Raw genomic sequence first — 144,179 nt, 5'->3', positions numbered from 1 at the left:
AGAAACCAAACGTGGAGTAGGAGGAACCAGCCGTAGAGGTGGAGGAACCAGCCGTAGAGGTGGAGGAACCAGCCGTAGAGGTGGAGGAACCAGCCGTAGAGGTGGAGGAACCAGCTGTTGAGGTGGAAGAGCCAGCCGTAGAGGTGGAGGAACCAGCAGTGGAGGTGGAGGAACCAGCTGTGGAGATGGAGGAACCAGCTGTAGAGGTGGAGGAACCAGACATAGAGGTGGAGGAACCAGCTGTAGAGGTGGAGGAGCAAGCCAAAGAGGTGGAGGAACCAGCCGTAGAGGTGGAGAAACCAACAGTGGAGTAGGAGGAACCAGTCGTAGAGGTGGAGGAACCATCCGTAGAGGTGGAGGAACCAGCTATAGAGGTGGAGAAACCAACAGTGGAGTAGGAGGAACCAGCCGTAGAGGTGGAGGAACCAGCCCTAGAAGTGGAGGAACCAGCTCCAGAGGTGGAGGAACCAGCAGTGGAGGTGGAGGAACGAGCCGTAGAGGTGGAGGAACCAGCAGTGGAGATAGAGGAACCAGCCGTAGAGGTGGAGGAACTAGAGGTCGAGGTGGAGGAACCAGCCGTAGAGGTGGAGGAACCAGCAGTGGAGGTGGAGTAACGAGCCGTAGAGGTGGAGGAACCAGCAGTGGAGATAGAGGAACCAGCCATAGAGGTGGAGGAACTAGAGGTCGAGGTGGAGGAACCAGCCGTAGAGGTGGAGGAACCAGCCATAGAGGTGGAGGAACCAGCCATAGAGGTGGAGGAACCAGCCGTAGAGGTGGAGAAACCAACAGTGGAGTAGGAGGAACCAGTCGTAGAGGTGGAGGAACCAGCCGTAGAGGTAAAGGAACCAGCTCCAGAGGTGGAGGAGCAAGCCGTAGAGGTGGAGGAACCAGCCGTAGAGGTGGAGGAACCAACAGTGGAGTAGGAGGAACCAGCCGTAGAGGTGGAGGAACCAGCCGTAGAGGTGGAGGAACCAGCCGTAGAGGTGGAGGAACCAGCTGTAGAGGTCGAGGAACCAGCTGTAGAGGTGGAGGAGCAAGCCACAGAGTTGGAGGAATCAGCCATAGAGGTGGAGGAACAAGCCGTAGAGGTGCAGGAACCAGCAGTAGAGGCGGAGGAACCAGCCATAGAGGTGGAGGAACCAGCCGTAGAGGTTGAAGAAACAGCCGTGGAGGTGGAGGAACCAGCTGTAGAGGTGGAGGGACCAGCAGTAGAGGTGGAGGAACCAGCAGTCGAGGTGGGGGAACCAGAGGTCGAGGTGGAGGAACCAGCCGTAGAGGTGGAGGAACCAGCTCCAGAGGTGGAGGAACCAGCAGTGGAGGTGGAGGAACGAGCCGTAGAGGTGGAGGAACCAGCAGTCGAGGTGGAGGAACCAGAGGTCGAGGTGGAGGAACCAGCCGTAGAGGTGGAGGAACGAACCGTAGAGATGGAGGAACCAGCTGTAGAGGTGGAGGAACCAGCTGTAGAGGTGGAGGAACCAGCCGTAGAGGTGGAGGAACCAGCCGTAGCGGTGGAGGAACGAGCCGTAGAGGTGGAGGAACCAGCCGTAGAGGTGGAGGAACCAGCAGTGGAGGTGGAGGAACCAGCTGTGGAGATGGAGGAACCAGCTGTAGAGGTGGAGAAACCAACAGTGGAGTAGGAGGAACCAGTCGTAGAGGTGGAGGAACCAGCCGTAGAGGTGGAGGAACCAGCCGTAGAGGTGGAGGAACCAGCTGTTGAGGTGGAAGAGCCAGCCGTAGAGGTGGAGGAACCAGCAGTGGAGGTGGAGGAACCAGCTGTGGAGATGGAGGAACCAGCTGTAGAGGTGGAGGAACCAGACATAGAGGTGGAGGAACCAGCTGTAGAGGTGGAGGAGCAAGCCAAAGAGGTGGAGGAACCAGCCGTAGAGGTGGAGAAACCAACAGTGGAGTAGGAGGAACCAGTCGTAGAGGTGGAGGAACCAGCCGTAGAGGTGGAGAAACCAACAGTGGAGTAGGAGGAACCAGTCGTAGAGGTGGAGGAACCAACAGTGGAGTAGGAGGAACCAGTCGTAGAGGTGGAGGAACCAGCCGTAGAGGTAAAGGAACCAGCTCCAGAGGTGGAGGAGCAAGCCGTAGAGGTGGAGGAACCAGCCGTAGAGGTGGAGGAACCAACAGTGGAGTAGGAGGAACCAGCCGTAGAGGTGGAGGAACCAGCCGTAGAGGTGGAGGAACCAGCTGTAGAGGTCGAGGAACCAGCTGTAGAGGTGGAGGAGCAAGCCACAGAGTTGGAGGAATCAGCCATAGAGGTGGAGGAACAAGCCGTAGAGGTGCAGGAACCAGCAGTAGAGGCGGAGGAACCAGCCATAGAGGTGGAGGAACCAGCCGTAGAGGTTGAAGAAACAGCCGTGGAGGTGGAGGAACCAGCTGTAGAGGTGGAGGGACCAGCAGTAGAGGTGGAGGAACCAGCAGTCGAGGTGGGGGAACCAGAGGTCGAGGTGGAGGAACCAGCCGTAGAGGTGGAGGAACCAGCTCCAGAGGTGGAGGAACCAGCAGTGGAGGTGGAGGAACGAGCCGTAGAGGTGGAGGAACCAGCAGTCGAGGTGGGGGAACCAGAGGTCGAGGTGGAGGAACCAGCCGTAGAGGTGGAGGAACGAACCGTAGAGATGGAGGAACCAGCTGTAGAGGTGGAGGAACCAGCTGTAGAGGTGGAGGAACCAGCCGTAGAGGTGGAGGAACCAGCCGTAGCGGTGGAGGAACGAGCCGTAGAGGTGGAGGAACCAGCCGTAGAGGTGGAGGAACCAGCAGTGGAGGTGGAGGAACCAGCTGTGGAGATGGAGGAACCAGCTGTAGAGGTGGAGAAACCAACAGTGGAGTAGGAGGAACCAGTCGTAGAGGTGGAGGAACCAGCCGTAGAGGTGGAGGAACCAGCCGTAGAGGTGGAGGAACCAGCTGTTGAGGTGGAAGAGCCAGCCGTAGAGGTGGAGGAACCAGCAGTGGAGGTGGAGGAACCAGCTGTGGAGATGGAGGAACCAGCTGTAGAGGTGGAGGAACCAGACATAGAGGTGGAGGAACCAGCTGTAGAGGTGGAGGAGCAAGCCAAAGAGGTGGAGGAACCAGCCGTAGAGGTGGAGAAACCAACAGTGGAGTAGGAGGAACCAGTCGTAGAGGTGGAGGAACCATCCGTAGAGGTGGAGGAACCAGCTATAGAGGTGGAGAAACCAACAGTGGAGTAGGAGGAACCAGCCGTAGAGGTGGAGGAACCAGCCGTAGAAGTGGAGGAACCAGCCGTAGAAGTGGAGGAACCAGCTCCAGAGGTGGAGGAACCAGCAGTGGAGGTGGAGGAACGAGCCGTAGAGGTGGAGGAACCAGCAGTGGAGATAGAGGAACCAACAGTGGAGTAGGAGGAACCAGTCGTAGAGGTGGAGGAACCAGCCGTAGAGGTGGAGAAACCAACAGTGGAGTAGGAGGAACCAGTCGTAGAGGTGGAGGAACCAGCCGTAGAGGTGGAGGAACCAGCCGTAGAGGTGGAGGAACCAGCTGTTGAGGTGGAAGAGCCAGCCGTAGAGGTGGAGGAACCAGCAGTGGAGGTGGAGGAACCAGCTGTGGAGATGGAGGAACCAGCTGTAGAGGTGGAGGAACCAGACATAGAGGTGGAGGAACCAGCTGTAGAGGTGGAGGAGCAAGCCAAAGAGGTGGAGGAACCAGCCGTAGAGGTGGAGAAACCAACAGTGGAGTAGGAGGAACCAGTCGTAGAGGTGGAGGAACCAGCCGTAGAGGTGGAGAAACCAACAGTGGAGTAGGAGGAACCAGTCGTAGAGGTGGAGGAACCAACAGTGGAGTAGGAGGAACCAGTCGTAGAGGTGGAGGAACCAGCCGTAGAGGTAAAGGAACCAGCTCCAGAGGTGGAGGAGCAAGCCGTAGAGGTGGAGGAACCAGCCGTAGAGGTGGAGGAACCAACAGTGGAGTAGGAGGAACCAGCCGTAGAGGTGGAGGAACCAGCCGTAGAGGTGGAGGAACCAGCTGTAGAGGTCGAGGAACCAGCTGTAGAGGTGGAGGAGCAAGCCACAGAGTTGGAGGAATCAGCCATAGAGGTGGAGGAACAAGCCGTAGAGGTGCAGGAACCAGCAGTAGAGGCGGAGGAACCAGCCATAGAGGTGGAGGAACCAGCCGTAGAGGTTGAAGAAACAGCCGTGGAGGTGGAGGAACCAGCTGTAGAGGTGGAGGGACCAGCAGTAGAGGTGGAGGAACCAGCAGTCGAGGTGGGGGAACCAGAGGTCGAGGTGGAGGAACCAGCCGTAGAGGTGGAGGAACCAGCTCCAGAGGTGGAGGAACCAGCAGTGGAGGTGGAGGAACGAGCCGTAGAGGTGGAGGAACCAGCAGTCGAGGTGGGGGAACCAGAGGTCGAGGTGGAGGAACCAGCCGTAGAGGTGGAGGAACGAACCGTAGAGATGGAGGAACCAGCTGTAGAGGTGGAGGAACCAGCTGTAGAGGTGGAGGAACCAGCCGTAGAGGTGGAGGAACCAGCCGTAGAGGTGGAGGAACCAGCCGTAGCGGTGGAGGAACGAGCCGTAGAGGTGGAGGAACCAGCCGTAGAGGTGGAGGAACCAGCAGTGGAGGTGGAGGAACCAGCTGTGGAGATGGAGGAACCAGCTGTAGAGGTGGAGAAACCAACAGTGGAGTAGGAGGAACCAGTCGTAGAGGTGGAGGAACCAGCCGTAGAGGTGGAGGAACCAGCCGTAGAGGTGGAGGAACCAGCTGTTGAGGTGGAAGAGCCAGCCGTAGAGGTGGAGGAACCAGCAGTGGAGGTGGAGGAACCAGCTGTGGAGATGGAGGAACCAGCTGTAGAGGTGGAGGAACCAGACATAGAGGTGGAGGAACCAGCTGTAGAGGTGGAGGAGCAAGCCAAAGAGGTGGAGGAACCAGCCGTAGAGGTGGAGAAACCAACAGTGGAGTAGGAGGAACCAGTCGTAGAGGTGGAGGAACCATCCGTAGAGGTGGAGGAACCAGCTATAGAGGTGGAGAAACCAACAGTGGAGTAGGAGGAACCAGCCGTAGAGGTGGAGGAACCAGCCGTAGAAGTGGAGGAACCAGCCGTAGAAGTGGAGGAACCAGCTCCAGAGGTGGAGGAACCAGCAGTGGAGGTGGAGGAACGAGCCGTAGAGGTGGAGGAACCAGCAGTGGAGATAGAGGAACCAGCCGTAGAGGTGGAGGAACTAGAGGTCGAGGTGGAGGAACCAGCCGTAGAGGTGGAGGAACCAGCAGTGGAGGTGGAGTAACGAGCCGTAGAGGTGGAGGAACCAGCAGTGGAGATAGAGGAACCAGCCATAGAGGTGGAGGAACTAGAGGTCGAGGTGGAGGAACCAGCCGTAGAGGTGGAGGAACCAGCCGTAGAGGTGGAGGAACCAGCCATAGAGGTGGAGGAACCAGCAGTGGAGATAGAGGAACCAGCCATAGAGGTGGAGGAACTAGAGGTCGAGGTGGAGGAACCAGCCGTAGAGGTGGAGGAACCAGCCGTAGAGGTGGAGGAACCAGCCATAGAGGTGGAGGAACCAGCCATAGAGGTGGAGGAACCAGCCGTAGAGGTGGAGAAACCAACAGTGGAGTAGGAGGAACCAGTCGTAGAGGTGGAGGAACCAGCCGTAGAGGTAAAGGAACCAGCTCCAGAGGTGGAGGAGCAAGCCGTAGAGGTGGAGGAACCAGCCGTAGAGGTGGAGGAACCAGCCGTAGAGGTAAAGGAACCAACCGTAGAGGTGGAGTAACCAGCCGTAGAGGTGGAGGAACCAGCCGTAGAGGTGGAGGAACCAGCCGTAGAGGTGGAGGAACGAGCTGTAGAGGTCGAGGAACCAGCTGTAGAGGTGGAGGAGCAAGCCACAGAGTTGGAGGAATCAGCCGTAGAGGTTGAAGAAACAGCCGTGGAGGTGGAGGAACCAGCTGTAGAGGTGGAGGGACCAGCAGTAGAGGTGGAGGAATCAGCTCCAGAAGTGTAGGAACCAGCCGTAAAAGTGGAGGAACCAGCTCCAGAGGTGGAGGAACCAGCAGTGGAGGTGGAGGAACGAGCCGTAGAGGTGGAGGAACCAGCAGTCGAGGTGGGGGAACCAGAGGTCGAGGTGGAGGAACCAGCCGTAGAGGTGCAGGAACCAGCAGTAGAGGCGGAGGAACCAGCCATAGAGGTGGAGGAACCAGCCGTAGAGGTTGAAGAAACAGCCGTGGAGGTGGAGGAACCAGCTGTAGAGGTGGAGGGACCAGCAGTAGAGGTGGAGGAATCAGCTCCAGAAGTGTAGGAACCAGCCGTAAAAGTGGAGGAACCAGCTCCAGAGGTGGAGGAACCAGCAGTGGAGGTGGAGGAACGAGCCGTAGAGGTGGAGGAACCAGCAGTCGAGGTGGGGGAACCAGAGGTCGAGGTGGAGGAACCAGCCGTAGAGGTGGAGGAACGAACCGTAGAGGTGGAGGAACCAGCTGTTGAGATGGAGGAACCAGCTGTAGAGGTGGAGGAACCAGAGGTCGAGGTGGAGGAACCAGCCGTAGCGGTGGAGGAACGAGCCGTAGAGGTGGAGGAACCAGCCGTAGAGGTGGAGGAACCAGCAGTGGAGGTGGAGGAACCAGCTGTGGAGATGGAGGAACCAGCTGTAGAGGTGGAGAAACCAACAGTGGAGTAGGAGGAACCAGTCGTAGAGGTGGAGGAACCAGCCGTAGAGGTGGAGGAACCAGCCGTAGAGGTGGAGGAACCAGCTGTTGAGGTGGAAGAGCCAGCCGTAGAGGTGGAGGAACCAGCAGTGGAGGTGGAGGAACCAGCTGTGGAGATGGAGGAACCAGCTGTAGAGGTGGAGGAACCAGACATAGAGGTGGAGGAACCAGACAGAGGTGGAGGAACCAGCTGTAGAGGTGGAGGAGCAAGCCAAAGAGGTGGAGGAACCAGCCGTAGAGGTGGAGAAACCAACAGTGGAGTAGGAGGAACCAGTCGTAGAGGTGGAGGAACCAGCCGTAGAGGTGGAGGAACCAGCTATAGAGGTGGAGAAACCAACAGTGGAGGTGGAGGAACGAGCCGTAGAGGTGGAGGAACCAGCAGTGGAGATAGAGGAACCAGCCGTAGAGGTGGAGGAACTAGAGGTCGAGGTGGAGGAACCAGCCGTAGAGGTGGAGGAACCAGCAGTGGAGGTGGAGTAACGAGCCGTAGAGGTGGAGGAACCAGCAGTGGAGATAGAGGAACCAGCCATAGAGGTGGAGGAACTAGAGGTCGAGGTGGAGGAACCAGCCGTAGAGGTGGAGGAACCAGCCGTAGAGGTGGAGGAACCAGCCATAGAGGTGGAGGAACCAGCCATAGAGGTGGAGGAACCAGCCGTAGAGGTGGAGAAACCAACAGTGGAGTAGGAGGAACCAGTCGTAGAGGTGGAGGAACCAGCTGTAGAGGTAAAGGAACCAGCTCCAGAGGTGGAGGAGCAAGCCGTAGAGGTGGAGGAACCAGCCGTAGAGGTGGAGGAACCAACAGTGGAGTAGGAGGAACCAGCCGTAGAGGTGGAGGAACCAGCCGTAGAGGTGGAGGAACCAGCCGTAGAGGTGGAGGAACCAGCCGTAGAGGTGGAGGAACCAGCCGTAGAGGTGGAGGAACCAGCTGTAGAGGTCGAGGAACCAGCTGTAGAGGTGGAGGAGCAAGCCACAGAGTTGGAGGAATCAGCCATAGAGGTGGAGGAACAAGCCGTAGAGGTGCAGGAACCAGCAGTAGAGGCGGAGGAACCAGCCATAGAGGTGGAGGAACCAGCCGTAGAGGTTGAAGAAACAGCCGTGGAGGTGGAGGAACCAGCTGTAGAGGTGGAGGGACCAGCAGTAGAGGTGGAGGAATCAGCTCCAGAAGTGTAGGAACCAGCCGTAAAAGTGGAGGAACCAGCTCCAGAGGTGGAGGAACCAGCAGTGGAGGTGGAGGAACGAGCCGTAGAGGTGGAGGAACCAGCAGTCGAGGTGGGGGAACCAGAGGTCGAGGTGGAGGAACCAGCCGTAGAGGTGGAGGAACGAACCGTAGAGGTGGAGGAACCAGCTGTTGAGATGGAGGAACCAGCTGTAGAGGTGGAGGAACCAGCCGTAGAGGTGGAGGAACCAGAGGTCGAGGTGGAGGAACCAGCCGTAGCGGTGGAGGAACGAGCCGTAGAGGTGGAGGAACCAGCCGTAGAGGTGGAGGAACCAGCAGTGGAGGTGGAGGAACCAGCTGTAGAGGTGGAGAAACCAACAGTGGAGTAGGAGGAACCAACAGTGGAGTAGGAGGAACCAGTCGTAGAGGTGGAGGAACCAGCCGTAGAGGTGGAGGAACCAGCCGTAGAGGTGGAGGAACCAGCTGTTGAGGTGGAAGAGCCAGCCGTAGAGGTGGAGGAACCAGCAGTGGAGGTGCAAGGAACGAGCCGTAGAGGTGGAGGAACCAGCAGTCGAGGTGGGGGAACCAGAGGTCGAGGTGGAGGAACCAGCCGTAGAGGTGGAGGAACGAACCGTAGAGGTGGAGGAACCAGCTGTTGAGATGGAGGAACCAGCTGTAGAGGTGGAGGAACCAGCTGTTGAGGTGGAAGAGCCAGCCGTAGAGGTGGAGGAACCAGCAGTGGAGGTGGAGGAACCAGCTGTGGAGATGGAGGAACCAGCTGTGGAGATGGAGGAACCAGCCGTAGAGGTGGAGGAACCAGCCGTAGAGGTGGAGAAACCAACAGTGGAGTAGGAGGAACCAGTCGTAGAGGTGGAGGAACCAGCCGTAGAGGTGGAGGAGCAAGCTGTAGAGGTGGAGGAACCAGCCGTAGAGGTGGAGGAGCAAGCTGTAGAGGTGGAGGAACCAGCCGTAGAGGTGGAGGAACCAACAGTGGAGTAGGAGGAACCAGCCGTAGAGGTGGAGGAACCAGCCGTAGAGGTGGAGGAGCAAGCTGTAGAGGTGGAGGAACCAGCCGTAGAGGTGGAGGAACCAACAGTGGAGTAGTAGGAACCAGTCGTAGATGTGGAGGAACCAGCCGTAGAGGTGGAGGAACCAGCTGTAGAGGTGGAGGAGCAAGCCCCAGAGGTGAAGGATCCAGCTGTAGAGGTGGAGGAACCAGACATAGAGGTGGAGGAACCAGCCGTAGAAGTGGAGGAACCAGCTCCAGAGGTGGAGGAACCAGCAGTGGAGGTGGAGGAACGAGCCGTAGAGGTGGAGGAACCAGCAGTGGAGATAGAGGAACCAGCAGTAGAGGTGGAGGAACCAGAGGTCGAGGTGGAGGAACCAGCCGTAGAGGTGGAGGAACCAGCAGTGGAGGTGGAGGAACCAGCCGTAGAAGTGGAGAAACCAACAGTGGAGTAGGAGGAACCAGCCGTAGAGGTGGAGGAACCAGCCGTAGAGGTAAAGGAACCAGCTCCAGAGGTGGAGGAGCAATCCGTAGAGGTGGAGGAACCAGCCGTAGAGGTGGAGGAACCAAAAGTGGAGTTGGAGTAACCAGCCGTAGAGGTGGAGTAACCAGCCGTAGAGGTGGAGGAACCAGCCGTAGAGGTGGAGGAACCAGCTGTAGAGGTGGAGGAACCAGCAGTAGAGGCGGAGGAACCAGCCATAGAGGTGGAGGAACCAGCCGTAGAGGTTGAAGAAACAGCCGTGGAGGTGGAGGAACCAGCTGTAGAGGTGGAGGAACCAGCTGTAGAGGTGGAGGAATCAGCTCCAGAAGTGATGGAACCAGCCGTAGAAGTGGAGGAACCAGCTCCAGAGGTGGAGGAACGAGCAGTGGAGGTGGAGGAACGAGCCGTAGAGGTGGAGGAACCAGCAGTCGAGGTGGGGGAACCAGAGGTCGAGGTGGAGGAACCAGCCGTAGAGGTGGAGGAACCAGCCGTAGAGGTGGAGGAACCAGCCGTAGAGGTGGAGGAACCAGCCGTAGAGGTGGAGGAACGAACCGTAGAGGTGGAGGAACCAGCCGTAGAGGTGGAGGAACGAACCGTAGAGGTGGAGGAACGAACCGTAGAGGTGGAGGAACCAGCTGTTGAGATGGAGGAACCAGCTGTAGAGGTGGAGGAACCAGCCGTAGAGGTGGAGGAACGAGCCGTAGAGGTGGAGGAACGAGCCGTAGAGGTGGAGGAACGAGCCGTAGAGGGGGAGGAACGAGCCGTAGAGGGGGAGGAACGAGCCGTAGAGGTGGAGGAACCAGCCGTAGAGGTGGAGGAACCAGCCGTAGAGGTGGAGGAACCAGCCGTAGAGGTGGAGGAGCCAGCCGTAGAGGTGGAGGAACCAGCCGTAGAGGTGGAAGAACCAACAGTGGAGTAGGAGGAACCAACAGTGGAGTTGGAGGAACCAGCCGTAGAGGTGGAGGAACCAGCTGTAGAGGTGGAGGAACCAGCTGTAGAGGTGGAGGAGCAAGCCACAGAGGTGGAGGAACCAGCCGTAGAGGTGGAGGAACCAGCCATAGAGGTGGAGGAACCAGCCATAGAGGTGGAGGAACCAGCAGTGGAGGTGGAGGAACCAGCCGTAGAGGTGGAGAAACCAACAGTGGAGTAGGAGGAACCAGTCATAGAGGTGGAGGAACCAGCCGTAGAGGTAAAGGAACCAGCTCCAGAGGTGGAGGAGCAAGCTGTAGAGGTGGAGGAACCAGCCGTAGAGGTGGAGGAACCAACAGTGGAGTAGGAGGAACCAGTCGTAGAGGTGGAGGAACCAGCCGTAGAGGTGGAGTAACCAGCCGTAGAGGTGGAGGAACCAGCCGTAGAGGTGGAGGAACCAGCTGTAGAGGTGGAGGTGCAAGCCACAGAGTTGGAGGAATCAGCCATAGAGGTGGAGGAACAAGCCGTAGAGGTGCAGGAACCAGCAGTAGAGGCGGAGGAACCAGCCATAGAGGTGGAGGAACCAGCCGTAGAGGTTGAAGAAACAGCCGTGGAGGTGGAGGAACCAGCTGTAGAGGTGGAGGAACCAGCAGTGGAGGTGGAGGAACCAGCAGTGGAGGTAGAGGAACCAGCAGTGGAGGTAGAGGAACGAGCCGTAGAGGTGGAGGAACCAGCAGTCGAGGTGGGGGAACCAGAGGTCGAGGTGGAGGAACCAGCCGTAGAGGTGGAGGAACGAAGCGTAGAGGTGGAGGAGCAAGCCATAGAGGTGGAGGAACCAGCCATAGAGGTGGAGGAACCAGCCGTAGAGGTTGAACAACCAGCCGTGGAGGTGGAAGAACCAGCTGTAGAGGTGGAGGAACCAGCTGTAGAGGTGGAGGGACCAGCAGTAGAGGTGGAGGAATCAGCTCCAGAGGTGTTGGAACCAGCCGTAGAAGTGGAGGAACATGCTCCAGAGGTGGAGGAACCAGCAGTGGAGGTGGAGGAACCAGAGGTCGAGGTGGAGGAACCAGCCGTAGAGGTGGAGGAACGAAGCGTAGAGGTGGAGGAGCAAGCCATAGAGGTGGAAGAACCAGCTGTAGAGGTGGAGGAACCAGCTGTAGAGGTGGAGGGACCAGCAGTAGAGGTGGAGGAATCAGCTCCAGAGGTGTTGGAACCAGCCGTAGAAGTGGAGGAACATGCTCCAGAGGTGGAGGAACCAGCAGTGGAGGTGGAGGAACGACCCGTAGAGGTGGAGGAACCAGCAGTCGAGGTGGGGGAAAATGCCTTAGAGGTTGAGGAACCAGCCGTAGAGGTGGCGGAACCAGAGGTCGAGGTGGAGGAACGAGACGTAGAGGTGGAGGAACCAGCCGTAGAGGTAGAGAAACCAGCCGTAGAGGTGGAGGAACCAGCAGTAGAGGTGGAGGACCCAACAGTGGAGTAGGAGGAACCAGCCCTAGAAGTGGAGGAACCAACAGTGGAGTAGGAGGAACCAGTCGTAGAGGTGGAAGAACCAGCCGTAGAGGTGGACGAGTCAGCCATAGAGGTGGACGAGTCAGCCATAGAGGTGGAGGAGTCAGCCATAGAGGTGGAGGAACAAACCGTAGAGGTGGAGGAACCAGCAGTAGAGGCGGAGGAACCAGCCGTAGAGGTGGAGGAACCAACAGTGGAGTAGGAGGAACCAGCCGTAGAGGTGGAGGAACCAGCCGTAGAGGTGGAGGAACCAGCCGTAGAGGTGGAGAAACCAGCCGTAGAGGTGGAGAAACCAGCCGTAGAGGTGGAGAAACCAGCCGTAGAGGTGGAGGAACCAGCCGTAGAGGTGGGGGAACCAGCCGTAGAGGTGGAGGAACCAGCAGTGGAGGTGGAGGAACCAGCCGTGGAGGTGGAGGAACCAGCCGTAGAGGTGGAGAAACCAACAGTGGAGTAGGAGGAACCAGCCGTAGAGGTAAAGGAACCAGCCGTAGAGGTGGAGGAACCAGCTGTAGAGGTGGAGGAGAAAGATGTAGAGGTGGAGGAACCAGCCGTAGAGGTGGAGGAACCAACAGTGGAGTAGGAGGAACCAGTCGTAGAGGTGGAAGAACCATCCGTAGAGGTGGAGGAACCAGCTGTAGAGGTGGAGGAACCAGCTGAAGAGGTGGAGGAACCAGCCGTAGAAGTGGAGGAGCAAGCCACAGAGGTGGAGGAACCAGCTGTAGAGGTGGAGGAATCAGCCATACAGGTGGAGGAACAAGCCGTAGAGGTGAAGGAACCAGCAGTAGAGGTGGAGGAACCAGCTGTAGAGGTGGAGGAGCAAGCCATAGAGGTGGAGGAACCAGCCGTAGAGGTGGAAGAACCAGCTGTAGAGGTGGAGGGACCAGCAGTAGAGGTGGAGGAATCAGCTCCAGAGGTGTAGGAACCAGCCATAGAAGTGGAGAAACCAGCTCCAGAGGTGGAGGAACCAGCAGTGGAGGTGGAGGAACGAGCCGTAGAGGTGGAGGAACCAGCAGTCGAGGTGGGGGAACCAGAGGTGGAGGTGGGGGAACCAGCCATAGAGGTGGAGGAACCAGCAGTGGAGGTGGAGGAACCAGCCGTGGAGATGGAGGAACCAGCCGTAGAGGTGTAGGAACCAGAGGTCGAGGTGGAGGAACCAGAGGTCGAGGTGGAGGAACGAGCGGTAGAGGTGGAGGAACCAGCCGTAGAGGTGGAGGAACCAGCCGTAGAGGTGGAAGAACCAACAGTGGAGTAGGAGGAATCAGCCGTAGAGGTGGAGGAACCAGCTGTAGAGGTGGAGGAACCAGCCGTAGAGGTGGAGGAGCCAGCCGTAGAGGTGGAGGAGCCAGCCGTAGAGGTGGAGGAACCAACAGTGGAGTAGGAGGAACCAGCCGTAGAGGTGGAGGAACCAGCCGTAGAGGTGGAGGAACCAGCTGTAGAGGTGGAGGAGCAAGCCACAGAGGTGGAGGAACCAGTTGTAGAGGTGGAGGAACCAGAGTTTGAGGTGGAGGAACCAGCCGTAGAGGTGGAGGAACCAGCCGTAGAGGTGGAGGAACCAGCAGTGGAGATAGAGGAACCAGCCGTAGATGTGGAGGAACCAGCTGTAGAGGTGGAGGAACCAGAGGTCGAGGTGGGGGAACCAGCCGTAGAGGTGGATGAACGAGCCGTAGAGGTGGAGGAACCAGCCGTAGAGGTGGAGGAACCAACAGTGGAGTAGGAGGAACCAGCCGTAGAGGTGGAGGAACCAGCCGTAGAGGTGGACGAACCAGCCGTAGAGGTGGACGAACCAGCTGTAGAGGTGGAGGAATCAGCCATAGAGGTGGAGGAACCAGAGGTCGAGGTGGAGGAACCAGCCGTAGAGGTGGAGGAACCAGCCGTAGAGGTGGAGGAACCAGCCGTAGAGGTGGAGGAACCAGCCGTAGAGGTGGAGGAGCAAGCTGTAGAGGTGGAGGAACCAGCCGTAGAGGTGGAGGAGCAAGCCGTAGAGGTGGAGGAGCAAGCTCCAGAGGTGGAGGAACCAGCAGTGGAGGTGGAGAAACCAGCCGTAGAGGTGGAGAAACCAGCCGTAGAGGTGGAGAAACCAGCCGTAGAGGTGGAGAAACCAGCCGTAGAGGTGGAGAAACCAGCCGTAGAGGTGGAGGAACCAGAGGTCGAGGTGGAGGAACCAGCCGTAGAGTTGGAGGAACGAGCCGTAGAGGTGGAGGAACGAGCCGTAGAGGTGGAGGAACCAGCCGAAAAGGTGGAGGAACCAGCCGTAGCGGTGGAGGAACCAGCAGTGGAGTAGGAGGAACCAGCCATAGAGGTGGAGGAACCAATAGTGGAGTAGGAGGAACCAGCAGTAGACGTAAAGGAACCAGCCGTAGAGGTTGAAGAACCAGCAGTGGAGGAACCAGCTGTAGAGGTGGAGGAACCAGCTGTAGAGGTGGAGGGACCAGCAGTAGAGGTGGAGGAATCAGCTCCAGAGGTGTAGGAACCAGCCGTAGAAGTGGAGGAACCAGCTCCAGAGGTGGAGGAACGAGCAGTAGAGGTGGAGGAGCAAGCCACAAAGGTGAAGGAACCAACAGTGGAGTAGGAGGAACCAGCTGTAGAGGTGGAGGAGCAAGCCACAAAGGTGAAGGAACCAACAGTGGAGTAGGAGGAACCAGCTGTAGAGGTGGAGGAACCAGCCTTAGAGGTGGAGGAACGAGCTGTAGAGGTAAAGGAACCAGCCGTAGAGGTGGAGGAACCAGCAGTAGAGGTGAAGGAACAAGCCGTAGAGGTAGAGGAACCAGCTGTAGAGTTGGAGGAACCAGCTGTAGAGGTAGAGGAACCAGCTGTAGAGTTGGAGGAACTAGCTGTAGAGTTGGAGGAACCAGCTGTAGAGGTGGAGGAGCAAGCCACAAAGGTGAAGGAACCAACAGTGGAGTAGGAGGAACCAGTCGTAGAGGTGGAGGAACCAGCCTTAGAGGTGGAGGAACGAGCTGTAGAGGTAAAGGAACCAGCCGTAGAGGTGGAGGAACCAGCAGTAGAGGTGAAGGAACAAGCCGTAGAGGTAGAGGAACCAGCTGTAGAGTTGGAGGAACCAGCTGTAGAGGTAGAGGAACCAGCTGTAGAGTTGGAGGAACTAGCTGTAGAGTTGGAGGAACCAGCTGTAGAGGTGGAGGAGCAAGCCACAAAGGTGAAGGAACCAACAGTGGAGTAGGAGGAACCAGCTGAAGAGGTGGAGGAACCAGCCATAGAGGTGGAGGATCGAAATGTAGAGGTGGAGGAGCAAGCAACAGAGGTGGAGGAATCAGCCGTAGAGGTGGAATAACCAGCAGTAGAGGCGGAGGAACCAGCAGTAGAGGCGGAGGAACCAGCAGTAGAGGTGGAGGAGCAAGCCACAGAGGTGGAGGACCCAACAGTGGAGTAGGAGGAACCAGCCGTATAGGTGGAGGTACCAACAGTGGAGTAGGAGGAACCAGTCGGAGAGGTGGAGGAACCAGCCGTAGAGGTAAAGGAACCAGTCGGAGAGGTGGAGGAACCAGCCGTAGAGGTAAAGGAACCAGCCGTAGAGGTGGAAGAGCCAGCAGTGGAGGTGGAGGAACCAGCCGTGGAGATGGAGGAACCAGGTGTAGAGGTGGAGAAACCAGCCGTAGAGGTGGAGGAACCAGAGGTCGAGGTGGAGGAACCAGCCGTGGGGGGTGGAGGAACGAGCCGTAGAGGTGGAGGAACCAGCCGCAGAGGTGGAGGAACCATCCGTAGAGGTGGAGGAACGCACTGTGGAGTAGGAGGAACCAGCTGTGGAGTAGGAGGAACCAATAGTGGAGTAGGAGGAACCAGTCGTAGAGGTGGAGGAACCAGCAGTAGACATAAAGGAACCAGCCGTAGAGGTTGAAGAAACAGCAGTGGAGGTGGAGGAACCAGCTTTAGAGGTGGAGGAACCATCTTTAGAGGTGGAGGGACCAGCAGTAGAGGTGGAGGAATCAGCTCCAGAGGTGTAGGAACCAGCCGTAGAAGTGGAGGAACCAGCTCCAGAGGTGGAGGAACGAGCAGTAGAGGTGGAGGAACCAACAGTGGAGTAGGAGGAAACAGCTGTAGAGGTGGAGGAACCAGCCATAGAGGTGGAGGAACGAGATGTAGAGGTAAAGGAACCAGCCGTAGAGGTGGAGGAACCAGCCGTAGAGTTGGAGGAACCAGCCGTAGAGGTGGAGGAACCAGCCGTAGAGGTGGAGGAACCAGCCGTAGAGGTGGAGGAGCCAGCCGTAGAGGTGGAGGAGCCAGCCGTAGAGGTGGAGGAACCAGCCGTAGTGGTGGAGAAACCAGCCGTAGAGGTGCAGGAACCAGAGGTCGAGGTGGAGAAACCAACAGTGGAGTAGGAGGAACCAGTCGTAGAGGTGGAGGAACCAGCCGTAGAGGTGGAGGAACCAGCAGTGGAGATAGAGGAACCAGCAGTGGAGATAGAGGAACCAGCAGTAGAGGTGGAGGAACCAGCAGTAGAGGTGGAGGAACCAGCAGTAGAGGTGGAGGAACCAGCAGTAGAGGTGGAGGAACCAGCCGTAGAGGTGGAGAAACCAACAGTGGAGTAGGAGGAACCAGCCGTAGAGGTAAAGGAACCAGCAGTAGAGGTGGAGGAACCAGCTGTAGAGGTGGAGGAACCAGCCGTAGAGGTGGAGGAACCAGCCGTAGAGGTGGAGGAACCAGCCGTAGAGGTGGAGGAACCAGCCGTAGAGTTGGAGGAGCAAGCCGTAGAGGTGGAGAAAAAACAGTGGAGTAGGAGGAACCAGTCGTAGAGGTGGAGGAACGAGCCGTAGAGGCGGAGGAACCAGCTGTAGAGGTGGTGGAGCAAGCCATAGAGGTGGAGGAACCATCAGTAGAGGTTGAAGAACCAGCCGTGGAGGTGGAGGAACCAGCTGTAGAGGTGGAGGAACCAGCTGTAGAGGTGGAGGGACCAGCAGTAGAGGTGGAGGAATCAGCTCCAGAGGTGTAGGAACCAGCCGTAGAAGTGGAGGAACCAGCTCCAGAGGTGGAGGAACCAGCAGTGGAGGTGGAGGAACGAGCCGTAGAGGTGGAGGAACCAGCAGTGGAGGTGGAGGAACGAGCCGTAGAGGTGGAGAAACCAGCAGTCGAGGTGGGGGAAAATGCCTTAGAGGTTGAGGAACCAGCCGTAGAGGTGGCGGAACCAGAAGTCGAGGTGGAGGAACCAGCCGTAGAGGTGGAGGAACGAGCCGTAGAGGTGGAGGAACCAGCTGTAGGAGGTGGAAGAGCCAGCCGTAGAGGTGGAGGAACCAGCAGTGGAGGTGGAGGAACCAACCGTGGAGATGGAGGAACCAGCTGTAGAGGTGGAGAAACCAGCCGTAGATGTGGAGGAACCAGAGGTCGAGGTGGAGGAACCAGCCGTAGAGGTGGAAGAACGAGCCGTAGAGGTGGAGGAACCAGCCGTAGAGGTGGAGGAACCAGCAGTGGAGTAGGAGGAACCAGCCGTAGAGGTGGAGGAACCAACAGTGGAGTAGGAGGAACCAGTCGTAGAGGTAGAGTAACCAGCAGTAGAGGTAAAGGATCCAGCCGTAGAGGTGGAGGAACCAGCAGTAGAGGTGGAGGAGTAAGCTGTAGAGTAGGAGGAACCAGTCGTAGAGGCGGAGGAACGAGCCGTAGAGGCGGAGGAACCAGCTGTAGAGGTGGTGGAGCAAGCCATAGAGGTGGAGGAACCATCAGTAGAGGTTGAAGAACCAGCCGTAGAGGTGGAGGATCCAGCCGTAGAGGTGGAGGAACCAGCCGTAGCGGTGGAGGAACCAACAGTGGAGTAGGAGGAACAAGTCGTAGAGGTGGAGGAACCAGCTGTAGAGGTGGAGGAACCAGCAATAGAGGTGGAGGAACGAGCCGTAGAGGTGGAGGAACCAGCCGTAGAGGTGGAGGAACCAGCCGTAGAGGTGGAGGAACCAGCCGTAGAGTTGGAGGAGCAAGCCGTAGAGGTGGAGGAACCAACAGTGGAGTAGGAGGAATCAGCCGTAGAGGTGGAGGAACCAGCCGTAGAAGTGGAGGAACCAGCTCCAGAGGTGGAGGAACCAGCAGTGGGGGTGGAGGAACGAGCCGTAGAGGTGGAGGAACCAGCAGTCAAGGTGGGGGAAAATGCCTTAGAGGTTGAGGAACCAGCCGTAGAGGTGGCGGAACCAGAAGTCGAGGTGGAGGAACCAGCAGTCAAGGTGGGGGAAAATGCCTTAGAGGTTGAGGAACCAGCCGTAGAGGTGGAGGAACCAGCAGTAGAGGTGGAGGAACCAGCAGTAGAGGTGGAGGAACCAGCTGTAGAGGTGGAGGAGCAAGCCACAGAGGTGGAGGAACCAGCCGTAGAGGTGGAGGAACCAGCCGTAGAGTTGGAGGAGCAAGCCGTAGAGGTGGAGGAACCAGCCGTAGAGGTGGAGGAACCAACAGTGGAGTAGGAGGAATCAGCCGTAGAGGTGGAGGAACCAGCCGTAGAAGTGGAGGAACCAGCTCCAGAGGTGGAGGAACCAGCAGTGGGGGTGGAGGAACGAGCCGTAGAGGTGGAGGAACCAGCAGTCAAGGTGGGGGAAAATGCCTTAGAGGTTGAGGATCCAGCCATAGAGGTGGCGGAACCAGAAGTCGAGGTGGCGGAACCAGCCGTAGAGGTGGAGGAACGAGCCGTAGAGGTGGAGGAACGAGCCGTAGAGGTGGAGGAACGAGCCGTAGAGGTGGAGGAACGAGCCATAGAGGTGGAGGAACGAGCCATAGAGGTGGAAGAGCCAGCCGTAGAGGTGGAGGAACCAGCAGTGGAGGTGGAGGAACCAGCCGTGGAGATGGAGGAACCAGCTGTAGAGGTGGAGAAACCAGCCGTAGAGCTGGAGGAACCAGAGGTCGAGGTGGAGGAACCAGCCATGGGGGTGGAGGAACGAGCCGTAGAGGTGGAGGAACCAGCAGTAGAGGTGGAGGAACCATCCGTAGAGGTGGAGGAACCAGCAGTGGAGTAGGAGGAACCAGCCATAGAGGTGGAGGAACCAATAGTGGAGTAGGAGGAACCAGTCGTAGAGGTGGAGGAACCAGCAGTAGACGTAAAGGAACCAGCCGTAGAGGTTGAAGAAACAGCAGTGGAGGTGGAGGAACCAGCTGTAGAGGTGGAGGGACCAGCAGTAGAGGTGGAGGAACTAGCCGTAGAGGTGGAGGAACCAGCTGTAGAGGTGGAGGAACCAGCAGTGGAGGTGGAGGAACCAACCGTGGAGATGGAGGAACCAGCTGTAGAGGTGGAGGAACCAGCAGTGGAGATGAAGGAACCAGCTGTAGAGGTGGTGGAACCAGCCATAGAGGTGGAGGAACCAATAGTGGAGTAGGAGGAACCAGTCGTAGAGGTGGAGGAACCAGCAGTAGACGTAAAGGAACCAGCCGTAGAGGTTGAAGAAACAGCAGTGGAGGTGGAGGAACCAGCTGTAGAGGTGGAGGGACCAGCAGTAGAGGTGGAGGAACTAGCCGTAGAGGTGGAGGAACTAGCCGTAGAGGTGGAGGAACCAGCTGTAGAGGTGGAGGAACCAGCAGTGGAGGTGGAGGAACCAACCGTGGAGATGGAGGAACCAGCTGTAGAGGTGGAGGAACCAGCAGTGGAGATGAAGGAACCAGCTGTAGAGGTGGTGGAACCAGCCGTAGAGGTGGAGGAACCAACAGTGGAGTAGGAGGAATCAGCCGTAGAGGTGGAGGAACCAGCCGTAGAAGTGGAGGAACCAGCTCCAGAGGTGGAGGAACCAGCAGTGGGGGTGGAGGAACGAGCCGTAGAGGTGGAGGAACCAGCAGTCAAGGTGGGGGAAAATGCCTTAGAGGTTGAGGAACCAGCCATAGAGGTGGCGGAACCAGAAGTCGAGGTGGCGGAACCAGAAGTCGAGGTGGAGGAACGAGCCGTAGAGGTGGAGGAACGAGCCGTAGAGGTGGAGGAACGAGCCATAGAGGTGGAGGAACGAGCCATAGAGGTGGAAGAGCCAGCCGTAGAGGTGGAGGACCCAGCAGTGGAGGTGGAGGAACCAGCCGTGGAGATGGAGGAACCAGCCGTGGAGATGGAGGAACCAGCTGTAGAGGTGGAGAAACCAGCCGTAGAGCTGGAGGAACCAGAGGTCGAGGTGGAGGAACCAGCCATGGGGGTGGAGGAACGAGCCGTAGAGGTGGAGGAACCAGCAGTAGAGGTGGAGGAACCATCCGTAGAGGTGGAGGAACCAGCAGTGGAGTAGGAGGAACCAGCCATAGAGGTGGAGGAACCAATAGTGGAGTAGGAGGAACCAGTCGTAGAGGTGGAGGAACCAGCAGTAGACGTAAAGGAACCAGCCGTAGAGGTTGAAGAAACAGCAGTGGAGGTGGAGGAACCAGCTGTAGAGGTGGAGGGACCAGCAGTAGAGGTGGAGGAACGAGCCGTAGAGGTGGAGGAACCAGCTGTAGAGGTGGAAGAGCCAGCCGTAGAGGTGGAGGAACCAGCAGTGGAGGTGGAGGAACCAACCGTGGAGATGGAGGAACCAGCTGTAGAGGTGGAGAAACCAGAGGTCGAGGTGGAGGAACCAGCCATAGAGGTGGAAGAACGAGCCGTAGAGGTGGAGGAACCAGCCGTAGAGGTGGAGGAACCAGCAGTGGAGATGAAGGAACCAGCTGTACAGGTGGAGGAGCAAGCCACAGAGGTGGAGGAACCAACAGTGGAGTAGGAGGAACCAGCCGTAGAGGTGGAGGAACCAACATTGGAGTAGGAGGAACCAGTCGTAGAGGTGGAGTAACCAGCAGTAGAGGTGGAGTAACCAGCAGTAGAGGTGGAGGAACCAACAGTGGAGTAGGAGGAAGCAGTCGTAGAGGTGGAGGAACCAGCCGTAGAGGTGGAGGAACCGGCTGTAGAGGTGGAGACGCAAGCCCCAGAGGTGAAGGAACCAGCTCTAGATGTGGAGGAGCAAGCAACAGAGGTGGAGGAATCAGCCGTAGAGGTGGAAGAACCAGCAGTAGAGCCGGAGGAACCAGCAGTAGAGCCGGAGGAACCAGCAGTAGAGGTGGAGGAGCAAGCCACAGAGGTGGAGGAACCAACAGTGGAGTAGGAGGAACCAGCCGTAGAGGTGGAGGACCCAACAGTGGAGTAGGAGGAACCAGCCGTATAGGTGGAGGAACCAACAGTGGAGTAGGAGGAACCAGTCGGGGAGGTGGAGGAACCAGCAGTAGAGGTGGAGGAACCAGCCGTAGAGGTGGAGGAACCAGCAGGAGAGGTGGAGGAGCCAGCTGTAGAGGTGGAGGAACCAGCCGTAGAGGTGGAGGAGCCAACAGTGGAGTAGGAGGAACCAGTCGTAGAGGTGGAGGAACCAGCCATAGAGGTGGAGGAACGAGCTGTAGAGGTAAAGGAACCAGCTGTAGAGGTGGAGGAACCAGCAGTAGAGGTGAAGGAACAAGCCGTAGAGGTAGAGGAACCAGCTGTAGAGTTGGAGGAACCAGCTGTAGAGTTGGAGGAACCAGCTGTAGAGTTGGAGGAACCAGCTGTAGAGTTGGAGGAACCAGCTGTAGAGGTGGAGGAACCAGCCGTAGAGGTGGAGGAGCAAGCCACAGAGGTGGAGGAACCAGCTGTAGAGGTGAAGGAACAAGCCGTAGAGGTGGAGAAACCAACAGTGGAGTAGGAGGAACCAGTCGTAGAGGTGGAGGAACCAGCCGTAGAGGTGGAGGAACCAGCTGTAGAGGTGGAGGAATCAGCCATAGAGGTGGAGGAACCAGAGGTCGAGGTGGAGGAACCAGCCGTAGAGGTGGAGTAACCAGCAGTAGAGATAGAGGAACCAGCCGTAGAGTAGGAGGAACCAGCCATAGAGGTGGAGGAGCAAGCCACAGAGGTGGAGGAGCAAGCCACAGAGGTGGAGGAACCAGCCGTAGAGGTGAAGGAACCAACAGTGGAGTAGGAGGAATCAGCCGTAGAGGTGGAGGAACCAGCCGTAGAGGTGGAGGAACCAGCTGTAGAGGTGGAGGAACCAGCTGTAGAGGTGGAGGAACCAGCTGTAGAGGTGGAGGAACCAGCCGTAGAGGTAGAGGAACCAGCTGTAGAGCTGGAGGAACCAGCTGTAGAGGTGGAGGGACCAGCAGTAGAGGTGGAAGAATCAGCTCCAGAGGTGGAGGACCCAACAGTGGAGTAGGAGGAACCAGCCATAGAGGTGGAGGAACCAACAGTGGAGTAGGAGGAACCAGTCGTAGAGGTGGAGGAACCAGCCGTAGACGTAAAGGAACCAGCCGTAGAGGTTGAAGAACCAGCAGTGGAGGTGGAGGAAACAGCAGTAGAGGTGGAGGAAACAGCAGTAGAGGTGGAGGAACCAGCCATAGAGGTGGAGGAACCAGCCGTAGAGGAAAAGGAACCAGCCGTAGAGGTAAAGGAACCAGCCGTAGAGGTAAAGGAACCAGCCGTAGAGGTAAAGGAACCAGCCGTAGAGGTAAAGGAACCAGCCGTAGAGGTAAAGGAACCAGCCGTAGAGGTGGAGAAACCAGCAGTAGAGGTGGAGGAGCAAGCCGTAGAGGTGGAGGAACCAGCCGTAGAGGTGGAGGAACCAACACTGGAGTAGGAGGAACCAGCCGTAGAGGTGGAGGAACCAGCTGTAGAGGTGGAGGAACCAGCGGAAGAGGTGGAGGAATCAGCTGTAGAGGTGGAGGAACCAGCTGTAGAGGTGGAGGGACCAGCAGTAGAGGTGGAGTAATCAGCTCCAGAGGTGGAGGACCCAACAGTGCAGTCGGAGGAACCAGCCGTAGAGGTGGAGGAACCAACAGTGGAATAGGAGGAACCAGTCGTAGAGGTGGAGGAACCAGCCGTAGAGGTAAAGGAACCAGCAGTAGAGGTGGAGGAGCAAGCTGTAGAGGTGGAGGAAAAAGCTGTAGAGGTGGAGGAACGAGCCGTAGTGGTGGAGGAACCAGCCGTAAAGGTGGAGGAACCAGCAGTGGAGGTGGAGTAACCAGCTGTAGAGGTGGAGGTACCAGCAGTGGAGGTGGAGGACCCAACAGTGGAGTAGGAGGAACCAGCCGTAGAGGTGGAGGACCCAACAGTGGAGTAGGAGGAACCAGTAATAGAGGTGGAGGAACCAGCCGTAGAGGTAAAGGAACCAGCAGTAGAGGTGGAGGAACCAGCAGTAGAGGTGGAGGAGCAAGCTGTAGAGGTGGAGGAACCAGCCGTAGAGGTGGAGGACACAACAGTGGAGTAGGAGGAACCAGTCGTAGAGGTGGAGGAACCAGCTGTAGAGGTGGAGGAACCAGCAGTGGAGGTGGAGGACACAACAGTGGAGTAGGAGGAACCAGTCGTAGAGGTGGAGGAACCAGCCGTAGAGGTAAAGGAACCAGCAGTAGAGGTGGAGGAACCAGCAGTAGAGGTGGAGGAATTAACAGTGGAGTAGGAGGAACTAGTCGTAGAGGTGGAGGAACAGGCCGTAGAGGTGGAGGAACCAGCCGTAGAGGTGGAGGAACCAGCCGTAGAGGTGGAGGAGCAAGCCCCAGAGGTGAAGGAACTAGCTGTAGAGGTGGAGGAACCAGACATAGAGGTGGAGGAACCAGCTGTAGAGGTGGAGGAGCAAGCCGTAGAGGTGGAGGAACCAGCTGTAGAGGTGGAGGAATCAGCCGTAGAGGTGGAGGAACCAGCAGTAGAGGCGGAGGAACCAGCTGTAGAGGTGGAGGAACCAGCTGTAGAGGTGGAGGGACCAGCAGTAGAGGTGGAGGAATCAGCTCCAGAGGTGTAGGAACAAGCCGTAGAGGTGGAGGAACCAACAGTGGCGTAGGAGGAAGCAGTCGTAGAGGTGGAGGAACCAGCCGTAGAGGTGGAGGGACCAGCTGTAGAGGTGGAGGAACCAGCTGTAGAGGTGGAGGAGCAAGCCCCAGAGGTGAAGGAACCAGCTGTAGAGGTGGAGGAACCAGACAGAGGTGGAGGAACCAGCTGTAGAAGTGGAGGAGCAAGCAACAGAGGTGGAGGAATCAGCTGTAGAAGTGGAGGAATCAGCCATAGAGGTGGAGGAACCAGCAGTAGAGGTAAAGGAACCAGCCGTAGAGGTAAAGGAACCAGCCGTAGAGGTGGAGGAACCAGCAGTAGAGGTGGAGGAGCAAGCTGTAGAGGTGGAGGAACCAGCCGTAGAGGTGGAGGAACCAACAGTAGAGTAGGAGGAACCAGTCGTAGAGGTGGAGGAATCAGCCGTAGAGGTGGAGGAACCAGCTGTAGAGGTGAAGGAACCAGCTGTAGAGGTGGAGGGACCAGCAGGAGAGGTGGAGTAATCAGCTCCAGAGGTGGAGGACCCAACAGTGCAGTAGGAGGAACCAGCCGTAGAGGTGGAGGAACCAACAGTGGAGTAGGAGGAACCAGTCGTAGAGGTGGAGGAACCAGCCGTAGAGGTAAAGAAACCAGCAGTAGAGGTGGAGGAGCAAGCTGTAGAGGTGGAGGAACCAGCCATAGAGGTGGAGGAACCAACAATGGAGTAGTAGCAACCAGTCGTAGAGGTGGAGGAACCAAAACTGTAGTAGGAGGAACCAGTCGCAGAGGTGGAGGAACCAGCCGTAGAGGTAAAGGAACCAGCCGTAGAGGTGGAGGAACTGGAGGTAGAGGTGGAGGAGCAAGCTGTAGAGGTGGAGGAACCAGCCGTATAGGTGGAGGAACCAACAATGGAGTAGGACGAACCAGTTGTATAGGTGTAGAATCTAGCTGTAGAGGTGGAGGGACCAGCAGTAGAGGTGGAGGAATCAGCTGTAGAGGTGGAGGAACCAGATGTAGAGGTGGAAGAATCAGCTCCAGAGGTGGAGGACCCAACAGTGGAGTAGGAGGAACCAGCCATAGAGGTGGAGGAACCAACAGTGGAGTAGGAGGAACCAGTCGTAGAGGTGGAGGAACCAGCCGTAGACGTAAAGGAACCAGCCGTAGAGGTTGAAGAACCAGCAATGGAGGTGGAGGAACCAGCTGTAGAGGTGGAGGGACCAGCAGTAGAGGTGGAGGAATCAGCTCCAGAGGTGTAGCAACCAGCCGTAGAAGTGGAGGAACCAGCTCCAGAGGTGGAGGAACGAGCAGTAGAGGTGGAGGAACCAACAGTGGAGTAGGAGGAACCAGCTGTAGAGGTGGAGGAACCAGCCATAGAGGTGGAGGAACCAGCTGTAGAGGTGGAGGAACCAGCCATAGAGGTGGAGGAACGAGCTGTAGAGGTGGAGGAACCAGCCGTAGAGGTGGAGGAACGAGCTGTAGAGGTGGAGGAACCAGCTGTAGAGGTGGAGGAAACAGCAGTGGATGTGGAGGAACCAGCCGTAGAGGTGCAGGAGCAAGCCGTAGACGTGGATGAAGCAGCCGTACAGTTGGAGGAACCAGCCGTAGAGGTGGAGGAACCAGAGGTCGAGGTGGAGGAACCAGCTGTAGAGGTGGAGGAACGAGCTGTAGTGGTGGAGGAACCAGCCGTAGAGGTGGAGGAACCAGCAGTGGAGGTGGAGTAACCAGCTGTAGAGGTGGAGGACACAACAGTGGAGTAGGAGGAACCAGTCGTAGAGGTGGAGGAACCAACAGTGGAGTAGGAGGAACCAGCTGTAGAGGTGGAGGAACCAGCCATAGAGGTGGAGGAACCAGCCGTAGAGGTGGAGGAACCAGCCGTAGAGGTGGAGGAACCAGCAGTGGAGGTGGAGGAACAAGCTGTAGAGGTGGAGGAGCAAGCCACAAAGGTGACGGAACCAACAGTGGAGTAGGAGGAACCAGCTGTAGAGGTGGAGGGACCAGCAGAAGAGGTGGAGGAACCAGCTGTAGAGGTGGAGGAACCAGCTGTAGAGGTGGAGGGACCAGCAGTAGAGGTGGAGTAATCAGCTCAGGAGGTGGAGGACCCAACAGTGCAGTAGGAGGAACCAGCCGTAGAGGTGGAGGAACCAGCCGTAGAGGTAAAGGAACCAGCTGTAGAGGTAAAGGAACCAGCAGTAGAGGTGGACGAACCAGCCATAGAGGTGGAGGAACCAACAATGGAGTAGGAGGAACCAGTCGTAGAGGTGGAGGAACCAACACTGTAGTAGGAGGAACCAGTCGCAGAGGTGGAGGAACCAGCCGTAGAGGTGGAGGAACTGGCAGTAGAGGTGGAGGAGCAAGCCGTAGAGGTGGAGGAACCAGCCGTAGAGGTGGAGGAACCAACAATGGAGTAGGAGGAACCAGTCGTAGAGGTGGAGGAACCAGCCGTAGGGGTTGAAGAACCAGCAGTGGAGGTGGAGGAACCAGCAGTAGAGGTTTGAGGGACCAGCAGTAGAGGTGGAGGAACCAGCTCCAGAGGTGGAGGAACCAGCAGTAGAGGTGGAGAAACAAGCCATAGAGGTGGAGGAACGAGCCGTAGAGGTGGAGGAACCAGCCGTAGAGGTGGAGGAACCAGCCGTAGAGGTGGAAGAACCAGCCGTAGAGGTGGAAGAACCAGCAGTGGAGGTAGAGGAACCAGCCATAGAGGTGGAGGAACCAGCTGTAGAGATAAAGGAACCAGCCGTAGAGGTTTAAGAACCAGCCGTGGAGGTGGAGGAACCAGCAGTAGAGGTGGAGGAACCAGCTGTAGAGGTGGAGGGACCAGCAGTAGAGGTGGAAGAATCAGCTCCAGAGGTGCAGGAACCAGCCGTGGAGGTGGAGGAACCAGCAGTGGAGGTGGAGGAACCAGCAGTGGAGGTGGAGGAACGAGCCGTAGAGGTGGAGGAACGAGCAGTCGAGGTGGGGGAAAATGCCTTAGAGGTGGAGGAACCAGCCGTAGAGGTGGAGGAACCAGCCGTGGAGGTGGAGGAACCAGCCGTGGAGGTGGAGGAACCAGCCGTAGAGGTGGAGGAACCAGCCGTAGAGGTGGAGGAACCAGCCGTAGAGGTGGAGGAACCAGCCGTAGAGGTGGAGGAAGCAGCAGTAGAGGTGAAGGAACCAGCCATAGAGGTGGATGAACCAACACTGTAGTAGGAGGAACCAGTCGCAGAGGTGGAGGAACCAGCCGTAAAGGTAAAGGAACCAGCCGTAGAGGTGGAGGAACCAGCCGTAGAGGTGGAGGAACCAGCCATAGAGGTGGAGGAACCAGCCATAGAGGTGGAGGAACCAACAATGGAGTAGGAGGAACCAGTCGTAGAGGTGGAGGAACCAACACTGTAGTAGGAGGAACCAGCCGTAGAGGTGGAGGAACCAGCTGTAGAGGTGGAGGAACCAGCTGTAGAGGTGGAGGAACCAGCAGTAGAGGTGGAGGGACCAGCAGTAGAGGTGGAGGAACCAGCTCCAGAGCTGGAGGAACCAGCTCCAGAGGTGGAGGAACCAGCTCCAGAGGTGGAGGAACCAGCTCCAGAGGTGGAGGAACCAGCTCCAGAGGTGGAGGAACCAGCCATAGAGGTAAAGGATCCAGCCGTAGAGGTAAAGGAACCAGCCGTAGAGGTAAAGGAACCAGCAGTAGAGGTGGAGGAGCAAGCTGTAGAGGTGGAGGAACCAGCCGTAGAGGTGGAGGAACCAACAATGGAGTAGGAGGAACCAGTCGTAGAGGTGGAGGAACCAGCCGTAGGGGTTGAAAAACCAGCAGTGGAGGTGGAGGAACCAGCTGTAGAGGTGGAGGAACCAGCTGTAGAGGTGGAGGGACCAGCAGTAGAGGTGGAGGGACCAGCAGTAGAGGTGGAGGGACCAGCAGTAGAGGTGGAGGGACCAGCTCCAGAGGTGTAGGAACCAGCTCCAGAGGTGGAGGAACCAGCTCCAGAGGTGGAGGAACCAGCCATAGAGGTGGAGGAACGAGCCGTAGAGGTAAAGGAACCAGCCGTAGAGGTAAAGGAACCAGCCGTAGAGGTAAAGGAACCAGCCGAAAGAGGTGGAGGAACCAGCCGTAGAGGTGGAGGAGCAAGCTGTAGAGGTGGAGGAACCAGCCATAGAGGTGGAGGAACCAACAATGGAGTAGGAGGAACCAGTCGTAGAGGTGGAGGAACCAGCCGTAGGGGTTGAAGAACCAGCAGTGGAGGTGGTGGAACCAGCTGAAGAGGTGGAGGAACCAGCAGTAGAGGTTTGAGGGACCAGCAGTAGAGGTGGAGGAATCAGCTCCAGAGGTGGAGGAACCAGCCGTAGAGGTAAAGGAACCAGCAGTAGAGGTGGAGGAACCAGCCATAGAGGTGGAGGAACCAACAATGGAGTAGGAGGAACCAGTCGTAGAGGTGGAGGAACCAACACTGTAGTAGGAGGAACCAGTCGCAGAGGTGTAGGAACCAACAGTGGAGTAAGAGGAACCAGTCGTAGAGGTGGAGGAACCAGCCGTAGGGGTTGAAAAACCAGCAGTGGAGGTGGAGGAACCAGCAGTAGAGGTGGAGGGACCAGCTCCAGAGGTGGAGGAACCAGCTCCAGAGGTGGAGGAACCAGCTCCAGAGGTGGAGGAACCAGCTCCAGAGGTGGAGGAACCAGCCATAGAGGTAAAGGAACCAGCCGTAGAGGTAAAGGAACCAGCCGTAGAGGTGGAGGAACCAGCAGTAGAGGTGGAGGAGCAAGCTGTAGAGGTGGAGGAACCAGCCGTAGAGGTGGAGGAACCAAAAATGGAGTAGGAGGAACCAGTCGTAGAGGTGGAGGAACCAGCCGTAGGGGTTGAAAAACCAGCAGTGGAGGTGGAGGAACCAGCTGTAGAGGTGGAGGAACCAGCAGTAGAGGTGGAGGGACCAGCAGTAGAGGTGGAGGAACGAGCCGTAGAGGTGGAGGAACCAGCTCCAGAGGTGGAGGAACCAGCTCCAGAGGTGGAGGAACCAGCCGTAGAGGTGGAGGAACGAGCCGTAGAGGTAAAGGAACCAGCCGTAGAGGTAAAGGAACCAGCCGTAGAGGTGGAGGAACTGGCAGTAGAGGTGGAGGAGCAAGCTGTAGAGGTGGAGGAACCAGCCGTAGAGGTGGAGGAACCAACAATGGAGTAGGAGGAACCAGTCGTAGAGGTGGAGGAACCAGACGTAGGGGTTGAAGAACCAGCAGTGGAGGTGGAGGAACCAGCTGAAGAGGTGGAGGAACAAGCAGTAGAGGTGGAGGAACCAGCCGTGGAGGTGGAGGAACGAGCCGTAGAGGTGGAGGAACGAGCCGTGGAGGTGGAGGAACCAGCCGTGGAGGTGGAGGAACCAGCCGTGGAGGTGGAGGAACCAGCCGTAGAGGTGGAGGAACCAGCCATAGAGGTGGAGGAACCAGCCATAGAGGTGGAGGAACCAGCCATAGAGGTGGAGGAACCAGCCGTAGAGGTGAAGGAACAAGTCACAGAGGTAAAGGAACCAGCAGTAGAGGTGAAGGAACAAGTCACAGAGGTAAAGGAACCAGTCGTTGAGGTGGAGGAACCAGCCGTAGGGGTTGAAAAACCAGCAGTGGAGGTGGAGGAACCAGCTCCGGAGGTGGAGGAACCAGCTCCAGAGGTGGAGGAACCAGCTCCAGAGGTGGAGGAACCAGCTCCAGAGGTGGAGGAACCAGCCATAGAGGTAAAGGAACCAGCCGTAGAGGTAAAGGAACCAGCCGTAGAGGTGGAGGAACCAGCCGTAGAGGTGGAGGAACCAGCAGTAGAGGTGGAGGAGCAAGCTGTAGAGGTGGAGGAACCAGCCGTAGAGGTGGAGGAACCAAAAATGGAGTAGGAGGAACCAGTCGTAGAGGTGGAGGAACCAGCCGTAGGGGTTGAAAAACCAGCAGTGGAGGTGGAGGAACCAGCTGTAGAGGTGGAGGAACCAGCAGTAGAGGTGGAGGGACCAGCAGTAGAGGTGGAGGGACCAGCAGTAGAGGTGGAGGAACCAGCTCCAGAGGTGGAGGAACCAGCTCCAGAGGTGGAGGAACCAGCCGTAGAGGTGGAGGAACCAGCCGTAGAGGTAAAGGAACCAGCCGTAGAGGTAAAGGAACCAGCCGTAGAGGTGGAGGAACTGGCAGTAGAGGTGGAGGAGCAAGCTGTAGAGGTGGAGGAACCAGCCGTAGAGGTGGAGGAACCAACAATGGAGTAGGAGGAACCACTCGTAGAGGTGGAGGAACCAGACGTAGGGGTTGAAGAACCAGCAGTGGAGGTGGAGGAACCAGCTGAAGAGGTGGAGGAACAAGCAGTAGAGGTGGAGGAACCAGCAGTGGAGGTGGAGGAACGAGCCGTAGAGGTGGAGGAACCAGCCGTGGAGGTGGAGGAACCAGCCGTGGAGGTGGAGGAACCAGCCGTAGAGGTGGAGGAACCAGCCATAGAGGTGGAGGAACCAGCCATAGAGGTGGAGGAACCAGCCGTAGAGGTGGAGGAACCAGCAGTAGAGGTGAAGGAACAAGTCACAGAGGTAAAGGAACCAGCAGTAGAGGTGAAGGAACAAGTCACAGAGGTAAAGGAACCAGCAGTAGAGGTGGAGGAACCAGCCATAGAGGTGGAGGAACCAGCCATAGAGGTGGAGGAACCAACAATGGAGTAGGAGGAACCAGTCGTAGAGGTGGAGGAACCAACACTGTAGTAGGAGGAACCAGTCGCAGAGGTGGAGGAACCAGCCGTAGAGGTAAAAGAACCAGCCGTAGAGGTGGAGGAACCAGCAGTAGAGGTGGAGGAGCAAGCTGTAGAGGTGGAGGAACCAGCCGTAGAGGTGAAGGAACCAACAATGGAGTAGGAGGAACCAGTCGTAGAGGTGGAGGAACCAGCCGTAGGGGTTGAAAAACCAGCAGTGGAGGTGGAGGAACCAGCAGTAGAGGTGGAGGAACCAGCAGTAGAGGTGGAGGAACCAGCAGTAGAGGTGGAGGGACCAGCAGTAGAGGTGGAGGAACCAGCTCCAGAGGTGGAGAAACCAGCTCCAGAGGTGGAGGAACCAGCTCCAGAGGTGGAGGAACCAGCCATAGAGGTGGAGGAACGAGCCGTAGAGGTGGAGGAACAAGCCGTTGAGGTGGAGGAACCAGCCGTAGAGGTGGAGGAACCAGCTCTAGAGGTAAAGGAACCAGCCGTAGAGGTTGAAGAACCAGCCGTGGAGGTGGAGGAACCAGCTGTAGAGGTGGAGGGACCAGCAGTAGAGGTGGAGGGACCAGCAGTAGAGGTGGAGGAATCAGCTCCAGAGGTGTAGGAACCAGCCGTAGAAGTGGAGGAACCAGCCGTGGAGGTGGAGGAACCAGCTGTAGAGGTGGAGGGACCAGCAGTCGAGGTGGGGGAACCAGAAGTCGAGGTGGAGGAACCAGCCGTAGAGGTGGAGGAACCAGAAGTCGAGGTGGAGGAACCAGCCGTAGAGGTGGAGGAACGAGCCGTAGAGGTGGAGGAACGAGCCGTAGAGGTGGAGGAACCAGCTGTAGAGGTGGAGGAACCAGCTGTAGAGGTGGAAGAGCCAGCCGTAGAGGTGGAGGAACCAGCCGTGGAGGTGGAGGAACCAGCCGTGGAGATGGAGGAACCAGCCGTGGAGATGGAGAAACCAGCCGTAGAGGTGGAGGAACCAGAGGTCGAGGTGGAGGAACCAGCCGTAGAGGTGGAGGAACGAGCCATAGAGGTGGAGGAACGAGCCGTAGAGGTGGAGGAACCAGCCGTAGAGGTGGAGGAACCAGCCGTAGAGGTGGAGGAACCAGCAGTAGAGGTGGAGGAACCAGCAGTAGAGGTGGAGGAACCAGCAGTAGAGGTGGAGGAACCAGCAGTGGAGGTGGAGGAACCAGATGTAGAGGTGGAGGAACCAGCCACAGAGGTGGAGGAACCAACAGTGGAGTAGGAGGAACCAGCCACAGAGGTGGAGGAACCAACAGTGGAGTAGGAGGAACCAGCCGTAGAGGTGGAGGAACCAACAGTGGAGTAGGAGGAACCAGTCGTAGAGGTGGAGGAACCGGCCGTAGAGGTGGAGGAACCAGCAGTAGAGGTGGAGGAGAGAGCTGTAGAGGTGGAGGAACCAGCCGTAGAGGTGGAGGAACCAACAGTGGAGTAGGAGGAAGCAGTCGTAGAGGTGGAGGAACCGGCCGTAGAGGTGGAGGAACCGGCTGTAGAGGTGGAGGAGCAAGCAACAGAGGTGGAGGAATCAGCCGTAGAGGTGGAGTAACAAGCCGTAGAGGTGGAGGAACCAGCAGTAGAGGCGGAGGAACCAGCAGTAGAGGCGGACGAACCAGCTGTAGAGGTGGAGGAGCAAGCCATAGGAGGTGGAGGAACAAGCCACAGAGGTGGAGGACCCAACAGTGGAGTAGGAGGAACCAGCCGTAGAGGTGGAGGAACCAACAGTGGAGTAGGAGGAACCAGCCGTAGAGGTAAAGGAACCAGCCGTAGAGGTGGACGAACCAGCAGTAGAGGTGGAGGAACAAGCTGTAGAGGTGGAGGAACCAACAGTGGTGTAGGAGGAACCAACAGTGGAGTAGGAGGAACCAGCAGTAGAGGTGGAGGAATCAGCTGTAGAGGTGGAGGAACCAGCAGTAGAGGTGGAAGAATCAGCTCCAGAGGCGGAGGACCCAACAGTGGAGTAGGAGGAACCAGCCATAGAGGTGGAGGAACCAGCCGTAGAGGTGGAGGAGCAAGCAACAGAGGTGGAGGAATCAGCCGTAGAGGTGGAGTAACAAGCCGTAGAGGTGGAGGAACCAGCAGTAGAGGCGGAGGAACCAGCAGTAGAGACGGACGAACCAGCTGTACAGGCGGACGAACCAGCCGTAGAGGTGGAGGAGCAAGCCGTAGAGGTGGAGGACCCAACAGTGCGGTAGGAGGAAACAGCCGTAGAGGTGGAGGAACCAGCCGTAGAGGTAAAGGAACCAGCCGTAGAGGTGGACGAACCAGCAGTAGAGGTGGACGAACCAGCAGTAGAGGTGGAGGAATAAGCTGTAGAGGTGGAGGAATAAGCTGTAGAGGTGGAGGAACCAGCCGTAGAGGTGGAGGAACCAACAGTGGAGTAGGAGGAACCAACAGTGGAGTAGGAGGAACCAGCAGTAGAGGTGGAGGAATCAGCTGTAGAGGTGGAGGAACCAGCAGTAGAGGTGGAAGAATCAGCTCCAGAGGTGGAAGAATCAGCTCCAGAGGTGGAGGACCCAACAGTGGAGTAGGAGTAACCAGCCATAGAGGTGGAGGAACCAGCCGTAGAGGTTGAAGAACCAGCAGTGGAGGTGGAGGAACCAGCTGTAGAGGTAGAGGGACCAGCAGTAGAGGTGGAGGAATCAGCTCCAGAGGTGTAGGAACCAGCCGTAGAAGTGGAGGAACCAGCTCCAGAGGTGGAGGAACGAGCAGTAGAGGTGGAGGAACCAACAGTGGAGTAGGAGGAACCTGCTGTAGAGGTGGAGGAACCTGCTGTAGAGGTGGAGGAACCTGCTGTAGAGGTGGAGGAACGAGCCGTAGAGGTGGAGGAACCAGCCGTAGAGGTGGAGGAACCAGCAGTGAAGGTGGAGGAACCAGCTGTAGAGGTGGAGGAGCAAGCCACAAAGGTGAAGAAACCAACAGTGGAGTAGGAGGAACCAGCCGTAGAGGTAGAGGAACCAGCCGTAGAGGTAGAGGAACCAGCCGTAGAGTTGGAGGAACCAGCCGTAGAGTTGGAGGAACCAGCCGTAGAGGTGGAGGAACCAGCCGTAGAGGTGGAGGAACCAGCCGTAGAGGTGGAGGAACCAGCCGTAGAGGTGGAGGAGCAAGCCACAGAGGTGGAGGAACCAGCAGTAGAGGTGGAGGAACAAGCCGTAGAGGTAGAGGAACCACCTGTAGAGTTGGAGGAACCAGCCGTAGAGGTGGAGGAACCAGCTGTAGAGGTGGAGGAACCAGCTGTAGAGGTGGAGGAACCAGCAGTAGAGGTGGAGGACACAACAGTGGAGTTGGAGGAACCAGCCGTAGAGGTGGAGGAACCAACAGTGGAGTAGGAGGAACCAGTCGTAGAGGTGGAGGAACCAACAGTGGAGTAGGAGGAACCAGTCGTAGAGGTGGAGGAACCAACAGTGGAGTAGGAGGAACCAGTCGTAGAGGTGGAGGAACCAGCTGTAGAAGTGGAGGATCAAGCCCCATAGGTGAAGGAACTAGCTGTAGAGGTGGAGGAACCAGACATAGAGGTGGAGGAGCAAGCCGTAGAGGTGGAGGAGCAAGCCGTAGAGGTGGAGGAGCAAGCCGTAGAGGTGGAGGAGCAAGCCGTAGAGGTGGAGGAGCAAGCCGTAGAGGTGGAGGAACCAGCCGTAGAGGCGGAGGAACAAGCCGTAGAGGCGGAGGAACCAGTGGTAGAGGCGGAGGAACCAGCTGTAGAGGTGGAGGAACAAGCCATAGAGGTGGAGGAACCAGCCGTAGAGGTTGAAGAACCAGCAGTGGAGGTGGAGGGACCAGCAGTAGAGGTGGAGGAACCAGCAGTCGAGGTGGGGGAATATGCCATAGAGGTTGAGGAACCATCCGTAGAGGTTGAGGAACCATCCGTAGAGGTGGCGGAACCAGAGGTCGAGGTGGCGGAACCAGAGGTCGAGGTGGAGGAACCAGTAGTGGAGGTGGAGGAACCAGCTGTAGAGGTGGAGGAACCAGCTGTAGAGGTGGAGGAGCAAGCAGTGAAGGTGGAGGAGCAAGCAGTGAAGGTGGAGCAACCAGCCGTAGAGTTGGAGGAACCAACCGTAGAGTTGGAGGAACCAGCCGTAGAGGTGGAGGAACCAGCCGTAGAGGTGGAGGAACCAGCCGTAGAGGTGGAGCAACCTGAGGTCGAGGTGGAGGAACCAGAGGTCGAGGTGGAGGAACCAGCCGTAGAGGTGGAGGAACCAGCCGTAGAGGTGGAGGAACCAGCCGTAGAGGTGGAGGAACCAGCAGTGGAGGTGGAGTAACCAGCTGTAGAGGTGGAGGAGCAAGCCACAGAGGTGGAGGACCCAACAGTGGAGTAGGAGGAACCAGCCGTAGAGGTGGAGGAACCAACAGTGGAGTAGGAGGAACCAGTCGTAGAGGTGGAGGAACCAGCCGTAGAGGTAAAGGAACCAGCCATAGAGGAGGAGGAACCATCAGTAGAGGTGGAGGAGCAAGCTGTAGAGGTGGAGGAACCAGTCGTAGAGGTGGATGAACCAGCCGTAGAGGTGGAGGAACCAGCTGTAGAGGTGGAGGAGCAAGCCCCAGAGGTGAAGGAACTAGCTGTAGAGGTGGAGGAACCAGACGTAGAGGTGGAGGAGCAAGCCGTAGAGGTGGAGGAACCAGCCGTAGAGGTGGAGGAACAAGCCGTAGAGGCGGAGGAACCAGCTGTAGAGGTGGAGGAGCAAGCCCCAGAGGTGAAGGAACTAGCTGTAGAGGTGGAGGAACCAGCCGTAGAGGTAGAGGAGCAAGCCGTAGAGGTTGAAGAACCAGCAGTGGAGGTGGAGGGACCAGCAGTAGAGGTGGAGGAACCAGCAGTCGAGGTGGGGGAATATGCCATAGAGGTGGCGGAACCAGAGGTCGAGGTGGCGGAACCAGAGGTCGAGGTGGCGGAACCAGAGGTCGAGGTGGAGGAACCAGCCGTAGAGGTGGAGGAACCAGCCGTAGAGGTGGAGGAACCAGTAGTGGAGGTGGAGGAACCAGTAGTGGAGGTGGAGGAACCAGCTGTAGAGGTGGAGGAACCAGCTGTAGAGGTGGAGGAACCAGCTGTAGAGGTGGAGGACAAGCAGTGAAGGTGGAGCAACCAGCCGTAGAGGTGGAGCAACCAGCCGTAGAGTTGGAGGAACCAACCGTAGAGTTGGAGGAACCAACCGTAGAGGTGGAGGAACCAGCCGTAGAGGTGGAGGAACCAGTAGTGGAGGTGGAGGACAAGCAGTGAAGGTGGAGTAACCAGCCGTAGAGGTGGAGCAACCAGCCGTAGAGGTGGAGGAACCAACCGTAGAGGTGGAGGAACCAACCGTAGAGGTGGAGGAACCAACCGTAGAGGTGGAGGAACCAACCGTAGAGGTGGAGGAACCGGCCGTAGAGGTGGAGGAACAAGCCACAGAGTTGGAGGAACCAGCCACAGAGTTGGAGGAACCAGCCACAGAGTTGGAGGAACCAGCCACAGAGTTGGAGGAACCAGCCGTAGAGGTGTCGGAACCCGCCGTAGAGGTGTCGGAACCCGCCGTAGAGGTGTCGGAACCCGCCGTAGAGGTGTCGGAACCCGCCGTGGAGGTGTCGGAACCAGCTGTAGAGGTCGAGGAGCAAGCCGTACACGTGGATGAAGCAGCCGTAGAGTTGGAGGAACCAGCCGTAGAGGTGGAGGAACCAGCCGTAGAGGTGGAGGAACCAGCCGTAGAGGTGTCGGAACCAGCCGTAGAGGTGTCGGAACCAGCCACAGAGGTGTCGGAACCAGCCGTAGAGGTGTCGGAACCCGCCGTAGAGGTGTCGGAACCCGCCGTAGAGGTGTCGGAACCCGCCGTAGAGGTGTCGGAACCCGCCGTAGAGGTGTCGGAACCCGCCGTAGAGGTGTCGGAACCCGCCGTAGAGGTGTCGGAACCCGCCGTAGAGGTGGAGGAGCAAGCCGTAGAGGTGGAGGAGCAAGCCGTAGAGGTGGAGGAACCCGCCGTAGAGGTGGAGGAACAAGCAATGGAGGTGGAGGAACCAGGTGAATAGGTGGAGGAGCAAGCCCCAGACGTGAAGGTACCAGCCGTAGAGGTGGAGGAACCAGCTACAGAGGTGGAGGAACCAGCCGTAGAGGTGGAGGAACCAGCCACAGAGGTGGAGGAACCCGCCACAGAGGTGGAGGAACCCGCCACAGAGGTGGAGGAACCCGCCGTAGAGGTGGAGGAACCAGACGTAGAGGTGGTGGAACCAGCCGTAGAGGTGGAGGAACCAGCTGTAGAGGTGGAGGAGCAAGCCACAAAGGTGAAGGAACCAACAGTGGAGTAGGAGGAACCAGCCGTAGAGTTGGAGGAACCAACCGTAGAGTTGGAGGAACCAACCGTAGAGGTGGAGGAACCAGCCGTAGAGGTGGAGGAACCAGCCGTAGAGTTGGAGGAACCAGCCGTAGAGTTGGAGGAACCAGCCGTAGAGTTGGAGGAACCAGCCGTAGAGTTGGAGGAACCAGCCGTAGAGTTGGAGGAACCAGCCGTAGAGGTGGAGGAACCAGCCGTAGAGGTGGAGGAGCAAGCCACAGAGGTGGAGGAACCAGCTGTAGGGGTGGAGGAACAAGCCGTAGAGGTAGAGGAACCACCTGTAGAGTTGGAGGAACCAGCCGTAGAGGTGGAGGAACCAGCCGTAGAGGTGGAGGAACCAGCCGTAGAGGTGGAGGAACCAGCCGTAGAGGTGGAGGAACCCTCCGTAGAGGTGGAGGAACAAGCAATGGAGGTGGAGGAACCAGCTGTAGAGGTGGAGGAACAAGCCGTAGAGGTAGAGGAACCACCTGTAGAGTTGGAGGAACCAGCCGTAGAGGTGGAGGAACCAGCCGTAGAGGTGGAGGAACCAGCCGTAGAGGTGGAGGAACCAGCTGTACAGGTGGAGGAACCAGAAGTAGAGGTGGAGGAGCACGCCAATGAGGTGGAGGAACCAGCCGTAGAGGTGGAGGAACGAGCCGTAGTGGTGGAGGAACCAGCCATAGAGGTGGAGGAACCAGCAGTGGAGGTGGAGTAACCAGCTGTAGAGGTGGAGGAACCAGCTGTAGAGGTGGAGGAACCAGCAGTGGAGGTGGAGGACACAACAGTGGAGTTGGAGGAACCAGCCGTAGAGGTGGAGGAACCAACCGTGGAGTAGGAGGACCCAGTCGTAGAGGTGGAGGAACCAACAGTGGAGTAGGAGGAACCAGTCGTAGAGGTGGAGGAACCAGCCGTAGAGGTGGAGGAACCAGCAGTCGAGGTGGAGGAACCAGCCGTAGAGGTGGAGGAACCAGCAGTGGAGGTGGAGTAACCAGCTGTAGAGGTGGAGGAACCAGCAGTGGAGGTGGAGGACACAACAGTGGAGTAGGAAGAACCAGCCGTAGAGGTGGAGGAACCAACAGTGGAGTAGGAGGAACCAGTCGTAGAGGTGGAGGAACCAGCCGTAGAGGTGGAGGAACCAGCTGTAGAGGTGGAGGAGCAAGCCCCATAGGTGAAGGAACTAGCTGTAGAGGTGGAGGAACCAGACACAGAGGTGGAGGAGCAAGCCGTAGAGGTGGAGGAACCAGCTGTAGAGGTGGAGGAACAAGCCGTAGAGGTGGAGGAACAAGCCGTAGAGGTGGAGGAACCAGCCGTAGAGGTGGAGGAACCAGCCGTAGAGGCGGAGGAACCAGCTGTAGAGGTGGAGGAGCAAGCCGTAGAGGTGGAGGAACCAGCCGTAGAGGTTGAAGAACCAGCAGTGGAGGTGGAGGAACCAGCTGTAGAGGTGGAGGAACCAGCTGTAGAGGTGGAGGAACCAGCAGTAGAGGTGGAGGAATCAGCTCCAGAGGTGTAGGAACCAGCTGTAGAGGTGGAGGAACCAACAGGAGAGGTGGAGGAGCAAGCCAATGAGGTGGAGGAACCAGCTGTACAGGTCGAGGAGCCAGCCGTAAAGGTGGAGGAACCAGCCATAGAGGTGGAGGAACCAGTAGTGGAGGTGGAGGAACCAGTAGTGGAGGTGGAGGAACCAGCTGTAGAGGTGGAGGAACCAGCTGTAGAGGTGGAGGAACCAGCTGTAGAGGTGGAGGAGCAAGCAGTGAAGGTGGAGTAACCAGCCGTAGAGTTGGAGGAACCAACCGTAGAGTTGGAGGAACCAACCGTAGAGGTGGAGGAACCAACCGTAGAGGTGGAGGAACCAACCGTAGAGGTGGAGGAACCAACCGTAGAGGTGGAGGAACCATCTGTGGAGTTGGAGGAACCAGCCGTAGAGGTGTCGGAACCAGCCACAGAGTTGGAGGAACCAGCCGTAGAGGTGTCGGAACCAGCCGTAGAGGTGTCGGAACCAGCCGTAGAGGTGTCGGAACCAGCCGTAGAAGTGGAGGAACCAGCCGTAGAAGTGGAGGAACCAGCAGTGGAGGTGGAGGAACCAGCTGTAGAGGTCAAGGAGCAAGCCGTAGACGTGGATGAAGCAGCCGTAGAGTTGGAGGAACCAGCCGTGGAGATAGAGGAACCAGCTGTAGAGGTGGAGGAACCAGCCGTAGAGTTGGAGGAACCAACCGTAGACAGGACCACCGAGCAGGACACGGGACCGCTGTTTCCACATCTTGTTGATGACGACTGAGGCAGGCCGAGGAGGTGTATTGAGACGTAGAACTGGGGAGTGTTTAGGCCTAAAACAGGGGTGGTTTTACACAATCAGCTCCCCAGGATGACGAAATCCCGGGAGCAAACAAAAAAAAGCGTGTTTGCGAGAATTCAGCCTTGTGGACAGTTTTGCTGCAAACACAGCGCCCAGACAGAAAAACGCAAGTGTTCAAAAGAAAAGCTACTTGAAACAGTCGTCACCAGATAGCGCCTGCTCAGTTTTGTTCACAACATTTGAACTTGAACATTTGAAACTGCTGAAACCAGATAGAAACTGTCAGAAACTGGCTTCCAAACTGGTCAAGACAGTCAAAAACTACTTGAAACAGCTGGAACCAGATAGAAACTGCTAAATCTTATACATAGAAAATGTCAATATGTCAAAACGACTAAAAACCAGATAGAAACTCCTTAAACTTGTTCCAAACTGTCAAGAACTACTTGAAATGGCTGAAACCAGATATATGCTGCTTAATCTTGTTAGCAGGTTGAAACAACGCAACGACTTCGCGTTCAGTTAATACTTAAGCTTTGAGCACACTGTGAAGAATGCTTGCCTCTGAGCGGCTGGAATCAGTGACATCCACTCAAAAAGACTCCAATTCAAACGTCTATTTGTTTGGAGAGGTAAGTATTGTGACCAGGGGCATCACCAATGGTTTGTGGAGCAGTTTCACCTCCACCAATGAGCCCAAATGGCCCCATTTATCCCTTCTGCTGCTGATTGGGCTAAACCACCTTCCACTCAACAGAGGTGCTTCCCATATAACAAATACATTTGAATAAATTTTCAAACCAACTCCCGAAAGGAATTTTATTAATATATAAAAAATACCTATCCATAGATAGTATAAATTTATATAACTAAATCTAAAACCATTTCCAAAACCTAAAACCCAAGTGCCCTTGGCCTGAGCTCCACCCATCTGCTTGATGGCCTCTCCTGGAACCTTTAAAAAGTACTCAAGCCCTGAGGGAACCATTTGCCTGAATAAACCAAGGAAGAGGACACCAGCCAGGTGAGCTAATGCCATTACCATACCACCTCTACACATTTAATCATTTCTTTCCTCCACAGTTACAATCATGCATTTTGAACCACTCCAGGATTTTGTCAACATATCTCCTCTGTGACATGGTTACACAGTCATCACTTTGGATGAAATCAATACCAAGAAAGTGTCTCAGTTTTCCTGGGTCTTTCATTTTAAACCTTGCAGTAAGCATGTTCTTAACAACATTCAAAATAAATTAATCACTAGCTGCAAATGACTACATCATCTACCCAAATGACCATGATGACTTTGTTTTGGTCTGTTTCCCGCGTGTAGACGCAGTTATCAGCCTGGTTTTGTACACAGTTGTTTTGAATGAGGTATTTGTGAAATACTTTGTTCCAATTTCTGCCAGATTGCTTCAAACCTTACAGTGATTTCTCCAACTTGTACACTAACTTTTCATTTGTGTGATTTTTCACCTCATACCCCTCTGGCTGTTCCATGTAAACCTCACAGTCTATTGGTGCATTTAAGTAGGCTGTGTTTACATCCATCTGATGCAGGATCATGTTGTCCTGAACAGCTTTCTGCATCAACACTCTGACACTTGTCAACTTGGCTGTAGGAGAGAATGTTCTTCATAGTCTATCCCCATCTTTTGGCTATATCCTCTTGCAACGTATCGGCTCTTATATTTCTCAGTACCTTCAACATTTTTAATAGCATCCACCCATCTACCCCCACTGGTTTCTTACCCTCAGGAAGCTTTGATGAGGGAAATGTGTTGTTATCTCTTAGCGAATGCATTTCCTCATCCATTGCTTTGATTTATTCGAGGTTACAGCTTCTCCGTATGAAACTGGTATGTTATACGTGACTTTGTAATCTATGTTACTCTGAAAGTAATCAGTTTCATCTTCTAACAAGTATTTAGTCATTGTACAGTCAGTGTACCTATCTGGCTTCCTCCTCTCTCTGGAAGGGTAACATCTACCCTCTGGCTGTGGTTCAAAATTACTCATTACAGGCTGGTGGATTACTTCAGGCTTCTGTTCTACTGGGACAGGCTGATCTGGACTCGTACTCTACAAAGTCATCAACAGGTGTCAGAAGAGTCTGTGTCTGCTGCTCTTCACACGTTTTGGTCAGAAACTTTACCAACCGCTGTTTCTGCACTTTCTTAGTGTCAGGAAAATAAACAATGTAAGCAGGATTTTTTTTTGTCATACCCGATGAAAACACCCTTTTCACACCTTGGGTCCAGTTTTCTTTTGTTTTGTTTGTGTACTAAACACTTTATAGCAAATTTCTGCATTCTAGACAGATTAGGCCATCTACCTGTTAATGCCTTATTAAAGCATCTGTTCTGCACTACAGCGGCAGTTTGGACTGCATATGTCCACAGCTGTTTAGGAAGACCTCTTTCAATCAGCATACAACTACCCATATCAAAAAGTGTGCGCCAGTTGGGCTCAGCAGTGCCATTCTGATGTGGAGGTGCAGAAGTTTCATGTTTAATACCATGTTTAAGGAGTAGATCCTGGGAAGATTTTCCAACAAACTCCGTACCATTATCTGATCTGAACCATTTTCCTTTTCCATATGGAGCTGTGTCAGCTATAAACATCTCTGTAGCTAGAACAGTGTCACTCTTATTCTTGAGGAAATACACAAACACTGCACTAGAAAAATCATCGGTGAATGAAAGCACATATTTATGACCATTTCTGGACTCTGGGTGGATTGGTCCAGCCAAATCTATATGTACAAGCTCTAGAGGTGTTTTAGCTCTTACATCAGGTTTCCTGTTTCTGTTTTGATGAAATTTGTCTTGAATGCAAACTCCACAGTATGGAAGCCTGCTTGTTGAGCCCTTAACTTTCATGCTGTCAACAACACTCTGTAATCTTAGAATATCATTATTATTGCAGTGCCCCAGAATCTCATGCTATGTCTGCATATCAGAACACCCTTTACATTGGTCATCACATTGATCAGTATTACCTGTATGCAAATAATACAGTCTGTCATGTTCAGAAATGTGGAATTTCGTACCGTCTCTATGGATCAAAACTTCCTTCCCTTTCTTGAACGTCACAGTGGCCCCACTGGAAGTTGCTGCTTTCACTGAGAAGATGTCCTGTGGGTAGGATGGGACGTACAAGGCCTGTTTCAGAACGACCTTCACATGTCTGCCTCCGCTGTCAATCAGACAGACCTCTGCGTCACCACGACCCACTGCCACACCTTTGCACTTTGTGCCATCAGCCAGCTCCACACAGTGCTCCAGCTTTGAAGTCCTCATCAAAACGTTTAAATTTCCCGAGATCTGTGACGATATGCGAGGTTGCTCCGCAGTCAACCATCAGGCCCTTCAGGTCGATACCTGCCCCCTCGCTCACTCCGAATGCATATTCCTCCCCATCGTTCTGGGCATCTGTTTCACCAGAGGCTTTGCGTACTTCGTCTCGTCCTCTGTGCTGTTTCCGTCTGCAGGTGTTGTCCCGGTATGAGCTGCTCCTGCAGTAGCTGCACCATAGCTTGTGCTGAAAGGTTCTGGCCAGATGTCCCTTCAGGCCGCATCTGAAGCATGTTGCCTTCTCTGGCCCCCGGTCACCTGTGTAGGCAGGTCTCCCTCTCTGATGCAACCGGGTCTTCATCACATTGTCACAAGCTGCAGCAGCACGCATCTTTTCAGTGTCCTCATAGCTCCTTAACTTTGTTTTGAACTCGGCCAAAGATATGGTCTCTTCAAGTTGTGTGACATGGATTGCAAATGGTTGGAAGGATTCTGGAAGCCCCTTTAAAACCATGGCTATCAGTAGGCCATCACTTAAGGCTTCATCAGCATTTCTTAATGCTGTGATAGCAGTCTCAGCACGAATCACGTATTCAGTCACACTTTCATCATCTGACTTTTTAAGTGACGTCAGTTCAGGCTGATTATACGAGGCTTTCCTTTACCTTGATGATAATCTCTCAAAATCCGTAGTGCTTTCCGCCCATCATGAGCTGCCTCATGCATTACCAGTGAAAGGCTTTTGTCATCCAAAAACTGGATAAGTTCTGCATATGCCTCTGCATTTTTGGCTGTATCCATGTCATTGGCAGCAGCTGGTTGGTTTAAAATAGTATCTTTTAACTCTTGTAGCCGAAGATGGCCCAAGAATTTAGTCTCCCAAAGTTCATCATTCTTTTCATCTCCATCAAACAGAAGCCGAGACCAATGGCTTGTATCAGTTGATCGTCTACTCATTGTGCTTTCAATGTCATCACATCAATGGAAACGCAGTCTTTGACGTGATCTGGGCCCATAACCTGTTAGCAGGTTGAAACAACGCAACGGCTTCGCCTTAAGTTAATATTAAGCTTTAAGCACACTATCATCCAAAAAAAAAACACACAGGAGACAACTGCTTTCTTGACTGAACTCACATCACAGAACCAGAATCAGCTGTGAGTGAGCGTCTTTTATTGGACACGCCCACACCACATTAGTATGGTCACACACAAGTGTGTGTGCCAGCCGGCCTCCAAGCAGCAAAACAGAACACAAATTCCCTTCACAGAAAAATAATCATCATAAATGAATGGACATGTTTACATAAACACAAAAGAATAATTGAGAGCACTGACCAACAAATTTTGTTCCAAAATGTCAATAACTTGTTAAAAACTGCAAAACAAGATAGAAACTGTTTAATCTTGTTCAACCACTAGTAAACTTGCTTTTAGTACTGTGAAACCAGCTTTCACCACTGCTAAACCTGCTTTCACCACTGCAAAACCTGCTGTTACCACTGTAATACCTTCATATGGGAGCCATTTCTTAAATATTTGTATATACATATTGTTTGTACACCAGATGGCAGCACAATATATTTATTGTCAACCTATTTATTGAGGAACCTTTCTGCAGGTAAGAGGTGTTGCTTGTATGAAGGTGAACACAGTTTTTTGACTGTTCGTTGTCATGTATGTTCATTCTTTCCTGACATCGCTTATTATGGACAATATACTGACAATGCTCGCTTACAGATTTGTTTTATGCATGATGGGCAATAAAAGGTAAAAACGCATCAGTATTTGAATTTGACAATATTGGACGCAAGTCATATTAGCCCCCTCCCTGAGCCGTCACCTCATCGTGGTGGAGGGGTTTGTGTGTCCCGGAGATCCTAGCAGCTATGTTGTCGGGGGCTTTATGCCCCTGGTAGGGTCACCCATAGCAAACAGGTGTCTAGGGGAGGGACCAGACCAAGTACGACTCAAAGACCTCTATGATGACGACCAACCTGGGCATAGATGTTCCCGGACGCGGGTCACCGGGGCCCCAGGCCTGGGGATGGGCCATGAGAGCGAGTGTCTGGTGGCCGGGCCTTCGCACATGGGGCCCGGTCGGGCTCAGCCCGAAAGGGTTACATGGGCCCCACCTCCCATGGGCTCACCATCTGCAGGAGAAGCCGTAGGGGTCGGGTGCAGTGTGAGCTGGGCGGCAGCAAGAGGCGGGGACCCTGGCGGTCCGATCCCCGGCTGCAGAAGCTGGCTCTAGGGACGTGGAACGTCACCTCTCTGGTGGGGAAGGAGCCTGAGCTTGTGCGCGAGGTTGAGCGGTTCCGACTAGATATAGTTGGACTCACCTCGACGCATGGCTTGGGCTCTGGAACCAGAACCCTCGAGAGGGACTGGACCTTCTTCCACTCTGGAGTTGCTCATGGTGAGAGGCGCCGAGCAGGTGTGGGCATTCTCATCAGCCCCCAGCTTGGTGCCTGCACGTTGGGGTTTACCCCGGTGGATGAAAGGGTAGTTTCCCTCCGCCTCCGGGTGGGGGGACGGGTCCTGACTGTTGTCTGTGCTTATGCACCGAACAGCAGTTCAGAGTACCCACCCTTTCTGGAGTCCTTGGAGGGAGTGCTGGAGGGTGCTCCTTCTGGGGACTCCATTGTTCTGCTGGGGGACTTCAATGCTCACGTGGGCAATGACAGTGAGACCTGGAGGGGAGTGATTGGGAAGCATGGTCCCCCCCCTCTGAACCCAAATGGTGTTTTGTTATTGGACTTCTGTGCTCGTCATGGATTGTCCATAACGAACACCATGTTCCAACATAAGAGTGTCCATATGTACACCTGGCATCAGGACTCCCTGGGCCGCAGTTCGATGATGGATTTTGTAGTTGTATCGTCGGACCTGCGGCCACATGCCTTGGACACTCGGGTGAAGAGGGGGGCGGAGCTTCAACTGATCACCACCTGGTGGTGAGTTGGCTCAGGTGGTGGGGGGGGGGGGAGCCGGTCAGATCTGGCAGGCCCAAACGTGTTGTGAGGATCTGCTGGGAACGTCTGGCTGAGTCCCCCGTCAGAGCGAGCTTCAACTCCCACCTTCAGCAGAGCTTCAACCATGTCCCGAGTGAGGCGGGGGACATTGAGTCCGAATGGGCTGTGTTCAGTGCCTCTATTACTGAGGGGGCCGGCCGGAGCTGTGGCTGTAAGGTCGTTGGTGCCTGTCATGGCGGTAATCCCAGGACTCGTTGGTGGACACCAGCAGTGAGGGATCCTCCTGGACCTCCCTGGTGAGGTGTTCCAGGCAGGTCCCTCCGGGAGGAGACCCCGGGGAAGACCCAGGACACGCTGGAGGGATTATATCTCTCGGCTGGCCTGGGAACGCCTCGGGATCCCCCCGCAGAGTTGGCAAATGTGGCTGGGGAGAGGGAAGTCTGGGCTTCCCTGCTTAGGCTGCGGCCCCCGAGACCCGACCCCAGATAAGGGGTAGAAGATGAAGATGGAGAAAGTCACATTACCAAGCACCAGGCTCAGCAACATCACACTTCTTTCATCACTTTACAACCTAGTTTTACCACTGCTAAACCTGCTTGTACTATTGTTAAACCTACTTTTACCCCTGTAATACCTTCTTTTACCACTGCCGAACCTGCGTTTACCACTGTAAAAAAAAACAATTTTGCCACATTAAACCCTAATTTCACTGCAGCTAAACCTGCTTTTACCATTGTCAAAACTACTTTTACCACTGTAATATCTTCTTTTACTGCTGCTGAACCTGCTTTTATCACTGTAAAACCTACATAAGCAACTTTAAAACCTTCCTCGAGAACTGCTACACCTGCTTTTGCCTCTGTAAAACCTACTTTTACAACTGCAAAATCTGCTTGTACTACTGATGAACCTTTTGTTTCAATGGCCAAATCTTTTTTTTACCATCATAAAACCTAGTTTTACCACTTTAGAACTTAATTCTACCACTGCTAAACCTGCTTTTACCACTGTAAAACCTACTTTTACCACTCACTGTAACAAACAACTGTGAAATTTAGTTATTTATCTTAAAAACAGTAATTTTACCGTGTTTGGTTTGTACAGTGAAATGTTGTAAAAGTAACAATAATACCACGTACATGTCATAAAAGCTCTGTTTAACAGCTAAGAATTATTTAGGGATTGATACTAAAGGCAAAGAGAGGTTCTATCAATATGTACCCAAGGATACAATTAAATCACTCCTCACTCAGAGCTCTGTTAAAGAGCAGTATGCCCAAGCTAAAGCCGCCACCAAAACAACTCCTGATGTTCTGGAAGATGTGTGACAAACACAAAATACTGGCTATGTACATCACACTTGCAGAGATTGCGCCACACAACAGGTCTTGCATCGATCCAATGCAACTTGTAATGTTGTGCAAAGAGGATGGTTTCCAATTTCTTGGCCAAGAAAAAGTGTTCTCCACTTTAGTCAGTGACTTTAAACAAATGGAGGAGGAAGGAATTGAATATGGTGATGAAGAGAGAGTAAAAGGCTCTGTCATTGCCATTGCTGGAGATAATCTTGGGCCACACAGTATTGGCGGTTTTACTTAAAACTTCCGTACTCGCAAACATTTTTGCCGGTACTGTGTCACAGACAGAGTCGTTTCAAACAGATCCCACCGAATCAGGTCCTAAAAGAACCATAGAAAGTTATAAAAACAGTGTGGCAGCTGTAGCCCTAAACCAGGAAATAACAAGTGGTGTAAAGTTCGACTCTGTTTTCAATCAGTTGAAATATTATCATGTTTGTCAGCCAGGACTCCCCCCATGCCTGGGTCATGACCTATTTGAAGGAGTTGTTTCAGTTGATCTTGCTATATACATGAAACACTTGGTGACCGTGGGCAAACACTTCATCTATGGTCAACTAATTCGGACAATATCACAATTCACATACCTAGGTAGTGATGCATATAGCAAGCCAAGTGAGGTTAAAACTGATGGGGAGAAGCTGGGAGGGCATGCTGCTCGAAACTGGTGCTTCTGCGTCTCTTTCCTAATCTGGTTGGAAACAGAATAAAAAATCCACTTGATGACAAGTTGTGGCAATTGTGTTTAAAGCTTAGAGAAATTGTGGATGTGATATTTGCACCCAAGATCCATACCAACCAAGTAGCATACTTGAAGATTCTCGTTGAGGAATATATCAAGCTAAGAACTGCCACATTCCCAGACATAAAAACCCAAGCACCACTATCTTGTCCATTACCCAGAACTCATTCTTCGGTTTGGTCCCCTCATCAGGTTGTGGACACTGCGCTTCGAAAGCAAGCACTCATATTTTAAGCAGTGTGCATTGTGTGTATTGCTTTCTTATCACAAAATTTAAAAAAATAAAATTCTGTCCTGGAGTTAATATACCATTTAGTTCATTTCAAGTAACTGCCTCCTCCATCTCCTTTGCTGGTATTCATAGGTGACTACCACACCTGCAGATGCAGAGGCCCAGCTGTCTCTCCCCATCACTCCAAGGATCATCATGCTGGTAAGTTTCACAAAGTAAACAAAATCTTTGAATAAACAAGAACAAAGAAATAAAGTCTACTTTGGAAACATTAGTGAATCCAGTTTGTGTCATGTCCTTTTCTGGCTCCATACCAGTCAAGATTTCCAGCTTAAAATACAAGGCAGCACAGTCGTCAGAAAAAGTTATGTGGAGTACAAAATCTCTATTTCATGCATTTTACCATATAATTCTTAATCCTGTATGTTTTTATTAATTTACTGATTGATGCACTGGTTTTGAAAACCTTTTCCTGTATATTAGTTCTTTTTTTCCCCTCGGATCTTTCCTTTGTTTCTCTCTGTTGCCAGTTGCAGCATACTTTTTTTTATGCACTGCTGCTTCTGTTGGCTGAACATCTGCTGACCAGACTTTCAGATGCCTTCACCAATATTTTTCCTTGTGACATGTTCTTTTTGGAGAGACCTTAACTACTTTTCTTTAAGTCAGTTTACAGTATTTTTCTGTGAATGAGTGTTAATGTATCTCTGACTGAATGTTCAGTGGATCAACCAGACAACTGTATGTAGCCAACAGGAAATGGATTACAGTAAGACATAAGTTGCCACTTTTTATCTTTCACCAACGCAGTTACTGCTCCTATCTTTTCTGCATTTTCTTGAAGATATTTAATGCTCCCTGCCCCGTTTTGCAGTTATCAATGTGGAGCTCATGTACAAAATGATTTTGCTTTGAAATATAATTTTTGTAATGACTTTTTCTAAGGAGAGACAGTTCTGACTTCTGACAAATGGATGCTGTCGAACGAGGGGGGGGGGAGTTGTGATGCCACCTGCTGCTCACCTGGCAGTTCACCTGGTTTTCAACCTAGAGCAGGGGTGCCCAAGTCCGGTCCTGGAGATCCACCATCCTGCTGTTTTTAGGTGCAACCCTTCTCCAACACACCTGAATCAAATAAGCGTCTCTTTAGCAGGATTCTGCAGAGCTGGAAGACGTGCAGAAGAGGAGTTCAGCTGTTTGACTCAGCTGTGCTGGACAGGGGTTGCATCTAAAGGTTGCAGGATGGGAGATCTCTGGGGCCGGACTCGGGCACCCCTGACCTGGAGTATCAGGTATAACACTGGAGTTTGTTCAGAGGTATTTATTATTTTAAATAGATTGATTGAAAGATATATTCAAATATAAAAGCAAATTGGCAATTGAAAAGCTTTTCAAAATTAACTTCTTCCTTTTAAAATGATATTGGTCTTGAATTTCTAAATAGTGTAGGTTGAAGCATTCTTAAAATCTGAATGCTTTATTAAATAACATAGGCTGTTTGGCTAAAGGGATGTACACATTAATTATGTTTATATTAAACTTTTGGGAGAAATTGGGTGGATGCAATGCATAGATGTCTGTAAAAAAATAATTTGCCCCCCCAAAAAAAACCCTCCCACACTGAAAAAAACAAAAATTCAATCAACTGATGTTTTTTTCTCCTTTTTAAATGTGCTGAATTTGCATCTCTTCCAAAATAACATCTGTCTCTGAGTGTGTGTGTGCGTTTCTATTCAGGTTGTAATATTTGGAATTGGAGGGTTGGTCTGGATGAATAATTTTAAACTGTAAAGCCCTTTGAGTTGCATATTTTATGTTGGAATAGCTCTTCATAAGAAAAAGTTTAATTTGATTTGCTACCATTTAATTTTTTTTTTTTACGTGTACATATGCCACACCCTAACTACTATATTCATGTTCATAGATATTTGGTCACCACTGTTAAATCTGCTTTTACCACAGTAATACCTCCTGTTACCACTCCAAAATATGCTTTTGTCAATGTTAACCCTGTTTTGCCACTTTAAAACCTACTTTTACAACTTTTAACTTCATTTTACCATTGCCAAAACTACATTTAACACTGTAATTCCTTCTTTTATCACTCTCCAACCTAGTTTTTCTACTGCTTTTACCAGTGTAATCCTACTGGGAGCACTTTAAAACTTAATTTTATATTAAATTAATGAATGAAAGAAATGAAAAATACTTTATTAATCCCCAAAGGAAAATATTGTAGTATATAATAATAATAACTAGAGGAGGTCTTGTTCTGGAGGCTGATGGCTGCTGGCAGGAATGATCTTCTGTATCTTTCAGTCTTACATTGGACCTGAAGGTGCCTGTCATTGAACACACATATTTTATTACTGCTAAACCTGCTTTTACAACTTCCAAACCCAATTTTTTCATGAGGAAACCATGTTTTACCACCAATAAATCTGCTTTTACCACCTTAATACCTTCTTTTACCTCTGCTAAACCTGCTTTTACCACTTGAAAACATACTTTTACCACGGGAAAATCTACTTTTGTCAATTTAAAACCTGTGTTAACTTCTGCAAAACCTGCTTTTATGGCTGTAAAACCTATTTTTTACCTCTGCTAAACCTTTAACCTGCATAGGGCCTGCTCAACATGCATTTACAAATGGAAAACCCAATTTTACCACTTACCATAAGAAGGTAAATTTGAAAAGCTTTTCAATTGTCAGTTTGCATTTATATTTGAATATATCTTTCAATCAATCTATTTAAAATAATAAATACCTCTGAACAAACTCCAGTGTTATGCTGGCTTCCACCTGATACTCCAGGTTGAACACGTAGTAACAGGCAAAGAGGGATGCCAAGGCAGCGGTGAAGTTAGGCAGGTGAGCAGCAGGTGGAATCACAACACCCCCCTCGTTCGACAGCATCCATTTGTCTGAAGTCAGAACTGTCATTACAAAAATTATATTTCATAGCAAAATCATTTTGTACATGAGCTCCACATCAATAACTATAAAATGGGGCAGGGAGCATTAAATATCTTCAAGAAAATGCAGAAAGGAAAGCATCGTCCCAACAAGAACAGTGAGGTGCTTCCCCAATAACAAACCCTGGATCACCAGTGAGCTGAAAAAGCTGCTGAACATCAAAAAGAAAGCCTTCAGGGATGGAGACAGGGAGTTATTGAGGGCAACACAAAAACAACTTAAAACACAAACTAAGAAGTGCAAGGAGGACTACAGGAAGAAGTTAGAAAGTCAGCTCCAGCAGAATAACCTGAGGGATGTGTGGTCTGGAATGAAGAAGATCACCGGCTTCAAGTTAAAGGGGGACCAGCCTGATGGAGGTCTGGACAGAGCTAATGAGCTGAACATATTCTTCACCAGGTTCAGTTCACCCCCTACCTCCAGCCCAACAGACCACACACCCTCCATAAGCCCACTGCTTTCCTGTCACGCCTCCAATCTGTCACCCTGCAGCTCAGTCATGGACCAGAACACAGCTTCATCTCCCTCCACATCAGGACATCCTGAGACCTCCACCTTGTTTGTCTCCTGCAATCAGGTTAAGAAGCAACTTGAGAAACTGAACCATAAATTCCAGGTGGATACCTCCACAACCACCTGGATCTATGACTACCTCACAAACAGACCCCAGTTTGTGAGACTGAAAGGTTGTGTGTCTGAGATGGAGGTCAGCAGCACTGGTGCACCACAAGGAACTGTACTCTGGCCATTCCTCTTCACTCTGTACACCTCAGACTTCCAGTACAACTCTGAGTCCTGTCATCTGCAGAAATACTCTGATGACTCTGCAGTTGTGGGGTGTATCAGGGATGGACAAGAAGCAGAGTACAGAGAACTGGTCAGTCAGTTTGTTAAATGGTGCTGTGACAATCATCTCATATTAAATAGCAGCAAAACAAAAGAGATGATTGTTGACTTCAGGAGGAAGAAGAATAAACAAAGCACTGTTTCCATCCTGGGAGAGGAGGTGGAGGTGGTGGAGGAATACAAGTATCTTGGAGTTCAGCTGGACAACAAACTGGACTGGAAATGCAACACTGACTACATCTACAAGAAAGGTCAGAGCAGACTGTACTTCTTAAGGAAGCTGAGATGGTTTAACGTCTGCACCAAGATGTTGCATATCTTCTATAAGTCTGTTGTGGAGAGTGCAGTCAGCTTTGCAGCATCTGCTGGGGTAGTAGCATCAGAACCAGAGACTTGAAGAGAATCAACAAACTGATCCAGAAAGCTGCTTCTGTGCTTGGAGTAACTCTGGAGCCGCTGGAGCTGATTGTCCAAAGAAGAATGCTGCACAAGCTGATGAAGATGATGGAGGATTCTTCACACCCTCTCCACAACACAGTGATGAAACAACAAAGTGGGGTGGGGGAGTGTGCAATGGGGTGTGTGTGAAAAAAGGGGGAGTATGTAAGTGGGGTGTAGAGGGGGAGGGACGGGATTGGAGGTGTGGGCACGTATAGGAGGTATGAATCGAGACGGAAAAGTGAGTTGGGGTGCGTGTGTGTAGGGAGGAGGGGGTCATTTGAGGTGTGGTGGGGATATTTGTGGGATGGGGTGTGTGTGCTGATAAATAAGGGAGTGAGTGAACTGGGGGTGAGAAGGGTGTGTGTAGAGAGGTGTGTAGAGAGGGAGCTTGTGAGGAGAGTTGTGTTATGTGGAGTATGTGTGCATCGGGGAGTATGTGAGTGGGGGAAGGCGGGTAGAGGGGTATGACATGGAGTATGTGTAATGGATGGGGCGGGTAGGGTGTGTGCCATGAGGTAGTATGTGAGTCAGTTGGTACGTGTGTGTGTGTGTGTGTGTGTGTGTGTGTGTGTGTGTGTGTGTTGGGGGGGGGTTGTGCCCCAGGGCATGGCTGGTGCACTGGGGTGCAGCCTGGCCTCCACTCAGCAGCTGTCTGGGGATCCTGGCTCTCCATTGGTGTGTGCCGGACCCTCTGCCCACAGGGGGTTGCCTTTGGGCTCTTGGGGCCCTAGGGCCCGCGCTCTGTCTGCCCTGGGCAGCCGGTGCTAGGCTGGGTCGGTTCCTGCCGGTCTGGGCCCGCTGGGGCCTGTTCCCCCTGACCTTGGGGGACTCCGGCTGGGGCTCCCCTCCGCTGCCTCCCAGGTGGGTCCATAGCTGGCTCCGGGGTGGGGTGGTTGGATCCTGTGCTTGGGGGTGGTTACCGGTCACCTGGGTCTCGGGGTCCTCCTGGCCTGCTTCTGGCCTTTGTGTGGGCGGAGTCACATTGTGTGGGCGGGGTCACATTGGCATGATCACTCTTCTCTGAACACGTTCCACTCTGCATGTTCTGCATGTGACACAGTCACTGAGTCGTCTACAGGATTATTCACTAACAGCAGCTGGTTTTTTTAAATATCAACTCCCATTGATATTTAACCTGATAGTTTATGGTTCTCTTGACACTTGATAGTCTAGTCCTCTGCAGGGGGAATAAGAATCTAAGATTGGCCTGTTTGTGTCTATGTGTGTGAATATGTAGGTACATGCGTCTATATAGGCAAATGCGTATGGGTGTATATGCGTACGTATGCAGATGTCTGGTTTTTTCCTTCTTTCCCTTTCTATCTCCCTCTTTTCCTCTCTCTCTACGAGGTGTTTTCTTTCTCTTTCCATTTATCTTTCTGTTGCTCCTATCCTCTCTGGTCTGGTCCAGCAGTAGAAACTCAAAAATTTACAATCTGACTTGTAAACATCTTCACTGACGCTGCAGCCTCTTCACGTCTGTTTTACATGCGCTTTTCATTTCCAGCAGGTAGAGGACCAGGTAGGCTACAGGAGACATGTTTAAAAGGCGCGTGCATGAGTCATGTCTGTCTCTAGGCAACGTGACTGTCCAACAGGTGGGGAGGAGGATGGACCTGCAGATTCTGCACGAAAAGAACATTTTTGCAGACTGCTGTGTTTTCTGTGTTTTATTTAGTTGATTATTTTTAGACTGAGTGTTGATGTGTGTGACCTATATGTGTAGGCTTCTGGAAAGTTATGAAAATACGGAACAAAGTTTGTCTCGTATTGGTTCAATCCGGGACGCAACATTTTTCTGTCAATTAAAGGACGATTCCGTATTTTACGGGACGGGTAGCGACCCTATTCCCAGTTATTCCCAGATGTTCCCAGTTTTTCTACTGCCGGTGTTTGTTCAGGGAAAGCCCATGTGGGTCTGTCCAGAACTTTTAACCCACACAGAACTGCGTTCCCAGAAGTCCCTTTTCCCGTCCGGAAGAGAGGCGGGTTCTGGAAAACCGGCTCTGGCCAGATCCCCAGCTAGTCCACATCCCGTTGAAATCCACCACAACAGGCCCAAGCCAGACCAGAACCAGGTCCAGATTCGGGGGGGTTTGGGGACATTCAGCGGTCATTTCCGCTCGAACCCGCGGCGGGTTCCGCAGAAATCCGGACGGATGTTTATGTGTCAGCTGCTCCGCACAGACACACGGACGGCTGGAAAACCTGCAGAATCCGGTAAGAAAACGCAGTTGTTGTTGTTTTTTTTTTATTTTAGCTCAAGTTTTAGTCCAGAAACGGAACCAAGAACCCTGCAGAGTTCTGGTACCGAGACCAGTTCTGATCTTTGACCATGGCGCGACTTTAAACTGAGCATTGCTAAACTTTAACTTTAGTCAGCTGCTTTATGAATGTTTAACTTCTGAGTTTCTGACAGCCAGCGTGGCCCAGTTCTGGTCCAGTTCTGGGTCATGTGATCAGGAGATGAATCGTCTGCAGCTTCCTTTAAGATGTGGAGGAACAGTTTGTTTCTCAACATGCTGCAATCCTGAAAAGAGAAGTGGACTGATTGTCACACACATGAAGACATCAGTCCAGATGCAGAGGCTTCCTGGACCAGTTCTCCCACAATAAACCATCGACCTGTCTGTCAGCCAGCGCTGAGCTGAGCCAGGTCGTCTCCCGCCAGCATGGCTCGCTACCTGAGATACTTCACCACCGTGGGGGACCAACAGCCGGGTCAGTGGGAGGAAGAGGAGGAGCTGCACCAGGACAGCCAGGACCTGAGTCCAGCTGAGGGACACTTCCCAGTCACACTGAGCTTCAGGGATTCGTTGAAGAGGCTCTACAGCGCCGAGCGCTTCCAGGTAGGAAATGTACCAGCATGCAGATCAGTGCTGGATGATCTGAGCAAGCAGTGAAACACACAGCGAAAAACAGCCTGCAGTGCTGAAAACGTACAATTCTCTGGAGAAAATGCTCCGTCAGCTAAATCTACTTCCTGAATGAAAAGTAAAATGTTATCTGGATCAGTGACTTTGTTGTTACAGTATCCATGGTAACCGTTGATGAGTTCAGTTTCTGTGTGTGTGTTCAGTCATGTGAAGATCCACCTTCAAGTTCTGATGTTTCGCTGAGTGAGCATGAAAATCAACAACTGGTACAGTTCAATCCTAATTATGTGGAGTGGTTCGTTCACATGCTGCCGTAGAGAGAGACTTTCTGCCGCAAAGCTTACTGGTTTTCTAACTGGACTGTAAACTAACTGTTAACTGAGGCCTGTAGAGTCTGACACGTATGAGTTAAAGCTCTACTAGGTAATGTTCCTCAGAGACATGTTCCTCTGGTTGAAGTGGTTCCTCGTCCTGATAGTAGTCTATACATTCTATAATCATGAACAATAAGAAATATAGTTAGACCCCTCAGTTTACTGTAAATCTGTAAAAACTCTGACCAATCCAAACGTTCCGACCCTAATGTAGTTGTTCATTTCTTATATTTCGTAGCTTCTTCTCCCGGCTCCCCTCCTCCCCCTCCAGCAGCGCATACCTGATCGCCACACCCTGCATATAAACAGCGTGTTAGGATGAAAATACAAAGTAGTGAAGAAGAAACTCGGAAGGCAAACATGGCTGAGAAAATGCAGGAAGGATTTCCCGACCTGGCTCGGTTTATTTGCCTCCTCCCGCTAAACAGCCGAGAAAGAGAAAATCGTTGGTGGAAAAAACTGCGAACTAGAAAAACACTCAGAGCACAAACCTCCGCCAAGGCATTTAACAAGTTCCTGGATCCAAAAGGTGATCCGTATTACTTCCAAAATTAAATCACTTCTTCCTTTTTATATTTCCAACAACTCTGGAAAAAGTCATTAAAATCCATTCATAACTTTTTCAGTTATCTTGAACACAAAGAGATAAACGCTGGTAAACACATAACCTCCTTAAAGGAGGTAGGAAAAAAGCCCCGGATCACGCAGGGAGCAAAACTAGTGGAGGAGAAGCCAAGAGAGGGGGAGGAGCCAGGACAGGGCGCCACTTTCACATCTTGCTAGCTCCTCAACATTACCTACCTCAGGTCTTGCAGGTCACTGCAGAGTGACATGTATGAACCAGTTAACATGCTAACTGAGGCCTGCAGAGCGACATGTATGAACCAGTTAACATGCTGAAGCCTGCAGAGTGACTTGTATGAACCAGTTAACATGCTAACTGAGGCCTGCAGTGTGACATGTCTGAACCAGTTAACATGCTAACTGAGGCCTGCAGAGTGACATGTATGAACCAGTTAACATGCTAACTGAAGCCTGCAGAGTGACATTTATGAACAAGTTAACATGCTAACTGAGGCCTGCAGAGCAACATGTATGAAACAGTTAACATGCTAACTGAGGCCTACAGAGTGACATGTATGAACCAGTTAACATGCTAACTGTGTCCTGCAGAGTGACATGTATGAACCAGTTAACATGTTAACTGAGGCCTGCAGAGTGACATGTATGAACCAGTTAACATGCTAACTGAGGCCTGCAGTGTGACATGTCTGAACCAGTTAACATGCTAACTGCATCCTGCAGAGCGACATGTATGAACCAGTTAACATGCTAACTGAGGCCTGCAGAGTGACATGTATGAACCAGTTAACGTGCTGAAGCCTGCAGAGCGACATGTATGAACCAGTTAACATGCTAACTGAGGCCTGCAGAGTGACATGTATGAACCAGTTAACGTGCTGAGGAGTACAGAGTGAAATGTATGAACCAGTTAACATGCTAACTGAAGCCTGCAGAATGACATGTATTAACCAGTTAACGTGCTGAAGCCTGCAGAGTGACATGTATGAACCAGTTAACATGCTAACTGAGGCCTGCAGAGCGACATGTATGAAACAGTTAACATGCTAACTGAGGCCTGCAGAGTGACATGTATGAACCAGTTAACATGCTAACTGAGGCCTGCAGAGTGACATGTATGAACCAGTTAACGTGCTGAAGCCTGCAGAGCGACATGTATGAACCAGTTAACATGCTAACTGAGGCCTGCAGAGTGACATGTATGAACCAGTTAACGTGCTGAACCCTGCAGAGCGACATGTATGAACCAGTTAACATGCTAACTGAGGCCTGTAAAGTGACATGTATGAACCAGTTAACGTGCTGAGGACTACAGAGTGAAATGTATGAACCAGTTAACATGCTAACTGAGGCCTGCAGCGTGAGATGTATGAACCAGTTAACATGCTAACTGAGGCCTGCAGAGTGACATGTATGAACCAGTTAACATGCTAACTGAAGCCTGCAGAATGACATGTATGAACCAGTTAACGTGCTGAAGCCTGCAGAGTGACATGTATGAACCAGTTAACATGCTAACTGTGGCCTGCAGAGTGACATGTATGAACCAGTTAACATGCTAACTGAGGCCTGCAGAGTGACATGTATGAACCAGTTAACATGGTAACTGAGGCCTGCACAGTGACATGTATGAACCAGTTAACATGCTAACTGCATCCTGCAGAGTGACATGTATGAAACAGTTAACATGCTAACTGAGGCCTGCAGAGTGACATGTATGAACCAGTTAACGTGCTGAAGCCTGCAGAGTGACATGTATGAACCAGTTAACATGCTAACTGAGGCCTGCACAGTGACATGTATGAACCAGTTAACATACTAACTGAGTCCTCCATAGTGACATGTATGAACCAGTTAACATGCTAACTGAAGCCTGCAGAGCGACATGTATGAACCAGTTAACATGCTGAAGCCTGCAGAGTGACATGTATGAACCAGTTAACATGGTAACTGAGGCCTGCACAGTGACATGTATGAACCAGTTAACATGCTAACTGCATCCTGCAGAGTGACATGTATGAACCAGTTAACATGCTAACTGAGGCCTGCAGAGTGACATGTATGAACCAGTTAACATGCTAACTGAGGCCTGCAGAGTGACATGTATGAACCAGTTAACATGCTAACTGAAGCCTGCAGAATGACATGTATTAACCAGTTAACGTGCTGAAGCCTGCAGAGTGACATGTATGAACCAGTTAACATGCTAACTGAGGCCTGCAGAGTGACATGTATGAACCAGTTAACATGCTAACTGAGGCCTGCAGAGTGACATGTATGAACCAGTTAACATGCTAACTGAGGCCTGCAGAGCGACATGTATGAAACAGTTAACATGCTAACTGAGGCCTGCAGAGTGACATGTATGAACCAGTTAACATGCTAACTGTGGCCTGCAGAGTGACATGTATGAACCAGTTAACATGCTAACTGAGGCCTGCAGAGTGACATGTATGAACCAGTTAACATGGTAACTGAGGCCTGCACAGTGACATGTATGAACCAGTTAACATGCTAACTGCATCCTGCAGAGTGACATGTATGAAACAGTTAACATGCTAACTGAGGCCTGCAGAGTGACATGTATGAACCAGTTAACGTGCTGAAGCCTGCAGAGTGACATGTATGAACCAGTTAACATGCTAACTGAGGCCTGCACAGTGACATGTATGAACCAGTTAACATACTAACTGAGTCCTCCATAGTGACATGTATGAACCAGTTAACATGCTAACTGAAGCCTGCAGAGCGACATGTATGAACCAGTTAACATGCTGAAGCCTGCAGAGTGACATGTATGAACCAGTTAACATGGTAACTGAGGCCTGCACAGTGACATGTATGAACCAGTTAACATGCTAACTGCATCCTGCAGAGTGACATGTATGAACCAGTTAACATGCTAACTGAGGCCTGCAGAGTGACATGTATGAACCAGTTAACGTGCTGAAGCCTGCAGAGCGACATGTATGAACCAGTTAACATGCTAACTGAGGCCTGGACAGCGACATGTATGAACCAGTTAACATACTAACTGAGTCCTCCATAGTGACATGTATGAACCAGTTAACATGCTAACTGAAGCCTGCAGAGCGACATGTATGAACCAGTTAACATGCTGAAGCCTGCAGAGTGACATGTATGAACCAGTTAACATGCTAACTGAGGCCTGCAGTGTGACATGTATGAACCAGTTAACATGCTAACTGTGTCCTGCAGAGTGACATGTATGAACCAGTTAACATGCTAACTGAGGCCTGCAGAGCGACATGTATGAACCAGTTAATGTGCTGAAGCCTGCAGAGTGACATGTATGAACCAGTTAACATGCTAACTGAGGCCTGCAGAGTGACATGTATGAACCAGTTAACGTGCTGAGGACTACAGAGTGAAATGTATGAACCTGTTAACATGCTAACTGAGGCCTGCAGCGTGACATGTATGAACCAGTTAACATGCTAACTGAGGCCTGCAGAGTGACATGTATGAACCAGTTAACATGCTAACTGAGGCCTGCAGAGTGACATGTATGAACCAGTTAACATGCTAACCGAAGCCTGCATAATGACATGTATGAACCAGTTAACGTGCTGAAGCCTGCAGAGTGACATGTATGAACCAGTTAACATGCTAACTGAGGCCTGCAGAGCGACATGTATGAAACAGTTAACATGCTAACTGAGGCCTGCAGAGTGACATGTATGAACCAGTTAACATGCTAACTGAGGCCTGCAGAGTGACATGTATGAACCAGTTAACGTGCTGAAGCCTGCAGAGCGACATGTATGAACCAGTTAACATGCTAACTGAGGCCTGCAGAGTAACATGTATGAACCAGTTAACATGCTAACTGTGGCCTGCAGAGTGACATGTATGAACCAGTTAACATGCTAACTGAGGCCTGCAGAGTGACATGTATGAACCAGTTAACATGGTAACTGAGGCCTGCACAGTGACATGTATGAACCAGTTAACATGCTAACTGCATCCTGCAGAGTGACATGTATGAAACAGTTAACATGCTAACTGAGGCCTGCAGAGTGACATGTATGAACCAGTTAACGTGCTGAAGCCTGCAGAGTGACATGTATGAACCAGTTAACATGCTAACTGAGGCCTGCACAGTGACATGTATGAACCAGTTAACATACTAACTGAGTCCTCCATAGTGACATGTATGAACCAGTTAACATGCTAACTGAAGCCTGCAGAGCGACATGTATGAACCAGTTAACATGCTGAAGCCTGCAGAGTGACATGTATGAACCAGTTAACATGGTAACTGAGGCCTGCACAGTGACATGTATGAACCAGTTAACATGCTAACTGCATCCTGCAGAGTGACATGTATGAACCAGTTAACATGCTAACTGAGGCCTGCAGAGTGACATGTATGAACCAGTTAACGTGCTGAAGCCTGCAGAGCGACATGTATGAACCAGTTAACATGCTAACTGAGGCCTGGACAGCGACATGTATGAACCAGTTAACATACTAACTGAGTCCTCCATAGTGACATGTATGAACCAGTTAACATGCTAACTGAAGCCTGCAGAGCGACATGTATGAACCAGTTAACATGCTGAAGCCTGCAGAGTGACATGTATGAACCAGTTAACATGCTAACTGAGGCCTGCAGTGTGACATGTATGAACCAGTTAACATGCTAACTGTGTCCTGCAGAGTGACATGTATGAACCAGTTAACATGCTAACTGAGGCCTGCAGAGCGACATGTATGAACCAGTTAATGTGCTGAAGCCTGCAGAGTGACATGTATGAACCAGTTAACATGCTAACTGAGGCCTGCAGAGTGACATGTATGAACCAGTTAACGTGCTGAGGACTACAGAGTGAAATGTATGAACCTGTTAACATGCTAACTGAGGCCTGCAGCGTGACATGTATGAACCAGTTAACATGCTAACTGAGGCCTGCAGAGTGACATGTATGAACCAGTTAACATGCTAACTGAGGCCTGCAGAGTGACATGTATGAACCAGTTAACATGCTAACCGAAGCCTGCATAATGACATGTATGAACCAGTTAACGTGCTGAAGCCTGCAGAGTGACATGTATGAACCAGTTAACATGCTAACTGAGGCCTACAGAGTGACATGTATGAACCAGTTAACATGCTAACTGTGTCCTGCAGAGTGACATGTATGAACCAGTTAACATGTTAACTGAGGCCTGCAGAGTGACATGTATGAACCAGTTAACATGCTAACTGAGGCCTGCAGTGTGACATGTCTGAACCAGTTAACATGCTAACTGCATCCTGCAGAGCGACATGTATGAACCAGTTAACATGCTAACTGAGGCCTGCAGAGTGACATGTATGAACCAGTTAACGTGCTGAAGCCTGCAGAGCGACATGTATGAACCAGTTAACATGCTAACTGAGGCCTGCAGAGTGACATGTATGAACCAGTTAACGTGCTGAGGAGTACAGAGTGAAATGTATGAACCAGTTAACATGCTAACTGAAGCCTGCAGAATGACATGTATTAACCAGTTAACGTGCTGAAGCCTGCAGAGTGACATGTATGAACCAGTTAACATGCTAACTGAGGCCTGCAGAGTGACATGTATGAACCAGTTAACATGCTAACTGAGGCCTGCAGAGTGACATGTATGAACCAGTTAACATGCTAACTGAGGCCTGCAGAGCGACATGTATGAAACAGTTAACATGCTAACTGAGGCCTGCAGAGTGACATGTATGAACCAGTTAACATGCTAACTGTGGCCTGCAGAGTGACATGTATGAACCAGTTAACATGCTAACTGAGGCCTGCAGAGTGACATGTATGAACCAGTTAACATGGTAACTGAGGCCTGCACAGTGACATGTATGAACCAGTTAACATGCTAACTGCATCCTGCAGAGTGACATGTATGAAACAGTTAACATGCTAACTGAGGCCTGCAGAGTGACATGTATGAACCAGTTAACGTGCTGAAGCCTGCAGAGTGACATGTATGAACCAGTTAACATGCTAACTGAGGCCTGCACAGTGACATGTATGAACCAGTTAACATACTAACTGAGTCCTCCATAGTGACATGTATGAACCAGTTAACATGCTAACTGAAGCCTGCAGAGCGACATGTATGAACCAGTTAACATGCTGAAGCCTGCAGAGTGACATGTATGAACCAGTTAACATGGTAACTGAGGCCTGCACAGTGACATGTATGAACCAGTTAACATGCTAACTGCATCCTGCAGAGTGACATGTATGAACCAGTTAACATGCTAACTGAGGCCTGCAGAGTGACATGTATGAACCAGTTAACGTGCTGAAGCCTGCAGAGCGACATGTATGAACCAGTTAACATGCTAACTGAGGCCTGGACAGCGACATGTATGAACCAGTTAACATACTAACTGAGTCCTCCATAGTGACATGTATGAACCAGTTAACATGCTAACTGAAGCCTGCAGAGCGACATGTATGAACCAGTTAACATGCTGAAGCCTGCAGAGTGACATGTATGAACCAGTTAACATGCTAACTGAGGCCTGCAGTGTGACATGTATGAACCAGTTAACATGCTAACTGTGTCCTGCAGAGTGACATGTATGAACCAGTTAACATGCTAACTGAGGCCTGCAGAGCGACATGTATGAACCAGTTAATGTGCTGAAGCCTGCAGAGTGACATGTATGAACCAGTTAACATGCTAACTGAGGCCTGCAGAGTGACATGTATGAACCAGTTAACGTGCTGAGGACTACAGAGTGAAATGTATGAACCTGTTAACATGCTAACTGAGGCCTGCAGCGTGACATGTATGAACCAGTTAACATGCTAACTGAGGCCTGCAGAGTGACATGTATGAACCAGTTAACATGCTAACTGAGGCCTGCAGAGTGACATGTATGAACCAGTTAACATGCTAACCGAAGCCTGCATAATGACATGTATGAACCAGTTAACGTGCTGAAGCCTGCAGAGTGACATGTATGAACCAGTTAACATGCTAACTGAGGCCTGCAGAGCGACATGTATGAAACAGTTAACATGCTAACTGAGGCCTGCAGAGTGACATGTATGAACCAGTTAACATGCTAACTGAGGCCTGCAGAGTGACATGTATGAACCAGTTAACATGCTAACTGAGGCCTACAGAGTGACATGTATGAACCAGTTAACATGCTAACTGTGTCCTGCAGAGTGACATGTATGAACCAGTTAACATGTTAACTGAGGCCTGCAGAGTGACATGTATGAACCAGTTAACATGCTAACTGAGGCCTACAGTGTGACATGTCTGAACCAGTTAACATGCTAACTGCATCCTGCAGAGCGACATGTATGAACCAGTTAACATGCTAACTGAGGCCTGCAGAGTGACATGTATGAACCAGTTAACGTGCTGAAGCCTGCAGAGCGACATGTATGAACCAGTTAACATGCTAACTGAGGCCTGCAGAGTGACATGTATGAACCAGTTAACGTGCTGAGGAGTACAGAGTGAAATGTATGAACCAGTTAACATGCTAACTGAAGCCTGCAGAATGACATGTATTAACCAGTTAACGTGCTGAAGCCTGCAGAGTGACATGTATGAACCAGTTAACATGCTAACTGAGGCCTGCAGAGTGACATGTATGAACCAGTTAACATGCTAACTGAGGCCTGCAGAGTGACATGTATGAACCAGTTAACATGCTAACTGAGGCCTGCAGAGTGACATGTATGAACCAGTTAACGTGCTGAAGCCTGCAGAGCGACATGTATGAACCAGTTAACATGCTAACTGAGGCCTGCAGAGTGACATGTATGAACCAGTTAACGTGCTGAACCCTGCAGAGCGACATGTATGAACCAGTTAACATGCTAACTGAGGCCTGTAAAGTGACATGTATGAACCAGTTAACGTGCTGAGGACTACAGAGTGAAATGTATGAACCAGTTAACATGCTAACTGAGGCCTGCAGCGTGAGATGTATGAACCAGTTAACATGCTAACTGAGGCCTGCAGAGTGACATGTATGAACCAGTTAACATGCTAACTGAAGCCTGCAGAATGACATGTATGAACCAGTTAACGTGCTGAAGCCTGCAGAGTGACATGTATGAACCAGTTAACATGCTAACTGTGGCCTGCAGAGTGACATGTATGAACCAGTTAACATGCTAACTGAGGCCTGCAGAGTGACATGTATGAACCAGTTAACATGGTAACTGAGGCCTGCACAGTGACATGTATGAACCAGTTAACATGCTAACTGCATCCTGCAGAGTGACATGTATGAACCAGTTAACATGCTAACTGAGGCCTGCAGAGTGACATGTATGAACCAGTTAACGTGCTGAAGCCTGCAGAGTGACATGTATGAACCAGTTAACATGCTAACTGAGGCCTGCACAGTGACATGTATGAACCAGTTAACATACTAACTGAGTCCTCCATAGTGACATGTATGAACCAGTTAACATGCTAACTGAAGCCTGCAGAGCGACATGTATGAACCAGTTAACATGCTGAAGCCTGCAGAGTGACATGTATGAACCAGTTAACATGGTAACTGAGGCCTGCACAGTGACATGTATGAACCAGTTAACATGCTAACTGCATCCTGCAGAGTGACATGTATGAACCAGTTAACATGCTGAAGCCTGCAGAGCGACATGTATGAACCAGTTAACATGCTAACTGAGGCCTGGACAGCGACATGTATGAACCAGTTAACATACTAACTGAGTCCTCCATAGTGACATGTATGAACCAGTTAACATGCTAACTGAAGCCTGCAGAGCGACATGTATGAACCAGTTAACATGCTGAAGCCTGCAGAGTGACATGTATGAACCAGTTAACATGCTAACTGAGGCCTGCAGTGTGACATGTATGAACCAGTTAACATGCTAACTGTGTCCTGCAGAGTGACATGTATGAACCAGTTAACATGCTAACTGAGGCCTGCAGAGCGACATGTATGAACCAGTTAATGTGCTGAAGCCTGCAGAGTGACATGTATGAACCAGTTAACATGCTAACTGAGGCCTGCAGTGTGACATGTATGAACCAGTTAACGTGCTGAGGACTACAGAGTGAAATGTATGAACCTGTTAACATGCTAACTGAGGCCTGCAGCGTGACATGTATGAACCAGTTAACATGCTAACTGAGGCCTGCAGAGTGACATGTATGAACCAGTTAACATGCTAACTGAGGCCTGCAGAGTGACATGTATGAACCAGTTAACATGCTAACTGAAGCCTGCATAATGACATGTATGAACCAGTTAACGTGCTGAAGCCTGCAGAGTGACATGTATGAACCAGTTAACATGCTAACTGAGGCCTGCAGAGCGACATGTATGAAACAGTTAACATGCTAACTGAGGCCTGCAGAGTGACATGTATGAACCAGTTAACATGCTAACTGAGGCCTGCAGAGTGACATGTATGAACCAGTTAACATGGTAACTGAGGCCTGCAGAGTTACATGTATGAACCAGTTAACATGCTAACTGAGGCCTGCAGAGTGACATGTATGAACCAGTTAACGTGCTAACTGAGGCCTGCAGAGCGACATGAATGAACCAGTTAACATGCTAACTGAGGCCTGCAGAGTGACATGTATGAACCAGTTAACGTGCTGAAGCCTGCAGAGCGACATGTATGAACCAGTTAACATGCTAACTTAGGCCTGCAGAGTGACATGTATGAACCAGTTAACGTGCTGAGGAGTACAGAGTGAAATGTATGAACCAGTTAACATGCTAACTGATGCCTGCAGAGTGACATGTATGAACCAGTTAATGTGCTGAAGCCTGCAGAGCGACATTTATGAACCAGTTAACATGCTAACTGAAGCCTGCAGAATGACATGTATGAACCAGTTAACGTGCTGAAGCCTGCAGAGTGACATGTATGAACCAGTTAACATGCTAACTGAAGCCTGCAGAGTGACATGTATGAACCAGTTAACGTGCTGAAGCCTGCAGAGTGACATGTATGAACCAGTTAACATGCTAACTGAGGCCTGCATAGTGACATGTATGAACCAGTTAACATGCTAACTGAAGCCTGCAGAGCGACATGTATGAACCAGTTAACATGCTGAAGCCTGCAGAGTGACATGTATGAACCAGTTAACATGCTAACTGAGGCCTGCTGTGTGACATGTCTGAACCAGTTAACATGCTAACTGAAACCTGCAGAGCGACATGTATGAACCAGTTAACGTGCTGAGTACTACAGAGTGACATGTATGAACTAGTTAACATGCTAACTGAGGCCTGCAGAGTGACATGTATGAACCAGTTAACGTGCTGAGGAGTACAGAGTGAAATGTATGAACCAGTTAACATGCTAACTGAGGCCTGCAGAGTGACATGTCTGAACCAGTTAACATGCTAACTGCATCCTGCAGAGCGACATGTATGAACCAGTTAACATGCTAACTGAGGCCTGCAGAGTGACATGTATGAACCAGTTAACGTGCTGAAGCCTGCAGAGCGACATGTATGAACCAGTTAACATGCTAACTGAGGCCTGCAGAGTGACATGTATGAACCAGTTAACGTGCTGAGGAGTACAGAGTGAAATGTATGAACCAGTTAACATGCTAACTGAAGCCTGCAGAATGACATGTATTAACCAGTTAACGTGCTGAAGCCTGCAGAGTGACATGTATGAACCAGTTAACATGCTAACTGAGGCCTGCAGAGTGACATGTATGAACCAGTTAACATGCTAACTGAGGCCTGCAGAGTGACATGTATGAACCAGTTAACATGCTAACTGAGGCCTGCAGAGTGACATGTATGAACCAGTTAACGTGCTGAAGCCTGCAGAGCGACATGTATGAACCAGTTAACATGCTAACTGAGGCCTGCAGAGTGACATGTATGAACCAGTTAACGTGCTGAACCCTGCAGAGCGACATGTATGAACCAGTTAACATGCTAACTGAGGCCTGTAAAGTGACATGTATGAACCAGTTAACGTGCTGAGGACTACAGAGTGAAATGTATGAACCAGTTAACATGCTAACTGAGGCCTGCAGCGTGAGATGTATGAACCAGTTAACATGCTAACTGAGGCCTGCAGAGTGACATGTATGAACCAGTTAACATGCTAACTGAAGCCTGCAGAATGACATGTATGAACCAGTTAACGTGCTGAAGCCTGCAGAGTGACATGTATGAACCAGTTAACATGCTAACTGTGGCCTGCAGAGTGACATGTATGAACCAGTTAACATGCTAACTGAGGCCTGCAGAGTGACATGTATGAACCAGTTAACATGGTAACTGAGGCCTGCACAGTGACATGTATGAACCAGTTAACATGCTAACTGCATCCTGCAGAGTGACATGTATGAACCAGTTAACATGCTAACTGAGGCCTGCAGAGTGACATGTATGAACCAGTTAACGTGCTGAAGCCTGCAGAGTGACATGTATGAACCAGTTAACATGCTAACTGAGGCCTGCACAGTGACATGTATGAACCAGTTAACATACTAACTGAGTCCTCCATAGTGACATGTATGAACCAGTTAACATGCTAACTGAAGCCTGCAGAGCGACATGTATGAACCAGTTAACATGCTGAAGCCTGCAGAGTGACATGTATGAACCAGTTAACATGGTAACTGAGGCCTGCACAGTGACATGTATGAACCAGTTAACATGCTAACTGCATCCTGCAGAGTGACATGTATGAACCAGTTAACATGCTGAAGCCTGCAGAGCGACATGTATGAACCAGTTAACATGCTAACTGAGGCCTGGACAGCGACATGTATGAACCAGTTAACATACTAACTGAGTCCTCCATAGTGACATGTATGAACCAGTTAACATGCTAACTGAAGCCTGCAGAGCGACATGTATGAACCAGTTAACATGCTGAAGCCTGCAGAGTGACATGTATGAACCAGTTAACATGCTAACTGAGGCCTGCAGTGTGACATGTATGAACCAGTTAACATGCTAACTGTGTCCTGCAGAGTGACATGTATGAACCAGTTAACATGCTAACTGAGGCCTGCAGAGCGACATGTATGAACCAGTTAATGTGCTGAAGCCTGCAGAGTGACATGTATGAACCAGTTAACATGCTAACTGAGGCCTGCAGAGTGACATGTATGAACCAGTTAACGTGCTGAGGACTACAGAGTGAAATGTATGAACCTGTTAACATGCTAACTGAGGCCTGCAGCGTGACATGTATGAACCAGTTAACATGCTAACTGAGGCCTGCAGAGTGACATGTATGAACCAGTTAACATGCTAACTGAGGCCTGCAGAGTGACATGTATGAACCAGTTAACATGCTAACTGAAGCCTGCATAATGACATGTATGAACCAGTTAACGTGCTGAAGCCTGCAGAGTGACATGTATGAACCAGTTAACATGCTAACTGAGGCCTGCAGAGCGACATGTATGAAACAGTTAACATGCTAACTGAGGCCTGCAGAGTGACATGTATGAACCAGTTAACATGCTAACTGAGGCCTGCAGAGTGACATGTATGAACCAGTTAACATGGTAACTGAGGCCTGCAGAGTTACATGTATGAACCAGTTAACATGCTGAGGACTACAGAGTGACATGTATGAACCAGTTAACATGCTAACTGAGGCCTGCAGAGTGACATGTATGAACCAGTTAACGTGCTAACTGAGGCCTGCAGAGCGACATGAATGAACCAGTTAACATGCTAACTGAGGCCTGCAGAGTGACATGTATGAACCAGTTAACGTGCTGAAGCCTGCAGAGCGACATGTATGAACCAGTTAACATGCTAACTGAGGCCTGCAGAGTGACATGTATGAACCAGTTAACGTGCTGAGGAGTACAGAGTGAAATGTATGAACCAGTTAACATGCTAACTGATGCCTGCAGAGTGACATGTATGAACCAGTTAATGTGCTGAAGCCTGCAGAGCGACATTTATGAACCAGTTAACATGCTAACTGAAGCCTGCAGAATGACATGTATGAACCAGTTAACGTGCTGAAGCCTGCAGAGTGACATGTATGAACCAGTTAACATGCTAACTGAAGCCTGCAGAGTGACATGTATGAACCAGTTAACGTGCTGAAGCCTGCAGAGTGACATGTATGAACCAGTTAACATGCTAACTGAGGCCTGCATAGTGACATGTATGAACCAGTTAACATGCTAACTGAAGCCTGCAGAGCGACATGTATGAACCAGTTAACATGCTGAAGCCTGCAGAGTGACATGTATGAACCAGTTAACATGCTAACTGAGGCCTGCTGTGTGACATGTCTGAACCAGTTAACATGCTAACTGAAACCTGCAGAGCGACATGTATGAACCAGTTAACGTGCTGAGTACTACAGAGTGACATGTATGAACTAGTTAACATGCTAACTGAGGCCTGCAGAGTGACATGTATGAACCAGTTAACGTGCTGAGGAGTACAGAGTGAAATGTATGAACCAGTTAACATGCTAACTGAGGCCTGCAGAGTGACATGTATGAACCAGTTAACGTGCTGAACCCTGCAGAGCGACATGTATGAACCAGTTAACATGCTAACTGAGCCCTGTAAAGTGACATGTATGAACCAGTTAACGTGCTGAGGACTACAGAGTGACATGTATGAACCAGTTAACATGCTAACTGAGGCCTGCAGCGTGAGATGTATGAACCAGTTAACATGCTAACTGAAGCCTGCAGAATGACATGTATGAACCAGTTAACGTGCCGAAGCCTGCAGAGTGACATGTATAAACCAGTTAACATGCTAACTGTGGCCTGCAGAGTGACATGTATGAACCAGTTAACATGCTAACTGAGGCCTGCAGAGTGACATGTATGAACCAGTTAACATGGTAACTGAGGCCTGCACAGTGACATGTATGAACCAGTTAACATGCTAACTGCATCCTGCAGAGTGACATGTATGAACCAGTTAACATGCTAACTGAGGCCTGCAGAGTGACATGTATGAACCAGTTAACGTGCTGAAGCCTGCAGAGTGACATGTATGAACCAGTTAACATGCTAACTGAGGCCTGCACAGTGACATGTATGAACCAGTTAACATGCTAACTGAGACCTGCAGAGCGACATGTATGAACCAGTTAACATGCTAACTGAGGCCTGGACAGCGACATGTATGAACCAGTTAACATACTAACTGAGGCCTGCATAGTGACATGTATGAACCAGTTAACATGCTAACTGAAGCCTGCAGAGCGACATGTATGAACCAGTTAACGTGCTGAGGAGTACAGAGTGAAATGTATGAACCAGTAAACATGCTAACTGAGGCCTGCAGAGTGACATGTATGAACCAGTTAACGTGCTGAAGCCTGCAGAGCGACATGTATGAACCAGTTAACATGCTAACTGAGGCCTGCAGAGTGACATGTATGAACCAGTTAACGTGCTGAGGAGTACAGAGTGAAATGTATGAACCAGTTAACATGCTAACTGAGGCCTGCAGCGTGACATGTATGAACCAGTTAACATGCTAACTGAGGCCTGCAGAGTGACATGTATGAACCAGTTAACATGCTAACTGAGGCCTGCAGAGTGACATGTATGAACCAGTTAACATGCTAACTGAGGCCTGCAGAGTGACATGTATGAACCAGTTAACGTGCTGAAGCCTGCAGAGTGACATGTATGAACCAGTTAACATGCTAACTGAGGCCTGCACAGTGACATGTATGAACCAGTTAACATGCTAACTGAGACCTGCAGAGCGACATGTATGAACCAGTTAACATGCTAACTGAGGCCTGGACAGCGACATGTATGAACCAGTTAACATACTAACTGAGTCCTCCATAGTGACATGTATGAGCCAGTTAACATGCTAACTGAAGCCTGCAGAGCGACATGTATGAACCAGTTAACATGCTGAAGCCTGCAGAGTGACATGTATGAACCAGTTAACATGCTAACTGAGGCCTGCAGTGTGACATGTATGAACCAGTTAACATGCTAACTGTGTCCTGCAGAGTGACATGTATGAACCAGTTAACATGCTAACTGAGGCCTGCAGAGTGACATGTATGAACCAGTTAATGTGCTGAAGCCTGCAGAGTGACATGTATGAACCAGTTAACATGCTAACTGAGGCCTGCAGAGTGACATGTATGAACCAGTTAACGTGCTGAGGACTACAGAGTGAAATGTATGAACCTGTTAACATGCTAACTGAGGCCTGCAGCGTGACATGTATGAACCAGTTAACATGCTAACTGAGGCCTGCAGAGTGACATGTATGAACCAGTTAACATGCTAACTGAGGCCTGCAGAGTGACATGTATGAACCAGTTAACATGCTAACTGAAGCCTGCATAATGACATGTATGAACCAGTTAACGTGCTGAAGCCTGCAGAGTGACATGTATGAACCAGTTAACATGCTAACTGAGGCCTGCAGAGCGACATGTATGAAACAGTTAACATGCTAACTGAGGCCTGCAGAGTGACATGTATGAACCAGTTAACATGCTAACTGAGGCCTGCAGAGTGACATGTATGAAACAGTTAACATGCTAACTGAGGCCTGCAGAGTGACATGTATGAACCAGTTAACATGCTAACTGAGGCCTGCAGAGTGACATGTATGAACCAGTTAACGTGCTAACTGAGGCCTGCAGAGCGACATGAATGAACCAGTTAACATGCTAACTGAGGCCTGCAGAGTGACATGTATGAACCAGTTAACGTGCTGAAGCCTGCAGAGCGACATGTATGAACCAGTTAACATGCTAACTGAGGCCTGCAGAGTGACATGTATGAACCAGTTAACGTGCTGAGGAGTACAGAGTGAAATGTATGAACCAGTTAACATGCTAACTGAGGCCTGCAGAGTGACATGTATGAACCAGTTAATGTGCTGAAGCCTGCAGAGCGACATTTATGAACCAGTTAACATGCTAACTGAAGCCTGCAGAATGACATGTATGAACCAGTTAACGTGCTGAAGCCTGCAGAGTGACATGTATGAACCAGTTAACATGCTAACTGAGGCCTGCAGAGCGACATGTCTGAAACAGTTAACATGCTATTTGAGGCCTGCAGAGTGACAAGTATGAACCAGTTAACATGCTAACTGAGGCCTGCAGAGTGACATGTATGAACCAGTTAACATGCTAACTGAGGCCTGCACAGTGACATGTATGAACCAGTTAACATGCTAACTGAGACCTGCAGAGCGACATGTATGAACCAGTTAACATGCTAACTGAGGCCTGGACAGCGACATGTATGAACCAGTTAACATACTAACTGAGTCCTCCATAGTGACATGTATGAACCAGTTAACATGCTAACTGAAGCCTGCAGAGCGACATGTATGAACCAGTTAACATGCTGAAGCCTGCAGAGTGACATGTATGAACCAGTTAACATGCTAACTGAGGCCTGCAGTGTGACATGTATGAACCAGTTAACATGCTAACTGTGTCCTGCAGAGTGACATGTATGAACCAGTTAACATGCTAACTGAGGCCTGCAGAGTGACATGTATGAACCAGTTAATGTGCTGAAGCCTGCAGAGTGACATGTATGAACCAGTTAACATGCTAACTGAGGCCTGCAGAGTGACATGTATGAACCAGTTAACGTGCTGAGGACTACAGAGTGACATGTATGAACCAGTTAACATGCTAACTGAGGCCTGCAGAGTGACATGTATGAACCAGTTAACATGGTAACTGAGGCCTGCAGAGTGACATGTATGAACCAGTTAACATGGTAACTGAGGCCTGCAGAGTGACATGTATGAAACAGTTAACATGCTAACTGAGGCCTGCAGAGTGACATGTATGAACCAGTTAACATGCTAACTGAGGCCTGCAGAGTGACATGTATGAACCAGTTAACGTGCTAACTGAGGCCTGCAGAGCGACATGAATGAACCAGTTAACATGCTAACTGAGGCCTGCAGAGTGACATGTATGAACCAGTTAACGTGCTGAAGCCTGCAGAGCGACATGTATGAACCAGTTAACATGCTAACTGAGGCCTGCAGAGTGACATGTATGAACCAGTTAACGTGCTGAGGAGTACAGAGTGAAATGTATGAACCAGTTAACATGCTAACTGATGCCTGCAGAGTGACATGTATGAACCAGTTAATGTGCTGAAGCCTGCAGAGCGACATTTATGAACCAGTTAACATGCTAAATGAAGCCTGCAGAATGACATGTATGAACCAGTTAACGTGCTGAAGCCTGCAGAGTGACATGTATGAACCAGTTAACATGGTAACTGTGGCCTGCAGAGTTACATGTATGAACCAGTTAACATGCTAACTGAGGCCTGCATAGTGACATGTATGAACCAGTTAACATGCTAACTGAAGCCTGCAGAGCGACATGTATGAACCAGTTAACATGCTGAAGCCTGCAGAGTGACATGTATGAACCAGTTAACATGCTAACTGAGGCCTGCAGTGTGACATGTCTGAACCAGTTAACATGCTAACTGAAACCTGCAGAGCGACATGTATGAACCAGTTAACGTGCTGAGTACTACAGAGTGACATGTATGAACTAGTTAACATGCTAACTGAGGCCTGCAGAGTGACATGTATGAACCAGTTAACGTGCTGAGGAGTACAGAGTGAAATGTATGAACCAGTTAACATGCTAACTGAGGCCTGCAGAGTGACATGTATGAACCAGTTAACGTGCTGAACCCTGCAGAGCGACATGTATGAACCAGTTAACATGCTAACTGAGCCCTGTAAAGTGACATGTATGAACCAGTTAACGTGCTGAGGACTACAGAGTGAAATGTATGAACCAGTTAACATGCTAACTGAGGCCTGCAGCTTGAGATGTATGAACCAGTTAACATGCTAACTGAGGCCTGCAGAGTGACATGTATGAACCAGTTAACATGCCAACTGAAGCCTGCAGAATGACATGTATGAACCAGTTAACGTGCTGAAGCCTGCAGAGTGACATGTATAAACCAGTTAACATGCTAACTGAGGCCTGCAGAGTGACATGTATGAACCAGTTAACATGCTAACTGAGGCCTGCAGAGTGACATGTATGAACCAGTTAACATGGTAACTGAGGCCTGCAGAGTGACATGTATGAACCAGTTAACATGGTAACTGAGGCCTGCAGAGTGACATGTATGAACCAGTTAACATGCTAACTGAATCCTGCAGAATGACATGTATGAACCAGTTAACGTGCTGAAGCCTGCAGAGTGACATGTATGAACCAGTTAACATGCTAACTGAGGCCTGCAGAGCGACATGTATGAAACAGTTAACATGCTAACTGAGGCCTGCAGAGTGACATGTATGAACCAGTTAACATGCTAACTGTGGCCTGCAGAGCGACATGTATGAACCAGTTATAATGCTAACTGAGGCCTGCAGAGTGACATGTATGAACCAGTTAACATGCTGAAGCCTGCAGAGTGACATGTATGAACCAGTTAACATGCTAACTGAGGCCTGCAGAGCGACATGAATGAACCAGTTAACATGCTAACTGAGGCCTGCAGAGTGACATGTATGAACCAGTTAACATGCTAACTGTGTCCTGCAGAGTGACATGTATGAACCAGTTAACGTGCTGAAGCCTGCAGAGTGACATGTATTAACCAGTTAACATGCTAACTGAGGCCTGCAGAGTGACATGTATGAACCAGTTAACGTGCTGACGAGTACAGAGTGAAATGTATGAACCAGTAAACATGCTAACTGAGGCCTGCAGAGTGACATGTATGAACCAGTTAACGTGCTGAAGCCTGCAGAGCGACATGTATGAACCAGTTAACATGCTAACTGAGGCCTGCAGAGTGACATGTATGAACCAGTCAACGTGCTGAGGACTACAGAGTGAAATGTATGAACCAGTTAACATGCTAACTGAGGCCTGCAGCGTGACATGTATGAACCAGTTAACATGCTAACTGAGGCCTGCAGAGTGACATGTATGAACCAGTTAACATGCTAACTGAGGCCTGCAGAGTGACATGTATGAACCAGTTAACATGCTAACTGAAGCCTACATAATGACAAGTATGAACCAGTTAACGTGCTGAAGCCTGCAGAGTGACATGTCTGAACCAGTTAACATGCTAACTGAGGCCTGCAGAGCGACATGTATGAACCAGTTAACATGCTAACTGAGGCCTGCAGAGTGACATGTATGAACCAGTTAACATGCTAACTGAAGCCTGCAGAGCGACATGTATGAACCAGTTAACATGCTTACTGAGGCCTGCAGAGTGACATGTATGAACCAGTTAACGTGCTGAAGCCTGCAGAGCGACATGTATGAACCAGTTAACATGCTAACTGAGGCCTGCAGAGTGACATGTATGAACCACTTAACGTGCTGAAGCCTGCAGTGCGACATGTATGAACCAGTTATAATGCTAACTGAGGCCTGCAGAGCGACATGTATGAACCAGTTAACATGCTAACTGAGGCCTGCAGAGCGACATCTATGAACCAGTTAACGTGCTGAGGACTACAGAGTGACATGTATGAACCAGTTAACATGCTAACTGAGGCCTTCAGAGTGACATGTATGAACCAGTTAACGTGCTGAAGCCTGCAGAGTGACATGTCTGAACCAGTTAACATGCTAACTGAGGCCTGCAGAGTGACATGTATGAACCAGTTAACATGCTAACTGAGGCCTGCAGAGTGACATGTATGAACCAGTTAACGTGCTGAAGCCTGCAGAGTGACATGTATGAACCAGTTAACATGCTAACTGAGGCCTGCAGAGTGACATGTATGAACCAGTTAACGTGCTGAGGAGTACAGAGTGAAATGTATCAACCAGTAAACATGCTAACTGAGGCCTGCAGAGTGACATGTGTGAACCAGTTAACGTGCTGAAGCCTGCAGAGCGACATGTATGAACCAGTTAACATGCTAACTGAGGCCTGCAGAGTGACATGTATGAACCAGTTAACGTGCTGAGGACTACAGAGTGAAATGTATGAACCTGTTAACATGCTAACTGAGGCCTGCAGCGTGACATGTATGAACCAGTTAACATGCTAACTGAAGCCTGCAGACTGACATGTATGAACCAGTTAACATGCTAACTGAGGCCTGCAGAGCGACATGTATGAAACAGTTAACATGCTAACTGAGGCCTGCAGAGTGACATGTATGAACCAGTTAACATGCTAACTGAGGCCTGCAGAGTGACATGTATGAACCAGTTAACATGCTAACTGAAGCCTGCAGAGTGACATGTATGAACCAGTTAACATGCTAACTGAAGCCTGTGAAATGACATGTATGAACCAGTTAACGTGCTGAAGCCTGCAGAGCGACATGTATGAACAAGTTAACATGCCAACTGAGGCCTGCAGAGCGACATGTATGAACCAGTTAACATGCTAACTGAGGCCTGCATAGTGACATGTATAAACCAGTTAACATGCTAACTGAAGCCTGCAGAGTGACATGTATGAACCAGTTAACGTGCTGAAGCCTGCAGAGTGACATATATGAACCAGTTAACATGCTAACTGAGGCCTGCAGAGTGACATGTATGAACCAGTTAACATGGTAACTGAGGCCTGCAGAGTGACATGTATGAACCAGTTAACATGCTAACTGAATCCTGCAGAATGACATGTATGAACCAGTTAACGTGCTGAAGCCTGCAGAGTGACATGTATGAACCAGTTAACATGCTAACTGAGGCCTGCAGAGCGACATGTATGAAACAGTTAACATGCTAACTGAGGCCTGCAGAGTGACATGTATGAACCAGTTAACATGCTAACTGTGGCCCGCAGAGCGACATGTATGAACCAGTTATAATGCTAACTGAGGCCTGCAGAGTGACATGTATGAACCAGTTAACATGCTGAAGCCTGCAGAGTGACATGTATGAACCAGTTAACATGCTAACTGAGGCCTGCAGAGCGACATGAATGAACCAGTTAACATGCTAACTGAGGCCTGCAGAGTGACATGTATGAACCAGTTAACATGCTAACTGTGTCCTGCAGAGTGACATGTATGAACCAGTTAACGTGCTGAAGCCTGCAGAGTGACATGTATGAACCAGTTAACATGCTAACTGAGGCCTGCAGAGTGACATGTATGAACCAGTTAACGTGCTGAGGAGTACAGAGTGAAATGTATGAACCAGTAAACATGCTAACTGAGGCCTGCAGAGTGACATGTATGAACCAGTTAACGTGCTGAAGCCTGCAGAGCGACATGTATGAACCAGTTAACATGCTAACTGAGGCCTGCAGAGTGACATGTATGAACCAGTTAACGTGCTGAGGACTACAGAGTGAAATGTATGAACCAGTTAACATGCTAACTGAGGCCTGCAGCGTGACATGTATGAACCAGTTAACATGCTAACTGAGGCCTGCAGAGTGACATGTATGAACCAGTTAACATGCTAACTGAGGCCTGCAGAGTGACATGTATGAACCAGTTAACATGCTAACTGAAGCCTGCATAATGACATGTATGAACCAGTTAACGTGCTGAAGCCTGCAGAGTGACATGTCTGAACCAGTTAACATGCTAACTGAGGCCTGCAGAGCGACATGTATGAACCAGTTAACATGCTAACTGAGGCCTGCAGAGTGACATGTATGAACCAGTTAACGTGCTGAAGCCTGCAGAGTGACATGTATGAACCGGTTAACATGCTAACTGAAGCCTGCAGAGCGACATGTATGAACCAGTTAACATGCTTACTGAGGCCTGCAGAGTGACATGTATGAACCAGTTAACGTGCTGAGGACTGCAGAGTGAAATGTATGAACCAGTTAACATGCTAACTGAGGCCTGCAGCGTGACATGTATGAACCAGTTAACATGCTAACTAAGGCCTGCAGAGTGACATGTATGAACCAGTTAACATGCTAACTGAGGCCTGCAGAGTGACATGTATGAACCAGTTAACATGCTAACTGAAGCCTGCATAATGACATGTATGAACCAGTTAACGTGCTTAAGCCTGCAGAGTGACATGTCTGAACCAGTTAACATGCTAACTGAGGCCTGCAGAGCGACATGTATGAACCAGTTAACATGCTAACTGAGGCCTGCAGAGTGACATGTATGAACCAGTTAACGTGCTGAAGCCTGCAGAGTGACATGTATGAACCGGTTAACATGCTAACTGAAGCCTGCAGAGCGACATGTATGAACCAGTTAACATGCTTACTGAGGCCTGCAGAGTGACATGTATGAACCAGTTAACGTGCTGAAGCCTGCAGAGCGACATGTATGAACCAGTTAATATGCTAACTGAGGCCTGCAGAGTGACATGTATGAACCACTTAACGTGCTGAAGCCTGCAGTGCGACATGTATGAACCAGTTATAATGCTAACTGAGGCCTGCAGAGCGACATGTATGAACCAGTTAACATGCTAACTGAGGCCTGCAGAGCGACATCTATGAACCAGTTAACGTGCTGAGGACTACAGAGTGACATGTATGAACCAGTTAACATGCTAACTGAGGCCTTCAGAGTGACATGTATGAACCAGTTAACGTGCTGAAGCCTGCAGAGTGACATGTATGAACCAGTTAACATGCTAACTGAAACCTGCAGAGCGACATGTATGAACCAGTTAACGTGCTGAGGACTACAGAGTGACATGTATGAACCAGTTAACATGCTAACTGAGGCCTGCAGAGTGACATGTATGAACCAGTTAACGTGCTGAGGAGTACAGAGTGAAATGTATGAACCAGTTAACATGCTAACTGAGGCCTGCAGCGTGACATGTATGAACCAGTTAACATGCTAACTGAGGCCTGCAGAGTGACATGTATGAACCAGTTAACATGCTAACTGAGGCCTGCAGAGTGACATGTATGAACCAGTTAACATGCTAACTGAAGCCTGCATAATGACATGTATGAACCAGTTAACGTGCTGAAGCCTGCAGAGTGACATGTCTGAACCAGTTAACATGCTAACTGAGGCCTGCAGAGCGACATGTATGAACCAGTTAACATGCTAACTGAGGCCTGCAGAGTGACATGTATGAACCAGTTAACGTGCTGAAGCCTGCAGAGTGACATGTATGAACCGGTTAACATGCTAACTGAAGCCTGCAGAGCGACATGTATGAACCAGTTAACATGCTTACTGAGGCCTTCAGAGTGACATGTATGAACCAGTTAACGTGCTGAGGACTACAGAGTGAAATGTATGAACCAGTTAACATGCTAACTGAGGCCTGCAGCGTGACATGTATGAACCAGTTAACATGCTAACTGAGGCCTGCAGAGTGACATGTATGAACCAGTTAACATGCTAACTGAGGCCTGCAGAGTGACATGTATGAACCAGTTAACATGCTAACTGAAGCCTGCATAATGACATGTATGAACCAGTTAACGTGCTTAAGCCTGCAGAGTGACATGTCTGAACCAGTTAACATGCTAACTGAGGCCTGCAGAGCGACATGTATGAACCAGTTAACATGCTAACTGAGGCCTGCAGAGTGACATGTATGAACCAGTTAACGTGCTGAAGCCTGCAGAGTGACATGTATGAACCGGTTAACATGCTAACTGAAGCCTGCAGAGCGACATGTATGAACCAGTTAACATGCTTACTGAGGCCTGCAGAGTGACATGTATGAACCAGTTAACGTGCTGAAGCCTGCAGAGCGACATGTATGAACCAGTTAATATGCTAACTGAGGCCTGCAGAGTGACATGTATGAACCACTTAACGTGCTGAAGCCTGCAGTGCGACATGTATGAACCAGTTATAATGCTAACTGAGGCCTGCAGAGCGACATGTATGAACCAGTTAACATGCTAACTGAGGCCTGCAGAGCGACATCTATGAACCAGTTAACGTGCTGAGGACTACAGAGTGACATGTATGAACCAGTTAACATGCTAACTGAGGCCTTCAGAGTGACATGTATGAACCAGTTAACGTGCTGAAGCCTGCAGAGTGACATGTCTGAACCAGTTAACATGCTAACTGAAACCTGCAGAGCGACATGTATGAACCAGTTAACGTGCTGAGGACTACAGAGTGACATGTATGAACCAGTTAACATGCTAACTGAGGCCTGCAGAGTGACATGTATGAACCAGTTAACGTGCTGAAGCCTGCAGAGTGACATGTATGAACCAGTTAACATGCTAACTGAGGCCTGCAGAGTGACATGTATGAACCAGTTAACGTGCTGAGGAGTACAGAGTGAAATGTATCAACCAGTAAACATGCTAACTGAGGCCTGCAGAGTGACATGTATGAACCAGTTAACGTGCTGAGGAGTACAGAGTGAAATGTATGAACCAGTTAACATGCTAACTGAGGCCTGCAGCGTGACATGTATGAACCAGTTAACATGCTAACTGAGGCCTGCAGAGTGACATGTATGAACCAGTTAACATGCTAACTGAGGCCTGCAGAGTGACATGTATGAACCAGTTAACATGCTAACTGAAGCCTGCATAATGACATGTATGAACCAGTTAACGTGCTGAAGCCTGCAGAGTGACATGTCTGAACCAGTTAACATGCTAACTGAGGCCTGCAGAGCGACATGTATGAACCAGTTAACATGCTAACTGAGGCCTGCAGAGTGACATGTATGAACCAGTTAACGTGCTGAAGCCTGCAGAGTGACATGTATGAACCGGTTAACATGCTAACTGAAGCCTGCAGAGCGACATGTATGAACCAGTTAACATGCTTACTGAGGCCTTCAGAGTGACATGTATGAACCAGTTAACGTGCTGAGGACTACAGAGTGAAATGTATGAACCAGTTAACATGCTAACTGAGGCCTGCAGCGTGACATGTATGAACCAGTTAACATGCTAACTGAGGCCTGCAGAGTGACATGTATGAACCAGTTAACATGCTAACTGAGGCCTGCAGAGTGACATGTATGAACCAGTTAACATGCTAACTGAAGCCTGCATAATGACATGTATGAACCAGTTAACGTGCTTAAGCCTGCAGAGTGACATGTCTGAACCAGTTAACATGCTAACTGAGGCCTGCAGAGCGACATGTATGAACCAGTTAACATGCTAACTGAGGCCTGCAGAGTGACATGTATGAACCAGTTAACGTGCTGAAGCCTGCAGAGTGACATGTATGAACCGGTTAACATGCTAACTGAAGCCTGCAGAGCGACATGTATGAACCAGTTAACATGCTTACTGAGGCCTGCAGAGTGACATGTATGAACCAGTTAACGTGCTGAAGCCTGCAGAGCGACATGTATGAACCAGTTAATATGCTAACTGAGGCCTGCAGAGTGACATGTATGAACCACTTAACGTGCTGAAGCCTGCAGTGCAACATGTATGAACCAGTTATAATGCTAACTGAGGCCTGCAGAGCGACATGTATGAACCAGTTAACATGCTAACTGAGGCCTGCAGAGCGACATCTATGAACCAGTTAACGTGCTGAGGACTACAGAGTGACATGTATGAACCAGTTAACATGCTAACTGAGGCCTTCAGAGTGACATGTATGAACCAGTTAACGTGCTGAAGCCTGCAGAGTGACATGTCTGAACCAGTTAACATGCTAACTGAAACCTGCAGAGCGACATGTATGAACCAGTTAACGTGCTGAGGACTACAGAGTGACATGTATGAACCAGTTAACATGCTAACTGAGGCCTGCAGAGTGACATGTATGAACCAGTTAACGTGCTGAAGCCTGCAGAGTGACATGTATGAACCAGTTAACATGCTAACTGAGGCCTGCAGAGTGACATGTATGAACCAGTTAACGTGCTGAGGAGTACAGAGTGAAATGTATCAACCAGTAAACATGCTAACTGAGGCCTGCAGAGTGACATGTATGAACCAGTTAACGTGCTGAAGCCTGCAGAGCGACATGTATGAACCAGTTAACATGCTAACTGAGGCCTGCAGAGTGACATGTATGAACCAGTTAACGTGCTGAGGACTACAGAGTGAAATGTATGAACCTGTTAACATGCTAACTGAGGCCTGCAGCGTGACATGTATGAACCAGTTAACATGCTAACTGAAGCCTGCAGACTGACATGTATGAACCAGTTAACATGCTAACTGAGGCCTGCAGAGCGACATGTATGAAACAGTTAACATGCTAACTGAGGCCTGCAGAGTGACATGTATGAACCAGTTAACATGCTAACTGAGGCCTGCAGAGTGACATGTATGAACCAGTTAACATGGTAACTGAGGCCTGCAGAGTTACATGTATGAACCAGTTAACGTGCTGAAGCCTGCAGAGTGACATGTATGAACCAGTTAACATGCTAACTGAGGCCTGCAGAGCGACATGTATGAAACAGTTAACATGCTAACTGAGGCCTGCAGAGCGACATGTATGAACCAGTTAACATGCTGAAGCCTGCAGTGCGACATGTATGAACCAGTTAACATGCTAACTGAGGCCTACAGAGTGACATGTATGAACCAGTTAACGTGCTGAAGCCTGCAGAGTGACATGTATGAACCAGTTAACATGCTAACTGAGGCCTGCAGAGCGACATGTATGAACCAGTTAACATGCTAACTGTTGCCTGCATAGTGACATGTATGAACCAGTTAACATGCTAACTGAAGCCTGCAGAGCGACATGTATGAACCAGTTCACGTGCTGAAGCCTGCAGAGCGACATGTATGAACCAGTTAACATGCTGAAGCCTGCAGAGTGACATGTATGAACCAGTTAACATGCTAACTGAGGCCTGCAGAGTGACATGTCTGAACCAGTTAACATGCTAACTGAAGCCTGCAGAGCGACATGTATGAACCAGTTAACGTGCTGAGGACTAGAGGGTGACATGAATGAACCAGTTAACATGCTAACTGAGGCCTGCAGAGTGACATGTATGAACCAGTTAACATGCTAACTGAAGCCTGCAGAGTGACATGTATGAACCAGTTAACATGCTAACTGAAGCCTGCAGAGTGACATGTATGAACCAGTTAACATGCTAACTGAAGCCTGCAGAGTGACATGTATGAACCAGTTAACGTGCTGAAGCCTTCAGAGCGACATGTATGAACCAGTTAACATGCCAACTGAGGCCTGCAGAGCGACATGTATGAAACAGTTAACATGCTAACTGAGGCCTGCATAGTGACATGTATAAACCAGTTAACATGCTAACTGAAGCCTGCAGAGTGACATGTATGAACCAGTTAACGTGCTGAAGCCTGCAGAGTGACATATATGAACCAGTTAACATGCTAACTGAGGCCTGCAGAGTGACATGTATGAACCAGTTAACATGGTAACTGAGGCCTGCAGAGTGACATGTATGAACCAGTTAACATGCTAACTGAATCCTGCAGAATGACATGTATGAACCAGTTAACGTGCTGAAGCCTGCAGAGTGACATGTATGAACCAGTTAACATGCTAACTGAGGCCTGCAGAGCGACATGTATGAAACAGTTAACATGGTAACTGAGGCCTGCAGAGTGACATGTATGAACCAGTTAACATGCTAACTGAATCCTGCAGAATGACATGTATGAACCAGTTAACGTGCTGAAGCCTGCAGAGTGACATGTATGAACCAGTTAACATGCTAACTGAGGCCTGCAGAGCGACATGTATGAAACAGTTAACATGCTAACTGAGGCCTGCAGAGTGACATGTATGAACCAGTTAACATGCTAACTGTGGCCTGCAGAGCGACATGTATGAACCAGTTATAATGCTAACTGAGGCCTGCAGAGTGACATGTATGAACCAGTTAACGTGCTGAAGCCTTCAGAGCGACATGTATGAACCAGTTAACATGCCAACTGAGGCCTGCAGAGCGACATGTATGAAACAGTTAACATGCTAACTGAGGCCTGCATAGTGACATGTATAAACCAGTTAACATGCTAACTGAAGCCTGCAGAGTGACATGTATGAACCAGTTAACGTGCTGAAGCCTGCAGAGTGACATATATGAACCAGTTAACATGCTAACTGAGGCCTGCAGAGTGACATGTATGAACCAGTTAACATGGTAACTGAGGCCTGCAGAGTGACATGTATGAACCAGTTAACATGCTAACTGAATCCTGCAGAATGACATGTATGAACCAGTTAACGTGCTGAAGCCTGCAGAGTGACATGTATGAACCAGTTAACATGCTAACTGAGGCCTGCAGAGCGACATGTATGAAACAGTTAACATGGTAACTGAGGCCTGCAGAGTGACATGTATGAACCAGTTAACATGCTAACTGAATCCTGCAGAATGACATGTATGAACCAGTTAACGTGCTGAAGCCTGCAGAGTGACATGTATGAACCAGTTAACATGCTAACTGAGGCCTGCAGAGCGACATGTATGAAACAGTTAACATGCTAACTGAGGCCTGCAGAGTGACATGTATGAACCAGTTAACATGCTAACTGTGGCCTGCAGAGCGACATGTATGAACCAGTTATAATGCTAACTGAGGCCTGCAGAGTGACATGTATGAACCAGTTAACGTGCTGAAGCCTGCAGAGTGACATGTATGAACCAGTTAACATGCTAACTGAGGCCGGCAGAGCGACATGAATGAACCAGTTAACATGCTAACTGAGGCCTGCAGAGTGACATGTATGAACCAGTTAACGTGCTGAAGCCTGCAGAGTGACATGTATGAACCAGTTAACATGCTAACTGAAGCCTGCAGAGCGACATGTATGAACCAGTTAACATGCTAACTGAGGCCTGCAGAGTGACATGTATGAACCAGTTAACGTGCTGAAGCCTGCAGAGCGACATGTATGAACCAGTTATAATGCTAACTGAGGCCTGCAGAGTGACATGTATGAACCAGTTAACATGCTAACTGAAGCCTGCAGAGCGACATGTATGAACCAGTTAACATGCTAACTGAGGCCTGCAGAGTGACATGTATGAACCAGTTAACGTGCTGAAGCCTGCAGAGCGACATGTATGAACCAGTTGTAATGCTAACTGAGGCCTGCAGAGTGACATGAAGGAACCATTAACATGCTAACTGAGGCCTGCAGAGTGACATGTATGAACCAGTTAACGTGCTGAAGCCTGCAGAGCGACATGTATGAACCAGTTATAATGCTAACTGAGGCCTGCAGAGCGACATGTATGAACCAGTTAACATGCTAACTGAGGCCTGCAGAGTGACATGTATGAACCAGTTAACGTGCTGAAGCCTGCAGAGCGACATGTATGAACCAGTTATAATGCTAACTGAGGCCTGCAGGGTGACATGTATGAACCAGTTAACATGCTAACTGAAGCCTGCAGAGCGACATGTATGAACCAGTTAACATGCTAACTGAGGCCTGCAGAGTGACATGTATGAACCAGTTAACGTGCTGAAGCCTGCAGAGCGACATGTATGAACCAGTTATAATGCTAACTGAGGCCTGCAGAGTGACATGAAGGAACCATTAACATGCTAACTGAGGCCTGCAGAGTGACATGTATGAACCAGTTAACATGCTAACCTAGGCCTGCAGAGCGACATGTATGAACCAGTTATAATGCTAACTGAGGCCTGCAGAGCGACATGTATGAACCAGTTAACATGCTAACTGAGGCCTGCAGAGTGACATGTATGAACCAGTTAACGTGCTGAAGCCTGCAGAGCGACATGTATGATCCAGTTATAATGCTAACTGAGGCCTGCAGAGTGACATGTATGAACCAGTTAACATGCTAACTGAGGCCTGCAGAGCGACACGTATGAACCAGTTAACATGCTAACTGAGGCCTGCAGAGTGACATGTATGAACCAGTTAACGTGCTGAAGCCTGCAGAGTGACATGTATGAACCAGTTAACATGCTAACTGAAGCCTGCAGAGCGACATGTATGAACCAGTTAACATGCTAACTGAGGCCTGCAGAGTGACATGTATGAACCAGTTATAATGCTAACTGAGGCCTGCAGAGTGACATGAAGGAACCAGTTAACATGCTAACTGAGGCCTGCAGAGTGACATGTATGAACCAGTTAACGTGCTGAAGCCTGCAGAGCGAAATGTATGAACCAGTTAACATGCTAACTGAGGCCTGCAGAGCGACATGAATGAACCAGTTAACATGCTAACTGAGGCCTGCAGAGTGACATGTTTGAACCAGTTAACATGCTAACTGAAGCCTGCAGAGCGACATGTATGAACCAGTTAACATGCTAACTGAGGCCTGCAGAGTGACATGTATGAACCAGTTAAAATGCTGAAGCCTGCAGAGCGACATGTATGAACCAGTTATAATGCTAACTGAGGCCTGCAGAGTGACATGAAGGAACCATTTACATGCTAACTGAGGCCTGCACAGTGACATGTATGAACCAGTTAATGTGCTGAAGCCTGCAGAGCGACATGTATGAACCAGTTATAATGCTAACTGAGGCCTGCAGAGCGACATGAATGAACCAGTTAACATGCTAACTGAGGCCTGCAGAGTGACATGTATGAACCAGTTAACGTGCTGAAGCATGCAGAGCGACATGTATGAACCAGTTATAATGCTAACTGAGGCCTGCAGAGTGACATGTATGAACCAGTTAACATGCTAACTGAGGCCTGCAGAGCGACATGTATGAACCAGTTAACATGCTATCTGAGGCCTGCAGAGTGACATGTATGAACCAGTTAACGTGCTGAAGCCTGCAGAGTGACATGTATGAACCAGTTAACATGCTAACTGACGCCTGCAGAGCGACATGTATGAACCAGCTAACATGCTAACTGAGGCCTGCGGAGTGACATGTATGAACCAGTTAACGTGCTGAAGCCTGCAGAGCGACATGTATGAACCAGTTATAATGCTAACTGAGGCCTGCAGAGTGACATGAAGGAACCAGTTAACATGCTAACTGAGGCCTGCAGAGTGACATGTATGAACCAGTTAACGTGCTGAAGCCTGCAGAGCGACATGTATGAACCAGTTATAATGCTAACTGAAGCCTGCAGAGTGACATGTATGAACCAGTTAACATGCTAACTGAAGCCTGCAGAGCGACATGTATGAACCAGTTAACATGCTAACTGAGGCCTGCAGAGTGACATGTATGAACCAGTTATAATGCTAACTGAGGCCTGCAGAGTGACATGAAGGAACCAGTTAACATGCTAACTGAGGCCTGCAGAGTGACATGTATGAACCAGTTAACGTGCTGAAGCCTGCAGAGCGACATGTATGAACCAGTTCACATGCTAACTGAGGCCTGCAGAGCGACATGAATGAACCAGTTAACATGCTAACTGAGGCCTGCAGAGTGACATGTTTGAACCAGTTAACATGCTAACTGAAGCCTGCAGAGCGACATGTATGAACCAGTTAACATGCTAACTGAGGCCTGCAGAGTGACATGTATGAACCAGTTAACATGCTGAAGCCTGCAGAGCGACATGTATGAACCAGTTAACATGCTAACTGAGGCCTGCAGAGTGACATGTTTGAACCAGTTAACATTCTAATTGAAGCCTGCAGAGCGACATGTATGAACCAGTTATAATGCTAACTGAGGCCTGCAGAGTGACATGTATGAACCAGTTAACATGCTAACTGAAGCCTGCAGAGCGACATGTATGAACCAGTTATAATGCTAACTGAGGCCTGCAGAGTGACATGAAGGAACCATTAACATGCTAACTGAGGCCTGCAGAGTGACATGTATGAACCAGTTAATGTGCTGAAGCCTGCAGAGCGACATGTATGAACCAGTTATAATGCTAATTGAGGCCTGCAGAGCGACATGAATGAACCAGTTAACATGCTAACTGAGGCCTGCAGAGTGACATGTATGAACCAGTTAACGTGCTGAAGCCTGCAGAGCGACATGTATGAACCAGTTATAATGCTAACTGAGGCCTGCAGAGTGACATGTATGAACCAGTTAACATGCTAACTGAGGCCTGCAGAGCGACATGTATGAACCAGTTAACATGCTAACTGAGGCCTGCAGAGTGACATGTATGAACCAGTTAACGTGCTGAAGCCTGCAGAGTGACATGTATGAACCAGTTAACATGCTAACTGAAGCCTGCAGAGCGACATGTATGAACCAGTTAACATGCTAACTGAGGCCTGCGGAGTGACATGTATGAACCAGTTAACGTGCTGAAGCCTGCAGAGCGACATGTATGAACCAGTTATAATGCTAACTGAGGCCTGCAGAGTGACATGAAGGAACCAGTTAACATGCTAACTGAGGCCTGCAGAGTGACATGTATGAACCAGTTAATGTGCTGAAGCCTGCAGAGCGACATGTATGAACCAGTTATAATGCTAACTGAAGCCTGCAGAGTGACATGTATGAACCAGTTAACATGCTAACTGAAGCCTGCAGAGCGACATGTATGAACCAGTTAACATGCTAACTGAGGCCTGCAGAGTGACATGTATGAACCAGTTATAATGCTAACTGAGGCCTGCAGAGTGACATGAAGGAACCAGTTAACATGCTAACTGAGGCCTGCAGAGTGACATGTATGAACCAGTTAACGTGCTGAAGCCTGCAGAGCGACATGTATGAACCAGTTAACATGCTAACTGAGGCCTGCAGAGCGACATGAATGAACCAGTTAACATGCTAACTGAGGCCTGCAGAGTGACATGTTTGAACCAGTTAACATGCTAACTGAAGCCTGCAGAGCGACATGTATGAACCAGTTAACATGCTAACTGAGGCCTGCAGAGTGACATGTATGAACCAGTTAACATGCTGAAGCCTGCAGAGCGACATGTATGAACCAGTTATAATGCTAACTGAGGCCTGCAGAGTGACATGAACGAGCCATTAACATGCTATCTGAGGCCTGCAGAGTGACATGTATGAACCAGTTAACGTGCTGAAGCCTGCAGAGCGACATGTATGAACCAGTTATAATGCTAACTGAGGCCTGCAGAGCGACATGAATGAACCAGTTAACATGCTAACTGAGGCCTGCAGAGTGACATGTATGAACCAGTTAACGTGCTGAAGCCTGCAGAGTGACATGTATGAACCAGTTAACATGCTAACTGAGGCCTGCAGGGTGACATGTCTGAACCAGTTAACATGCTAACTGAGGCCTGCAGAGTGACATGTTTGAACCAGTTAACATGCTAACTGAAGCCTGCAGAGCGACATGTATGAACCAGTTAACATGCTAACTGAGGCCTGCAGAGTGACATGTATGAACCAGTTAACATGCTGAAGCCTGCAGAGCGACATGAATGAACCAGTTAACATGCTAACTGAGGCCTGCAGAGTGACATGTTTGAACCAGTTAACATTCTAACTGAAGCCTGCAGAGCGACATGTATGAACCAGTTATAATGCTAACTGAGGCCTGCAGAGTGACATGTATGAACCAGTTAACATGCTAACTGAAGCCTGCAGAGCGACATGTATGAACCAGTTATAATGCTAACTGAGGCCTGCAGAGTGACATGAAGGAACCATTAACATGCTAACTGAGGCCTGCAGAGTGACATGTATGAACCAGTTAATGTGCTGAAGCCTGCAGAGCGACATGTATGAACCAGTTATAATGCTAACTGAGGCCTGCAGAGCGACATGAATGAACCAGTTAACATGCTAACTGAGGCCTGCAGAGTGACATGTATGAACCAGTTAACGTGCTGAAGCCTGCAGAGCGACATGTATGAACCAGTTATAATGCTAACTGAGGCCTGCAGAGTGACATGTATGAACCAGTTAACATGCTAACTGAAGCCTGCAGAGCGACATGTATGAACCAGTTATAATGCTAACTGAGGCCTGCAGAGTGACATGAAGGAACCATTAACATGCTAACTGAGGCCTGCAGAGTGACATGTATGAACCAGTTAATGTGCTGAAGCCTGCAGAGCGACATGTATGAACCAGTTAACATGCTAACTGAGGCCTGCAGAGCGACATGAATGAACCAGTTAACATGCTAACTGAGGCCTGCAGAGTGACATGTATGAACCAGTTAACGTGCTGAAGCCTGCAGAGCGACATGTATGAACCAGTTATAATGCTAACTGAGGCCTGCAGAGTGACATGTATGAACCAGTTAACATGCTAACTGAGGCCTGCAGAGCGACATGTATGAACCAGTTAACATGCTAACTGAGGCCTGCAGAGTGACATGTATGAACCAGTTAACGTGCTGAAGCCTGCAGAGTGACATGTATGAACCAGTTAACATGCTAACTGAAGCCTGCAGAGCGACATGTATGAACCAGTTAACATGCTAACTGAGGCCTGCAGAGTGACATGTATGAACCAGTTAACGTGCTGAAGCCTGCAGAGCGACATGTATGAACCAGTTATAATGCTAACTGAGGCCTGCAGAGTGACATGAAGGAACCAGTTAACATGCTAACTGAGGCCTGCAGAGCGACATGTATGAACCAGTTAACGTGCTGAAGCCTGCAGAGCGACATGTATGAACCAGTTAACATGCTAACTGAGGCCTGCAGAGTGACATGTATGAACCAGTTAACGTGCTGAAGCCTGCAGAGCGACATGTATGAACCAGTTATAATGCTAACTGAAGCCTGCAGAGTGACATGTATGAACCAGTTAACATGCTAACTGAAGCCTGCAGAGCGACATGTATGAACCAGTTAACATGCTAACTGAGGCCTGCAGAGTGACATGTATGAACCAGTTATAATGCTAACTGAGGCCTGCAGAGTGACATGAAGGAACCAGTTAACATGCTAACTGAGGCCTGCAGAGTGACATGTATGAACCAGTTAACGTGCTGAAGCCTGCAGAGCGACATGTATGAACCAGTTAACATGCTAACTGAGGCCTGCAGAGCGACATGAATGAACCAGTTAACATGCTAACTGAGGCCTGCAGAGTGACATGTTTGAACCAGTTAACATGCTAACTGAAGCCTGCAGAGCGACATGTATGAACCAGTTAACATGCTAACTGAGGCCTGCAGAGCGACATGTATGAACCAGTTAACATGCTGAAGGCTGCAGAGCGACATGTATGAACCAGTTATAATGCTAACTGAGGCCTGCAGAGTGACATGAACGAACCATTAACATGCTATCTGAGGCCTGCAGAGTGACATGTATGAACCAGTTAACGTGCTGAAGCCTGCAGAGCGACATGTATGAACCAGTTATAATGCTAACTGAGGCCTGCAGAGCGACATGAATGAACCAGTTAACATGCTAACTGAGGCCTGCAGAGTGACATGTATGAACCAGTTAACGTGCTGAAGCCTGCAGAGTGACATGTATGAACCAGTTAACATGCTAACTGAGGCCTGCAGGGTGACATGTCTAAACCAGTTAACATGCTAACTGAGGCCTGCAGAGTGACATGTTTGAACCAGTTAACATGCTAACTGAAGCCTGCAGAGCTTCATGTATGAACCAGTTAACATGCTAACTGAGGCCTGCAGAGTGACATGTATGAACCAGTTAACATGCTGAAGCCTGCAGAGCGACATGAATGAACCAGTTAACATGCTAACTGAGGCCTGCAGAGTGACATGTTTGAACCAGTTAACATTCTAACTGAAGCCTGCAGAGCGACATGTATGAACCAGTTATAATGCTAACTGAGGCCTGCAGAGTGACATGTATGAACCAGTTAACATGCTAACTGAAGCCTGCAGAGCGACATGTATGAACCAGTTATAATGCTAACTGAGGCCTGCAGAGTGACATGAAGGAACCATTAACATGCTAACTGAGGCCTGCAGAGTGACATGTATGAACCAGTTAATGTGCTGAAGCCTGCAGAGCGACATGTATGAACCAGTTATAATGCTAACTGAGGCCTGCAGAGCGACATGAATGAACCAGTTAACATGCTAACTGAGGCCTGCAGAGTGACATGTATGAACCAGTTAACATGCTAACTGAAGCCTGCAGAGCGACATGTATGAACCAGTTATAATGCTAACTGAGGCCTGCAGAGTGACATGAAGGAACCATTAACATGCTAACTGAGGCCTGCAGAGTGACATGTATGAACCAGTTAATGTGCTGAAGCCTGCAGAGCGACATGTATGAACCAGTTATAATGCTAACTGAGGCCTGCAGAGCGACATGTATGAACCAGTTAACATGCTAACTGAGGCCTGCAGAGTGACATGAAGGAACCATTAACATGCTAACTGAGGCCTGCAGAGTGACATGTATGAACCAGTTAACGTGCTGAAGCCTGCAGAGCGACATGTATGAACCAGTTATAATGCTAACTGAGGCCTGCAGAGTGACATGTATGAACCAGTTAACATGCTAACTGAGGCCTGCAGAGCAACATGTATGAACCAGTTAACATGCTAACTGAGGCCTGCACAGTGACATGTATGAACCAGTTAACGTGCTGAAGCCTGCAGAGCGACATGTATGAACCAGTTATAATGCTAACTGAGGCCTGCAGAGTGACATGTATGAACCAGTTAACATGCTAACTGAGGCCTGCAGAGCAACATGTATGAACCAGTTAACATGCTAACTGAGGCCTGCAGAGTGACATGTATGAACCAGTTAACGTGCTGAAGCCTGCAGAGTGACATGTATGAACCAGTTAACATGCTAACTGAAGCCTGCAGAGCGACATGTATGAACCAGTTAACATGCTAACTGAGGCCTGCAGAGTGACATGTATGAACCAGTTAACGTGCTGAAGCCTGCAGAGCGACATGTATGAACCAGTTATAATGCTAACTGAGGCCTGCAGAGTGACATGAAGGAACCAGTTAACATGCTAACTGAGGCCTGCAGAGTGACATGTATGAACCAGTTAACGTGCTGAAGCCTGCAGAGCGACATGTATGAACCAGTTATAATGCTAACTTAAGCCTGCAGAGTGACATGTATGAACCAGTTAACATGCTAACTTTAGCCTGCAGAGCGACATGTATGAACCAGTTAACATGCTAACTGAGGCCTGCAGAGTGACATGTATGAACCAGTTATAATGCTAACTGAGGCCTGCAGAGTGACATGAAGGAACCAGTTAACATGCTAACTGAGGCCTGCAGAGTGACATGTATGAACCAGTTAACGTGCTGAAGCCTGCAGAGCGACATGTATGAACCAGTTAACATGCTAACTGAGGCCTGCAGAGCGACATGAATGAACCAGTTAACATGCTAACTGAGGCCTGCAGAGTGACATGTTTGAACCAGTTAACATGCTAACTGAAGCCTGCAGAGCGACATGTATGAACCAGTTAACATGCTAACTGAGGCCTGCAGAGTGACATGTATGAACCAGTTAACATGCTGAAGCCTGCAGAGCAACATGTATGAACCAGTTATAATGCTAACTGAGGCCTGCAGAGTGACATGAAGGAACCATTAACATGCTATCTGAGGCCTGCAGAGTGACATGTATGAACCAGTTAACGTGCTGAAGCCTGCAGAGCGACATGTATGAACCAGTTATAATGCTAACTGAGGCCTGCAGAGCGACATGAATGAACCAGTTAACATGCTAACTGAGGCCTGCAGAGTGACATGTATGAACCAGTTAACGTGCTGAAGCCTGCAGAGCGACATGTATGAACCAGTTATAATGCTAACTGAGGCCTGCAGAGTGACATGTATGAACCAGTTAACATGCTAACTGAGGCCTGCAGAGCGACATGTATGAACCAGTTAACATGCTAACTGAGGCCTGCAGAGTGACATGTATGAACCAGTTAACGTGCTGAAGCCTGCAGAGTGACATGTATGAACCAGTTAACATGCTAACTGAAGCCTTCAGAGCGACATGTATGAACCAGTTAACATGCTAACTGAGGCCTGCAGAGTGACATGTATGAACCAGTTAACGTGCTGAAGCCTGCAGAGCGACATGTATGAACCAGTTATAATGCTAACTGAGGCCTGCAGAGTGACATGAAGGAACCAGTTAACATGCTAACTGAGGCCTGCAGAGTGACATGTATGAACCAGTTAACGTGCTGAAGCCTGCAGAGTGACATGTATGAACCAGTTAACATGCTAACTGAAGCCTGCAGAGCGACATGTATGAACCAGTTAACATGCTAACTGAAGCCTGCAGAGCGACATGTATGAACCAGTTAACGTGCTGAAGCCTGCAGAGCGACATGTATGAACCAGTTAACATGCTAACTGAGGCATGCAGAGTGACATGTATGAACCAGTTAACATGCTAACTGAGGCCTGCAGAGCAACATGTATGAACCAGTTAACATGCTAACTGAGGCCTGCAGAGTGACATGAAGGAACCATTAACATGCTAACTGAGGCCTGCACAGTGACATGTATGAACCAGTTAACATGCTAACTGAGGCCTGCAGAGCGACATGTATGAACCAGTTAACATGCTAACTGAGGCCTGCAGAGTGACATGTATGAACCAGTTATAATGCGAACTGAGGCCTGCAGAGTGACATGAAGGAACCAGTTAACATGCTAACTGAGGCCTGCAGAGTGACATGTATGAACCAGTTAACGTGCTAACTGAGGCCTGCAGAGCAACATGTATGAACCAGTTAACATGCTAACTGAGGCCTGCAGAGTGACATGAAGGAACCATTAACATGCTAACTGAGGCCTGCAGAGTGACATGTATGAACCAGTTAACATGCTAACTGAGGCCTGCAGAGCAACATGTATGAACCAGTTAACATGCTAACTGAGGCCTGCAGAGTGACATGAAGGAACCATTAACATGCTAACTGAGGCCTGCAGAGTGACATGTATGAACCAGTTAACGTGCTGAAGCCTGCAGAGCGACATGTATGAACCAGTTATAATGCTAACTGAGGCCTGCAGAGTGACATGTATGAACCAGTTAACATGCTAACTGAGGCCTGCAGAGCAACATGTATGAACCAGTTAACATGCTAACTGAGGCCTGCACAGTGACATGTATGAACCAGTTAACGTGCTGAAGCCTGCAGAGCGACATGTATGAACCAGTTATAATGCTAACTGAGGCCTGCAGAGTGACATGTATGAACCAGTTAACATGCTAACTGAGGCCTGCAGAGCAACATGTATGAACCAGTTAACATGCTAACTGAGGCCTGCAGAGTGACATGTATGAACCAGTTAACATGCTAACTGAGGTCTGCAGAGCGACATGTATGAACCAGTTAACGTGCTGAAGCCTGCAGAGTGACATGTATGAACCAGTTAACATGCTAACTGAAGCCTGCAGAGTGACATGTATGAACCAGTTAACGTGCTGAAGCCTGCAGAGTTTTGGAGCGCTGAAATCAATCCTCAGCCTTCTCCAAGGTTCAGGGCTCGCTGGATGCTGGATGAAGAAAATCAGACGGTACCTTCGGTATATTTCGCCTTTGCAAAGGGAGAGCCCCGTGCAGCTCCCTACACCCCAGGATCTGCAGCAGGACTCTGCCTACTCTTTTCAACAGGCTGTTTTTATTAAATCATCATAGGTGGAGCGATACATACAGTTGGATAAATGTTCCCACAAAAAGTTCTCTACATACACACACAGCATGACCATTTATGGAATTGTCTTCCTTTCCCCTGTCACACTGAATCCTGTATTCAATGGTCAATCGCATCCTTCCTCCTGCTATCTTTCAAGGTCTTAGCGTTATCTTTTCTACTGTTATTCTCACGGAGTCTTGTGCGACACAATGCTCTGTATTCTTCCACATTCAGGTGCTGCAGAGAAAGTTTAGACAGACATGGGAATCTTTCTGTGAGAGAGAGCGGGGGAGGGAGAGGGAGAGGAAGGGAGAGGGAGAGAGCAGAGGTCTGGCCTTATAAGTATTTCTTCTCCATTTTAAGTAATACAAAAGTAAATAAGAGTAAAATATTTGGTCCAGTAAATAAGAGTAAAATATTTGGTCCCATAATAGTAACATAAAACATCAAGCTTTCATATCAGAATTTATGTATGTACATAATCCTCCTTCACAAGAGTGACATGTATGAACCAGTTAACATGCTTACTGACCTTCCCTGTTCCAGATCAAGCAGTTTTTCAGTGATCAAGACGTTTTCTGTGTGTGTAAACCAAGGGTAGGCAACTCCGGTCCTCGAGTTCCACAGTCCTGAAAACAGTCCAGACCTATTTAACAGATCTTGACATCAAACTCTGCACAAATCTGCTCATTAGCCATTGATTTGAATCAGGTGTATTGCAGCAGGGAAACTCCTAACATTTGCAGGACTGTGGCACTCGAGGACCGGAGTTTCATACTCCTGGTGTAAACAATGGGACCTCCACTGTGCATGTGGTCATCAGTAACCTGTGAAGTTAGGAGTGTTTAAAAACAGAAAGAATACCAGAGCAACCGCCATGATCTTGGTATGTAAAGATAAACATTTTCAGAAAATAAATAAAAAAAACAACATAAGAATGAAATAAGAAATTAGTAGAAAGACTCGGAGACGAGCGAGAGCTTTTGAAGCTGGAAGGGGAAGGCGCCATGAATGAAGCTCCTGCAAAGGCGATGAGCCTTTATCTGCGTACGCGCTACAACTGGTTCTAGCTTTGGCGTGGCACTCTGTAATCATCACAGCGCCCCCTACAGCTGTGTAGTTTACAGCAGTTTAATGGGAATAGTGGAGCTTTTCTCCCAGTTTTACCACTGTTCTCACTGGTTTTGGTTTGTTTGCAGGTTCTGGTGGTGTGTTTGGTCGTCCTGGATGCCTTCTTCGTGCTGGCGGAGCTACTCATTGATCTTTCTGTCATCAAACTGGAACATGGTCATCTTGCTCCTGAGGTGAGGCAGCTTTCTTGCACACAGAAATTAGACCATCTGATGCCCAGAAGAACCAATCCTGGTTTGTGTCTGGCAGGTTTTCCACTACCTGAGTCTGGCTCTTCTCACCTTCTTCATGGTGGAGCTGGTTGGGAAGCTATTTGCTTACCGCCTGGAGTTCTTCCAGCACAAGTTTGAGGTGTTTGATGGCTTGGTGGTGGTGGTGTCCTTCGTGCTGGACATTGTCTTCATCTTCCACGAAGATGCTTTTGATGGGATGGGTCTTCTCATCCTGCTGCGACTCTGGAGGGTGGCCCGGATCATCAACGGTCAGTCCACCCACAGCTGCACAGGCTGCCAGAACCTCTAAAAGCCTTGTTACAGTTTGACCAGAGTTACAGATATTAGCCATGTAAAACTAGCATGTCTGCTAATAAAGAGAGAGAGACACAAGATCAGTTAGAGGCTGTGGAGTGTTGATTAGTAAATATGAGGAAATCTAATAAGTGCTTCAGCTTTTAACTGCCTTTATCCTGGTCAGTCTGCCATTGTGTCTGTGAGCAATACACTTTTCTAGGGTGACCAGACATCCTCTCCTACATGAACAGTTTAAGAACAACTGCACCAATGCATTAAAAATGTTTCATACGTGTTTATGTGCGCATGACTGTGTGAAAGAATATGAGTGTGTTTTTAAACAGCAATATGATGGTGTGTGAAGGTGTGATGGCTTTTAATATGCATGAATTGGTTTTATTATGCACAGCAACTTGTGTTGCTTTGGCATGTTGCTTTTGGCTTCATAAAGTTTGATTGGATAAAAGCACCACACTGAAAGTCACAGTAAGGACTTTCTTTACAAATTTACAAAAATTTTGGCCGAAACACAATAAATAAATAAATGAATAAATAAAAGTAAATTAAAGAGGCCAGTTTAATATTGCTCTCCAACCAGCCCCTGCTCCCACAGTGTCCTCTGTGCCAAATCTTGTCACCCTCCTGCTAGCGTTGGTAGTACTGCTGTATGAATGTTAGGTGGTTGGAGAGACCTTTAGTAAGGTCTTGCTCTAAGAGGGTTGAATAGCTAAGGCTATATGCTGTATCTTTTTCATTCATATTTATTTTCATTCTCTTCTATTTGACAGCTATGTAGCAGACACTTTAGTCCAAAATGACTTACATCAGCGAGTGAGAACAACGTAAGCAGAAACTCCAGAGGATGTCATAGATACGTCCTGGTCAGACTGCTGCCGGTCCAGTTGGATGCAAGTGTATCCAGGTTGTGCTGCAGAAAGGTTTTTTTTTTTTGGCTTTCTTCCCAGCAACACTCCCTTTGTTAAATTACAGAAATAAGATAGTCTTGTGTGCAGCTTATTCAGTGCTGGTTTGTTGTGAAGAACTGGACCGTATTCTCCAACTCCTCTGATAAATAGCAGAGGTTAAAAAAAAGAAAGAGCAGAAATGCTGCTTGAACAACTGAGTCTTCATCTTGCTCTTAAAAGCAGATCAGGACTCTGCAGATTGGACAGAGTTCGGCAGGGGGTTCCACCATCGTGGAACAACAGAGTAAAAGAGTCAGGCTGGTTCAACCAGTATAAACCGTAGTAAGGTTTGAAATCTATTTTCCAAGAGTGGCCTGGCCAAGAGAGCAGTGTCCCGACCCGCACTGAAAGCCGTAACAACAACAATGAGGGAAGGCCACAAAAATACACTGTCTGAATGTCTGAACAAACAAACAAACAAACCAACAAACTAAGCTGCAGGCTGAGAGTCCAGACTTATCCAGGTGCACCATCACTTACAGAGTGCACTTCAAAATCCTGCTTCTAACTTACAGAGCACTACATAACCAATTGCCTGGCTATATAAGGGACCTTTTAAGGCCGTACGTTCCCAGCAGATCCCTGAGATCTGCTGACCAGGGTCTGCTGGCTGTTTTACATACGCGGTTCAAAACAGGAAGTGACAGAGCCTTTGTAGCAGTGGCTCCTGCTTTGTGGAACTCTCTTCCTCTCAGCCTGAGATCGGCTGAGTCAGTGAGTCAGTTGTTTTAAAGTTTTCATGTTTTGTTGTAAAGTGCTTTGTAATTTTTATCTTGAAAGGTGCTATATAAAGAAAACATTTACTTACTGGATAGAGAGCAGGAAGCCCACAGCCGTATATAGGCAGGTGTTCTACAGCCTGGTGCACTGATGAATGGAACCACCCAAAGCAAACCTACCTACCTACAGATAAAGAAAAAAACATGATTAAGGCCAGGCCATCACAAGCAGCACAACCACACGTTTCTGCTATACCACAGAACAAACATTATCAAACAGAACAGCTAGCACAGAGGTAGCAGCCAGCTAGCTGGGCTAATTATGTAAAAAATTTAAAAAACACACAGTGACAAGGGACATTTTCTCTGCAGACCTTATAATCTTCTGAGACTCTCCCAGAAATCTGTGCATACATTTAAACCAATTTATTAGATTATGCCTCGGTTTGCTGGGGCAGCAGCCTAAGCAGGGAAGCCCAGACTTCCCTCTCCCCAGCCACATTTGCCAACTCTGCGGGGGGGATCTCGACGCGTTCCCAGGCCAGCTGAGAGATATAATCCCTCCAGCGTGTCCTGGGTCTTCCCCGGGGTCTCCTCCCAGAGGGACGTGCCTGGAACACCTCGCCAGGGAGGTCCAGGAGGCATCCTGACCAGATGCCCGAGCCACCTCAACTGGTTCCTCTCGATGCGGAGGAGCAGCGGCTCTACTCTGTTCTCCTCCCGGATGACCGAGCTCCTCACCCTATCTCTAAGGGAGAGCCCGGCCGCCCTGCGGAGGAAACTCATTTCAGCCGCCTGTATACGAGATCTCATTCTTTCGGTCACGACCCACAGCTCATGACCATAGGTGAGGGTAGGAACGTAGATCGACTGGTAAATCGAGAGCTTCGCCTTCTGGCTCAGCTCCTTCTTCACCACGACAGACCGGCGCAGAGTCCGCATTACTGCAGACGCCGCACCGATCCGTCTGTCCATCTCGCGCTCCATCCTTCCCTCACTCGTGAACAAGACCCCGAGATATTTAAACTCCTCCACTTGAGGCAGGACCTGACTCCCGACCCGGAGAGGGCAATCCACCCTATTCCGGCTGAGGACCATGGTCTCAAATTTGGAGGTGCTGATTCTCATCCCAACAGGACCCAACATGAAGCCAACAGGACCACGTCATCTGCAAAAAGCAGGGACCCAATCCTGAGGCCACCAAGCCAGATCCCCTCAACACCTCGGCTGCACCTAGAAATTCTGTCCATATAAGTTATGAACAGAATCGGTGATAAAGGGCAGCCTTGGCGGAGTCCAACCCTCACTGGAAATAAATCTGACTTACTACCGGCAATGCGGACCAAGCTCTGACACCTGTCGTACAGGAACCGGACAGCTCGCACAAGGGGGTCCGGTACCCCATACTCCCGGAGTACCCACTACAGGAGCCCCCGGGGGACACGGTCGAATGCCTTCTACAGGTCCACAAAGCACATGTAGACTGGTTGGGCAAACTCCCATGTCCCCTCCAGGACCCCAAAGAGGGTATAGACCTGGTCCACTGTTCCGCGACCAGGACGAAAACCACACTGCTCCTCCTCAATCCGGGATTCGACTATCCGACGGACCCTCCTCTCCAGGACCCCTGAATAGACCCTTACCAGGGAGGCTGAGGAGTGTGATTCCCCTGTAATTGGAACACACCCTCCGGCCCCCCTTCTTAAAAAGGGGGACCACCACCCCAGTCTGCCAATCCAGCGGTACTGCCCCTGATGTCCACGCAATGCTGCAGAGGCGTGTCAGCCAGGACAGCCCCACAGCATCCAGAGCCTTAAGGAACTCCGGGCGGATCTCATCCACCCCCGGGACCTTGCCGCCAAGGAGCTTTTTGACCACCTCAGCGACTTCAGCCCCAGAGATAGGAGAGTCCACCCGAGTCCACCAGCTCTGCTTCCTCATCGGAAGACGTGTTGGTAGGATTGAGGAGGTCTTCGAAGTATTCCCTCCACCGACCCACAACGTCCCGAATTGAGGTCAGCAGCTCCCCATCTCCACAGTGTTGATGGAGCACTGCTTTCCTGAGTTGTCAGACAGAATACCCAAATCACCTTGAAGCAGTCCTGAAGTCTTTCTCCATGGCCTCACCGAACTCCTCCCATGTCTGAAGTTTTACCTTGGCGACAGCCGAAGCCACATGCCACTTAACCTGTCCATACCTATCAGCTGCCTCCAGAGTCCCACAGGCCAAGAAGGCCCGATAGGACTCCTTCTTCAGCTTGACAGCATCCCTCACTGCTGGTGTCCACCAATGAGTCCTGAGATTACCACCACGACAGGCACCATGACCTTATGGCAACAGCTCTGGTTGGCCGCCAATAGAGGCACAGAACACAGCCCACTCGGGTTCAATGTCCCCTGTCTCAGTCGGTACATGGTTCACACGAGTGTCCAAGGCATGTGGCCGCGGGTCCGACAATACAATTACAAAGTCAATCATTGAACTGCAGCTCAGAGAGTCCTGATGCCAGGTGTACTTATGGACACTCTTATGTTGGAACAAGGTGTTCGTTATGGACAATCCAAGACAAGCACAGAAGTCCAATAACAAAACACCATTTGGGTCCAGAGGGGGGGGCGGCATGCCTCCCAATCACTCATCTCCAGGTCTCACTGTCATTGCCCACGTGAGCATTGAAGTCCCCCAGCAGAACAATGGAGTCCCCAGAAGGAGCCCCCTCCAGCACTCCCTCCAAGGACTCCAGAAAGGGTGGGTACTCTGAACTGCTGTTCGGTGCATAAGCACAGACAACAGTCAGGACCCGTCCCCCCACCCGGAGGCGGAGGGAAACTACCCTTTCATCCACCGGGGTAAACCCCAACGTGCAGGCACCAAGCTGGGGGCTGATGAGAATGCCCACACCTGCTCGGCGCCTCTCACCATGAGCAACTCCAGAGTGGAAGAAGGTCCAGCCCCTCTCGAGGGTACTGGTTCCAGAGCCCAAGCCATGCGTCGAGGTGAGACCAACTATATCTAGCCAGAACCGCTCAATCTCGCACACAAGCTCAGGCTCCTTCCCCACCAGAGAGGTGATGTTCCACGTCCCTAGAGCCAGCTTCTGCAGCCGGGGATTGGACCACCATGTAACTCAGTTACATGTCATGTAATATTACATGTCAGTCTATTTGTTAAATGGTGCGGTGACAATCATCTCATATTAAATAGCAGCAAAACAAAGAGATGATTGTTGACTTCAGGAGGAAGAAGAATAAACAAAGCACTGTTTCCATCCTGGGAGAGGAGGTGGAGGTGGTGGAGGAATACAAGTATCTTGGAGTTCAGCTGGACAACAAACTGGACTGGAAATGCAACACTGACTACATCTACAAGAAAGGTCAGAGCAGACTGTACTTCTTAAGGAAGCTGAGATGGTTTAACGTCTGCACCAAGATGTTGCATATCTTCTAGAAGTCTGTTGTGGAGAGTGCAGTCAGCTTTGCAGCATCTGCTGGGGTAGTAGCATCAGAACCAGAGACTTGAAGAGAATCAACAAACTGATCCAGAAAGCTGCTTCTGTGCTTGGAGTAACTCTGGAGCCGCTGGAGCTGATTGTCCAAAGAAGAATGCTGCACAAGCTGATGAAGATGATGGAGGATTCTTCACACCCTCTCCACAACACAGTGATGAAACAACAAAGTGTGTTCAGTGAGAGGCTTCTTCAGGTCTGATGTAAGACTGAAAGATACAGAAGATCATTCCTGCCAGCAGCCATCAGCCTCCGGAACAAGACCTCCTCTAGTTATTATTATTATATACTACAATATTTCCCTTTGGGGATTAATGAAGAATTTTTCATTTTTTCATTTCATTTTCTTTTTTATTTTCAACTCTTTCAGACTTAACATGTTATAAAATCACAGGGAAATAACAGAGAAAAAGATTGAGTAAATAACAATAAATAAATACTATAAAAATAAATATTATGGATGAATGGATGGATGGATGGATGGATGGATGGATGGATGGATAGACATGTCAAGGCCAATGAAGTGTGGTGGTGGCAGGAACACCAAGCTATCTGCCAGCAGAACCAAACTGTGAATCTCCAGGCCTGACTGTGACAACATGTTAATGTGCTGCAGGGATCCTGGTTTCGGTGAAGACTCGCTCAGATCAAAGAATCCACAAGCTAAAGACAAGCTACGACCACCTGGTCCAAAGAGTGACGGAGCTTCAGAAACGCAGCGACGAACTGGTGATTCCTTTCACGTTCCTTATTAACAAGCCTTTTTTATTTCCAGGGGTCTGATGCAGAGTTCTGGTGGAGACTCCACTTTCAGGCCACCTCCACCATACTGTGGGAAAAAACAAACTGTCCCCCATTTGTAAATGTGTCTAGATAGTGAAAACATGAAATGCACAATGTGATGTTTTTTTTTATTTGGGAGCTCCACTGTGGTACTGTGGTAACTGAAACCAAACAAAAGAACAAACTATATTCATTCATTCATTCATTCATCTTCTGCCGCTTATCCGGGGTCGGGTCGCGGGGGCAGCAGCCTAAGCAGGGAAGCCCAGACTTCCCTCTCCCCAGCCACATTTGCCAACTCTGCGGGGGGGATCCCGAGGCGTTCCCAGGCCAGCCAAGAGATATAATCCCTCCAGCGTGTCCTGGGTCTTCCCCGGGGTCTCCTCCCAGAGGGACGTGCCTGGAACACCTCACCAGGGAGGTCCAGGAGGCATCCTGACCAGATGCCCGAGCCACCTCAACTGGTTCCTCTCGATGCGGATGACCGAGCTCCTCACCCTACCGGAGAGCCCGGCAACCCTGCGGAGGAAACTCATTTCAGCACAAACACACACAACACAAACTATAATTGTTGTAATATCCTGAAATGTAATCTTTTACTAAGAGGGAGCTCAAGGCAACAGGCAATGTTCCCTCTAATTTTTTATGTGTATGTGCAAATACACAAACTCCCTGAGCAGTCCCTTGAACCACTGTGACCAACACCAGACGTGTGCATCACATCCATCCAGGTTACATGGGTTATTAAAAGAATCAAATAATATTTACATTTCTGTTAGAATAATTTTATTTAAGTGCTTTATCCAACTTACAATCCAACCTGCTTACAGCAAGAGGATTATGAAATGAAATGAAATGAAAAAATGAAAAATACTTCATTAATCCCCAAAGGGAAATATTGTAGTATATAATAGTAATAACTAGAGGAGGTCTTGTTCCGGAGGCTGATGGCTGCTGGTCTTACATCGGACCTGAAGAAGCCTCTCACTGAACACACTTTGTTGTTTCATCACTGTGTTGTGGAGAGGGTGTGAAGAATCCTCCATCATCTTCATCAGCTTGTGCAGCATTCTTCTTTGGACAATCAGCTCCAGCGGCTCCAGAGTTACTCCAAGCACAGAAGCAGCTTTCTGGATCAGTTTGTTGATTCTCTTCAAGTCTCTGGTTCTGATGCTACTACCCCAGCAGATGCTGCAAAGCTGACTGCACTCTCCACAACAGACTTCTAGAAGATATGCAACATCTTGGTGCAGACGTTAAACCATCTCAGCTTCCTTAAGAAGTACAGTCTGCTCTGACCTTTCTTGTAGATGTAGTCAGTGTTGCATTTCCAGTCCAGTTTGTTGTCCAGCTGAACTCCAAGATACTTGTATTCCTCCACCACCTCCACCTCCTCTCCCAGGATGGAAACAGTGCTTTGTTTATTCTTCTTCCTCCTGAAGTCAACAATCATCTCTTTTGTTTTGCTGCTATTTAATATGAGATGATTGTCACCGCACCATTTAACAAACTGACTGACCAGTTCTCTGTACTCTGCTTCTTGTCCATCCCTGATACACCCCACAACTGCAGAGTCATCAGAGTATTTCTGCAGATGACAGGACTCAGAGTTGTACTGGAAGTCTGAGGTGTACAGAGTGAAGAGGAATGGCCAGAGTACAGTTCCTTGTGGTGCACCAGTGCTGCTGACCTCCATCTCAGACACACAACCTTTCAGTCTCACAAACTGGGGTTTGTTTGTGAGGTAGTCATAGATCCAGGTGGTTGTGGAGGTATCCACCTGGAATTTATGGTTCAGTTTCTCAAGTTGCTTCATAACCTGATTGCAGGAGACAAACAAGATGGAGGTCTCAGGATGTCCTGATGTGGAGGGAGATGAAGCTGTGTTCTGGTCCATGACTGAGCTGCAGGGTGACAGATTGGAGGCGTGACAGGAAAGCAGTGGGCTTATGGAGGGTGTGTGGTCTGTTGGGCTGGAGGTAGGGGGTGAACTGAACCTGGTGAAGAATATGTTCAGCTCATTAGCTCTGTCCAGACCTCCATCAGGCTGGTCCCCCTTTAACTTGAAGCCGGTGATCTTCTTCATTCCAGACCACACATCCCTCAGGTTATTCTGCTGGAGCTGACTTTCTAACTTCTTCCTGTAGTCCTCCTTGCACTTCTTAGTTTGTGTTTGAAGTTGTTTTTGTGTTGCCCTCAATAACTCCCTGTCTCCATCCCTGAAGGCTTTCTTTTTGATGTTCAGCAGCTTTTTCAGGTCACTGGTGATCCAGGGTTTGTTATTGGGGAAGCACCTCACTGTTCTTGTTGGGACGATGTTGTCCACACAAGTTTATGTAATCTGTCACACACTCAGTCATGGCGTTGATGTCGTCTCCATGAGGTTCACAGAGGACGTTCCAGTCTGTAGCCTCAAAGCCTCCTCTAAGAGCATCTTCAGCTTCAGCAGACCAGATTTTGATAGTCTTTGTGATGACTGGTTGCTGCTGAACGATGGGCTTGTAGGTGGAGGTGAGAAGAACCAGATTATGGTCAGATCTTCCTAAAGGAGGCAGGGCAGAACAACTGGATCCATTATTCATATTTGCATAAAATAAGTCCAACATCTTATTTTCTCTGGTGGAGCAGCTGACAAACTGCTGGAATGTTGGTAGAGTTGCAGAGAGGGAGACGTTGTTGAAGTCTCCGGAGATCGCCATGAATGAGTTTGGATGCTGTGTTTGTAGCCGAGCAACGACGGAGCTGATGACGTCACAGGCTGTGTCTGGTGCGGTACCAGGTATTATATAAACCGCTACCAGAATAACACAAATTATATTAGGATTCATGAAGCTATGCCAGCTTAATATTTAAACTTTCACATTCCTAGAACTACAGGCAGAGGAGGAGGTGTTGCAGCTATCTTTAAGTCAGAATTATTAATTAGTCCTAAGCTCAAAACGAACTATAAATCCTTTGAATTCCTGACATTAAATTTATCTCATCCAAAATGGAATTGAGAGAAACCGCTCCTTTTAGCATTAGTGTATCGCCCACCTGGACCTTACTCCGAGTTTCTGACCGAATTCTCTGATCTCTTGTCTGAGTTAGTGCTGACTACTGATAAAGTCATTGTACTAGGTGATTTTAATATTCATGTTGACCATGAAAATGATAGTTTAAACATTTCCTTTAGCTCTATTCTAAACTCAATTGGGTTTTCACAAAATGTCCATGGAGCCACTCACTCTCATGGTCACACTCTTGATCTGGTTCTAACATCTGGTATTGAGACTGATAAGCTCAAAGTATTTCCTCAAAACCCTGTCTTGTCCGATCACTTCTTATTAACCTTTGAATTCACTTTATTTGATTACTCACTGACCAAAAATAAATTCTACTATAGTAGATGTTTATCAGACAATAATATTACAAAATTTAAACAATCAATTGAATCAATTTTCCCCCTCTACCATGTGTTAGCATGACTGAGAGTCCCCCTTTAAGCCTTACTCCTGCTCAGATTGATCAACATGCTGATACTATAACAGCTTCAATGCGTACAACCTTGGATAATGTTGCTCCCCTAAAGAAGAAGAAATTAGGTAAGATTATGAAGGCTCCCTGGTTTAATTCCCAGCTTCGAGCTCTAAAACAGGCGTCAAGGCGTTTGGAAAACAGATGGCGATCATCAGGATTAGAGGAGTCTCACTTAACCTGGAAAGAAAGTTTAATCGTATACAAAAAAGCCTTACGTACGGCAAGAACAGCTTATTATTCATCATTGATAGAGGCAAACAAAAACAACCCTCAGTTTCTTTTCAGCACTGTAGCTAGGCTTACTAGGAGCCGGAGCGCTGTGGAGCCATGTATTCCTTTCTCACTTAGCTGTGATGATTTCATGTATTTTTTCAGGAATAAAATTGACACTATTAGAGATCAAATCCACAATACTCTTCCTTCTACCTATAATGTTGAGCCTGTTGTGGTCTCTGAAGCATCCTTAGAACCAGGATCTGACTTGTGTCTAAATAGTTTCTGTCCTGTCCAACCCTCTGAATTAACTAAAATAATAGCTTCATCTAAACCATCCACCTGTATCTTAGACCCTCTCCCAACGAGCCTCTTTAAGGACATTTTCCCTTTAATTAATACATCACTACTAAGTCTTATCAATATGTCTTTAGTGACAGGATATGTACAACAATCATTTAAAACTGCTGTAATCAAGCCTTTACTTAAAAAGCAATCTCTGGATCCAGAGGTGATAGCAAATTATAGACCTATATCTAACCTCCCGTTTATGTCCAAAATTCTGGAGAAAATAGTTTCCGCTCAGCTACATGCCCACCTGAGCAGAAATAATTTATGCGAGGAGTTTCAGTCAGGATTTAGAGCTCATCATAGCACTGAGACGGCATTGGTGAAAGTTACTAATGACCTTCTTATGGCCTCAGACAAAGGACTTGTGTCCGTACTTATCTTGCTTGATCTTAGTGCTGCATTTGATACAGTCGATCATAACATTCTGTTACAGAGACTAGAACAGGTGATTGGAATTACAGGTACAGCGTTAAGCTGGTTTAAATCATATTTATCTGATAGACTTCAGTTCGTTCATGTAAATGACAAGTCCTCCTCCCAAACTACAGTAAGTCATGGAGTTCCTCAAGGTTCTGTACTTGGACCAATACTTTTCACACTATATATGCTCCCTTTAGGCAACATTATTAGACAGCATGGAATAAACTTTCATTGTTATGCAGATGATACTCAACTATACTTATCCTTTAAACCAGATGAAACAAATCAGCCCGATAGGCTACAAAATTGTCTCATAGACATAAAGACTTGGATGTCTAGAAATTTTCTCCTCTTAAACTCAGATAAGACTGAAGTAATTCTCGTTGGATCTGAAAAACTCAGAGCTAAATTTTCCGGTTTTGTAATGAACCTGGATGGCATTACTTTAGCTTCCAGTGCTACAGTGAGAAACCTTGGAGTAATATCTGACCCTGACCTGTCCTTTGGCCCACATATTAAGCAGGTTACTAAAACAGCCTTCTTTCATTTACGTAATAAAGCCAGAATTAGGGACATTCTGTCTCAGAGTGATGCAGAAAAACTGGTTCACGCTTTTGTTACTTCGAGACTAGATTACTGTAACTCTCTATTACTGGGCTGTCCTAAATATGCCCTGAAAAGCCTTCAGCTGATCCAGAATTCTGCAGCCAGAGTCCTGACCAGAACCAGCAGGAGAGATCATATTTCTCCAGTTTTAGCCTCTCTTCATTGGCTGCCTGTTGAATCTAGAATAGAATTTAAAATCCTTCTCCTTACATATAAAGCCCTCCACAACCAGGCACCACTATATATCAAAGACCTCATAGTTCCTTATATACCAAGCAGAGTGCATGTGTGAAGATCCCGCTGTGCACTGGGTCTTTCTGTGGACTGCGTATGAGGGTCCTACTGTGGATTGGGAGAGAAAGTCCTGTCACTCTTTTTCTGCAAAATACAGTATATAAGGAAATGATTATTTGCATTTCTGCTCCTAATAAACTAGTAACTTCAGTATTTAAAATCAATATCCATAAATGAATATTGTAAATAAGTTATGCTATATGAGCAGAAATTTAAAATAAATTTCACCTTATTGTTCAAGTGTGTCCTTCTCATTTTCCCAGTGGTTGCACACTTTGTCCCAGTTAAAAAGCCCCATCTGCTTCTTTCTAAAGAACTTCCTTCCGGGGGCTTGAAGATGCTCCTGCTCTGGAAGAATTAAAAAAAAAATGTAAACAGTTTTTAAAATCTACACAGTTGTTAGCGTTTCCACTACTCATGGCAAAAACGTTTCATGATTATTACCCATTATAGATAAAAGATATCTTAATAAATGAAACGAGAATCAGCTCAAAACTTGTTGAGCACTTGTATTTTCCCATCTGTCCTTCTTACGCCTCCAGTGGCTGTACACGGTGTCCAGGTGGATGGCCTCATCCGCTTGCAGCTTTGACTTTGATGTATGAGCATTACCTGGTCCAAATGGTCCACTTTTCATTTCATTTCATATTTCATTAAACTAAAGCTTCTTTCCCAGTCTGCACTGGATGCTTGAAATGTAGCACAAATATCCACAAGCTGTGAGAGGTGTCTTAGCTCCTCATATTTTAATTTTGCAGCCACCAAATTGGAGAATGTGCTTATTGACCCGTGTTTAAGTTTTGCTTCATTATGTAGTTGAATTCAGCATATTCACTGTTCATGACCTCCATGACATGTTCATTCCGCTCTAAGTTAATTCCGGTCATTCAGAGCATGCTCGTTACCTTATCCTGTCCCAATGATGCGCACTGTTTTGCCTCCTGTGTTCGGTGGTCTATCTATCTTCTCCTTCTCAGTTGCTGCAAAATGTGAAGTAGTATGCTCGTGTTGAGCTGCTACTTCAAAATTATGCTAAAGATAGCGATGAAACTGGAACTTATGTAGTTTTTACAAGTTACGACTGAAAAGACGAGAAGCAGGGAGCCAACTTTGTTCATTTCTGATAGATGTCATACGTCACGTCCCTCTGTCCAATCAGAACCCTTCCCAACCCGCCGCTATTCAGCGAGGACGTGTTTCATATAAACGTTCAATAGAATTATTATTTTCATGTAAACTCGTAGGAGAATATGTTAATTCTGAATTATTAATTCCGAATTGAAAAATGTATGTGTATGTAACCGTAGCCGGTGTTTACATAACATTCGGCTGAAGATCTTACAATTCAGGTACACATACTCTTATCATAAGCAGTTATCAGCAACCCAGATTAAAATGTGCAGACTGTGCCAAAAACATTCTGAAGGGTATTAGTTATTTAAAGTATGTAGTTTTTATGAGAAGACAGGAGAACCCTCTGATCAGTCTGTCACTTAAAATGTGATCCAGACTGTGACGATTGAAACACACCATCTTCTGGTTTGTTGCTTAATTTAGCTGAGAAAAGAGTTTGAATCGATGTGCTTAATGTTATTTGAGACCTCCAGATGGCCACATGGTGGCTATAACACAGGCTTTTCTATGTATTTCCTGAGCACAGTTTGTTTTGTTTTGGTGGAGCTAGCCTGTGTGGAGCCTTCACTGTGGAGCTCTGCAGCCAAACAACTGAAGTTCTGCTCAAACATCCTCCAGTTTCACGCTGTCTCTGATAAATCTATGGTCGCTTCCTGAACATCACAACTCATATGTCGTCTGAGTCACGCAGCCACAAACAGAATATCATCTCTGTTGTAGGCACAAGAGAACCAGAAGCTGCAAGCTCTCCTCAAGAAACACAACATCAACTTCTAACCACTGCCCTCCTGATGCCGCTGCAGTTTCTTTTAAACAGTCTCAATGTAAAATCTTTCTATTTCATCATGTTTGTCTGTGGTTTTACCACCTCCTTGCTGTCTCCTCCTTTTCATAGCATCTCGCTTCCTTGTAAATATATACAACTTGTTACATGATGTGAAATCAGATTTAAATAAAGGATTCCAGTGTGCAACTTGGGAAATGGTTTGTTTACTCAATAAAAGACCTTATTTACAGTTTTCACACAGTTTATTGACAATGCAGATGGAGCTACAGTCTGCAGGGGAGAACGGATGGACTTGCTCGGTAGTAGGGGAAGAGGTTGAGGCCTGGGTGCGCTGGAGAGCAGCGGAGCCGCTGTACTGTGAAGTGTGAAGGGTTGCTGCACAGGTGATAGATGTACAAAAGTGATTGTGTTCTGTCCTTATTGTGCGTCCTTTTGCTCAACTTGACAGACAGCTAACAGCTTCAATGATCATCAGACATGGAGAGGTTTCAAAGCTTTTTCTGTCCAATGAACATTTAGTTGTAAAACTGAAAACAAACAAAATGCGTGTGAACATGTGCGAGCAGCGATCCCATGTCCACTGCTCGGTAGTCAGTTACCAAAACCAACATCGGAAGATTTTTCCCTCTCTTTATCAGCAGACCAAGCTACCAGGGACAGATGGATTACATTATTTTTGTCTTATAATGCACCTGCATCTCTGCTGGCAGCAGCCTCTGTTTGTGCCAAACAAGTTTCTAACATTTGGGAAAATACCGGCATAAAGAAGATGGCATCAACCCTGTTGGAAAGAGGAGCATTTGCAACTTCAAGCGACTCACCATCAATGCACTCGGTAAGTGTCACTACTGCTATAAAGTTCTACTTTGTCGTGACTGAGACGTGATTTAAGCTGATGCAGATAATGCTAATGCTAATGAGACGAGCCTGAAGGTTTAACCTCCTGCGGCGTACAAATGAGCCCCAGGTTTTATCTTCTATCTATCCTATGCTCTGCCACGTAAATGTTTGTAAATGACTTCTCTATATAATTTTTCACGCCTGCTACCACACAGTAAGTACAGTATTCATGATGGATGTAGCTTTGCTCTCCCCACCATGACATGGCAGCTGTAATAATCAATGATCATTTAACCATCATGTAGTCTGATGTTGGCATCTGTAGGATATCGGCAGGGAGGATATTTCATTTCCATCATCGAGTTTATTCACCCAACCAGAATGCAAACTTTTTATTTCTGACATCTTCACGTCATGTTTGTAAAACGGGAGCTGTGCAGGATTAATATCTGCAGCTGCAGCCTCTGTGGATGTGGAGGTCTGACTCCTGGTATGATGGATCTGAAAGATATGTTTTATTTTATCTACATGCAGTGAAGACACAGAGGTTAGGGAAAATTGTCTGTGTATAACTGTGTGAAATAAAATGAGTGTTCTTAATATTCTATGTTAATATTTCGGTGTGTGAAAACCTGTTTTATTTGACAAGCTTTAAAAAAAAAAAAAAAAGGAAAGAAAGCACTTTGTGTTGTCTTTGGCATGAAAGTGCTTTATAAAGTTTGATTTGATCTTTTTGTATTACAGTATTTGATTACTCTTAAACTGCAGCTATTTACACCTACAATCTATTTATGTGATGATCTGATATTTTTATAACTTGTATTTGCAGATTTTAGTCCAGCTAATCTCACGCCATGCGCAGCACCAGCGGTCTACTGATGTCTAAAAGTCGATGTTGGAGCAGACTGACCCTACAATGCAGGCGACAACTGGAACACAGCTGTCATCAAGGATTTTCCACCCTCTCTTCAGAAATACAGGTTTGTTGTTTGTTTGATGTGTTATCATTTTCTGTATGTAGAATTAATCAAACACATATACATTCTTAATGGAAGCTAAGAGGCACTTTTATTGCTTGTTCTGATGTCAGTATCTGGTTCTGTGCAGAAAAGGAACCCAGACGACAGCAGTGAAGGTGAGATCTCAGCTCAGTCTGGAGGAAGATGATGATGAAGATGGTGTGGAGGCTTGCTCATCCGGCTCCAGAACCACGAGAGTCCACATAAAACCCAGAAAACTCAGCTACTGTGTTAACAAAATCAATAACTTAAGAGTGAAAATGATTATTATTATTTATTACATTGAAAATGAGCATTGATTTTATTTCTTTACATTTTACATTCAGAAGTCAGATGCATAAATGTGTATATGGTAAAGTTGTGTATTTACTTCAATTCAAATGCTATTGTCCTAAGTGACTGCAGCAAAGTTACTATTTGTTATATGTAATATGAAATGGCAAGAACATATATAATCACCTTTTACAGTTATTTGGCAGTTGATTAGCTTTATTTCTGAATTTTTGGGCATTGAAGAGAAACTTGCCTCTCATTCCCTCCGACACGTAAATGTACATAATCCTGCTCATAAATGTTTCCTGCATTTTGTAATGAAAAAGCATTGAAGCAAACTGGTTCCACGCCAGGGTGTTGGGTCAGACACGGAGGAGTTTGGACCTGCTTTATCCTTCTGAACACATAAGGAAATGAAAAGAGAGATTTTTTTTTCTAAGCACAGTAATAATATTTTGCTGTCTATTTCTGTTGACATGGTCACCGTAACAGAAACAATTAGACCAACATAATAGATGGTAAGTGATGCTGGAATATATAAAACACGAGACATTAGTCAGCAGGAAGGCTGATCAATGATACAAGATATCTGACTTCATGTTATTTATCTGTACAGTAACACAGCAGCCCACATCAGTGGTTGCATCAACCAGAGATCTGTCATGTTGACATAACGACATTTTTCACACTCCTGGCTAATTAATTTAGAAAAACACTTGACAGTAAATAAAACCTCACAAATGTGGCAGGAAGAGAAGCCTCATCAGCTCAGTGACATATCCTAAAATAAAAAAAATAAATAAAGTTTGTAATGCTGAGTGCACTTTGTTTACTTATTTTTTCCACAACAACATAACTTATAAAAGTAAAAGTTTTATAATCTATACGTGGCCTTTCTGCTGGTCTTAGTCCTGATGTGGACGGCTTGGCTGGAGGGGACGAGAACTGTCCCAAAGGTTTTCATGACTTTGTCTCTGTACCAGCACTGGCAGTCACAGCAGTAGCCTGGCATCCTGATCAATACATACATGTATATATAGTTCTTCATAGGTTGTTGTAAAAAAAATATTAAACATAATATTCAAGTTCTGTAACGTCTATAATCATAGCTTTACTGTGTACATGGACTATGACTGTTCTAAGAGATAACTGTGTTGCGACAGATGTGAATAATGTCAGGTTGGAACTCCCGACAGACTTCTTTGCCACAGAAAGCTGTGATGCAACACACACAGTATGTGAAGTTCAGTGTGTCATGCCATGTTTTCGTGTCCTGGCCGTGTGTCCCACAAGGACTTATGAGAATAATATTTCAATTTTATGGAAAGTTGAGCATTTAGACCGCATGGACGACAAATTCCCGGTCCGGAGGTGATAAATCTGGAGTAAAGAAGTGATGAATCATTCTGAAGACGACGTCTGATGTAAAGAAGACCTAGCTTGGTGTTGTCCTATTAAATGGGACAGGGCGGCCATTAGAACTACGGTGATGATGGCTTCTTTTCCCCGTTTACATCTTGTTTTAAAGTGGCTAATCACCTGGATGTTTTTAGCATGGTTATCAGAGATGACTCATGTTTATAGCATCCATCCTTATAGATCTATAGTTTACATAGATTATCACCAGGATGGTTTTAGCATGGTTATGTTGGCAGCAGTTAGCTTCAGCTGATACAGTAGTTGCTCATGCACTAATCTAAACAACACAACGTTTTTTGGGTAATTTGGTTTTACTTTTAGCCTGTTTCACTGTATTAGAAACGTGGTCCTTAATTGTAGGAAGAGAGCCTCCTTTCAGCAGAAGCCTGGTAGCTAACCCCTGTCATGCTGGACCCTGTTTATCCAGCAGTCTGCAGTGAAGTGCCACACAAAAATATTCCAAATCTGTGGCTGCTTCCAAAAACAAACTCCACCCATTGCGGTCAGGCTCTCGTTTCATTCAGAAGATGTGAACAAATGTAGTTTACCCTCACAGTTGAAGAACCATTTCTTGTGCAGCATGTTAGCATTGAGAACGTCCACCATAGCTTTAGCTTCTTCCCTCTTATACTGACCAGTGAAGGTGGGCGTGGCTTTCTCCTTGTGAACGTGCACAACCTAGAGAAAATGGCCATTTACTGAGTCCCGTCCCCGGGACGTCACTAGAATCTCGGAGTAGAAAAAAACTCTCTAAGACGACCCGTTTTTGTCGCTATGGAAACCAAACGGAGAGAGTGCTGGAAACTGAAACATGCGTTTAGGTGATAAAACACGGTGCCGTTAACATGTCTGATGAGTATTCAACACTATAACACTGTAGAAAGCCCAGAAAACTCAACATAGCATAATAGGACCCCCTTAAGTAAATATATGTTTAAAGAAAAAAAAAAGCTTTGTTCTAGAATAAGCTAGTGTATGTAGATCTTCGAACTGATCGAGCAGCGATGAACATTGCTTCCTTCCAGAGGTTCTCAGGCACTTCAAAGTTTAAATCTGTGGCCAGGCTTCTCTGATAAGATCAGAAAAAACCTCAGCAGTAAAGCCATTAACAAATTTGGATACGATCCTCCTGGAATGAGGGGAAGGCAAAATATTCTTGAAAAGGGGGTGTGTTTCGGGTGAGTTGAGTTGTGGGCATCATTCCTTGACACAGTGTCTGAAAGTCCATCCATCCATCCATCTTCTGCCGCTTATCCGGGGTCGGGTCGCGGGGGCAGCAGCCTAAGCAGGGAAGCCCAGACTTCCTTCTCCCCAGCCACATTTGCCAACTCTGCGGGGGGGATCCCGAGGCGTTCCCAGGCCAGCCGAGAGATATAATCCCTCCAGCGTGTTCTGGGTCTTCCCCGGGGTCTCCTCCCAGAGGGACGTGCCTGGAACACCTCACCAGGGAGGTCCAGGAGGCATCCTGACCAGATCCTGACTAGGCTGCGCCTAGAAATTCTGTCCACATCAGTTATGAACAGAATCGGTGGTAACTGCCCAAGAGTTATGTCTGAAGACTGGCAGACCCTAAACCACCATCTTTAGAAGGTTTCCGTAGATGAGCTTTGGATATTCAGTGGGGTTTCCCATATAAAGGGCAGTACTAATGAGTCGTCTTTTTTTCCAGAAGGATCAATTTAAATTCATACACAAATTCTGACATAAGTACAAAGATCTGGGATGGCTGGCCATTTTGATAGCATTCACTTTACCAATCATAGACAGACAGCAACTTCCAGAAGTCAATCTGTCATGATTCTGGTCTACCTCACTGACTCTTGCCTTATTTGGGCAAGCTTCCTACTTACTGCAATTATCATCTATCAACTCCAATCCTATTCACCCATTCAACTCCCTTCTTAACCCCTTAAAGCCTGTTACATCCTCCATGAGACGCAAGAACTGAGTTCTTGTTCTCGAGGCTGCAAGAACAAGAAAAAACGTCTTGTTCGTCAGGTCCATACATACTCCACGAGAAGCAGGTCTGCAGCCAGCGGTGTGTAAAGAACTGTCCTCAAACACGTCCGCGAGAACAAAATGACGTCATTTTCCTCTCGGAGCCTCGAGAACAAGAAAAAAAGTTCTCACTTCTCGTGGAGGATGGAATAGGATTCACAGTTACCCCCCAAAATGCCAAATACGCCTGAAAAAGACAAACCCAAATTAAATTAAATTAAATGCTGTTTATGAACCCTTTGGAGTATATTCAAAAGCATGGTCTCTTTATAAAGATAACACTCTAAAGTTTTACCCTGAGCTTTCAGATGTATTGTAACTGTAAGCAGCATGAAGTTATTGAAGTTGGAACACAAGAAAATTTCAGGTTTGTTCTCTCGTCTGAATTTCTCTTCTACTTTGTCAACATGCTGCTCATGGAGAGATGGAGATATGGACTGGAAAATCAGATGGAGCTGTAGCCTGAAGCCTTTCCTATGATCAGTTAAAGTTTGGTGACAATAGCAGCCGCAATTATTATTCTATGAGGGCTTTACAGTAAGTATGTTCATGCGCTCCCCAAAGTGGCCATTTGGGGTCTCCAAATGCTTATCACCCACCCTATTCATCTTTAATGACCTGTCTACTCTGGGCTTATCGCTGTCCAATAGCCGTGCCCTGCTGGCAGGGTTCACAGGAGCCAAGAAGCTGGTAGCCACATGTTGGAAGCCACCATATGCTCTCTTCAGGCTTAAGCTTGTTACATACTCCACGAGAAGCATGAACTGAGTTCTTGTTCTTGAGGTACAAGAAAAAGCTTCTTTTTTGTCAGATCCATACATACTCCATGAGAAGCACATCTGCTTTTATGTGCCATGAACCCAGTTGTTACCTCCGCCGAGGAGGTATTTTTTCCCGGTGTCTTTTAGCTCAAAAGGTTACAGACGGATTTTTATAAATATTTCAAGAGTTGTTGCAAATGTAAAAATGAAGAACTGAATAAATTTTGGTGATGATCTGGATCATCGTTTGGATCAAGGAATTGTTTAAAAGGATTCTTTAACATTGTGCTTGGTGGAGGTTTCCGCTCTCCCATGTGCTTTTCTAGTTTCATATTTAACGATCAGCTTCGTCCGCGGCGGGGCGGGTCGTGACTGCGGCTGGGTCAGAGTGTTTTATTGTCACATGTAAAAATATTTGTACTTTCTCACCACCTCGATCAGCTGTTTTATTAAAACAATACGTTTTACCTGCAACAGCAAAAAAGCAGCAACTCCAGTTCTTGCTTTTTCTGTGTTAACCACGCCCACTTCAAATGCTCAACCAATTCAGTTGAGCTTTATTTGTCCTTCACCACTTCACAACAATGTTGTCTCAGGACACTTTACATCCACATCATTTCAGGCCAATTCATACATAACCTATAATAGAAACCAACTGACAGCATCGAGTCATGACTTGGATCCAATCCTCCATCCTGAGCTGCACGAGGCGACAGTGGGAAGGAAAAAACTCCCCTTTAACAGGAAGAAAACCTCCGGCAGAACCCGGCTCAGGGAGGGCAGCCATCTGCCTCGACTGGTTGGGGTGGAGAGGACAGGAAAGACAGATCAACATGTACAACTGCACTTATTCAGGAAGACCTGCGGAAAAAAGGAGAAATAAGTTAGAGACGGCAATATTGGCATATATTTATACATTAATATGTTAGAGAAATAGAGCGAGGTACTTCTCAGTGCATCAGGTAACATCCCCATTGCTACATAAGTAATGGATGGCTAGACTACCCATAACTATAAGAGCAATGAGCAGAACCTGGACAGTTGGGTCCCGTACATGCAGACTCCAACTCAGGAGATGCTCATATCCTAACTATAAGAATCATGGAAAAGGAAGGTTTTCAGCTCCATCTTAAAGGTGTGGAGGGAGTCTGCCTCCTGAACCCACGGTGGGAGCTGGTTCCATAAGAGAGGAGCCTGATAGCTAAAGGCCCTTCCTCCCATAGTACTCTTTGAGACTCTGGGAACCACCAGTAAACCTGCAGTCTGAGAGCCAAGTGCTCTATTTGGAATATATGGAACTATAAGATCTTTTATGTACAATGGAGCTTGGTCATGGAGAGCTTTATATGTGAGGAGAAGAATGTTAAACTTTCTCCTGGATTTAACAGGGAGCCAGTGTAGAGAGGCTAAAACTGGTGAAATATGATCTCTCCTGCTAGTCCTCATCAGAACCCTCGCTGCAGCATTTTGGATCAGATGGAGACTTTTCAGGGCATATTTGGGACAACCCATAAATAAGGAATTGCAGTAATCCAGTCTGGAAGTAATAAAGGCATGGACTAATTTTTCTGCATCTCTCTGAGACAAGATGCTCCTAATTATTGCAATATTACGCAGCTGGAAGAAGGTGGTTCTAGAAACCTGTTTTAAATGTGAGCTAAAAGACAAGTCCTGGTCAATAATGACTCCAAGGTTCCTCACAGTGGTACTGGAGGCCAGATTAATGCCATCCAGATTAATTACATAACTGGATCATTTTGTTCTAAGTTCCAAGACCAATCACACAATACTTCTCAGAGCCCCGCAAGAGAAAGTTCTGCCAGCCCGATGTGTTGAGAACTGTCTTCAAACGCGTCCGCGAGAGCAAAATGACGTCATTTTCTTCTCGGAGCCTCGAGAACAAGAAAAAAGTTCTCGCTTCTCGTGGATGTAAAAAGCTTTAGTATCTTATGTATTTGGACATTGTATACTTAGAACTACCCACAGCCCGTGTACATTGAGAGCAAGAATCGACTATTGAAATGTGAAATGCTGTCTTTGTGAAACTTAAAAATCTGTTTGGTTAAAAGCCACCAAACCTGCTATGTTATTGTGTCTAAGTCCCTGAGGTATGGGGTGGGTTGATTGTGTGCCTTTGTTTACTTCCTTTTTGTTATTATTTCAGTGCTGAAGCTGCTGATCGCGTGCAATACTTTTATTACTTTCTATGTTTATTTGGTTTTAGCAATCCCTTTTATGTTCCAATTACCAGTGTACCTGCTTTAACTTTTACAGCAGGATTGCTTGTTTTCTTGTTTACTTGTCATTTTTATTTTCCTTTTGTAAAATTTGTGAAAAAATAAAAATTTGATCACAAAAACTTTTTCAGCAAAGAAGCTAGAAATGATGAGTTACCTTAAAACAGACGCCGGGAGATCATGCTGCCCTTGCTCCTTGACCTTTTTCACTGCTACGTCCATGTCACAAAGCATAAACTTACCCATTTTTTTATTACAGAGTTTGGTATTTGAGGAATCATTTGAATAATAGCTGTTGCTATGGATACTATTTATTCGAACTCGGAAGAGGCAGGTTTGGACTCAGTCCGAGTCTGGCAGATCTGTCTTGGATCATCCCTGTATTAATATTTGGTGAAACTAATGAATCACTTAAAGTTGCTCTATGATGCTATGTCTAGTTTTCTGAGCTTTCTACAGTGTTATAGTGTTGAATACTTATCAGACATGTGAGCGATGCCTTTTTATTTTATCACATGTTTGAGTTTTTCAGCACTCTCTACGTTTGGTTTCCAAGGTGACGGAAACAATTCGTTTTAGAGAGTTTTTATCTACTTTGAAATTTTAGTTACGTCCCGGGGGAGGGACTCAGTGGTCATCTTCTTTAGGTTGTGTACGTTCATGAGAAGAAAGCCACGCCCACCTTCACTGGTCAGTGTAACTACTCCTAGCAGTTGACCAATCAGACGCAGCCTGCAGGAAAGAGGGCGTAGATTTCTCTGTTGGCTTGTTTCTGGCAGAGGCTGATCTGAGAGGATCAATACAAGATGAATGAAGGGGTTTGTGAAAAATGATTATTTATTGCCCTTCAGAACTTGAATATTAAAATAACTTAGAAATGAGCATCATAGAGACACTAAGTTATTGAAATTGGAAAAAGTAGTTGTCAGTGATGGATGGGTGTTGCTGCAGGGTGAAATGGAGTGGAGGAGGACTGGATGAAGCTGACCGAAGAAAATCACCAGTATGAAGTTGCTGGAAATGGAGCATAGCTTTCGTCAGCCATCTTTCTCCTCAATGACTTTTCTGGGCAATGAGAGGTGTTGGTTGGTCAATTTAAAAAAATAACCAATAATATCAGTGTTTCTGTATGTTCTTGATTGGAAGCGGGGAAAACTCCCATTATATAATTAAGACTGGCTAGGAAACGTGATCCTGCCAATATGAGGGAGGTTTAGCTGGCAGCAGGAGTTGGTGGTCCACGGGAAGGAGGACAGGTAATGGTGGTTCGGAGAACATTGTCTATCAGCGAACATTTCCTGAAGGTTAGCTGTGACCTTCAGGCCTTCAGGCAACATGTTCAGATCATTGCACAATGACCTTTCAGCAACCTTTCGGAGACATCCCCCCAAATATCCAGAGAACATTGGCTGATTAGTGCACAACGATTTTCTAGCAACCTTTAAGGAACCTTCTGGGAAAGACAATCTTGAAGTGACATTTATGGAAAGCTCCAAACACATCCTTTAAAGATAGTAGTTTAACATTTAGGTGACCTTCTGTGACGTTCCTGGAAGGCTGCCTGAAGAGCATGATATGTTGGGGGAGTAGTTACTATTGGTTTGTGAAACATGTAGGCTACAGACCAAAGCAATGAAGTGCACATGATTTGAGTTTATTGTTAAAATAATAAGAATAATAAAATGTCAGAATGCTGGTAAAATCTGAGCAAGAGTTTCTTGGAGTGGTCAGTGCTGACAGAAGCTTAAAGAGATTGATCCAGCACAGTCTGAGGTGGTCGGAACCACCTCAGCAGTAGCAACACCAGGCAGGTGTGGCATGGGATCTAACACAACCCCAATTACAAGCCCACGACCTCTCAGTGGCTGATGGGAATGACTGGCTGGCTGAGGCGCTCAATGTCTATTTTGCTTGCTTCATGATGGAGCTACTGGAAGCCGCATTCCTCCTCTCAGCCCAACCAGATCCTCAGACTGAAGGAGTATGCGCTTCAGTGCACACTGAGAGGTGTGAACCCAAGGAAAGTTATTGGACCTGATGGTGTACCTGGACGAGTACTTAAGACCTGTGCAAACCAGCTGACTGTTTTTACCAGGATTTTCAACCAGTCGTTTGAAAATCCAAAGAATGACTGGTTGAACTGCTTTTGTTCTTCTACCACTGCTCTGTCCCACCCTGCCTGAAGTCCTCAGTGACTGTCCCTCTGCCAAAAGAGACGACCAGCACCAGTCTAATGGACTATTGTCCAGTGGCACTCAAATAAAAACAGGGAGCTCAGGGAATCCAGTTCAGATGGCTTCACAGGGCTGAATGCTCAAGCAACAAAAGGACTGGCAGCCGGCTCCAGATATGCTCCAGGAGAAGATTGCTGATTCCCTGCAGCTGTGTAGGAAAGCGCAGCGCCGTACTACATGTACAGCATATGTTGCCACGTGGCTCTGCTCCATCCAGTCTGTAACTAGGAGGGAAGCTAGTTGGAGCTAGTTGTTGCAAATGTAGATGTGGTCGAGTTGAAAGAGCTGCAAGAAGCAATAAAAGTGCTCCCACATCAAGGCAGCAGTCACTAACCGAAGCATTAGTTCTCAACAATATGAACGAATGTCAAACAGATGGATTGAAATTACAAACACAATAGGCTGTCATACAGCAAAAGACATGGCTGCCATTGCTACTGTGGAGTGCAAAGGGTTTTTATACCTCATGAAAACTGTCAACAAGATGTACGGCCTGCCATCGTAGACTGTGACTCCCAGCATGTACAGAGCGGAGAGAGAAACGGTCGCTGCAGAATTAAGATACGTTCAGCAGGTTGCAGTCACATTCGATCTCTGGAGCAGTCGCGCGATAGATCCGTACATCCGTCTGAAGTCTAGTAGTTATCGGCCATTTGTTGTTTTGAGGTGAACTGCTCAAAATATTGATAGTTCCTTGAGGCCATGCCGCCCAGCCCTACCACCAAGAGAAAGGAGCTCATCTTAAAAAACAGACATTCAGCCACTATTCATGGAGTGGGTCCCCATTTTCCAATTCCTGGGCATTCCGATTTAAGCGTCCTGACCTGGAGCACCAACACCACTGCAGTGGTTAAAAAGGCCCAGCAGAGACTCTTCTTCTTGAGACTTCTGAAAAAGAATCAGATGCCACCAAAACTGATTTTGTTCTTCTACCCCTGCTCTGTAAAGTCTGTGCTGACTTAATGTAGAGGTGTGTGGTATGCAAGCTGGACAGCAGCGCAGAGAAAACTACTCCAGAAGGAGATCGCCACATCCCAGAAAATCATTGACCGCCCTCTCCCTTCTCTAGACCTAGACAAACTGGACACCTTTCAGTGCCTCATGAAAGCACATGATCAAGAACAGTGTGAGATTAATGGCATTAGCACTCACCAATGCTCAACGTGCTACTATATATGTATATATATATATATATATATATATATATACATACACTACTCACAAAAAGTTAGGGATATTTGGCTTTCAGGTGAAATTTATGGAAAATGCAATATGTTCATGTTACAGTGATATAATATCATAAAAGTAAGACATTTAAGTAGAAGGATGCACTACTGATTTCCTCATCTCAAAAAATTCATTCAACACAAAAGGTAACAACAATGGTAGTTACACCACAACAAAAAATGTGAACGTCTCAATATCTGGCCATGTGCCCTTGAGCATCAATTACAGCTTGACAACGACGTCTCATGCTGTTCACAAGGCAACTTATTGCCTGCTGAGGCATGGCATCCCACTCTTCTTGAAGGGCAGCCCTCAGGTCATTGAGGTTCTGGGGTGCAGGGTCTCGAGCCTCTACACGACGGCTCAGCTGATCCCACAGGTTTTCAATGGGATTCAGGTCTGGAGAGAGTGCAGGCCGTTCCATTTGAGGTACACCAGTCTCCAACAGCCGTTCCCTGATGATGCGGCCTCGATGAGCAGGAGCATTGTCGTCCATGAAGATGAAATTAGGCCTGTGCTGTTCATGTAGGGGCACAATCACTGGATTAATGATGTTATTCAGGTAGTATGGGCTTGTCACTGTACCATTCACAAAGTGTAGGGCAGTTCTGTACCAAGTGGACACCCCTGCCCACACTGTAACACCGCCACCACCAAAAGCTGGCCTGGTGACAACAGTGGCTGATGCATAGCGCTCTCCCTGACGTCTCCAACATCGTTGCCGGCCATCATTTCTGCTCAGTGTGAATCAACTTTCATCAGAGAACAGCACTGAGGCCCACTGGTTCCTCGTCCAGCGTAAATGCTCCCTGGCCCATGCAAGACGATGATGCCTGTGCCTGGTGGTGTGGTCAGGTACCCGTGCAGGTCGTCTAGCACGCAGACCACGCTGATGGAAACGGTTTGGAATGGTCTGACGTGACACTTGGGTGCCTCTCGCCTCTCTTAAACGTGCCTGGAGTTGAGTGGCATTCATCATCCGCTTTCTCAGGGCAGTGTTCACAATGTAGCGGTCATCAGCACGGGATGTGGCCAAAGGACGTCCACTTCTAGGCCTTTCTGTGACTCTTCCAGTCTCTCCATATCTCTGTTGCAACCTGCTGATGACACTCTGTGACACTCCAAGCTCAGTGGCCACTTCTGTCTGAGAACGTCCTGTTTGAAGCATGGCAATGGCAAGGGACTGTTGTTCCATTGTTAGGTGTCGTCTTGGTCTCATGATGTCAAAATGTGAACAGCATGATGAGGACAACTGTTTAAACACCAGCTCTAATTGAACCAGGACATTTATTGGTCAATTCAAGGATCACACACCTGCCGTGATTTTTGCCGTTAAGCTCCTTGTTAGAGAACAGCAACTTGTGCAAAATTTATTGAAACATTTAACAGTTGGACATGTGCATTTAAAAGCTTAGAGAAGATCACATTAAGTTCACCTGTACAGGTTTGAATGCATTTTAGGCTTGTTGTGAAATTTCCCCCAAAAGCTGAATATCCCTAACTTTTTCTGAATAGTGTGTGTATATATATATATATATATATATATATATATATATTCTTGTTTAACTTTTCCTTTAATTTCTCTTTTAGCACTGTGAAGGTTTGGTCTTCCAATTTTGTTCTACGACGTATAATGACAATAAAGGTCTATTCTATTCTATTCTTTTTTATTCTAAGATGTTGGAGAGAGATATGAATGAAAAGGAAAAAATAAAAATGAAAATGAAAAATAATTTATTAATCCCCAAAGGGAAAATCAATATTGTAGTATATAATAATAATTATCTTGATCTTCTGTATCTTTCAGTCTTGCATTGGACCTGAAGAAGCCTCTCATTGAACACACTTTGTTGTTTCATCACTGTGTTGTGGAGAGGGTGTGAAGAATCCTCCATCATCTTCATCAGCTTGTGCAGCATTCTTCTTTGGACAATCAGCTCCAGCGGCTCCAGAGTTACTCCAAGCACAGAAGCAGCTTTCTGGATCAGTTTGTTGATTCTCTTCAAGTCTCTGGTTCTGATGCTACTACCCCAGCAGATGCTGCAAAGCTGACTGCACTCTCCACAACAGACTTATAGAAGATATGCAACATCTTGGTGCAGACGTTAAACCATCTCAGCTTCCTTAAGAAGTACAGTCTGCTCTGACCTTTCTTGTAGATGTAGTCAGTGTTGCATTTCCAGTCCAGTTTGTTGTCCAGCTGAACTCCAAGATACTTGTATTCCTCCACCACCTCCACCTCCTCTCCCAGGATGGAAACAGTGCTTTGTTTATTCTTCTTCCTCCTGAAGTCAACAATCATCTCTTTTGTTTTGCTGCTATTTAATATGAGATGATTGTCACCGCACCATTTAACAAACTGACTGACCAGTTCTCTGTACTCTGCTTCTTGTCCATCCCTGATACACCCCACAACTGCAGAGTCATCAGAGTATTTCTGCAGATGACAGGACTCAGAGTTGTACTGGAAGTCTGAGGTGTACAGAGTGAAGAGGAATGGCCAGAGTACAGTTCCTTGTGGTGCACCAGTGCTGCTGACCTCCATCTCAGACACACAACCTTTCAGTCTCACAAACTGGGGTCTGTTTGTGAGGTAGTCATAGATCCAGGTGGTTGTGGAGGTATCCACCTGGAATTTATGGAGCTTCTCACATAACAAAGCAGGCTGAATGGTATTAAAAGCACTGAGAAATGAAAGAACATGACCCTCAGAGTGCTGCCTGAATGGTCCAGATGAGAGTGTGCTCTCTGGAGCAGGTATATGATGGCATCTTCAACCCCAAGTCCATTACGATATGCAAACTGGAATGGGTCCTGAAAGGTGTTTACTTGCTTGTTGAGGTGAGCCAGTAAGAGTCTCTCCAGGACTTTCATGATGTGAGATGTCAGGGCAACTGGTCTGTAGTCACTTGGTTCAGCTGGTTGTGTTTTTTTAGGCACTGGAACAAGGCAGGAGGTTTTCCACAGCACTGGGACTCTATTTTGTCTCAGACTGGTGTTGAAAAGGTGCTGGAGAATCGGACATAGTTGTTCTGAGCAGGTCTTGAGAACTCTGGGACTGACACCATCTGGACCTGCAGCCTTGTTCTGGTTCAGTTTCTCAAGTTGCTTCTTAACCTGATTGCAGGAGACAAACAAGGTGGAGGTCTCAGGATGTCCTGATGTGGAGGGAGATGAAGCTGTGTTCTGGTCCATGACTGAGCTGCAGGGTGACAGATTGGAGGCGTGACAGGAAAGCAGTGGGCTTATGGAGGGTGTGTGGTCTGTTGGGCTGGAGGTAGGGGGTGAACTGAACCTGTTGAAGAATATGTTCAGCTCATTAGCTCTGTCCAGACCTCCATCAGGCTGGTCCCCCTTTAACTTGAAGCCGGTGATCTTCTTCATTCCAGACCACACATCCCTCAGGTTATTCTGCTGGAGCTGACTTTCTAACTTCTTCCTGTAGTCCTCCTTGCACTTCTTAGTTTGGGTTTTAAGTTGTTTTTGTGTTGCCCTCAATAACTCCCTGTCTCCATCCCTGAAGGCTTTCTTTTTGATGTTCAGCAGCTTTTTCAGGTCACTGGTGATCCAGGGTTTGTTATTGGGGAAGCACCTCACTGTTCTTGTTGGGACGATGCTGTCCACACAGAAGTTTATGTAATCTGTCACACACTCAGTCATGGCGTTGATGTCGTCTCCATGAGGTTCACAGAGGACGTTCCAGTCTGTAGCCTCAAAGCCTCCTCTAAGAGCATCTTCAGCTTCAGCAGACCAGATTTTGATAGTCTTTGTGATGACTGGTTGCTGCTGAACGATGGGCTTGTAGGTGGAGGTGAGAAGAACCAGATTATGGTCAGATCTTCCTAAAGGAGGCAGGGCAGAACAACTGGATCCATTATTCATATTTGCATAAAATAAGTCCAACATCTTATTTTCTCTGGTGGAGCAGCTGACAAACTGCTGGAATGTTGGTAGAGTTGCAGAGAGGGAGACGTTGTTAAAGTCTCCGGAGATCACCATGAATGAGTTTGGATGCTGTGTTTGTAGCCGAGCAACGACGGAGCTGATGACGTCACAGGCTGTGTCTGGTGCGGTACCAGGTATTATATAAACCGCTACCAGAATAACACAGGTAAACTCTCTGGGTAAATAATATGGACGGAAGCTCACAGCTAACAGTTCCATGTCCCTTGTGCATATCTTCTCCTTGACAGTAACATGTCCAGGATGACACCAACGCTGGTTAACCAGCACTGCAATTCCACCACCCTTTAGCTTTCCGCTGTGTTGTCTACTGCGGTCTGCACGGACCGTTTTAAAGCCCGGTACAGACACATTACAGTCAGGGATGTGTTCATGCAGCCATGTCTCGGTGAATTACATAATACTGCACTCTCTGTATTCTTTCTGAAACCTTGTTAGCATCTCCAGCTCGTCCGTTTTGTTAGCTAGCGATCTCACATTACCCATGAGGACGGTCGGGAGAAATGGTTTAAATCTCCATTGCTTTCTTCACTCTCTGACTCCCGCTCTGCATCCTCTTCTCTTTCTTTTCAACTCTATCGGGATTTGATGTGTTGTTTCACTGATAATCCTGATTTGGGAGAGATTAATCAGTTGATCCCGATTGTAAACAAGTCTTTCGTTGCCATGGAGACTCATCATAACAAGTCTTGAAAGAGTCAAAAATATGCTGAAAAATCTTCCTTGCAGCACACCCTCCGAACCGGCTGGAGACAACCAAGATGGCGGAGTGAGCAGTTGAGTCTTCTGCAGGGTCTGATTAAACTTTTCATTTTCACATCCAAACTTGTTTTTTTCTATTGAAAAAATAGAAAAAAAAAGCAACTAACCTACAAGTAACTGAAGAGACTTTAAACCCTTTTAGACAAACTGTTGAACTTTTAAGATTGTAACTGCACCGGCCCGGTATTTTCTATTCATCGGAATGATGGCTAACCTCAAACAAGCTAACATTATCGACCATGATTACGGAAATACAGCACAGAGTGAAACTAGCGGAGAAGACAAAGCAGTCGAAATGGAGCATTCTTTTGACAAATCTGAGGACAACAGTACTCCGGTAAACAGCCCGAAACCTAAAAAGAAAGAGATGAGAAACCAACTAAATTCATCAAAGCTATTCAGTCACTTATGACGAGATTTGATGGCTTGGATGATAAACTGGAAAACATTGAAGCGAAGATGGATAACGTACAACAAACTCTGAAAAAGTTTGATGTTCTAGAGAAGCCATTAAATGAATCTACAGATATAAAAAAACAAAGCTAACATGGAAAAACTACTGAGAAAAGTTGAGCACCTAGAAACAGAAAACAAATCCCTGAAGGAGAAGGCACTGGAATCTCCAGGGACAAGAGGAGATGGAACCTCAGGCTCATGGGATTCCCTGCAAAGGAGAACGAAAACATCAGAGATGTCGTCATAGGTATCCTCATGCGAGTGGTACCAATGTCTGTTGAGGAGCTCGCCATAACGTTGATATAGTCCATAGTCTGGGAATACGAGGCGCCGGGAATAACACGCCAAGACCCATCATTATGCAGTTCGTCACGCGCATGGTGAAAGAGGAAGAATGGTCCAAGTCCAGGGATGCCAGAGTGTGCAAAGAGTTGAAGATCACCTTTAGGCTGGATTACTCCAAGGAAGATCGGGAGGCAAGAGGGAAACTGTGGCCTCTGTGGAGAAAGCCAGACGTCATGGTAAGAAGGCATATCTAAAGGAGGGATATGCCATCATCGACGGGAAAAAGATCTTTCCATGTTGAGGAAATTATATTGATTGGGGGTTTTTTTCCCTTTACATGATAAAAAAAAGAGAGAAAAAAGGAACTCCAACATGATGATTGAACTTTATATTTTACACTGGGAAAGAGAGGGGAAGAAAGAGGGGAAAGAAGAAGAAAAGGGAAGAAAATATGTTTTCTAAAAATGTAGGCATTGATTGAGCCCTGATTTATTTGGACATAAGTACTCCTTCCTGCATCTGTAACGATCCAGGAGCATATAGACAAGATACTTTTTATTTCTACTGTTCCATGTCACTTTTGTTTACTTCTTTAAATGTTAGAGGTTTGAAAAATGTTACAAAGCACAAGGCACTCGTTTTGTTCTGTAAGGAATTTAAGACAAATGTATCATTTTTACAGGAAACACATTGGAGTACAGCAGATGAAGCTTATTGGAAACAGCAATGGGGAACACTGTGCTATATTCTCATGGTACAAATCATTCAGTAGGAGTCATGATACTTTTTAACAAGTTTTCTCGGAAACCAATCATTTAGGGGATAGAGAAGGACACTGGCTGATTGCAGCGATAGACTGGTGTGAACAAACTATTATTATCCTGTCAATTTATCGCTATGATAACAAAACACAAAATAGAAATATGTTTGAAAAACTGGGTAGGCTGGTGACAGAATGGAAAGCTACTTATATAACTGATAAAATTATAGGAGGGGATTTTAATATTGTTCCAAACTTATGGTTAGATAGGCGACCTCCGAGGTGTCTATGCAGCCAGAAAACAATGAAGTGTTTTACAATTTCTGCATAGAGACAAACACAATTTGATTACTGGAGATTAAATAACCCTGCAAAGTTGGAAGATACTTGGATTAGTGCTGCAAATGGTAACCAAAGGTCAAGACTGGATTACTGGCTTATTTCGCATTCACTTAACAATATAGTTCAGAAATGTGAGATTCATGCATCTCCACTCCCTGATGATTGTTTAATAAGCTTGTCTCTGTCAAATACCAAACTAAGCCCTTCCTGCAATATTTGGAAATTTAATAATAGTCTCTTAGTAAATAATGACTTTTGTAAGCAAATAAAGACTCTCGCAGACAAAGTAAAATATATAGAAATGTCAAACAAAGGTAAATGGGAATGGTTTAAATTTGAAATTAAAAGGTTGGCGATTAAAATAGGTAAAACCAAGGCTAAAATAAGCAAAATTAAGCAAAATGAAATTTTAAGAAAGATTCATTTACTCTGTGAAAAAGCTAACATTTCAGAGAAAGAGAAAGCTGAATTAAACTCCCTTCAAAAACAACTTGATGAAATCGATCTAGAAAAAGCAAACGGAGCTTTTGCTCAATCCAGGGCGAAAGAAAGGAAGGCAAAAAAAACCCCAACATATTTATTTGGTTTAGAAAAATTTAGACAAACAAGAAGAATTGATAAATTAAAAAATGATAACTCGCTCATAGAAGACCCAGATTTGATACAAGAGGAGATTAAACTTTTCTACTCTTAACTTTTATATAGATCAAGCTTTAAAAAAGAAGACTGAGTATTTTTTAATGTCTATAAAGGATATCAAAATGATAGAAAATGACGACAAACATGTAGAGGCTCAAATTAATATTCAAAAAATGCCTTGAAAGAAAATGAGTAATGGAAAGTCACCTGGAATTTATTGGCTAACCACAGAATTCTTACAATCCTTTTGGCAGGAGAGCAAAGAATTAATATTAAATGTATTTATCGATTGTATTGTCGAAGGATGTCTTACTCCGCCAATGAAAACCGGTATAATACCATTAATCCCAAAACCAATCGCCTAGGATCACCTAGGATTAATATAACACATGGAACATGTCATGGATGCCCGATTCGTCCAAAACTATTCATTTTATGCACACAGTTACTGGCATACTGTATAATAAGTCACCCAGGCTTCCAAGGCATCAGTTTGCAGATGACAGTGTTGAAAGATAAATGCCTTGGAAATGCCTTGAAAATTATCTCAGTTTTTTCCAAAGCTTTCATTTAAACATAAAAGTGAAATACTAGCATTATACGAGTGTACAGACAAAGAAATGTCAATCCCTGTAAAAAAGAAGTTAAATACCTTTGTGTTAAACTAATCAATGATGAAAAACGAAGAGCTGAACATAAAAGGAAAAATAGACCAATTGCAAATATCTTTGAATCATTGGCTCACCAGAGATCTGTCCATTTCTGTACGTAATATCCTGTCCAAAGTAGACTTATATATCCATGCCAGTCTCTGTCCATTACACCAAAGAATGTCAGAAAGGTCAACTCTATCATTTATAAATTTATCTGAAAAAACAAGACCCATTATGTTTGAAAATAAAAAAGAATACAACACAGGAGGTATTAAAACAGTGGACTTTGAGGAAATGGTCGCAACGTTTAAATTAAAATGGTTGAAAGGCTTCATGTTGAAGCCAGATTCAGTCTGGTTTCACATCCATCTTTAAAATGTTTGGAGGGATCCACTTTCTACTGCAATGTGATTTAGAAACATCTAAACTGCCTTTAAACTTATCTGAATTCCATAAACAAGTTTGGAATCATTGGAGGATGGTGTTTACCCATAACTTCACCCCACACTGTGCCACCTTGTGGAACGACAGAGGAACCAACAAAATGACTTTATTTAACCAGTTATGGATTGATAATGGCATTCTCTATGTACACGATATCTTGGACACAAATGGTGAAATTTCACAGTTGGAAGAATTTGAAAGTAAATTTAATATTCAGATTTCTCACAAAGACTACAGGAAAATATGTAAAGCTGTCCCAGCAGCCCTGATACAGCTGATAAAAAAATGTAATTATGTTTGGTAATGTCCAAATTAAACTTCCAAATTTATTGATTGGAGAGCTGAAGATTATAGACAATAAATGTGATAAACTTTTAAATAATGCTTTCAAGAGACATATTCATCATGATTATAATAAAAAGATCATATAGAATATATAGAATATTAAACAATCCGACAATATCCAAAAACCACTGGGAATTTCTGAAATGGCCAATTGCACCCAAAGTGAAAGAAATGCAATTTAAAATTCTTAATAACTATGATCCATCGGTAGAGACATTGAGGGTAGATGAACAAACAGAGCATCTGGTCTTCCTACGCTCAGCGAGGAGAAGATTCTGGCAACATATTCACTGATGGTTAAATCGTAAAATTAGTGGAATTGAACAATTTACAATTGAAGATATTATTTTTTACAACTCAAAACTTACCAAAGAGATTTCTCTTCTGACAAATATTATTATAATTATAGGTAAATACCATATTACCAAAAATAAATGGAAAAAACAGATGCCAAATACAAACTGCTTTAGAAATGAATTTAGAATATTCCTGTCCTCCATTAAAAACATTAACAATCCAAATCAGACTGTTGCTAATCTTTGCAATGCTGTAAAAATGTTTGACCCTGTTTTTTATGTTTCTGTTTGTATGCTAATTTTACAAAAGGAAAAATGCCTTGTCTTGCTTTTTCTTTTTTTTGTAATTGTCTCTACGAGATGTTGTAATAAAGTGTGGGGGAAAAAACCCCAAAAACCTCCGAACCGGTGTCGTGCCAAGGCAGTTATCCCCGACAGAATTTGTATCCCCAGACGCGGGAGCGCGCCTCGTTCAACAGTGTATGATCGCCTTTCCCAGTGTCTGCTTTTGTCGTGTAAACAGAAAAAACAGCATGTAGGTCGCTCTAGTTATTGTTGAGGGGTTGTTGTTGTTGTTATTAGTATTGTATCAGTCAAGTCTTCATAAGTTTGTCTTAGCTTTCGGGAGAATATAAATCATGTTTCTTTTCTCTTTTTTGTGCACTGGGTACGATTCATTCAAAAGAACAGACAAGCCTTGCTGCAATCACTATAGCCTAAACTATTTCTTAGCAAAAGTTCTTCTTGTGGTCTTTAAACAATGTTTTTATGCAAGCTTAATGTGACGTCGATCATACGAACACTGTAAAGAGGCGTTTAAAATGGAGGAGGGCACATTCTTCATTTGACAACATTTTTATTCCTTTGTTTGCCTTTTGCAGACATGGTTTCTCTAATTTTACTTCCTTTAAATAACAGGACAGTCTTGTAACAAAATAATTTTTAGACTTTTTATATAACTTAATAAATATATTCAAACTATTTACGATTACTATATACAATTGTTGATACTCTAAACCCCTTTACGATAGTAAAAATGAAACAATTTAAAGAGGGAAAAGAGAAATGGGAAACCATACAGAACAGAAGGTTTTCTAGATGTTTTAACATTGAAATCTTTTGGTCATTGTCTAATCTTGCACACACAGACACACACACGTTCAGGCAACACCGTGCAAACCAACATGTATAAATATGTACCATCAACAAAAACAGATTTCATTTAATCTCCCATAAATCAAAGATTTATTCCCCAGTCAACATCTGACTCATGATCCTTCTCCCCACAGTAGAGTTCCATGACAGCATGGCAGTACTTAAATACTGTAATGTGTGTGTGTGTGTGTGTCGGACGAGAAGTTGATCACTGATGCTGCTCACCGGGGGGGGGGGGGGGGGGGCGAGATGGGTCTGCGGCTGCAGCAGGAGAGAAATGGGAGACTGAGAGGAGCGACGGTGTGGCTGTCTGTCGGCGTTTGACAAGCATTGTCTGAGCTCCGCGGCTGTTGGCAGCTTATTGTGCTGCGACCAGCACTATAGTGCTGACTAGGGGAGGCTGGATGCCTCCTTTAGGTTGTTAGGGTCCGGGGATTAGTAAGTGCCTGGCCGGTGCATCCCCGAGCTCCTTCGTCTGTTTCTACAACTGAATCCACGCAAAGACATGAACACAGAGTGGATCAGTCCTTCGTGGCAGGAGCCGCAACCTATGGCAAGCCGATAGTATGAAAAATCAGACGTAAATTAACGCCGTATTCTAAACCGTAAAAAGCGGCATGTGCCGTTTTTTACGCGCAAACGCGTTGGGAATCTGAACGCGCGGTGGCGTTTTATGCATACTTTATCTTCAAGAGGCTTCTTCTGACTGCTCAGCCACTGGATGTTCGGGCTTTGTACCCAATCAGTGCTTCGGCAGTCATGATCAGAGGATCACTGATCCTTGGTGAAAGAGCGAAGGTAGCCTACATACATACACACACCTGCCATTCTGCTCCTGTGTTGTATCTGTTGTTGGGCACATTTGTGCATGACACTGAAATAAACGAAATCAAGTAATCAAATATATAGTTCACTGCTGTATTTTCTTTTGTTTGATCTCGACTTATCATGTTTGTAGTTACAGTTAACACAGTCTGCACGCCGACTACCGGCATGAGGTTCGTACAAGGGTTATCATAGCCGTCATTTTGATGGCTCGTACAACACCTGGTATAAATTCAGTCAGCAAAACAAAAGCTAACAATAATTTGGTCTGTAAAGAACAGCTGATAATAAAAACGAGCCACAAAATGAAAGTTTTAACGAATGTCCAAGTTATTAATTCATCCGCAACCGCAGTGATTGTGATTGGAATTGCAGATACAAATTTGGATGCGCAAGAACGTTTCTTTCAAAATCTTTTTGTAATTTTAATAAATTGTTATTGTTACAAATGTGTGGGGTTTTGTTTTTTTTTTGTTTGTTTTTTTTTTAACCTTTTTTTCTTTTAAGAACAAGTTATGTTTATGGTTACACAAATTTTATTTGAATGAAGCTACGGTGTTTATCCACTTGTAGTTCCTCTCATGTGACAGCAGATGTCAGCCGGCCTGAGTGATGGCGACGCAAAACAAAGCTGCTTTTCACAGGACTCGAACTTCACTGCGCCACTATTATGAGGATCAATGAAAATGGAGCAGCTGGCCTGTCATTATTGCAATAGCCTACATAAAAGACCTTCTTTTGAGACGAACATTTGAATTTTACTCCAAATGTTAGTCTGTTTTTAAACGTGTCTTCCTCCTGTTTGTTTGCGTCTGACCAGTTTTAGACAAGATAAACTTTATTTATATAACGCTTTTCCTAGACACAAGGTCACAAAGTGCTTCACAACAATAAAAACATATATTTTAACATCTTAAATGCCTAAAAATGTAAAGAACGGTCATTTAAAATAAACCCAGGATTAAAGTTTTCCATTTCTAAACACTATACCAGCATCCATGATATAATCTTGTTCTTCCTGCACAGTGTGCTTTCTTTAGGAAAAATTTTGAATGCATTTGTGTCAACCTACATGTTCAGAATGAATTCCCCCACTGAGACTAAAGTATATTTTTATTCTCTAATATTTTTTTCTTCCATGTTTTATTAGTCATACATGCAAGAAAGCAATATTTGGAAGAAGAATAATTCTGGACTGCAAGTTAGCCTAATGACAACCTGAACACTACCAGGAGACAGGACCTGTCGCACCAAATATTCCACTGCTTGACAAAACTTAGCATGAGCCGAAATATTTGGAAGACTAATAGTGGTTCCTTAAGCTTGACCTGCATCAGGTTTTCTGAGTTTGTGTTCCTTGAACCAGAACTGGCCATTCTGCCGTACCAGTGGAACACTTCCTCACACATTTTTTTGTGCAGGGAACATCTTGAGGCTTTTTTTTTTTTTTTTTTTAATTTATTATTCCTGTTCCCATAGTAATATGTTTATAAATGCCTTTCAGCTGCAGTTAGGTCAGACACTTTGATCCAACTTTTACTCAGACATACCAAACCCTGAGACCAAATGTACTTGATGCAGCAGCTGGTTAGCAAAAGTCATTTGGATTTCAGTGCAGATTTAAGCACACAAGGGAACAAGCATTTAAACTGCTAAGCGCTATTGTTTAAGTTAGTCCTCTAAAAAAATATTTTATCTGCATTTTCATTTCTGCTTGTCTGTGAAAGTACACATTACCTTGTGTGTAAACCGCATTACTGTAGCAGAGGTGAAAGGTTTAAGAAAAAAGCAAACAACTTCCACGATCTGACATTAAACGTGTGACGGTTATGTCAGATTGTCACGATGGCGGTGAAGGCGTGAACCCAAATGCAGAGATACAAAAACTGGGATGCAGGTTTAAGACAGATTTAATATTAACAGAAGAACAGAGGGAACTAACACAATGGACAAGCAACTCAAGACAAAAACTGAGGGGTATAAATACACAGAACACAACGAGACACAGGTGAAACAAATTAACTGAATGAACCCAGGTGAACTACTGAACACAGACAAAGGCAAAACAGGAACAACTTACAAAATAAAACAGGAAATCAGGAACAAAGGACACAGGAAAAACATAACCTCATGACAGATAAGATTGTTCAAACTTTGCTAAAGCCGTGCGATCCCTTGATTGACATTTCCATAAGGTTTTTGAAGTCTCCCTCACTCTCTACTCCCCTGGGGAGAAACAGTGTGATGTTGCACGTGGAAGAATAAGGAAGCCGTTTTTCCTCTCGTTCCTGGTCATAAAATTCGATCGATGGTCTTGGCGAGAATCCAAGTGGCGGAATGGCCTCTGCCCCAGACACAAAGATTAGCAGCTGCTCGAAGCAGATGTCAATTTCTCCATCTCCATTGTAGCTGGGAATGACCTGATTGGCCCTGAATCTGTTCGTGCATCACTGCAAGCACAAGGAATACAGATGCAGAGAAGAACCTCGACATAATCTAAATATAGAAGTAAATTAAGAAATTAAATAAACCAGATAAAGGAAATACAAGGAAGTATAAAAAACAAGCATTAAATGCAAAAATACATCATTTTTACCTTGGCAAAATGAGTTTTAAGTACGTCAGATCGTGGAAGTTGTTTGCTTTTTTCTTAAACCTTTCACCTCTGCTACAGTAATGCGGTTTACACACAAGGTAATGTGTACTTTCACAGACAAGCAGAAATGAAAATGCAGATAAAATATTTTTTTAGAGGACTAACTTAAACAATAGCGCTTAGCAGTTTAAATGCTTGTTCCCTTGTGTGCTTAAATCTGCACTGAAATCCAAATGACTTTTGCTAACCAGCTGCTGCATCAAGTACATTTGGTCTCAGGGTTTGGTATGTCTGAGTAAAAGTTGGATCAAAGTGTCTGACCTAACTGCAGCTGAAAGGCATTTATAAACATATTACTATGGGAACAGGAATAATAAATTAAAAAAAAAAAAAAAAAAAGCCTCAAGATGTTCCCTGCACAAAAAAATGTGTGAGGAAGTGTTCCACTGGTACGGCAGAATGGCCAGTTCTGGTTCAAGGAACACAAACTCAGAAAACCTGATGCAGGTCAAGCTTAAGGAACCACTATTAGTCTTCCAAATATTTCGGCTCATGCTAAGTTTTGTCAAGCAGTGGAATATTTGGTGCGACAGGTCCTGTCTCCTGGTAGTGTTCAGGTTGTCATTAGGCTAACTTGCAGTCCAGAATTATTCTTCTTCCAAATATTGCTTTCTTGCATGTATGACTAATAAAACATGGAAGAAAAAAATATTAGAGAATAAAAATATACTTTAGTCTCAGTGGGGGAATTCATTCTGAACATGTAGGTTGACACAAATGCATTCAAAATTTTTCCTAAAGAAAGCACACTGTGCAGGAAGAACAAGATTATATCATGGATGCTGGTATAGTGTTTAGAAATGGAAAACTTTAATCCTGGGTTTATTTTAAATGACCGTTCTTTACATTTTTAGGCATTTAAGATGTTAAAATATATGTTTTTATTGTTGTGAAGCACTTTGTGACCTTGTGTCTAGGAAAAGCGTTATATAAATAAAGTTTATCTTGTCTAAAACTGGTCAGACGCAAACAAACAGGAGGAAGACACGTTTAAAAACAGACTAACATTTGGAGTAAAATTCAAATGTTCGTCTCAAAAGAAGGTCTTTTATGTAGGCTATTGCAATAATGACAGGCCAGCTGCTCCATTTTCATTGATCCTCATAATAGTGGCGCAGTGAAGTTCGAGTCCTGTGAAAAGCAGCTTTGTTTTGCGTCGCCATCACTCAGGCCGGCTGACATCTGCTGTCACATGAGAGGAACTACAAGTGGATAAACACCGTAGCTTCATTCAAATAAAATTTGTGTAACCATAAACATAACTTGTTCTTAAAAGAAAAAAAGGTAAAAAAATAAAAAAAAACAAAAAAAAAAACAAAACCCCACACATTTGTAACAATAACAATTTATTAAAATTACAAAAAGATTTTGAAAGAAACGTTCTTGCGCATCCAAATTTGTATCTGCAATTCCAATCACAATCACTGCGGTTGCGGATGAATTAATAACTTGGACATTCGTTAAAACTTTCATTTTGTGGCTCGTTTTTATTATCAGCTGTTCTTTACAGACCAAATTATTGTTAGCTTTTGTTTTGCTGACTGAATTTATACCAGGTGTTGTACGAGCCATCAAAATGACGGCTATGATAACCCTTGTACGAACCTCATGCCGGTAGTCGGCGTGCAGACTGTGTTAACTGTAACTACAAACATGATAAGTCGAGATCAAACAAAAGAAAATACAGCAGTGAACTATATATTTGATTACTTGACTTCGTTTATTTCAGTGTCATGCACAAATGTGCCCAACAACAGATACAACACAGGAGCAGAATGGCAGGTGTGTGTATGTATGTAGGCTACCTTCGCTCTTTCACCAAGGATCAGTGATCCTCTGATCATGACTGCCGAAGCACTGATTGGGTACAAAGCCCGAACATCCAGTGGCTGAGCAGTCAGAAGAAGCCTCTTGAAGATAAAGTATGCATAAAACGCCACCGCGCGTTCAGATTCCCAACGCGTTTGCGCGTAAAAAACGGCACATGCCGCTTTTTACGGTTTAGAATACGGCGTTAATTTACGTCTGATTTTTCATACTATCGGCTTGCCATACACAACACCGCTGGGTCCGGCAGACTTTAATCCTTCCGCCCCACGGGAGGGTCTTGTCGTCAGACCGGGGCAGGATAAGTCTCCATTTTCTATTCATATAACTTTTATTAACAGTTTTTATATCTTTTATAAGTCTGGGAGCAGTCATTTAAGCCGGTCAGTCAGACGAGCAGCGCTTCACCTTTCTGACGTCATATGTGGGCGTGACCTACCTGGTGTTGCAGTGGTCCTTAAAGGGGTGGTGTTGGTGGATCCCCCTAGTGTGCTGTGTGGTGTTGCTGTGCAGCTGTTCTTGTGTGCCTTTTTGGGTGTTAATAGCTCCTTTTTGTTTGCAGTGTTTGCACGCAGAACGTGGTGTAGTGCTCTGCCTACTGACTCCTGTATTTCATCTGCAGGTCCCAGACATTTTTACCGGATCAACATTTTTCTAATAAAGTCTGTTGTGTATACATATAAACTGTTGTGGGTGCTCTCTTGCCTCTGACACCGGACCAGACAGGATTAACAAAGGTGGTGGTAAACAGAAACGTTATTACATTTAAAAAATGTGTTACTTGACCTGTTGTTTTTTTTTTTTAAAGAAATATTTTCAGTAATGTTAGTCACAAAGTAACCATGGCTGGTTGTAGAATATTTTCTCCATACTCAATAAACTCTACCTGGCCTTCCTTATTCTCAACCCTGATAAGCCTCAAATGCATCAGTGGTCAAAAGGGATTTCATAGTCTTTGAAGATGTTCATAATGTTATGGCTGATCATCAGTGCAATTTGGTCATCTAAAACTCTATAGCTTGTTATTGTACAGCAGAAATCATGCAAATAATTTCTTAAAAGTGAATAAGATGTTCATATTTCTGAAACTAGTTTGCTAAAATTTTAAAACACTCAAGTATTTGATTTAAGGCATTTGCAGGTGGTCAAACCAGATCTGTCCTGTTATTATATGCGACATTTAAATTGCACATATCTTTATAGCTTAGAACTTACCAGTCTGCAGAAGACTGACAGCTATTTCCATCCTATGTCCTGTGTGGTAGCATCAACATCTACTGTCTCCTTTTGTAGGAGTTTTTCTGCAAACTGCCATTCCAAAAGAAAAGTAAAGCATAGTTTAAAATATGGGCAAAGGTATCTTAGTAAAAGCTCATGTATTCAGTGAAGGAAATTTTTAACAAATGGTCAGAAAACAATAAATAGTTTTGTACTTACAAATCTCTTAAACTTATAAGTACTACTGCATACCTCACTTTCCAGCTCTATGTTTGGTCCAGTTTGACCAATGTCCCAGAAAAATAGTTTATAGGCCCCTATTCTTGCAAGGACATATTTCCAGCCCAAGCATCCTGGAGAACAGATAAAAAAGTAGAAAGACAAGAATTAAAGATAAAGTTTGAGGAGTTTCTGGTAAAATGTTAACAGTGCTTCAAGCATTTTTTCCAGCAAAACAATTCTTATAAAATAAAAAAAAAGGATAACTGTGTCAAAGACAGTGTAAGTTATACATTTTTCTAAAGAATTTAAGTATTTCTTACATTTCTCTGCAAGTGCCTTTGTGTATTTGGGAGTGATCGGTGGTAATGTAGCTGCAACAGGCTGTGGTGGAGATGCAGAGGAAGCTGTAGGACCTGATTGCCCTGGAGGGACTTGAACAGGCTGTGGTGGAGATGTTGTTGACTCTACATTACTGAAACTCTTGTTCGTGCCATCAACAACAAGCTTCAGTTGATCAATATCAATTTTCCTTTTTATTGCCCCACTCTCATCTTGGAGATCAGCATTTTTGCCTTGTATGGCCACCACAGTAAATGGTCCAAGAAAAGTTGCTTCAAGCTTTCCCCCTTTTCTGCTTTGACTCCGGACATTTTGCCTCCATACTCTATCCCCAACTTTGAAGTCAGCTGTGTCTGCTTGGATTATTTTATTTTTGTGTCATGCCCCTTGTCAAGATTTTGTCTGACCAGCTCCAAAAGCCTCGCGTGTTGTTCAACGTCCTGTGCCAATTTTTCATCTCCAATTGCATCCTCAACACTGTTGTCAATCTTTGAGCAAAAGACACAACATTTATTTATTATTGTTAATAGTTCATTCTTTTTTTGTCAGTTTTTAGATTTTATATTTAGATAGATTCCACAAGCAACAAATAAATGGCAAATTGTGTCTGTAAAAAAAATAGACACCTCCTACCAAAACATTTGCCACTATTATTTAACAGAAGAATGTATGTGAACTACAGAAATGGAGCATAGTCATTACAATAAATAATTTGTATCAGTATCTTGCCAATTTTCTTGCTCACGCAAGTCGCTGTCTGTGTGACACTATGTGTTTATTTACCTTAGGGACTTGTTCGCCATAAGTGAACAAGTCCATGTAAATTATCTGACCAACCAAATGATTGAAGAAAAATATTCCTCAAGGTGCCCCAGAATTTGGGAAGGATAACGTACCTCTCTTCCAAACATCAGGTACTAAAGAGAGTATTGCGTTGTCATTTGATTTTTGGTGCGGAGGCCGAACATTAAGGAAGTCATCCCACTCTTCTGGGTGCCTTCCAACCACTTTACTCAGGGTACTGATGCTTGGGAATTTTAAAAGTATGTATTTTTAGTAGGATCACTTTGTCTTGTGTTTTCACATTAGAGATCTATGAAAAAGACAACCTCCACCTCCGCCCAAAAAAGGTCTGTAAATATTTATTTAATGGGTTGTACTAGAAGCAATAAAGTAATGTTAAGGTCCACAAAAGAAAATAACAAATGACTCACATCTGAATGGTCCCATTCCTCCTCTCAACCAATCCGTTGGTTTGAGGGAGGTACTGAGAGCAGAAGCTTCTTTGTATGTTGAGAGTGCTGCATACTTCTTGGTTGATCTACAGTTTTAAAAAAGTTGTTTTAAAATATAGCCTAGGACTGCATATGGAATAGAAGTTCTAAACTACTAAAAAGGATAAATGACTTTTTTCTGAGTAATTTGAAGCCAAACTTGATCATTTAAAATGGATTTCTTTTCAAAGTATTACAATGTGTTACAAACATTTTTTTAAAAATTGTGAAAGAACAGAAATACTTACAGAATTTACAAATTCTTTCCCCTGATCAGTTAAGATCCTTTTGGGGCACCAAATTGATATATAAATTTTAGAATGCATTCAGTGACATCCTTGGCCGACTTTGATTTTAATGTGTATGCTTGTGGCCATTTGGTGAAATAATCCACCATCACACAGATATACCACCCATCCATCCATCCATCTTCTGCCGCTTATCCGGGGTCGGGTCGCGGGGGCAGCAGTCTAAGCAGGGAAGCCCAGACTTCCCTCTCCCCAGCCACATTTGCCAACTCTGCGGGGGGATCCCGAGGCGTTCCCAGGCCAGCCGAGAGATGTAATCCCTCCAGCGTGTCCTGGGTCTTCCCCGGGGTCTCCTCCCAGAGGGACGTGCCTGGAACACCTCACCAGGGAGGTCCAGGAGGCATCCTGACCAGATGCCCGAGCCACCTCAACTGGTTCCTCTCGATGCGGAGGAGCAGCGGCTCTACTCTGATCTCCTCCCGGATGACCGAGCTCCTCACCCTATCTCTAAGGGAGAGCCCGGCCACCCTGCGGAGGAAACCCATTTCAGCCGCCTGTATACGATATACTGATTGCCATTTTGTGTAGTTTTTAGTTTGCCAATAAGATCCATGCCAACCAATTCAAATGGCTCAGACACCTGAAACAAGAGAGGATTTCAAATTTACTGTACCTTTACAAGACCGCAGTTCATGTTTTTATAAAAGCAAGTTTCTTAGAATGTTGTAAAGTTTTAAAGAATATGTATTTTCTTTTAGTCATGTACTTTTGACATGTTCATGAAAGGTACATGTAAAATTAGCTGTTTTAATTAACCTACTTTGATTGGGGTGAACTTTGAGGGCTTTTTTAGTGATGGACCACTGGCCTGACAGGCTAAGCACTGTGAGACCTGAAATTGCAATATGTTATGCAAGAAGAGCAATTTCTTAATTTATGTTCTTAAATTATGTTCATGTAAAGGTAAGTTCTAATAACTAAACTGAAATAAATTAAAAAAGGTTTACAAACTTGACATTTGTTGTCGATATTAAAAACTTACATCACTGTAGATTACTATATTTTGTGAATGTAGCGCTTACATACCCAGTTGTTGATGTCAACTGACATGCCGGGCCAGTAGAATCTTTTAGAGACTGCGTCCCCTGTCTTTGTTTGGCCACAGTGTGCACCAGCAGCACTTGTATGGAAGTCGTGAAAAATCTTACTGGCTTCCTCAGCACCACAGACCACTTTGGTCTTAAGTGTTTTTGGGGTACCTTTGTAATGCCAGTAACACAAGTTTTCCCCTTGGTAAAGGCAAATAAGTACATTCAATATTAGCATGAATACACTACGATAGCAGTTCCACTTATGCAGACACAGCCATATATATATATATATGTATATGTATATATATATATATATATATATATATATATATATATATATATATATATGTATATATATATATATATATATGTATATATATATATATATATATGTATATATATATATATATATATGTATATATATATACATATATATATGTATATATACATATATATATATATATATATATATATATATATATATATGTATGTGTGTGTGTGTGTGTATGTATGTATGTATGTATGTATGTATGGTCCGTCTTTCAGGTCTCTAGGGTCCTGAAAGACGGACCTCCACCTGGTCTCTAGGATCCTGAAAGACGGACCTCCACCTGGTCTCTAGGATCCTGAAAGACGGACCTCCACCTGGTCTCTAGGATCCTGAAAGACGGACCTCCACCTGGTCTCTAGGATCCTGAAAGACGGACCTCCACCTGGTCTCTGGGATCCTGAAAGACGGACCTCCACCTGGTCTCTGGGATCCTGAAAGACGGACCTCCACCTGGTCTCTAGGGTCCTGAAAACGGACCTCCACCTGGTCTTTAGGGTCCTGAAAGACGGACCTCCACCTGGTCTCTGGGATCCTGAAAGACGGACCTCCACCTGGTCTCTAGGGTCCTGAAAGACGGACCTCCACCTGGTCTCTAGGGTCCTGAAAGACCTCCACCTGGTCTCTAGGATCCTGAAAGACGGACCTCCACCTGGTCTCTAGGGTCCTGAAAGACGGACCTCCACCTGGTCTCTAGGATCCTGAAAGACCTCCACCTGGTCTCTAGGATCCTGAAAGACCATCACCTGGTCTCTAGGATCCTGAAAGACGGACCTCCACCTGGTCTCTAGGATCCTGAAAGACCTCCACCTGGTCTCTGGGGTCCTGAAAGACTGACCTCCACCTGGTCTCTAGGATCCTGAAACACGGACCTCCACCTGGTCTCTAGGATCCTGAAAGACGGACCTCCACCTGGTCTCTAGGATCCTGAAAGACGGACCTCCACCTGGTCTCTAGGGTCCTGAAAGACGGACCTCAGCCTGGTCTCTGGGATCCTGAAAGACGGACCTCCACCTGGTCTCTAGGGTCCTGAAAGACGGACCTCCACCTGGTCTCTAGGATCCTTAAAGACCTCCACCTGGTCTCTGGGATCCTGAAAGACGGACCTCCACCTGGTCTCTAGGATCCTGAAAGATGGACCTCCACCTGGTCTCTGGGATCCTGAAAGACGGACCTCCACCTGGTCTCTAGGGTCCTGAAAACGGACCTCCACCTGGTCTCTAGGATCCTGAAAGACGGACCTCCACCTGATCTCTGGGGTCCTGAAAGACTGACCTCCACCTGGTCTCTAGGATCCTGAAGGACGGACCTCCACCTGGTCTCTAGGATCCTGAAAGACGGACCTCCACCTGGTCTCTGGGACCCTGAAAGACGGACCTCCACCTGGTCTCTGGGATCCTGAAAGACGGACCTCCACCTGGTCTCTAGGATCCTGAAAGACGGACCTCCACCTGGTCTCTAGCATCCTGAAAGACGGACCTCCACCTGGTCTCTGGGATCCTGAAAGACGGACCTCCACCTGGTCTCTGGGATCCTGAAAGACGGACCTCCACCGGGTCTCTAGGATCCTGAAAGATGGACCTCCACCTGGTCTCTAGGGTCCTGAAAGACGGACCTCCACCTGGTCTCTAGGATCCTGAAAGACCTCCACCTGGTCTCTAGGATCCTGAAAGACCATCACCTGGTCTCTAGGATCCTGAAAGACGGACCTCCACCTGGTCTCTAGGATCCTGAAAGACTGACCTCCACCTGGTCTCTAGGGTCCTGAAAGACGGACCTCCACCTGGTCTCTAGGATCCTTAAAGACCTCCACCTGGTCTCTGGGATCCTGAAAGACGGACCTCCACCTGGTCTCTAGGATCCTGAAAGATGGACCTCCACCTGGTCTCTGGGATCCTGAAAGACGGACCTCCACCTGGTCTCTAGGATCCTGAAAACGGACCTCCACCTGGTCTCTAGGGTCCTGAAAACGGACCTCCACCTGGTCTCTAGGATCCTTAAAGACCTCCACCTGGTCTCTGGGGTCCTGAAAGACTGACCTCCACCTGGTCTCTAGGATCCTGAAGGACGGACCTCCACCTGGTCTCTAGGATCCTGAAAGACGGACCTCCACCTGGTCTCTGGGACCCTGAAAGACGGACCTCCACCTGGTCTCTGGGATCCTGAAAGACGGACCTCCACCTGGTCTCTAGGATCCTGAAAGACGGACCTCCACCTGGTCTCTAGCATCCTGAAAGACGGACCTCCACCTGGTCTCTGGGATCCTGAAAGACGGACCTCCACCTGGTCTCTGGGATCCTGAAAGACGGACCTCCACCGGGTCTCTAGGATCCTGAAAGATGGACCTCCACCTGGTCTCTAGGATCCTGAAAGACGGACCTCCACCTGGTCTCTAGGACCCTGAAAGACGGACCTCCACCTGGTCTCTAGGATCCTGAAAGACGGACCTCCACCTGGTCTCTAGGATCCTGAAAGATGGACCTCCACCTGG

The 144,179-nt window shown here is 47.6% G+C and overlaps 1 protein-coding gene across 2 annotated transcripts; it reads left to right on the top strand.

Annotated features, from left to right (window-relative positions):
* Positions 1 to 53,558: 53,558 nt before the first annotated feature.
* hvcn1 (hydrogen voltage-gated channel 1) lies at positions 53,559 to 109,645 on the top strand. Of its 2 annotated transcripts, XM_079263888.1 has the most exons (7): positions 53,559 to 53,692; positions 54,109 to 54,321; positions 54,552 to 54,614; positions 95,815 to 95,919; positions 95,996 to 96,227; positions 102,062 to 102,174; positions 109,486 to 109,645. In XM_079263888.1, the coding sequence occupies exons 2-7, from the start codon at positions 54,145 to 54,147 to the stop codon at positions 109,540 to 109,542; spliced, it is 747 nt and encodes a 248-aa protein (XP_079120014.1). In that variant the 5' UTR covers positions 53,559 to 53,692; positions 54,109 to 54,144; the 3' UTR covers positions 109,543 to 109,645. The 2 variants fall into 2 exon arrangements, with proteins under 2 accessions (XP_079120014.1, XP_079120015.1); XM_079263889.1 differs by lacking the exon at positions 54,552 to 54,614.
* Positions 109,646 to 144,179: the final 34,534 nt, after the last annotated feature.

The sequence above is a fragment of the Telmatherina bonti genome (assembly GCF_933228915.1).
Source record: "Telmatherina bonti genome assembly, chromosome: 24".
NCBI lineage: Eukaryota > Metazoa > Chordata > Actinopteri > Atheriniformes > Telmatherinidae > Telmatherina > Telmatherina bonti.
Note: the sequence above shows the minus strand (reverse complement) of the source record. Positions and strands in the feature narration are given on the sequence as shown.

What these genes read in the sequence shown, in the direction of transcription:
- hvcn1 (XM_079263888.1), top strand. Translation starts at nt 54,145, where the DNA reads ATGGCTCGCTACCTGAGATACTTCACCACCGTGGGGGACCAACAGCCG. An exon ending in ATGGTCATCTTGCTCCTGAG is followed by an intron (nt 95,920 to 95,995) that starts GTGAGGCAGCTT and finishes TGTGTCTGGCAG; the next exon opens with GTTTTCCACTACCTGAGTCT. An exon ending in AGAAACGCAGCGACGAACTG is followed by an intron (nt 102,175 to 109,485) that starts GTGATTCCTTTC and finishes TCTCTGTTGTAG; the next exon opens with GCACAAGAGAACCAGAAGCT.